This window comes from Monodelphis domestica, chromosome 1 (assembly GCF_027887165.1).
Source record: "Monodelphis domestica isolate mMonDom1 chromosome 1, mMonDom1.pri, whole genome shotgun sequence".
NCBI lineage: Eukaryota > Metazoa > Chordata > Mammalia > Didelphimorphia > Didelphidae > Monodelphis > Monodelphis domestica.
The window spans coordinates 426,870,383-427,014,561 of record NC_077227.1 but is presented as its reverse complement, the minus strand read 5'-3'; the positions used below and the strand labels follow the sequence as shown (position 1 = coordinate 427,014,561).

General features: G+C 37.1%; 1 protein-coding gene and 1 long non-coding RNA gene across 22 annotated transcripts in view; one reads left to right on the top strand and one right to left on the bottom strand.

Annotated features, from left to right (window-relative positions):
• The window catches only part of LOC103092341 (uncharacterized), a 21,824-nt gene extending 877 nt beyond the window's left edge, over positions 1-20,947 (top strand). The window contains exons 2-3 of the long non-coding RNA XR_458140.3: positions 20,198-20,291; positions 20,722-20,947. This is a non-coding gene — a long non-coding RNA (uncharacterized LOC103092341). The remainder of the gene's footprint in view (positions 1-20,197; positions 20,292-20,721) is intronic.
• Positions 20,948-39,252: 18,305 nt separating this feature from the next.
• GAPVD1 (GTPase activating protein and VPS9 domains 1) lies at positions 39,253-128,777 on the bottom strand. 21 transcript variants are annotated; one of them, XM_007474648.3, is made up of 27 exons: positions 128,575-128,777; positions 100,815-101,031; positions 98,936-99,779; positions 91,560-91,646; positions 90,958-91,092; positions 85,724-85,913; positions 84,217-84,297; positions 80,497-80,657; positions 78,841-78,970; positions 77,904-78,029; positions 77,011-77,184; positions 75,601-75,741; positions 73,168-73,302; positions 72,292-72,411; positions 70,489-70,566; positions 69,171-69,538; positions 67,581-67,668; positions 66,499-66,579; positions 61,590-61,712; positions 59,803-59,932; positions 56,425-56,534; positions 54,690-54,849; positions 53,212-53,399; positions 51,827-52,040; positions 50,438-50,510; positions 47,254-47,451; positions 39,253-44,310 (listed from the first exon to the last, which is right to left on the bottom strand). In XM_007474648.3, the coding sequence occupies exons 2-27, from the start codon at positions 100,997-100,999 to the stop codon at positions 44,170-44,172; spliced, it is 4,461 nt and encodes a 1,486-aa protein (XP_007474710.1). In that variant the 5' UTR covers positions 101,000-101,031; positions 128,575-128,777; the 3' UTR covers positions 39,253-44,169. The 21 variants fall into 21 exon arrangements, with proteins under 21 accessions (XP_007474710.1, XP_016280678.1, XP_056668115.1 ...); XM_016425192.2 differs by having other exon boundaries at positions 78,904-78,970; XM_056812137.1 differs by lacking the exon at positions 128,575-128,777 and adding an exon at positions 128,303-128,327.
• Between the last annotated feature and the right edge of the window lie 15,402 nt (positions 128,778-144,179).

Below are 144,179 nucleotides of genomic sequence, written 5' to 3'. Positions count from 1 at the left end.
GAAATATGTACATTAAAACAACTCTAAGGTATCACTGCACACTTAACAGTTTGACTAATATGACAGAAAAGAAAATGGCAAATGTCTGAGAAAATTGGGATACTCATGCATTGTTGGTAGAATAGTGAGCTGATCCAACAATTCTGGGAAATAATTTAGAACTACATCTGAAGGGCTATAAAACTGTGTATTGTCAGAGTTAAAATGGTTGGCGCCATAAACTGTAATAATTAAAATAGTGGAAGACAAATTGTGACTGCAGAAAATATGGTTTCAAGACAGTGTCTTGTTTTAAATCAAATATAAGGTGGTCACCAGGGAAATATTCCCAATTATGAAAATATACCCAAGTCAACTGGGTTTTATAGAGATTTTAATTAATACAAATGAGGAATTAAAGAGAGAAAAAAGGAAATAATGAGAAAAGGATAGGCCGGCCCAGGACAGCCCTGGCCAACCCAGGCCTAAGCCTTAAGAGAAAGATCAGTCAGTCCTTAATCACTCACCACAAGATCTGTCTAAGCAAGGATTCTAGTGTTCAGAGAGACACCAGGCCAGCTCCATCTCAGATGACTCCACCAGCTCAATGCCTGAATCTGAAAATGCCTCTCTGAATGTATCTGAGCTCCTATTTAAAGGGAATTTTCTCCTATGTCACCTCCCCTAAGTCCTTATATCTACCAATCACAGTAGACATTTTTCAAAGGACAGACCATTCTTAGTTCACACCTGAGTAGACTAATCTTTTGAGTAATTCACACATGAGTAGACTAGAATCTCTGAGTAAGTTTCTCACCTCTTTGCCCCTTGTAAGTTCACAAGTTGCCTGACCTTTATAGGTACTTAGCACCCTTTTGTATTAGTCCTAAAATAGGCATGGCTTAAAGAACTTTTTGTCTTACTATAAGTATGGGTTTAAGTACTTTTCATTGTTTAGCAAAGAGTTTACAACTTTATCTTCCCCTAGGGCAGACTTAAGTAGGGGTGGAGTAGAGGTCTCACATTCCTAATCTAAGTAGAGTTCTCATATTCCTGATCTAAGTACCTTCACTGCCCAAACGGAGAATAGTCCCAATGGGGAATGGTCCCAATGGGGAATAGTCTTCACCCAACCTTATGAAGTAGGGTCTGAGAATTTTTTTAAGGTTCACAATCCCCCCTGATGATCATTGGGACACTAGTCTCCCCATTGATCATTTAACATAATCATCTTGTAGTCCTAAACGTACTTCTAACTATAGATATATACAATATTCAATTTTCTAAGAGAAAATTAGAATAGTGAGGGAGGAATAGAAAAGAAAGAAAGCAAAACCAATGTTTTGCTAGGCGCATTGATAGAAAGCCAAATTAGGGGCAGTCCCTTTTGGCATAAATGTGTACATTTACAATAAATGTTCAATCAAAGTTCAGTTCAATCAACCATATCCAAAGTTCATTCTTGATCTTCTTGATGAAGTGTAGGTTTTCTGGCATCTTTCTGCAACAATTCATTCTCTGGATTTAGGAGTTTCAAGCTTCTTTCTTAAAGATCTTTTCTCGAACAAAATCAAAATCTTAGATTTTTATAAAATACAATCTCAAACAAAAAATCAAAATTCTTAGATTTTAAATTAAAATACAGTATTCCCCTTGATTCAACAATACCACTACTAGTTTTGTATCCCAAAAAGATTTTTTAAAAAAACCTTACCTTCCATTTTAGAATCAATATTGTGTATTGGTTCCAAGGCAGAAGAGCGGTAAGGGATAGGCAATGGGGGTCAAGTGACTTGCCCAGGGTCACACAGCTAGGAAGTGGCTGAGGTCAGATTTGAACCCAGGACCTCCCATCTCTAGGCCTGACTCTCAAACCACTGAGCTACCCAGCTGCCTTCCCCCACAAGAGATTTTTTTAAAAAGAAGGAAAGGGTTTATAAGTACAAAATTATTTATGGCAACTGGGTCCTGACAAAGAATTAGAAATTTAGGGGATGCCCATCAATTGAAGAATGACTGAACAAGTTGTGGTATAGGATTGTGATGAAATACTATTATACTACAAGCAGAAGATACTAGGTAGCTCAGTGGATAGAATGCCAGGTCTGGAGACAGGAGGTCCTGGGTTCAAATCTAGCCTCAGATACTTCCTAGCTGGATGATTCTGGGCAAGTCACTTAAACCTAATTGCCTAACTCTTACTGCTCTTCTGCCTAGAATTCATACTTATGTTGGATCTAAGACAAAAGGTAAGGGTTTAAAAAAAGAAAAAAGAAATGACAAACAGGATGATTTCATAAAAACCTAGAATTACATGAACTGATGCAAAGTGAGCAGAACCAGAACACTGGACACAGTAACAGCTACACTATCCAATGATTAACTGTGAATGACGTAGCTATTCTCAGTAATACAGTGATCCAAGATAATTCTGAAGGACTTATGATTTTAAAAAATGCTGTCGACCCCCAAAGAATAATTGGAGTCTGAATGCAGATTGAAACATATTATTTTTTACTTTTTGGGGGTGGGGGTAGCCTGTGTTCTTTTCTTTCAACATGATTAATATGGAAATATGTCCTGCTTGATTACACATGTATAACCTATATCATTTCACTTGCCATCTCAGGAAGGGGGAGGGAAGGAAAAGATAGAGAAAATTTTTGAATTCAAAATTCTTTTTTTTTTATTTTGTGGTAAGTTGTTTTTTAATTTTATAATATTTTATTTGATCATTTCCAAGTATTATTCATTAAAGACAAAGATCATTTTCTTTTCGTCTCCCCCCACCACCCCCCCCCCCCGTAGCCAATGCGTGATTCCACTGGGTATTACATGTGTTCTATTCAAAATTCTTTTAACTGAATGTTAAATGTTTTTACATGTACTTGGGGGGGGGATAATTTTTTAAGAGAAAAAAAGTATCAGTCAGAGCTCAAAAATCAAGTCTTTCTAATTCCAAATTCAGTCCTTTTTTCCATGATATCTCTGACAAATACACTGAGGAGGTACTTGTTAAATTGAATTGAAAATGTTCCTCCAATGAGACTAACAATAATGTTCAGACCCTTTCGTAAATCCTGAAACAATAAACTATGGAAGGGTCCTCAGAGGTGGTAGAGCCTTGTCTAATAGAGCCTTAATAGTCTTCATTCCTTCCCAGTATAACCTAGATTAATGTAATAGAAAGTATTCTGGGCTTGGAATTAAGAAATGTGAGTTTGAATGCCAATTCTGATATTTGTTAGTTGGCAGTAAAGGGCAAGTCACTTCCATTCTTCAAGACGTGGTTTCCCCATCTGCAAAATGATTTGAGTGGGGGAAGCCAAGTTGGCAGAGAGGAAAGCAATAATGCAGTGAACTACCCTCCAAAAAACTCCTCCAAACAGATCTAGAAAAGGCACCAGACTGAATCCTCATGGGAACATTCTGAAAAAGTCACAGTGAGACCTTTGTCTAGCCCAGGTCATGTTAGGGAAAGGCCGGGAAGACAGAGGGCACAGGCACACTGCTTTCCCCAGAGCACTGCAGCTCCCAGGGATAGGCTGAACACCAAGGCAACTCAGTTCCAGGTCACAAATCCAGGGCAGAAAAAGGGGACTTGCACAAAGGGGTAAATTTTAGTACCCTAGTAAGGTGGGGGAGTATGGGGAAGGAGGGAAGAGTAGGATTAGGCTGTTTGGGGAAAAAGGAGAAAATTTGGAAGCTAGTATGATGTAGTGATTCAGACCTGGGTTTTACTTCTATATCTGCCCCAGCCATCAAAAGAATAGTTAAGGTAAGAGTCCCAGACCAAAGGGGAGCCAATAATTTATATCTCTGAACCAACAGACCTTGCGAATTGGCAGTTACAGAAGTCCAGCAGCAATCTACTGCTACTCCAACCTAAACCCAGATCAGGAACCTACAGGGTCAGATCAAGGGGGTAGCAAGCAATTTTTGCCCTGAATCAGACCACTTTGGGAGCACTGAAAACTTGCAATTCTCCAGCCTGTTCCTGAGTACCTCAAGAAAGCAGCAGGAGGACTAGCCCAGACCTCTCCCCCAGAAATATGGCAGAGTCCAGTTCAAATATGAAATCCAAAATCACAACTTGGGCTGGAAAACGGAGAAACAAAAAAAAGAACCTGCCATAATAAGCTATTACAGTGGCAGGAATGCCGAAGGAAAAAAGAGAAGAGAATGACTGCAAAACACAAAATGGGCTCAACTAGAATTCCTGGAAGAAATATAGCAAGGGTCTTAATTAAAAAAAAAAAAAGTCTTAGGAAGAGTTTTAAAATATTTTTATAAATAGAATGAAAACACTTGAGTGAAAAAGTGTGGGGGGGGAGGGAATGAGAGCTATGGAAGAAAGAATTAGAAAGGGAAATAACAGCTTGTTACAAAAGATTAACAAACCTTACTCAAACAACAAACTCCCTAAAAATTAGAATGGATCAAATAGAAGCCAATGACTCCATGATGCAAAAAATATAATAATTCTCCTCTTTTCCTCTTAAAGCTAATCCATGAAATTTATTCTATCCCTTAACTACATTCCTTTAACTTGAAAGGCTGAAGAAATAATAACTGACTTGGAAAACAATTGAAAGGGAACAAAATTAGGAATCATTGGACTATCTGAAAACCATGACCAAAAAAAAGAACCTAAATATCCTATTTCAAGAAATCTTTTTTTAATTGCCTAGATCTCTTAGAACCAGATGAAAAAATAAAAAGAAACCACTAATCAACTCCTGAGAGAACTCCAAAATGAAAATTCCCAGGAATATCATAACTAAAATCCAAACCTTCCAGGTCAAAAGGGAAAAAATGCAACAAACAAAATGAAAAAAATTCAAGAACTAAGGAGTGATAGTGTAAAGGTTAAAATTATGGCTGAGACTGAATGTAATAATTATTTTGGTTGCCAAGGATTTTATTTATAAAATCCTAATGAAAACCCCAAGTCAGCTGGAAATGTTATGGTGATTTAATTGATAGTGGAGGAGATTAAGGGGAAGGAAAAAGGAAAGGGTAGGTTTTCTCCCCCTACCCCCCACCCCAGCCTGGCTAGTACCGAGTGGGGAGATTAGGAAATAAGGTTTTGGAGTATGAAGGAGGAAGGAGTCAGCTTGAACTCCAAAAAGGAAAGGACTAAGCCAAGATCCCCAAACCTGAAATCAGGTCCAGGGCAAACTCACTGCCAAACCCAAACAAAATAACTGCCACCACTCCAAGATTGTCAGAACACCTAGCAAGCTGCCAGCCAGAGTAGCCTCTCCAGGGAAAGAAGAAGAGAGAGGAAGTGATGTGCTTTATATAGACAGTTTTATGTCATTTTCCTGCGTCTCATCTGTACCAATGATAGCTTAGCTTGACTTAGGACAGCCCAAGGGTCTGTCTGCTTTTTCTGCACATGTCTGTTGAAGGCCATTTCCTCAGATAAATAAATCTTGAGTTTTGGTGCAGACCTTCCTAATCTTATTAAGCTAAGGAGGGTTGAGAAATGCAGGGTTCCCAAGACCTGATTCTGTTAGTCCAAGTATCCCTATTGTTATTGATTAGGAAATAGCTAAATCAGATCTTCTAAAGTACAGTCTGATTAGGGTGGAATAGTTTTAAAATTCACAATAGTCAGGATCACACACAATTAATTTAATAGCCACTGCTTTAAAGAAGTGGCAAGCTTAGAATATGATATTCCAGAAGGCAAAGGAAATAGACTTGCAGCCAAGAATAACTTATCCAGCAAAATAGTATAATGCTATGTTGGAAATGGTCATTTAATGAAATGGAGGATTTCCAAGCACTCCTAATGAAAAAATCAGAGCTGCAGAGAAATTTTGAAGTTCAGACAACAATAGTAAAGAAAAGCTTTAAAAAGTTAATGTGGGGGGGCAGCTGGATGGCTCAGTGGATTGAGAGTCAGGCCTAGAGATGGGAGGTCAGTCCTGGGTTCAAATTTGGCCTCAGACACTTCCTAGCTGTGTGACCCTAGGCAAGTCACTTAACCCCCCATTGCCTAGCCCTTTCCACTCTTCTGCCTTGGAGCCAATACACAGTATATTGACTCCAAGAGGGAAGGTAAGCTCTTTAAAAAAAAAAGTTAATGTGGGCAGCACAGATATGGAAATGAGAGGTTTGGGGTTCTAATCTGACCTCAGATGCTTCCTGGCTTCCTGGGCAAATCATTTAACCCCAATTGCTTAGCCTTTATTATGCTTCTGCCTTGGAACCAATACTAAATATCAATTCCACGGCAGAAGTTAAGCATTAGGAGGCAAAGTCAAGATGGCGGCATAGAGGCAGCAGAAATTCAGACCTCTGAAAACCCTTCCTCACCAATTATAAACCAAATGCTCCTAGGGGACTGAAAACCAAACCTAACAACAGGACAGAGCCAAGGAACACTCCTGCTACACTCAACTTAAAAGGTATGCCTCCAAAAAGCCTGAATTGGAGAACACTCTAATTTAAGGGGAAGGAAAAAGAAATGTCTCAGGATCCCTCTCCCACCTAGAACACTGAGCCTCCAGCAGTGACTGGAATCTCTCAGTGGGCAAGAGTGCTAGTCTGGAAGGAGTACCTTGTGAACAAAGCTGTGCCAGGCTCAGGGCTCTGAACACAGGCAGTGGGGAAGTAGTTGGAGAAGAAGGGCAGAGCAGGCAGCCTAGACACAGCCTAGACACTCTATATTCCCCTCCTCCCCTCTCCCAACCCCACCCCCGCTTTCTGGAGGTTTTGGCTTCAGGGCACACCTAGCTCTGCAAGTTCAACTCCAGCTGGGTTTAATCTTATCAGACTTTCAGAAGGCAGGGAAGCTCAAGTTCCAACACCCCTCCCCCACAGACTGCTCTGAGAGCTTTGCTAAGCTCCAAGGGTAAAGGCTGACAGAAAAGCCCAAACCCAAAGATCCAACACATAATGAGAGAAGCAAGAGTGCAGGCAGCTAGGGGGGGCGGGGGGAGGGAAGAAGGAGAAAATATGAGTAAACAACAGAAAAAGAAAAAAGAAATTACAATCGACAGCTTCTATCCAGGCAATGAACAAAGAGCAATTGTAACAGAGGAGAATCAAGGTACACCAAGAAAAAACACAGAAACTCTAGCGAATTGGACACAGACTTTGGAAGAACTCTAAATACAATTCAAAACACAATTAAGACAGGCTGAAGACAACTGGGAAAAGAACTTAAAAAGCAAGATAAATCATCTGGAAACAGAGAATAGTGTCTTGAAAGCCAAAATTAATCAGCTTGAAAATGAGGCAAAGGAAATGAAAGATTAGAAGAAGGATGACCAAAAATCCAGGGATGAAATTCAGTCTTTAAAAACCAGAATACAACAATTAGAAGCAAGCAACTTCACAAGGCAGCAGGAAACTATAAAACAAAATCAAAAGAATGAAAAAATTGAGGAAAATATAAAACACCTTATTCACAAAACAGAAGATTTAGAAATTTGTTGCAGGAGAGACAACTTAAGAATCATTGGTCTACCAAAAGACCACAACAAAAGAAAAGGTCTGGACATCATTCTACAGGAAATTATCAAAGAAAACTGCCCCCAACATTCTAGAACAAGAGGGAAAAGTGGAGATTGAAAGAATTCACAGATCACCTCCAGTACTTAATCCCAAACTGACAACACCCAGGAATATTATAGCCAAATTCAAGAACTACCAGACCCCAAGGAAAAAATATTACAAGCTGCTAAGAAGCCATTTAGATACCATGGAACTACAGTGAGGATAACACAAGATCTGGCTGCATCTACACTGAAGGACTGAAAGGCATGGAATATGATATTCCGGAAAGCAAGAGAATGAAGTCTACAACCAAAAATCAACTACCCAGCAAAACTGACTATATTCTTACAGGGGAAAGTATGGCCATTTAATAAAATAAGAAAATTCCAAGCATTTGTAAAGACTAGACCTGAAAAGAAAATTTGATGCCCAAACACAGAACCCAAGAGATTCATCAAAAGGTAATTAAGAAAGGGTGAAAAAAGAAAAACAAAACAAAATTTTAAAAAAAAACTGTTTTAAAAGGACCCAGTAAGTTAAAATATGTACCCTATAAGAAAAGAGGATATTGGTAACTCTTTAAATTGTTATTATCACCTGCATAGCTAGAAGAATTATACTTAGAGGGAACAGTGACAAACTGCATAGGAAAAAATGTCAAGACATAAATATGTATATAGATATATGTATGCATAAATATATATATATATATATACATACACAACTAGAGTTTTAAAAAGAGGTTAATACTAAGAAAAATGGGAAAAGAAACAAAATAGGGTAAATTTATATGTCACAAAGAAACGCATGGTGGGAGTGGGGGAGAACATCAGTACACTGGAAAGGTAAAGAGGTTGGAGATAGGAAATACTCAATTCTTACGTGCATTGAAATTGCCTCAAAGGGGGAAGAGCAATCAAATACATTGGGACAGAGAATTTATTTGAACCCTATCAGGAAATAGATGGGTAACAAACAGGCTGGTGGGGAGGAAAGCAATACAAGGGAGGGAGAAGGTGGGGGTAGTTTAAAAAGACTGTAAGAAAGTAAGAGGGGAATAAGAAGGGAGGTGGGTAGAAAGGGAAGTAAAATAAGGGTGGGAATTAAGGATACCAATTAAAAACAAAACACTGGTGTAGAAGGAAATAGTGAAAGAAGAAAGGGCAGGACTAGGAGTGGAAATCAAAATGCTGGGAAATACATAGCAGGTAATCATAACTCTGAATGTAAATGGAATGAACTCACCCATAAAACACAAGTAAATAGCAGAGTGGATTAGAAACCAAAACCCTACCATATGCTGTCAACAAGAAACTCACAAAAGGAAGGTAGACACACATAGGGTAAAAGTAAGAGGATGGAGCCAAATTTATTGGGCATCAACTGATAAAAAGAAGGCAGGAGTCTCAATCATGTTATCTGACAAAGCCAAAGTAAAAAGAGATCTAGTCAAAAGAGATGGGGAAGGTAATTACATCCTGATAAAAGGCAGTATAGACAATGAGTAAATATCAGCACTCAACATGTATGCACCAAACGGCATAGTATCCAGATTTCTGAAGGAGAAACTAGTGGAGCAGTTATATTTATTGGGAGAGATGGGAAGGATAGGAAAACTGGGGATAATGTGAGGTTTGTAGCAGGGTATGGAGGAGTTGAGGAGAGAGAGGGAATATTGCTCCATGAGGCAAAGGAGAGAGATGCCCCCTGCTGAGAGGAAGCAGCAGGGATCCAATAAGGACTGTTTGTCCTGGAATGACTGAACTGAAGTTCAGCTCCCTCTATGACCAGAAAAGATAGTCCACTTATCTGACTGTGAATTTAAATAATATAAAGTTTAATAACCAGTTGGGATTGGAGTTTTTTCCTTAGCTTCAGAGTTGAGGCCAGGCCCTAGAGGCTGGTAGAGGGTTTCTCCCATTCCCATCTACTCTATATCAGTCCTGCTTAGTCTAATTCAGAATCTTAGCAGTAGACAGAAAGCAAACAAGAACAGTTCTGACCTTCAGAAGTGATTGGGCCTAAATCTTTGGGCTAAACCAAGAAGAGGCACACTACTCCAGACTAGGCTGAACCATCTCCTCTCTCTTCCCACACCAGGAAGGAACTCCAAACCCAGCAGGAAGTGTTGTCACAAGACCCAACTGCCACTCCTAGTTTCCCCTTCCCCCATAAACTCTGTCTTGTTTCCTTTCCACAGAGCTCAAGGATAAAATAGATAGAAAAACTATACTAGTGGGAGACCTTAACCTTCCTCTATCAGAACTCGATAAATCAAACCAAAAAATAAATAAGAAAGAGGTAAGAGAAGTGAATGAAATCTTAGAAAAATTAGACTTAGTAGATATGTGGAGAAAAATAAATAGGGACAAAAAGGAATACACCTTCTTTTCAGCAGTACATGGTACATTCACGAAGATTGACCATGTACTAGGACATAAAAACATTACAAACAAGTGCAAAAGAGCAGAAATAATAAATGCAACCTTCTCAGATCACAATGCAATGAAAATAATAATTAGTAAGGGTACATGGAGAGGCAAATCAAAAATTAATTGGATGTTAAACAATATGATTCTCAAAAACCACTCTGCTATTCGCTTGTGTTTTATGGGTGAGTTCATTCCATTCACATTCAGAGTTATGATTACTAGCTGTGTATTTCCCAGCATTTTGATTTCTACTCCTGGTCCTGCCTTTTCTTCTTTCACTATTTCCTTCTATACCAATGTTTGTTTATAGTCAGTCCCCCTACTCCCCCCCCCACTTATTTTACTTCCATTTCTAGCCCCCTCCCTTCTTATTCCCTCCCTTCTTTTCCCCTGTAGTCTTTTTAAAATCCCCCCCGCCCTCTCCCTCCCTTGTACTGCTTCCCTCCCCACCAGTCCGCTTTTTACCCTTCTACTCCACTATAGGGAGCAGATCTATTCTCTTCCCCAATGGATTGGATTGTTCTTCCCTCTTTGGATCAGTTTCAACCTACATAAGAGTTGAGTATTTCCTATCTCCAACCTCTTTACCCTTCCAGTGTATCAATGTTCTCCCCCCTCCCGCCATGAGCTTCTTTATGACATATAAATTTACCCCCTTTGTTTCTTTTCCCATTTCTTTTAGTCATAACCTCTTTTTTTAGCTCTAGTCATGTATATATATATATATATATATATATACACATACACATGTATATGTATTTATGCATGCATATATCTATATACCTATTTATGTCTTGTCCTTTCATCCTATACAGTTTGTCACTGTTCCCTCTGAGTGTAATTCTTCTAGCTGCTCAGGTGATAGCAACAGTTTTTAAGAGTTACCAATGACCTCTTTTCTTATAGGGATACATATCATTTTAACTTGAGTCTCTTAAAAATTTTTTGTTGTTGTTTTGTTTGTTTTCCCCCCTCTTTTTTAATTACCTTTTGATGATTCTCTTGAGTTCTGTGGTTGGACATCGAATTTTCTGTTCAGGTCTGGTCTTTTATTTATGAATGCTTGGAACTCTTCTGTTGTGTTGAATGACCATACTTTCCCCTGTAAGAATATAGTCAGTTTTGAAGGGTATTTTATTCTTGGTTGTAGACCTAGTTCCCTTGCTTTCAAGAATATGGTATTCCATGCCTCCTTTCGGTCCTTCAATGTGGATGCAGCCAGATCCTGTGTTAACCTCACCATGTTTCCATGTTATCTGAATGGCTTCTTCTTGGCAGCTTGTAATATCTTTTCTTTCATCTGATTGTTTTTGAATTTGGCTATAACATTTCTTGGTGTTGTCAGCTGGGGATTAAATACAGGGGGTGATCTGTGGATTCTTTCAATCTCCACTTTCCCCTCTTGTTCTAGGATCTCGGGACAGTTTTCCTGGATAATTTCCTCTAGTATTATGTCCAGGCTTTTTCTTTTGTCATGGTCTTCTGGTAGTCCAATTATTCTTAAATTGTCTCTTCTTGAACGATTTTCTAAATCATCTGTTTTGTGAATGAGATGCTTCACATTTTCCTCAATTTTTTCATTCTTTTTGTTTTGTTTTATAGTGTCCTACTGCCTTGTGAGGTCACTTAATTCCATTTGTTGTATTCTGGTTCTTAAAAATTGGATTTCCTCTCTGGCTTTTTAGTCATCCTTTTCCTTCTGGTCTGATTTTCTTTGAAGATCATCTTTCATCCTCTTTACCTCATCTTTCATCTCCTTTGCCTCATCTTTCATCTCCTTTGCCTCATTTTCCAGCTGGTTGATTTTGGCTTTCAAGACACTATTTTCTCGTTTTAGTTCAAGTGCCTCTCTTTCCAGATGACTTATCTTAATTTTTAAGTTCTTTTCCCAATTGTCTTCAGGCTCTCTTAGTTGTGTTTTGAGTTCTTCCACAGCCTGTATCCAATTCGCTGGGATTTCTGGTTTATCGTTTGCTGATCTCTCCCCCTCTGTTCCATTTGCTGAGTAGTAGCTATCTATTGTAGTTTCTTTCTTCTTTTTCTGTTGTTTGCTCAAATTCACCCCTTCTTTACTCCCCGTATTTGTCTGTGCTCTTGTTCCTCTCATTTTTTTGTTTTTGGGGCACTTCTATCAGTCTCCCCTCTTGGAGCTTTAATAGAAGATCTCTTGGTGTAGTCTCTGGGGGAGGGTTGTTGGGGGTTTGAGCTTCCCTGTCCTCTGGAGGCTTTTGATTGGCTTGTGGTCCAGCAGTCAATGAGGATGGGTGGGGAGCCTGGGCTTCCCTGTGTTCTGGAGACTTTTGATGGGATTAAGTTTAGCTTGGTTGGGCTGGGTTTGCTCTGAGTTCTAAACTTCCTAGATGGCTGGAGCAAATATGGAGGATCTCCAAAGCTCTGGCCAGGCTGCCAGGTCTATGCTCCTTCTAGGCTGCCATCTTGACTCCGCCTCTAGGTTTCTGTTCTTTCAGAAGACCCTGCTCTCTAAGGGGGGAGGGGTCGTGGCCTCCCTGGGCTCTGAGAGTTCCTGATGGGATTAGGTTCAGCTGGTGAGCCCTGAAGCAAAACAAAACAAAACAAAACAAAAACAAAAACAAAAAAAACCTTCTTCTCTACAGTCTGTGTTGAGTGCCCTGAGACTAGCCCAGGTTACTTTCAAGGAATGCCCTTTGGAGCAACCCCTTTGCTGGCCCTGAGGTTTTTGTTCTTTCCAAAGACCCTGCTCTCTAAGGGGGGGAGGGGTCCTGGCCTCCCTGGGTTCTGAGGGCTCCTGATGGGATTATGTTCATCTGGTGTGGGCCAAATGATCCCCGAACGAAAAAACCTCCTCCACAATCTGTGTTAAATGCCCGAAGACTGGCCCAGGTTGCTTTCAAGGTAAGCCCTTCAGAGTAACCCCTTTGCCGGCCCTGAGGTTTCTGTCCTTTCAGAAGCTCCGATGGCTCCTGATGGGATTGGGTTCAGCTGGTGCCCTAAACCTGGAGCCTCCCTTGAGACTCAGATGGAAGGACCCAGCCAGGGGGTTACAGGCTTCCCCCTTCTCTCTATGTTTCCCTGCCATCTGTGTTGGGCACCCCAGAGACTGGCTCAGGTTGCTTTCAAGGTGAGTCCTTCAGAATAGCCAGCCCTGAGGCCCTTTTGCCGGCCCTGAGGTTCCTGCTGCTGCCGTGGGCTCAGCACTCTGGGTTGGGGGGATGGGTCCTGGGACCTTCCTTCCTTCCTTTGACTACATCAAATTTAAAAGGTTTTGTACAAACAAAACCAATGTAACTAAAATTAGAAGGAAAGCAACAAATTGTGAAACAATCTTCATAACAAAAACCTCTGACAAAGGTCTAATTACTCAAATCTATAAAGAGCTAAACCAGTTGTACAAAAAATCAAGCCATTCTCCAATTGATAAATGGGAAAGGGACATGGATAGGCAATTTTCAGTTAAAGAAATCAAAACTACTAATAAGCACATGAAAAAGTGTTCTAAATCTCTTATAATCAGAGAGATGCAAATCAAAACAACTCTGAGGTATTACCTCACACCTAACAGATTGGCTAACATGACAGCAATACAAAGCAATGAATACTGGAGGGGATGTGGCAAAGTTGGAACATTAATGCACTGCTGGTGGAGTTGTGAATTGCTCCAACCATTCTGGAGGGCAATTTGGAACTATGCCCAAAGGGTGCTAAAAGACTGCTGGGTTTATATCCCAAAGAGATCATAAGGAAAAATACATGTACAAGAATATTAGCTGCGCTATTTGTGGTGGCAAAGTGGCTGAACAAATTGTGGTATTATTGGTGGTGGAATACTATTGTGCTCAAAGAAATAATAAACCGGAGGAATTCCATGTGAACTGGAATGACGTCCAGGAATTGATGCAGAGTGAAAGGAGCAGAACCAGGAGAACATTATACACAGAGACTGATACACTGTGGTACAATCAAATGTAATAGACTTCTCCGTTAGTGGCAATCAAGTGATACTGAACAACTTGGAGTGATCTATGAGAAAGAACACTATCCACATTCAGAGGAAAAACTGTGGGAGTAGAATTACCAAAGAAAAACAACCATTTGAGTACATGGGTCAAGGGGGATATGACTGGGGATATAGACTCTGGGTGAACATCCTAGTGTAAACATCAACAACATGGAAATAGGTTCTGATCAAGGACACATATAATACCCAGTGGAATTGTGTATCAGCTATGGGAAGAGTGGGGATAGGGGAGGGAGGGAAAGAATATGATTCTTATAACCAAAGAATAATGTTCTAAATTGACTAAATAAAATTTAAAAAATTTTAAATTAAAAAAAAATTAAAAAGAAATTGATATTCCTAAAAAAAAGAAAAGAGTGAAAGGAGAAAAGAAATATAAATAGCTCTTTCTTTGAGTTTATGAAAGGTAGAAGAGAACAAGATGATAAATTTAAGGTATGGTAGAATCAACAAAGTAAAGCTATATATACTATGACATTTGGTAAAGGACACTAGATTCAAGTCAGCATCTTTTCTGCAATTTATAATCTAAGGGAGTTATGTCATATAGTTATCAAAATTGCTTGGGCCCACAAAACTCCTAAGTGTAGATAGAACCAGATTAAAATATTATTGAGAAATGTTTAACAGAATCAATTAAAATACAATTATATAGAGATAGTTAACTTGGGATTTTCTAAGTCATTATTTCTTTTTACATCAATTACACATAATAAATTTCCAAACAAGTTTTCCCAAGTTATATGATCAAACTTACCTCCCTTCCTCCTTCCCTTCCCCATCCCAGTGGAAGCAAGTGATTTGATCTGGGCTATACATGTATTATCATAAAAATATATTTATTTTTATTTTATATAATTCATGTAATACTTTTTTTAATTTTTGTAAGTAATATTACAAAACCAAAACTCAAAAACATCCATCTAAATAAACTATTAAAAAATTCTATGCTTTTGAAAATTAAAAAGGTAAACATTAAAAAAAGTTAATATGAATGAACAATGATAAAAAGGCTAAGAAAGATAAACAATTTACTTTTTAAAATGGGGAAATGAAAGAATGCATACCCTTTGATCCAGCCCTACCACAGTTGAGTTTGTGCCCCAAAGAGATAATAAATTTGGGGAAATAATAAATGTATGCCCATGATGGTGAATCTATGACACACATGTCATTTTCAATGACAATGACAAAGCCACATGTGGGATCAGCAAGTATTGGGCCACCTGAGGAACCCCACATCACAACTGTGACCATGGCCATGCCCCAGCCTGGCCCAGGGAAGGGCTGCTCCATATGCTGGTCACAGGGGGTAAGGGTGGGGGAAGAGGGGCAAGCAGTGGGAGGAGGGTGCCAGGTGGCTGGGGCTTGTGGGGCTCCTATGGGGTCAGGGAGGAGGAGCACAGGCAGCAGGAGCACATAGGCAGGCATGTTAGCAGGTGGTAGCTGCTACTCTCACAGTGCCCCTGGCCAGCAGGCTAGGGTGGGACAGGATGGGGCGGGGCTGGACCTGCTGAAGCCTGGGAGGGGCTCCAGCCCATGTACAATGGAAGAGTGCCTGGAACCAATTACCAGACACTTTCAGCACCCTGAAAAACATAGCAATGGCTTTACTAACAATTTTTCCCTCTACATACTTTTGTGTGACCTTATTCTCAGCATCAAATAATATCAAAACCAACAAAAGAAACAGATTGACAGATGAAGTGAGTAGCTTTTGCTTGGGCTTGAAGAGTACAAAATACCAACCTTCAACTGAAGATTCAGCCAATGAAATTCAGCAACAAAAAGTCACTAATATTTTAAAGAATTCCTCCTCCCCCTCACTTATCTTAGTTCACAGCACCCCACACAAGTTAAATAATATCAAGACCAACAAAAGAAACTGACTGACAGATGAACAAAGAAGTCACTAAGCAGGTAAGTTAAATAATTAGTTTGGGGTTTATTAAATACAGTTATATATTACAATTATACATTTTTGTTATTTAAACTACAAATATCGCAAAATTATGGTTTTTTTCTCAAATTGACACACCACTCAAGTTATGCTCGGTTTTTTTGGCAAATTTTGACACACCAAGCTCAAAAGGTTGCCCATCACTGTATGCCCTCCGAATCCTATAATCAGGGTTTGCTAGAGAAAGTCCAATTGGGCAAGGCCTAAGAATGGTTTCATTATGTCTTGCTGATCTTAAGAAAAAGTAAAGAGAGAAGAGGAATGCTGGGAAGGGGGAACAGAAAGCAAGAGTACAGAAAATTATCTCACATAATCAGGGTGCACAAGTAAGCATCTATGAAAAAGGAGAAGGTAGGAGAGAGACTGACACTCGAAGCTTACTCTCATTTGAACTGATCAAAAGAAGAAAGAATACACATACTTTTGGCTAAAGAAATATATTTCACTTAACAAGGAAATAAGAGGGAAGAGGAAGAAAAGAAGAGGGAAAATTAGAGGGTAGGTTAAGGGAGGAGTTAGTGTTAAGAAAAACCAAATTCAAAACATATACAAAAATATTTATAGGGTTTTTTGAGGTAGTAAAGAATAGGAATCTGAAGGCGTGCCCATAAATAGAGAAGTGGATGAACAAATTAGAAATGTGATGGGATTACTATTGTACTGAATGCATCAATGTGATGGCTAAGCAGGATTCCAAAGGACTAATGATGAAACATGCTCCTCATCTCATAGAGGTAAAGGGCTCACAATGCAGAATGAGACAAATCTTTTTTTTTTAACATGAATAATGTGGATATTTGTTTTGATTAACTATACAAGTTTGTAGTGGAGTTTGTTTTTCTTTTTCTTGTATTCTTATTGGGGGAATGGAGTTTAGGGTGGGAGGATAAGAAGGCAAATCTTCAATGATTAAAACAAGGAAAGTATTTTTTTTTAATGAACAGGTACTCTGTGACTCTGAACAAGTCATTTAACCCCAATTGCTAACCCTTACCATTCTTCTGACTTAGAATTCATTTTAAGAGAGACAGTAAGAGTTTTAAAAATAATCAGGTGTAAATGTTCTCTAATATTCTCTTATAGTTTGGGGGAGCTTTTATTTTTTTTAAATCCTTACCTTTTGTAGTATTTTTTTTAACCTTCCATCTTGAAGTCAATACTGTGTTTTGGCTCCAAGGCAGAAGAGTGTTAAGGGTTAGGCAATGGGGGTCAAGTGACTTGCCCAAGGTCACACAACTAGGAAGTGGCTGAGGCCAGATTTGAGCCTAGACCTCCCATCTCTAGGCCTGGTTCTCAATCCACTGAGCTACCCAGCTGCCCCCTGTAGTATTATTTCTAAGACAGGGGAGCAGCAAGGGCTAGGCAAACAGGAAGTGTCTGAGGCTACATCCTCCTAATTCTAGGCCTGGCAATCTCACTGTGCCACCTAGCTGTCCCAATCTTTCATTTCTTTTTTTTTAACTTTTTTTTATTTTATTTAGTCAATTTAGAACATTATTCCTTGGTTATAATAATCACATTATTTCCCTCCCTCCCCTACCCCCACCCCTTCCCATAGCCGATGCACAATTCCACAGGGTTTTAAATGTGTCCTTGATCAGAACCTATGTCCATGTTGTTTATGTTTGCACTAGGATGATCATTTAGATCAGGGGTCCCCAAACTTTTTTACACAGGGGGCCAGTTCACTGTCCCTCAGACCATTGGAGGGCCAGACTATTAAAAAAACTATGAACAAATCCCTATGCACACTGCACATCATCATCACCACCACTATCCTGGGCAGCAGTATACACAGTGTGGAATCCCCTCCCCCAGATCACCTGCTCACCATGCTGAGGTCTTCCATTATGCAGCCACATAATCCTTTGCGCAGCACCTCTTTCAGTTACTCTCAGAACAAGGCACCACGCAAAGGATTATGTCACCAGAAATAGTACTGTACGTGAGCAACGCCACTTCTGGGAGTGCAGTGAGGACCAGATAAATGACCCCTGATTTAGAGTCTTTATCCCCAATCATATCCCCCTCAATCCATGTAATCAAGCAGTTGTTTTTCTTCAGTGTTTCTACTCACACAGTGTTTCCTCTGAATGTGGATAGTGTTCTTTCTCGTAGATCCCTCCAGGTTGTTCAGGGTCACTGCACTGCCACTAGTAGAGAAGTCTATTACATTCGATTGTATCTCAGTGTATCAGTCTCTGAGTACAAAGTTCTCCTGGTTCTGCTCTTCTCTGTATCAATTCCTGGAGGTCATTCCAGTTCGCATGGAATCCCTCCAGTTCATTATTCCTTTGATTCCAGTATTCCAGCACCAACCTTTCAGTTCTGAAGCCTATGATTTCTAAGATCTGTAAAATGGAATAATACTAGTTAACATGGGGGTGATCTAGTTAAAGTAGTGGAACCTAAAGAACCTTAAAAGACAGAGGACTTTTGCTCAAGACCCTGATCTGTCATTTACTATCTGTGTGACCATGGGTAAGTCACTGCCTTTGTGTCATTTGTAAAATAAAAATAAAAATCTATTGCCCAGCTGACAGATCTGTTGTGAGGAAAGCATTTTGTAAACAATAAAATGCTTAAAGAAATGGAAGTGCCCAATGTGACCACAACCAAAGGGAGAGGAGGTGAAAAAAATAAGGTGCTCATTTTTGTGATAGTTTATGAATTTCAGAATGTCTGAATTAAACCATCAGTAAATACATGAATGTATTGGGATATAATTTTGCAGAAATTAAGGATATAAGGAATTCAGGGACACATGGAAAGATCTGTTGATATTGCTGCTAAGTGAAATAAGCAAAATCTAGAAAGAAAAATTATAAAAATGACTAAAACCATGTAAATGAACAGATCACTAAAAGAACGTTACATTCCAAAAAAACTGAAAAACCAGTAATAGTCCTAGACCAGTGATGATGGCTAATCTTTTAGAGATGGAGTGCCAGGCCCCGCCCCTAACCCCACCCCTCCAGACAGAGTGCCATGTTTCACCCTTACCCATACAGAGGAGGGAGAAAATGCTCCCACTGGGCTGCTGGGTGGAAAGGCAGGTGAAGTGAAAAAATGTCATCAGGCATGGTGGAGAGGAGCAGCTCTGCCCCAGTCTCTCTGCCTTTCTAGTAAGGAACTGGGGCAAGGGGGTGGGGCTCTGTGCCCACAAAGAACACTCTGCATACTATCTTTGGCACCCATGCTATAGGTTCGTCATCACTGGCCTAGACGAAAGAATATGAAATATACTTCCTTCCTCTTGCCAATGAAACTTGGAATACTAGGTCAGCATGCTATCTAATACGGTTACGGACCCCATGTTTTTGAAGGAGGAGTAGGTGGATAGAAAAGGAAGGTGGAAGGGGGGAGAAAGGAGGGAGAGAAGATAGGAAGGAAAAACAGGGAGAAGGAAGGAAGGAAGGAAGGAAGGAAGGAAGGAAGGAAGGAAGGAAGGAAGGAAGGAAGGAAGGAAGGAAGGAAGGAAGGAAGGAAGGAAGGAAGGAAGGAAAGAACGAACAAATGAACGAACGAAGGAACAAAGGAAGGAATGGAACGAAGGAAGGGAACAAGTAACCGTGCAGGGCACAATATAGTTAATGAAGGTAGAATGAAATAGAGAGGAAGTCAGGTCATCTTTATAAAATGCCAGAAAATTCATTTGAAATCCTGGGATAACTTCAGAGTGTTTAGGGTTATACGAAGATGTTTATGAGACAGAGAGGCAATCCAAGAAGGGAAAAAATATGACCATTAATCCATTTCTCATAGAATATTATGGAACTGGGAAAAGCCTCAAGGTATCAACCCATACTAAACCTGAGCAGGAATTTCTTCTATATCCTTTCTAACAAATGACCATCTGGCTTTCAATAAAAAAAACTCCAATCAGGGAGAACTCCTGGGGTGATAAGGAACATTGGTTTGAGAATACTCAGCTCAATTCTGTCATTTAATAGCAGTGTGACCTTGGATAAATCACTTTCCCTCTCCAGGCTTTCATTTTTACAGACAAATATGGGATAATTAGTGATATTCCACCCTGTCCTACCCATCCCTAGCTGGGCTATTGTGAGGAAAATGCATGGTGAACTGTAAAGGTGTGTGAATTTTAGTTTTGCTCCACCCTGCTTAGTCTTTAGAATTCTAGCAACCAGGAATGTATACACCCCCACTTGGAGGATGGTCGATGACCACGTGTGCTAGCAAGTGACAAATCAGAAACAACTAAACTGACCCTTGGGCTGTCCAAAGCCAAGTTTAAGCCACCATTGGTACATGTAAGACACAAGAAGTGAGGTAAAGATCTGCCTTTATATTTAGCATCACTTCCTGCGAGAGGGATTTGGCCATGGAACTCAACCCTGGAGGAGCTCGAGGTGAGACCTCAGACTGCTTCCCTTCAGATGATCATGTGGTGAGTGATAAGACTGACTCCCCTTTTCCTTGGCTTTTTCTGGAGAGGCCCCTTGACTGAGGCCTCTGAACTCCTGCCTGACTCAGACCAGGCCAGAGCAGATCTTCTACTCCTTCCCTCTTTCTCCCTCATTCTTAATTTCTTCCTCTTATTGTTAATAAACCACCATAAAATTCCAAGTATTTCATTGGGATTTAGAATTGAAATCCCTGGCAACCAACTAAAATATATATTCAATCCAACCATAAAATTTAATCCTTAAGGGTGCCATAGAAATTATCATTATGTGTCTTTCCTCTCTAGGCTGCCAGTCCAATTTGATAATTCTGATCACTAGTACCAAGTTTTTCTATATTTTGAACAGACACTTGTCCTTCCTGGAACAGTTCCATTTTTATTCTTTTCTCTTCTCCATATTTATGGCTCCCAGAGGATGCCCCAAACCCTGTCCCGAGGCACTTCTTGATGGAAATCACTGCCCTGCTGCCTGCAGAATCCTTCCTGGGGACTGAATGTGTCATTTACAAACTTGGCCACAAGATGTCACCCCAGGAAAAGCCAAGGTGAAAAGCAACAAGAACTGTGTTTGGAAATAAAAATGAGAGAGGGGGAAAAACCTCAGCAACACATAATTGTTGGTCCCATTTCTCAGTTTACAAAACTGACTTAGGCAATTAGCAATTATTAGGTAGCCACTATGTGCCAAGCAAAAAGCTAGACGGCTTTGCCCCAAGCATACTGCTGCTTTGATACCCCAAAGAGACGAGTACAGAAAGGTTTCTGTTTGTGCTGGCAAAGAATTTGAAACTGAAGGAATGCCCATCAACTGGAGCATGGCTGAACATGAAAGGGACGGAATGCTTGGGCGCTATAAGAAATGATGATGCTTTCAGAAAAACCTGGAAAGGTTTGTCTGAGTTTGTGCAAAGAGAAGAGGCCAGGAGAACAATTTACACAATAATGGCAATCATCCCTGAAAAACTTAGTAACCCTGATCCTGGCACTCCCACCACAACTCCAAAGGACTCAAGATGTTTTCTACCTCTGGAGAGAAAACTAATGGGCTCCAATTGTGGATTAAAGCATGTTTTAAACATTTGGTTTAAACATCTGGGTGGCTCAGTAGATAAGAGAGCAAGGTCTAAAGATGGGAGGTTCTGGGTTCAAATTTGCTGTCAGGCACTTCCTAGCTGACTCTGTAGTAGTAGTAGTAGTAGTAGTAGTAGTAGTAGTAGTAGTAGTAGTAGTAGTAGTAGTAGTAGTAGTAGTAGTAGTAATCTCTCAGTAACCGAGGATGACGAATGTCTTTGTGTGTTTTTGTGCACAAAGACACTTGTGCATGAAGATTTAAGTGGAAAAGTCGGTGCAGAGACAGTCCCACTCTCTCGGCGTTGGAAGCCTGGGTCCAATGGCACGAAAAGTCGTTACACCTGGAGACTTCCTCAGCTGCATTGGATGGCCGTGTTGTCTTTTGTGCTCCAACACGCCCTAAGCACTCCACAGTGCTTTGCTGCGTCGCCCTCTCAGCCGTTGAACCTTCTTATTGATTTCTTCCGCCTGTTCTGCCAAAGCAGTCTTCACATGCCGGGTGAGCAAAGCCCTGGTTCACCAGGGGTCGACGACCCGATGGCTACCCTCACAAGGTTTACCCGGCCTGTCGAAGCCATTGCCCGGGGTGTGGCCGCTGCCGCATGCTAGCAGCTACAGGGAGCCACAAGTGAGAGCTGGGTGTCAGGTGGGGGTCAGAGGCTGGAGAGCTGCCCTAAGAGGGCACGACAAGCCCTCCATACCAGAGATACTACCCCTCCCTGAGCACCCCATACACCCCTATGTATGTATGGAGTGACCCATGACAAGTCACTTAACCCCCATTGCTAGCCCTTAACCACTCTTCAGCCTTAGAACCAATACATAGTGTTGATTCTAAGACAGAAGGTAAGGGTTTAAAAAAATTTTTGGTTGGGGCAGAACATGGCTAATATGGAACCATATCTTGCATGACTTTATATATGTTGTGAGTATTGTATTCCTTGCCTTCTCAATGGGTGTGCAAGGATGAAGATAATTTGAAACTGAAAATTTAATTTAAAAAACAAAATGAAAATATGTGCATGTGCATACAGATAGATAGATAGATGCCAACTTGTCACTAATAGTTTGGGGAATAAGGAAAGGTTTCATGAGGGAGATGTTTCTTCGGTTGAGGGTTTTTTATTTAAACTCTACCTTCCATCTTAGAATCAACCCTAAAAGAAGAGCAGTAAGGGCTAGGCAATGGGGGTTAAGTGACTTGCCCAGGGTCACACCACTAGGAAGTGTCTGAGGTCATATTGGAACCTAGGACCTCCCATCTCTGGGCCTGGCTCTCCATCTACTGAGCCACCCAGCTGCTCCTTATAGTTGAAGGAAACAAGGGATTCTAAAAGGCAGAGTTGAGGAGGAAATGAAGTCCAAGCATGGAAGACATCCTGGACAAAAGCATAGTAATGGGAGATATGTGACAAATAGCAAGGCCAGTTTGTTGGCTCCATAGAGCTTGTGAAGGGTTTTAATGAAATGGAAAAGCATTTATCAAGGGTTTAGCTAGTACCAAGCCCTGTGCTAAGCCCTGAGGATACAAGGAGAAGCATGAGATAGTCCCTCTTCTCAAAGAGTTCCTTCCAATTGAGGGTTTCTTGTTCAGTTCCTGGCAGATGGCAGCGATGGGAGGGGCCAGCTGGGTTGATGTCAGGATCCAGCTGACAGAGGATAACTGGGCTGAGGGGTTCTAAGGCTTAAGCAGGAAAAAGAAAAGGTCCATAGCTCCTCTTGGTGGCTGTGAGCAGCGCTGGTCCATCTCCAGTTCACTTGTTGGGAAGTAAGAACAAATGAAGATCCTGCTTCCTTAAAGCTGGAAAGGGAGCTAGAGATGGAAAAGCACTTCAAATGCCAAAAGAATTTGGCCCTGAAGAAAATAAATAAAATAAAAGCTCTGGCTTTCCCTGGTGTCTTTTTATCCACCGTCCTTCTCCATAATCAATGCATGTTCTTATTCAGTCCATGTAAGTTCATCCCTCCCCAAAGCAGTCTCCACACCCCAGAGTCGTCTGGCTGTGTGAGCAGTCCTTAGTTTATCTTAGAGGAGATGGAGCAGTAACCTCCAGAGAGGTTGGACTTAGAATTTGGAAGACTATTTTCCAGTTCTCACTCTAGTATTTCCCCCCCATTTGCTACTGAGTAGGGAACTATTTTTCTTCTTTTCACTAAAGAAACACTTAAGAAAGTACTTGTGAGAGAACTTTTTCTGTAGGGGAGACATGTGTGTGTGTGTGTGTGTGTGTGTGTGTGTGTGGCTCAGATCACAGTAATGATATTCCTGGGCAAAGGGCAGGATCAGGGTGTCCCTCAGTTGGGTCTTCAATGGGACCTTCAGGTTTGCGAGGGTTGAGAAGGTCAGCAGCGAGGGCTGCTCACGGTGGTAAGCACAGGGCTGGGAGTCGGGAAAGCCTGAGTTCCCGTTTGGCCTCAGACACTAATCAGCTGTACAACCTGGGTTTGTCATCTCATGTCCTCCCCAAAACTGCCCAAAGCAGGTCCTGCAGGCTCTCCCTCTCTCCCAGCTCCATGTACAATAGCACTTGCTCTGGAGCTAGAGAACCTGGATCCAGATCCTACCTCTGACACTTATGCCATCTGTGTCTTTGGTCAAGTCGCTCCTCCTTCCTGGGCCTCAGTGAAAGTACCAGCAAAATGTCAAGATTGGACTAGGTGGCTTCTGAGGTTTCTTCCAGGTCTAAATCTCACCATATCCTGAATTTTTTGTGGTGGCAAAAAATTGGAAAACAAGAGGATGCCCCTCGATTGGGGACTGGAGGAACAAATTGTGGCATATGATGGTGATGGAATACTGTTATGCTATAAGGAATAATGACTAACTTGATTTCTATAACATCTGGAAAGACCTCCATGAACTGTGATGTGCAGTGAAATAAGCAGAGCCAGGAGAACATTGTATATAGTAACTGAAACATTGTGGGATAATCAAATGTAATAGATTTTGCTACCAATACCAATGCAACAATGGTGAACTAAGGCTTTGCTCACCCAGCATGTGAAGACTGCTTCGGTGGCACAGATGGAAGAAATCAATAAGGTTCAACGGCTCAGATGGCGACGCAGCAAGGCACTGTGGAGTGCTCAGGGCGTGTTGGAGCACAAAGGACAACACAGCCATCCAATGCAGCTGAGGAAGTCTCCAGGTGTAACGACTTTTCGTGCCACTGGACCCAGGCTTCCAACGCCGAGAGAGCGGGACTGTCTCTGTGCACCGACTTTTCCACTTAAATCTCCTTCACGCACAAGTGTCTTTGTGCACACTCATCTATCAAAGATGAAAACGCACAAAGACAATCGTCATCCTCGGTTACCGAGAGACTACTACTACTACTATCCTGAATGGGAAATGGAAAGAGAATGCCAGGGATGACTCCAACCCCAGATCCTAGAGAAGCTGGAAAAGCATAGATGATATCCCAGAATTTCAGACTTGAAAGGGCCCTCTAGGCCAACCGTCCGAGAGTAAATGACCCTTCTACATCTCCAGGGATTCATTTCAGACTTCTAACAAAGGGAAAACCCACTGCCTCCAGAAGCTTCCCTTTCCAATTTTAAGTAGCTTTAGTTGTTAAAGCATTGCCGTGCAATTATTCTAAATCTGCTTCTCTACATACATGCACCCAGAAAGAAGGCTAACATACTTGTTTCCCTTATGGGAAGCCGACAGACACAATGAAAGAGGGGTGGGTCTAGTTCCCTAGTCTTAGAATAAGGAAGACCTTAGTTCAAATCTGCCCTCAGACATTTACTAGCTGTGTGGCCCTGGCCAAGTCACTTAACCTTTTATCTGCCCTAGTTTCCTCATCTGAAAAATGAGCATAATAATAGCACCTACCTACTGAGCTTGTGAGAATCAAATTATAGCCTTTGTAAAGCACTTAACATGATGGCTGGTCCCTAGTAAACACATAATACTTGTGAGTTGGGGGGGGGGGGGGTAATTAAAAATGGCAAGTTTCAGGTCCAATCTCCCAGGCTATGGGAATTTGCTGCTAGATGGCACTTGGCACTGCTAATGGAAATAAAAAGATAATACAAAGTAGATTCCTTTAATAATTTGGGGTGCAACTTGGCAATTTGATTTGTCAATTCAAATCTGCCATCACCTTCGAGGTTCTTAGCAGTCCAGTTTATGGCTCCCATCTGCAAAGCATCAGAGCCCTGGATTCCCAATACCTCAGTGAAAGAAGCCAGGCAGATATTATCCCTGCCAATGTACAGGTGATGAAACAGGATCAGATTGGCTAAACCACTTACTGGCTATGTGGCTTAATGCTCATCCTCACATCAGTGAATTCCAATTTCAGCTGTAAAATGGGGAGGGGGGGAGGAAGGGGTAAAAGGGGTATAATATTTGCCTTACATTCCTCAAGGGGTTATTGAGGGCACCAAAGGAGATCAGAGAGGTCTCCCACCCACCCAGGGACAGTAGCTTCATTTCATCCAAAATTACCTGTCAGAAATCCAGGGGTATGACTCCCTCCTCCAAAGAGCAGCCCTTATTAGAAAAAGAGATGCTGGTGGGAAGAAACAACCCCATCTCTTCTGGGGACTATGGCCCATCCTTCAGGATACTTTATCTACTACTGAGTGGTTACTTGGTTCCTTGTCTACTTTCAACCCTAACCCCCAACAGCCCTCCTCCTTCCTGATTTCCCCCCTCTGATGGATGCTGGAGTCCAAGGGATAAGATGGTGAAGAGTGAGGAGGGAAGATGGGGGCTTAGGAGGGAATTAGAGGACTGAGCTGACCCCATGGTTAAGAAAGGACCAAAAACCAAAGGATCAGTTGACACCCTAGCCAAGGGTCTGCTCCCCTGGTCTGCACTGTGATCCCCAGATTGGGAAACAGCCATAGGAGTCTGCCAAACTAGGGCAGCCATTTCTATACCCTCTGTAGCTTCAGGCAAGAAGAGATTACTTCTGCTGGCTTTGTCTGGGGAGAGAGGGGGGTGAAGGAAGGAAGAAAGGGAGAGGGGGGATGGGGGGGGAAGGGGAGAGAGGGAAAGGGAGAAGAAGACAGAGAGAGAGAGAGAGAGAGAACTATCCAACTATAAAGGGTTATAACCTTACAACTGCTTCAAATATTAATTCTAGGGAAATAAGAGTCTTTCACTTCTCTAGTTATTACATACGACTGGCACAAGAATGATAGATTTAGAGGTGGAAGGGACCCCTCGTAAAGACCATTGTTTTATAGATGAGGAAACTGAGGCTTCAGGCAAGTTGCTAATCATTTATTTTATAGTTCCTGTAACTATAAAATGAGAAGGTTGAACTGGATTGCCTCAAAGACCTCTTCCATCTTTAAATTAACTATGATTCCAAGAAAGGATGTTAAAACAGAATTTTAGAACTAGAAAGGACTTTAGAGATTAAGTCCAGCCCTCCTCATTTCAATATTTCAACTTTGTCCTGTTCCTCAGCTGAGGAAATTAATGAGACACAGAAAACTAGGGATGGGGCCAGAATTTAAATTCAGATTTTCTGACCTGGTCCAGTGTTGTTCATATGATACCACAGCAAGATGAAACTATCAGAGCAGCCTGACCACAGGAGGGTAGCAAGAGAAGACATCACATCTGTGTATTTTTGCCTATTGGTTTCAAACGTTTTTTCTGTGCACCTGGAGACACATTATTAGTTTCTGCCTTGGTTCTATCTGTGGTCAGAGAAAGTTTCCATCTCATCCTGCTACCCTTATGGGCAGGTGTTTTCTGGTTGTGATGAAAGTGAGAAGAGGGAAAAAAAAATCAAAAGTGGCTTAACTTATCAAGTGGTTGAGACTACATTAGCAGGGGCTAAGTGGCTCAGCAGATAGAGAGCCAGGTCTAGAAACTTGAGATCCTGGGCTTAAATCTGGCCTCGGATACTTCCTAGCTGGGTGACCCTGGGAGAGTCACTTAACCCCCATTGCCTAGCCCTTACCGCTCTTCTGCCTTGGAGCCAATACACAGTATTGATTCTAAGAAGGAAAGTAAGGGTTTAAAAAAGGCCATATTAGAGTGGAAACACCGAGGAAAAGCAACTGCCTGAATACAGCGGTTGAGGGGACAGGACAGAGGAGAGACTCTAAATGAACACTCTAATGCAAATATTATCAACATAGCAATGGGTTCAAATCAAGAAAACATGTAATGCCCAGTGGATTTACGCGTCGGCTATGGGGGGTGGGGGGAGGAAAAGAAAATGATCTATGTCTTTAATGAATAATGCTTGGAAATGATCAAATAAAATATAATTTAAATTAAAAAAAGGCCATATTAGCAATATCATTGAGCAAAAGTCCTGAGGTGGATAATGACCTCCTATCTGAAGCTCATTTTACATTCGACAATATTCAGATACCAGATAAAACAATGAACTTCTGCCTTTAAAGATGATAATGGAGAAAAAAATGACTAGATTAAGCATAGATCAATAGAATAGGAGCCAAAGGACATAGATCCAAATCCTATGTCACTGTGAGAAGCGAGTTAAGCACTCTAATCAATGAATATGATGAAGAGGACAGTGAGGGGCAGTAATAGAAACAGGACCTTGGTGTTCTGAAGTCTTGTATTTCTCCCCAGTTAGCTCTGGTTCAGAATAAACTGCAAAATCTGTAGTTTTAGTAGTAGTCAAGCATAAATTGTTGATCAGTTACCCATTCTGCACTATTAAATCACCTGTATGTTCTGTACTAGGCTTATGTTGTTCTGTATTTGCCTTCATTCTGAACTGTTAGACGTGAATAGTTGTCTAATGTTGTCTAATGTACTAGGTCTCCCCTCTTTTTCCTCCATGTTCCCGGCTTTGCCCCACAATGACAGATGATGGCAGGTGGGCCAACGGGGGGAACACAGTACATGCTCTCTAAGGACAGGCAGTCCAGGGGAATCCTACAAACCTGCACCTGCTCTTTATTCCCTTTCAGGTGTTTTCTACGTGTTAGACCCCAAAACGCACCTGGAACCCCCCATAACGTCCAGGTGTGGGCTATTCTGAGAAAAGGGGGAGATTTTCCTGGAATGGGAGGCGACAAGCCCCCAGACCATCAATAAATATGCAAACCCTGATCCACTCTGGGGAGCTGCGACTCCACCAGCCCCAAGGCTCTTCAATTAGCCCCTAAGCCCTTTCACCAGGGCAGGATTTTACTTTTATACCTTGCTAAAAACTTCTTTAAATAAAATGCATTCTCACTCCTAGATTGAGTGAATTCTTGAGCCTCCCATTCTTGGAGCAAGACCCTACTACAGACTTGAGTGTGTTTCCCCCACAACAAATCTATGTTGCCCTTCCTAAAATCTCAGATCCAGTAGGGACCAAGGGACTCATTTAGTCCTCACCAGGCATCTTCTCTACTCTGATTCCCACAAAGGGTCGTTTACTCTCTGTTGCGAGCCAATGATGGGGAACTCACTACCTAAGGAGGTGGCACTTTCCACTGTTCCTAGGGAGCAGGATATTTTTTCCTCTAACCTTGATTAAATTGAACTGAATTGATGTTCCCTCCCTTCAGATGGGTCTCAAGACGTGTCCCTCTTTCTCCTTTCCGTTTCGGTCTCCGCCACTTTGCACCCGTTTTGTAACACTGGCAACCCTCAGTGCACTTGCCAATCCCAGTCCTCCCAGGTCGCAGGATAGATTGCGCGACCCAGCGACCTGAATCTCAGTCACCATTGGAGGAAGGTGCCTTCTCGGAAGGTTCTATTCACAGGTGAGACCTAATCGCGATCTCTCTCCCGGCTGTAGGACGGTTCAAACGTCCCCATCCGCCGTGCTCCGTCCTTCAGAAGCCGCGGACGTGCAGGCGGTCCCCTTTCAGTCCCACTCTTCCGTGTGGACCTGCTCCTGCCGCAGACCCTAGGCTACGGCTCTAGAAGAATCTGAACACCTGCTCCCGGGAGCTGGGGGTGGGACCGGAGCAGCTCTCAGCTCCTGGATTCATGCCCCAAAATGTGGAGCTGTAATATATTTAAAAAAAAAAAAGGCGGCCTCTCCCATCTTTGCCAGCATTTTGAGTGAGTCCGCCTACCTGTCCCACCTCCTGTGCCCAGACAGCCTTAAAGAATGCCTGTCATCATCCCTCCCCTCCCCCTCCCAGGTTCGGAGTAGTCTCGCTCTCCAGAAAAACCTCTGGCCTCGGCTTCGATCCCTCCAGCGAGCGCGAAGTCCTTCCTGATCCGAAGGATACTGGCAATGGACCTGGCGAGTGAGTTGGAGGCTGGGGGAGAGCAATTGGGTAATAAATATTAGAAATAAAAGGCAGGGTCAGCCAAGCTAGGTGGCACAGTGGAGGGAGCGCCAGGTCTGGGGATGGGAGGTCCCGGGTGCAAATTTGGCCTGAGACACTTCCTAGCTGTGCAACCCTGGGCAAGTCACTGTAACTTCAATTCCCTAGTCCTTACAGTTCTTCTACCTTGGAACCAATACATAGTATTGCTGAGGAGAAGGGAGGGGAGAACACTTCAGCACCTTGGTCTTACAGATAAGGAAACTACAGCCTAGATGAGTTAAGCAGCGTCACCTGCGTAGTAGAGATAGGATTTGAACTCGAAGCCTGTTACTCTAAACCCACAGGTTTTTCCAGTGCGACTGGGAGGCTCAGGAAGCAAGAGGGACTTTCAAGAGGCTGAATTCAGCTCCAGGACCCTCTTGGACAACGGGATACCCAGGCTTGTGGGCACAACGAAAGTGGTACCCGACCTGTGTGTCCCAGGGAGAGCCAGGAACCTGGTGCGGAGTCATCTCGCGCAGGATATAACGGACTGCTGGACCCACTCAGACTGGTCACTCCAGTACTGGGGGGTGGGGAGTGGAGGGGAGGGGAAGGGGAGAAGCGAAGCCTCTCCTGCTGCTTTTGGACAGATGAATGAACTGGTAGAACTGGAAAGGATGGGGCTTAGAGCCCTTCAGTGAACTGAAAGCAACAGAGAACTCAAAGACAGGGCTTCTGCTTTCATGGAGTTTACAGGCTAGTAGCCACATGACTAAAATAAAGATGCACTCCGGAAAGGTGGAAAGAATGGTGGATTGAGAGTCACAGGTCCTAGTTTCAAATCCCAGTCCGGGGCTTACACATTATGTCTATGACCACAGAAATCCTTAACCTTTCTGGACCGAGTGTAAAATAAGGGGTGTGGAATAGAAAAATTCATCTCCAAGCATTTAAGCACTTGGGTTCCTGTGCTAGAAACTGAGCAAAAATAAAAGTCCCTGCCCTCCAGGAGGTGACAGTCTATAGGAGAAAACAACATGAGCATATATGAAGTAACTGAAAAGGGAGGAGGGGCTGGGGAAAAGGAATGTATTCCGCATGGATGTACTGAGGCTTCGAGTTGGAATGTTGTGTAAAGGGAAGAGAGAGGAGCCCAGGTTGCCTGTAATTTCGTGTGGAGGAGAGTAATGAAACAAGTGAAAGAAATGTGGAGCCAGATTATAAAGGGTTTTAAAAACCAAACAAAAAGATTATATTTAAATTTAGGGAGGAGGGAGCCACTGGAGCTTCTTGAGCAGAGGAGTGACTGGGCCAGATCTGTGCTATTAAGGGGGAAAGACAGGAAACAGGGAGATAGTCATTATGTGGGACTCTTCATGACTCGATTTGGGGTTTTCTTGGAAGAGATACTAGAGTGGTTTGCAATTTCCTTCTCCCGCTCATTTTACATATGAAGAAACTGAGGCAAACGGGGCGAAGGAACTTGCCTAGGGTCACACAGCTAGTAAGTGTCTGAAGATTAATTTGAACTCAGGGAAGGATCTTCCTGTTTCCAGGACAAGTCCTTTATCCAGTCTACCATCTAGTTATTGCAATGGTGAGAAGTTCTAAGAGCTTGAACTAGGGCAGCCCTGTGTGTCTGTGAGAATAGAAAGAAGAGGATGGGCATGAGAAACGTTGTAGAATCAAGACTTGGTGATTGGGTGGTCTCTGACAGTCCCTTCAAGAGCTCTAAATTTATGGTCCTATAATACAGTATCATATAATAAATGCACTGGAGAGGGGTAAATGAAGATAGACTTAGGGAATTAGGGAAGTCTTCCTGGAGGAAGAGGCTTTGGACTCTAAAGCTTGGCTAGGGATTTGGATCCTACTCTAACGCCTGAGCCTGAGCTCTTGAGGGCTTGGCCAGCAAAGCAAAAGCTCTGGCAAGTCCTACCAAGATAGACAGGCTACACATATGGGTTGGGTGAGAAAGACTAAAGATGATGAACACCTACGAAAGTTTACAAAGATTAGGGGCAGCTGGGTGGCTCAAGGGATGGAGAGTCTGGCCCAGAGATGGGAAGTCTTGGGTTCAAATGTGACCACAGACACTTCCTAGCTGTGTGACCCTGGACTAGTCACTTAATCTCCACAGCCTAACCCTTACAGCTCTTCTACCTTGGAACCAATATATAGTATTGACTCTAAGACGAGAATTAAAAGTTTTCTAAAAAGCATATGAAGATTGTGATTTATAGATGACCATATCCAAATCAAATAAGGTCATTTACCCATTTTAGTATTAGACAAGCTTCTTTGCTATAGCTGAGACCCTACTTGAAAGTACAACTCAAAAGAAGTCTCTGCCTCAAGAAATGACCTACACCTTTAGACCTCACATAACCCTTAGTCTTACACTCTGATGTACTTATTCCTATACTCCAGAATTGGATTTAGAGCCAAAAGACATGGGTTCAAATCCTAACCCTTCCACTGAACCTCTCTGGGCCTCGGTTTTCTCATCATCAAAATGAGGAGGCTGGACTCCTTGACCTCCAAAGTTCCTTCTAGTTCTGAATCTGTTCTTAAGAAACAAGATGTGTTTTCATTGACATGAAAATTCTTTCCCAGGACACAGAACCGAATCATGTCTTCCCCCAAGCTTGCCAGAAGGGGTCCACTCAACATGCTGGGGATGAATTCTTTGGCCAGCAGAACCCCTGAAATGACTGATGCACTCTCTCCAATATTGTGTATAATACCCAACTGTGCTTGTCTTCTCCCCTTATTTGATTTCAAACCCCACATGGGCAGGGACTTTTTTGTCTTCGTATACCAAGCCAAATGTAGTGGCTCAAAGAATATTTGTTGCTTTGAAACTAAACTTTAGTGCCTTCCTTGTATGGGGTAAGGGCTTACTGAATGCTGAACGAATGAATGAATGAATGGTAGGACCTGACGGTTTGCCCAACTAGATTTCCGATTTAAAAGAATACATGGATTGAGAGCAGTGAATGTGACAGAGGGTCGCCCTGGTTCAAGGCCTACGTCCATTTAACGTCCTGGCACTCTTAGGTCATTCTGACTTTAGATAGTATTAGAGTTGCTGGGCTGTATCAGTGGGAGACACCAGACCAAAATAAAACACTAGCACCCGGAGATGGAGGGAAGGAGGGTAGTCACTGAAGAAGTGAAGGCTGTTAAGGAGTTAAGTAACACCTGAGAGGTGGGAAATGTATTCCTGGCATGCCCAGGTGATCTGAACAATGGGCTGCTGGAAAGCAAGAGGGCTAACTTCACTGTAATCTTCAGTAGTGTGAGCTGGATTTTTCAAACAACTTTTGTCATGTGAATTAATTCGAACCCAGGATTTGGATGTTATAAATGGATCAATTCACAAAGGAAGCTGATTTGATTTGTGAGTTAATATCTTCCTCTGGGTCTGTACCACTTTTGTCACCCACCTCAGCCAACTAGTTCCCTACAGAGGCAAGGTGGCATGATCGTATATATTCACATTTGCATAGCACTTGACACTTTCCTCACAGCAACTCTGTTACAGTGTAATTGTTACTCATTTTACAGGGAACAGAGGCTTAGACAATGGCACGAATGATCTCCTTCCAGTCTGTCTTCTTTATATTAGATTGTCCCCCGTCACCCCCATCCTTACTTACCTTCAATCTTTCCTTGTAACTGGCTGCTTCCATACAATTTAGAGTAACGTTTCCCTCATATTCAAAAAATCCCTCACTTGATCTAGCCATCTCTACTAGCTTTTGTCCCACTTCTCAGCCTCCTTGAGGCCATCTAAAATAGGTGTCTCCAATTCCGTTATTCTCATTCTCCCCTTAACTCTAAAAGCAAGCTACGAACCCCATCACTAAAATGAGTTACCAGGGATTTATTCACTGCCAAGTTTAAAGGCCTCTTCGTGATCTTCCTCTCCGACCTCTGTAGCCTTTGCCATGCTTTCTCCTTTTTCCGCTCTAGGATTTGACACTAACTCTCCCCCTACCTATGCCATTTGTCCTGACTCCTCGGGTGGATCTTCACTGCAGGTCATGCCTGCTAATGGTGAGGGTCTAAACAGGGCTCGGGCCTGGGCCCTCTTCTCCCTTCTGGATGTCCTGTCAACATCTTAAATTTAACAGTCGACACAATTCATCTTCCTTCCTCAAACATTCTCCTCAACCTCCCTTTTCTAGTTGAAGCCTCCTAGTCACCAGGAAGAGGAAGCAAGTTGCTATCTTTGGCTCTCTTTCACCTGCCCTATCAATTTTACCTTTCTAACACTTCCCATAGACCCTTTAGTCCATGGCTTATCACATGACAATAAACTCTTTGAAAACAGGAACTGTCTTTGTTTCACCAGCACTTAACACAGCGTCTGGCACATAGAAGGGGCTTACTTAATAAATCCTTATTGACTGACAAATCAAGTCACACACTATGGTCACATGGCTAGTGTCCTACATGGGATTCGAGCCCTCATTTCCTAACTCAAATTAAGAGCAATGAATCTGGGATAGGAGAACTTTCATTATCCTGGGCCAGTTTCCTCAGCTATAAAATGAGGGGGTTGGTCTAATCTCCAGGGTCTCTTTTACCTCTAAATCCCTTGAAACTTTCCCAACCCTTGCCTTTGTAGGTACAGAATGCTGAGCTTTTATCCCCAATACCCCTTTGCCTATCACTGTACAATTGAGGTCCTACTCTAGTCCTCCTCCATTGCTACAGTGATACTGGGTTCAAATGTTTCCTTACAAAGGTGCTGCTGCTTTAAGACTATATATTCTCCTGTTGTCCCTCTCTCTCACATCACTATGATGCTGAGAGAATTCAGTGGCCTTAAAGACTCCGTTTGAAGATTTGGGTTTTTTTAAGGATTTTTATTCTGAACTTTCTACTTTCTCAAGTCATTTTCTCATCTCCCTTCCTCCTTGCTGTCTGGTGCAAGTAAGAGAGAGAAGGAAGTAGAAGCTCCACAGACACACATCCATGTGCTGATTTATCAAGTCCTCATTTTGGCTTCTAAATGAATCTGGGTTCTTGAAGGCTTTGCCAGCCAAGCTTGGGCCCCATCAGAGGGTCTGTTTTTCTCTTGATTGGTAAATGAATAGGTCATATCTAGCAGTTGTGGACATCAGTTAACCAGCAACAAAGAGGGAGTGAGAGTTTTTGAAGAGCAAAAGCAACAGTATATGGGTAGGGCATCTCTCCTGACACCTGCTTCAAATGGAATAATAGTAATAGCAGTCAGCATGTTTATAGTGCCTATAATTGCCAGGTACTGTGTTTAGTGCTTTACAAATATTATTTAATCAGCTCCTTACAACCACCCTGGGAAGTAGGAGCTAGTATTATCCCAATCTGACAGCTGAGGAAACTGGGGCAAACAGGGACTAAATGACTTGCCCAAGGTCACAGAGTAAAAGGCTGAGGGCAGATTTTACTTCAGTCTTCCCAACTCTTGAACCAGCACTCTACTTGTGCCACCAAGAAGTGGTCCCAGAAATTAAACTGACCTTCTCTCCAGTGCCTTTTATCAACGAGTCTCAAATGAAATGGATCTAATATTCACTGTAACTTTTAGGTTTTTATTAGGTTCACTGGTAGGTAGGTAGGTAGGTAGGTAGGTAGGTAGGTAGGTAGGTAGGTAGAAGACCTGAGCAAGAGTCCCACCTAAACCATTCAGGCCATTGCCTAGAGGCCAGAGTTCTGGCCCCATCAACTCAACTACATGCCCATAGGCAAGTTACTTTACCCCATTTCTTCATCTGCTAGATGAGGATCCTGCTTACACCACTTATAATTCATGGAACTTTTGTGAGAACACCACCTTACATACCATAAAATATTAAGTGAGCGAGTGCCACTACCACGTGATTTCAGGCCCCGCTTCCAGACAAGAGGCTTACTATTTCAGCATTTCCATCTCAGAAATCAGCAGCCACTATAAATCAAGAGTTGATTTTAGTTTTGACTAAAACTAGGTTGACTAGTTTTTAGTTTAGGGCTAATTGTCTAGACTTAGTAAAGCAGAGAACTTGTAAATAATGCAGATTAAACTTTAAAGTATCTGCAGCACATTGTCCCCCAGAAGAACTGGTTGACAAACATTACCAGCACACTCTGGTTAGACTCAAAGAGTCTCACATACAGTTAATCCTCAATACATATTCAACTGAATGGTTACCCTCCACATTTAGAGCTCAAGCAGAATGAATTTATCTAATTCTCGTGTTACCTGTAACAAAGTCAAACTTGTCTCTTTTAAGAATATTTCCAAATTTCCAAAATGCACTCTCCCTTAGCCTTAGAAATGATAGCTGCTTTCATTTCCATCACAGCAAAGAATAAAAAAAGATATCTTTTGGACCTTGTATTTTAAGATTTTTCCACCTTTGGTCAATTTCTAAAACAATTCTGGGTTGAATGAAGACATTACAAGAATATTTACGGTTCTAGGAAATAGGAAGTTTTATATTCAAATCACTCCACTATCTGGCTCTGACCTGTCAAAGCTTGGCTCATACTACATCTCTAATGCACACTCCTGCCTCTGTTCCTCTGATCAGGGTGTTTTCTATGCACCGTGGACCTCCTTGACCCCCCTCTCCAAGTCTTAAGTTACTTCCCTTCTTTCAAGGCCTTGTTTTAATGTCACCTCACCTCTCCTATGTAACCTTAACTAAACCCCACCACCATCCCTTATCTTTACTCCTCCAAACTTCTTATGGCATTTGGCAAAGAAAAGTCCAAACATTTCTCTCTCTCTCCTTTGTATCACTATAAACTTTTCCTTTCCAATTGAGTTATAAGCATACTGAATGCAAGTGTTTTTGGAATCCCAGATCTGAACACAGGACCTGGCACAATTGAGTGCTTCACAAATGTTTACCTGAATTTATAAGCTAGGATTCTGAGTGGATCTAAAAAAGAGCTGTCATGTTTCCTTAATAGCATCAATATTTTTACTTGTAGAAATACTGAGAGGTCTGGCTAAATGTTTTGAGGCAACAATGCAGATGGAGTCAGGAAAAACCTCAGATACTTATTAGCTGTGTGATCTTAGGTAAGTCTATTTCTGCGTCTATTTCTTCAGCTATAAAATGGGGAGAACAACAGCACCTAATTTTCAGCGTTGTTGTGAGAATCAAACAAGTCCTTTGCAAACCTTAGTAATATAAACGCAATGATTATGGTTATTAAGATCAACTAAATTCATTCTGTAGTTAAAACATTAAATTCCCCAGAAAAGAAAGCTATAGATAATAAATTGGCAGAGTTCAATACATAATTTCCAAGTTTCGAATGTAAAGTGTTGCCACATCCAAGGATGACATAGCATTAATCTTCAAATTTAAAAGACAACAAGGAACCTTATCAAGTGAACCTTCTTTCAGATGTTCCTGGTGTGGATAACTATGTGTTGTTTGTTACCAAGCCCAGCAATGCTAGAGGGTTTTCTCAAGATCTTTGGCCTAAGCAATCCACACAGGAAAAATCGTATGGGCAAAAATATATACTGTCCAAGTTATAGCATGTAACTGAATGGGGAAGCTCATTGACTTTACCTCATAAATCTGGAATAATCAAAGCAAAAAGACAATGAGCTGGTCAAGAACTAAATAGGAGAGTGGATTAAATGGGAAATTAAATGGTGTTTTCAAAATGACCTCAAACTTATTACTTCCACGAAAGTCCATTTCTAATACCATTCCCTCTGTAATGGTATATAGAATCAATTACACATGACCCACAAGAAAATGGAAAGATACACTGTGAGTCTCAATCAAGCGGCAGTTACTGAATATTACTTGTATGCACCAAATGGCATAAAAGGTATATGTGCATGCCCAGAAAAGAAGGTGGGACAGTTATATAGTATAAGTAAGGGACAAAGCTATAGGAAATCCTAGTTTTGCATTTCTATGTCACCAAATATTTCAAGAATTGGAGAAAGGCTTCTAGTGTTTTGCGATGTTTTTCTATGGAGGAATAACAGAAAGATAAAATGACAAAGGATGGGATGGTACAGATGGACTGCAATAAAAAAAAATGTCTTGCTAGAGAGACTGTTCATACCAATGAGGTCTCAGATCCATTAAAATACTGAAGCTTAACTTTTTTTTTTAAACCCTTATCTTCTGTCTTAGAATTAGTACTGTTTTTTACTGTTTAATAGTTCCAAGGCAGAAGAGCAGTAAGGGTTAGGCAATGGGGTAATGTTGACTGACTTGCCCAGGGTTATACAGCTAGGAAGTATCCGAGACCAGATCTGAATGAAGGATCTTCAGTCTCCAGGCCTGGTTCTCTATCTACTGTGAGCCACCCAGTTACCCCACTTGACTTTAAATTTTAATTGTTCTCCCCTAAAACTATGTGTATTCCATAAAAGGGAAAATCTGAGAAGGCATGGCTTAAAAATCTGACCTCATTTCAGCTTGCCCTCCCCTTCCCTCATCCCTTTATGCCTTTTCTGAAAAACAGAGGTTTATGTCTGAAAGGAAGGACTCCTGGACTCCTCCTCATCTTCAGTAATTCTCAGCTGAAAAGACCAGCTGTGGATTCAGAAATTGCAGTTATGATAATAATCCCCACTTATAAAGCATTGTACATACATTCTTTGTTTTCAGCCCCACAGCCTATAAAAGTGAGTAGTATAAACAACACTCTCTCCTTTTCATAGATGAGGAAACTGAAGCTGCTCGTGTTGAAGTGATGTATTCAGGGTTACAGAACTACTTAAGTAGCAATGGTATGACTTAAACCTAGTTCTACTAATACTATAAGTTCATGCTCTTTCCATTAAATCAAACTGTCTGAAATGAACACTTTTAACAAAATGAGTTGGTTCAGGCCTTCCATAACAAGAGGCAGAAAGAAACTATGCTAAAAGTGAAACATCCATCTTTATACTGTATATCATATATTGTTGCACAATATATAATACATATATATAATATACAATTTTTAAGCTTGTAGGAATGTAAATCATATAGTCCAAAACCCCAACTCCCTCATTTTACAGAGGAGGGAAACAGGCCCAGAGAGGAAATGACTGAAGTCAAAGAGGAAGCAGAACTGGAATTGGAATCCGGGTTTCTGACAGCAAGTCTAGAGCTGAGGTCTTTCTCCTTGGCAGCTCCCTGATCTAGAACCCTAAAATATCAAAGGTAGAAGGAAGCTTGCTTAGGCATTAATTATTTAGGCCACCTTCCCCATAGATAAGGGATGCAAAAGACACTGGATTTGAAGTCAGAAGACATCTGTGTTTGATTTACTTTCTAGCCACATGATACAGGACAGATCACTAAACCCTCCCTGAGCCTTGTTCAATTTCCTCATTTATAAAAACCAGAGATCATAGGCCTATACAACTTGTGCTCTATAAGTTTTAAACTGCTACAAAAATATGACCTATAATTATTATTTATCCACATTGTAAACTTAAGAGGTAAAACCAGAACTAGAACTTGCAGTGTTCTTTTTTCCCCCATGACACTCATATAGCTTCTCTCTCTAATTCCTTCTTCTGATACATTTTCAAGTGTTCTTATGGAAAAGACAAGTGTAGATTCATGAAGAGCAGTAATATTTACAACTCAAAAGGAATTTTCAACAATGCTTGTAAGACAAATTACATATGATGATGGAAACAAAATCCAGGGAGTTAAACTGCTCTCCTTTTTTAATCAGTTTTACATAATGATATAATACATTAATAATCACATTAGAGACAAGACGAGTTTCCTGTAGGTATACAAGATTGTGCAAGCTCATTAATTTAGACTTATAGAAAGGCTTTACCAGTTTCAAAGAGGAGAGGCAGTACAAAGCTTTTCAATACAGGAGAAGCACACGATAGATACACAACACATAATAATTCAGCAGAGATGAAGTCTAAAGCCACATAGGCTCATCTATACTGACTGTTGTTAGCTAGATACAAAATACCCTCTTTCTTAAGTTTGACTTCCTATTTTGCTGCTACCAGGAACGTCCTCGTTACATCATTGGCCACACTACTGGTCTCATTTGACCACACAATTCTTCTTTGACTTCATTTACATGCAGCTTTCTAAAACAGAGCAAAGCTATTCTTGACTGAGGACCCATTTCTGGCATTGTTTACATTCTACAATATATTCAGTTATCATTAGTCTGGCAAAGAGCTCCCAAGCATTTTGGCATTCAAAATTTTTCCAACAACGCCTACTGTTAATCTTTAAAAAACAAACAAACAAACAATAACAAAAAAATAGCAAAAAAGATTGTTTTTGAAACTCCATTCTTTTTAAAATTATGGCAGGTACATTCAGAATTCTTCAGAATAATCTTGCTTGAATAAAAGAAACTAAAAATAGGGCAGACAGAGACATTCTCTCAAAAAAAAGGTAGGAACAGAAAGGAAGAGACATTTAAACACCATTTTAAAAAATTATACTACATACATATCAAGAGGAACAGCTATAACAAAGGCTCTCCTGTCAATCTCTGATAACCCAACAGCTCTCAGGCAGAGAAGAACATACTGGGAGGTCATCCACTCAAGCTTAGGACAGGAGAACACAGAAAAGACCAACAAAGACATCTCCCTGAGCCAACTCTGTGGGCTGACTGGTCAGTTCTCTGGGTCAACTCCTTAGGTTTACTGGCCAATACAAATATCCACAACTAAGAAAACATCCACTAAATCATTTATGGCTGTAGATCAAACTTAGCAAATACAAGTAACCCAAGATCTCTTGGGGTACCCAAGGTGGTTCATGAAGGATCCTAACCCCAAACCTGGCTTTCACATCATATTAGTTAGTTCTCCTGGTAATTTTGATCTACAAACTGAAACCACAATGAATTCCTTTTTTTTTTTTAAATAACACCTCAGGATCTAGTCTTTTTCATATCTAGCCATCCTACTATACAGAAAGCTTATTCCTAATGAGAGCCACTACCATTATTTATCAAGTAATTAGGTAAACACATTCCCTACTTTTTCTCCTTCTGCCTTTACTCCCATCTTGGAAGAAAACCAAACATCTTTATATATTTCACTGATCTTTATTTGGAAAAATAAAATCTAATGGCATTCTAATAAGTTTACAGCTCCCAAAGTTCTGTTTCTGTAACTACAAACTCCTGTGGCAATAGTCTTTGTTATTGTTGTTGGGGGTAAGGGGTAAGTTCTTCTAGCTTATTTGGGTTAGTTCTTTTCTTTTTGGTTTATTTTTTGTGTTTCTGTTGTGCAACCAAAGAGGAAAAACAAGACAAAATCAACTTCCTATAAGATATATAATATGAAGAATATTTAAAAGTTACATCAGGAAAAGACATCTATGAGTCTGATGATTCCTTAGAAAGCCTAAATATTTAACTATAAATATGGAACAATATTTATATAAATGGCTTTCAATATGCAAAGTGTTTTTTTTTCTTTAAGGAAAAAAATTTAGGAAATGGATTAACAGTTCTTGTTGAAATCCTGATGTAAATCAGAGGCAGTAAATTCATTTTGCCACAGTGGGGTTGGGAAAAATTCAAAATCTTTATGTTTCTTTTACTCAATTCTCAGAAGCAGCAAATAAACAGAAAATTCATTTTCTTTTCCTTTCAAATGGGAAAATATTAGGCCTATAAAAGGGGCCCAGATATCACATTGCCCAACCCCTTCATTTTACAGATGAAGAAACTAAAGCCTAGGGTGAAATAATTTGCCCAAAGGCCCAAAGCTGCTAAACAGAAGAGTCAGGATTCAAACACCAGTTTCCTAATTCCAAATCCAAAACTCTCTCTACTCTACCATGTTTCCTCTAGCAAGACTTCAATGTGCTGAGCCAGATCCCCAACTTAACACCCACTGTGAACTCATTGAGCATGAAAAGCAAGAGCTTCTAGGTTTTCAAACTAAGGCTCCATTTTAAGTTACTAGGAAAAAGCTCAATACAAATCTCTAAAGAGTATTCCATTACTCTGAAAAAGTAAAGCCAAACCCACACTTCTTCTCCCTCTCAACACACACACAGACACAGACACAGACACACAGACACACAGACACACACACAAACGCACGCGCGCCCTAACTCTGACTCCCATGCTTTAAATATCAGTAAAATGACAAATCCTAACACAGAACAGAACTGGGTCATTGTTGATCCTAGAATACTTCCTGTCTTTGAAGTTTCTCAGAATAAACATGCTAACTGTCTCTTAAACCAGCTCTACTATGTAAATTATCCCAAAGCCTCCACTGGCAGGTCAAGCCTAAGAGTACAGTCATCATCTCTATCACAAGTGAAAAAAGAATGTATAGCCACAGAAATGGAACTTCTACGGTTACTCTGGGCTTAAGTATTTGCATTACTACAGGTAGGCAGCACTAAATAAGGCGAATTCTATTACTACCAGCACTTTAATGCTAAGCTCTCAGTCAGGGTTCTAGAAACCCTTACCCCACCCTCCACCCCCTCTCCAAAACAATAATTCTATGTAAATTCATTTCCGAATCTTATAATTTTCACACTGATGACACAGAATAGATTTTAACATCACTGGGGGGGAGGGAGTAGTCAGTGCACAAGGAAACAAATATCTCTTGTTAAATTATCAAAATCAAATCACATTACAACAAACTGCAAATTTTTAAATACCAATGGAAATAAGTTGACCAGTTGAATCTTAGAAATCTTATACAAATGCTTGGGTTTTTGTTTGTTTTTTGTTTTTTTTTTGGTAATGGAATACGCAACAGACTTTGACCTACAATAACAAAGGCAACTGTGATAGGCACAGCCTAGGAAACAGTATACTGTACACAAGTTTGTATTTTGCTGATTTTTTAAAAACTTAAATGAAGGATGAAAGTTCAGCAGTATTAGCTCAAAGTGTTCACTCATAAAAACAAACACCTAACCCTATACCTACTTCTACATAACTTGATATTTTCAAGTAAATGAATGGAAAATAATGAGAGATAAAATGAAGAAACTCTATAATTTTTCCTCAGTATTTTATACATATGCTAAACAGTATGTCCTAAAGAAAGAGAAGAGTTTGTCTTTCCTTACCCACGAGAGGCTGACTAAGTACATTCTTACCCAACTGCCAGCAATAAAAATACTTTGGGGGGGAGGGGTGGTAGTACTAGCATTAAGAAGCTGACTCAGCTCTCCATTATGTAAAAGAACCAATTATTATCTATATTGAGAAATAACAGAGGTACAAAATAAAAACAGCCAATGATCATTTATATACAAGACATGTGCTTAATGCTGTCAAGCGCCTGCTTGGTCAATTTCTCAGGCACCAAGGACAAACTGTCAGTTTAGTTATCTAAATGAAAAGAAATCCATATTTTGTTAGACAAGAGGAGAAAATAACAGAAATCTGCCCAAATACCCTGACATGGTGCCTATTTATGAATATGTGTGTGTGTGTGTATATATATATATTATATATATCTTTATATATAAAATATATATATATTTTGTAAGAACAGTGTGATTTGTTAAAATATTTTATGACTAGTAAAACCTGCACCACTAGAGCAGACAATACAAAGAACACTTAGTAAAAAAAACGCCATTCACTGAATCCCCTGGCGTGTGCATTCAATGTGAATAATCAATCAAAACATATATTACAATTTAAGGTTCATAAGGAGCTCTGTCTGGGGTTTGTACAGTATACACAATATTTCAGAAGAAAAATATTACAATAAGGTATCTGATATTTACTATTCCTTTCTATAGTCAGTGCTTATCTCTAGACACAGTCCATCTCTTTTATGTGCAGCTCACAAACCTCTATGGTGAAAGATCCAAAAATTTACACTTGCCATCAACTGTGGCACTGCACACATCAAACTCTTGGAAAGTTCAATAAATTGCATTGTATTTTAATAAATATTTATGTTTTTTTGTTTTAAGCTCAGCTTAAGTTCTTATGAGGAAACCATATCACAACAGGGTTATGGCACAACCTATTGTCAAGACACAGAAGTTCCTGGTTTATGAAAGAGTCTGAAGATGTCCATGGTACAACAAATATAAATATATATTCTATTTACATTTCCTTCTCAGCTTCTCAATTTAGGTATTAGAGATTTAGAGGTAATGCCACTAATATTTCAACTATTACAAACCTTCAGGTTCAGTGGGTATTTTTATTTTACCAATACTAGACTAGATAGCTTTAAAAGAGGTGCCTTGTTTTTTTTTGTGTGTGTGTTTTTTGTTTTTTTTTTTTAAGAAAAGAAGATGTTTATCCAATGAATGGTGACCTAGGAATTTTCCCAAGAGGTTTTTATATTCCAAAATACCTGAAAAATGTGGTCCCTTGTTGCAGCTCTAGCCTCTATTTAGAATGGGGAGAATAAAATATGAAACCCAGAAATGGGAATGGGGGAAAAAACAAAGAAAAGAAAACCTGCTAGTTAACTCATTAATCTCTTTAGTAAAGATCTGGTTGAAAATGCCTGAATTCTGTACAATCTACAAGGACAATCTTCAGCCTGCTAAGCAGCTGGTGGATGTTATTTAAGAGATTCTGCTCCCCTAAACAGTCTGCCTGCCCTAGCAGGCTTCTGAGTAGGTCACTTTCGGTCATCAATGGTTTTAATGAATTCAACTGCTGCTGTGAATTGCATCCACCAATACGATTCTTCTCCCGACAGACAGCTAGCATAAAAGCTACTGATGTACTGAACAGTAGACAGTAAACAGGGTGGGTTTGCCTGGAGAAAAAAACCAACAAATACAAATTAATCGAAAGATAAAACTCATATTTCTTTAGCACTTTAAGGATTTACTTTTCCCCAGAACCTCTTTGTGAACGAGGAAGATTTAAGTATAGTGAAGGATCCCAAATGGATGTTTTTTTCTTTCTATTCAGGTAGCCTGGTGCAATAGAAAGAATGCAAAGCCTAGAGTGAAGAGGACCCGAGTTCAAATTAGAGTTCAGACACTTACTAGCTGTGTGATTCTGGAGAAGTTACTAACTTATGACTGCTTTAATTTCTTCCTCTGGAAAATGGAGATAAAAATAACACCTACCTCACAGGGTTGTTGTGAAGACCAAATGATATAACACTTGTAAAATACTCAGCACAGTGTTGGGCACACAATAAGTACTATATAAATTTAGTCATTATAATTATTATATTGTTATCATTGTTGTTAGACAGAATCCAATATTTTTTTTCTCTCCCTGTTAATATAAACTCTTATACATAGTTTAAAAAATCAATTTCAGAAGTACAAAATGAGAAAGGTATAGCTTAGAGTGAATATTGCTAGAAAAGACATGAAGGATATAATAAACACAGATTTCACTCTAAGCATTTTAGCTGAGTTTTTTTATTGTGTACAGGAGTGGTAAATCTAAGGGGATTTTGCTCCTTGCCTTCCTCAAAAAATACTATGGTAAAAAGACAAAAGGCAGAAAAACTTATTTTTCAAAGACAATCTATGAGTTTTAATGGAATACAAGTTCTATGAGCTATCAAACTAAAGTGACTGGCCAAAAACCCAAGAAAGCTAATAGGGCCTTAACTTCCACTAAAAGAGTTACAGTGACCAGGCCAGGACTGGGGCATGACAGTTATGCCCCAGCCAGATCAAATAAGGAATTCTGAATTAAGATTGGGGCTGTTTTTGGAAGAACACTGGCAAATTACAGTTTCATAAGGAAGGCAATCACAATAGTGACAGTTCTCATCATCACACCACAAGAGAATTCATTGAAGGAAGTTATAATATTGAGCTGGGAGAAGAAAAAATTTGAGAACAGGTGTTTTTAAGTATGCAAAGGGTTCTAATTTGAAAGAAGGAAGAGATTTCTTCTTTAGGGCAATCAATAGAAATTGCAAAGAGGAAAATTTAGCTGGATGAAAAGTATCTTAATTATTAACTATAAATGGGCTGCCTCAAGAGGACTCCTCCCCAACTCTAAGTCCTAAAGCAAAAGCTAGATCATCATATGAGACATTGTACCTGGAATTATTGTTCCAAGTATGGTCCTGAATGAGTAACCTCTGAGATTCCTCAACTCTGAAATTCTGGGCTCTTTCTATCCAGTCCAAAATTAGGTGGCTTCATTTTAGCTTACTGGCAGTTCCTTTCTGAGGCCCAACAAACTAAACTCATCTCTCTGTGTTCAGATCAACGAATGAGTCATCCATCCTCCAAGTCTTCCCATCCATTTGTTCAGATTCATTAAAAAAAATAATAATAAATTCTGCCTTTCATTCTATCCGCCACCTCCAAAAAAAATATGGATAGGGTCTAGGCACCACAGAAGCTGTAGGGCACTAGTTAGGCTAAACAAAAATTTGATAAGATGATGAGAAAAGATGGCTTCTGACTCTAAGCTAAGTATTCAAGTTGTATTCATTTTTTTTTAAGGAGTTAATGACAAAAGTACTAAGTTGTATCTTAAACATTTATTTAAAAGTTGTCCTAAGATATCATTGAAATATTTGATTACTTCTCTTAAGTTCTACTTATAACTTTTAATACTTATAACATTTTTAATAAATAAGGTATAAAAAGCTTCCAGTTGTAAATGTAGAGGGAAATTAAAACTAAAAGGTCCAGGTGCATCAAATGATGCTAAAGATAGAATTTTATTTCAAAATAAAAGTTGTCATCCTAATTGCCTTATGGATTAAAAAATGCAGAACATCAATTGGCCCAGCATGGTCCTTTAAAGGAGTCTTCAATTCTAGTCTTAGTGTCAAGGAAGCAGAACAAGGTCTAAGCCATGCAGTTTGTAAAACATTACTGTAGCACAGACCAGTGTCACTACTAGGAAACCTATATACTGAATGATCCTTTCTAAAAAGATACTACAAAAATGCTCTGAAATGTAAAAAGGTAAAAATCAAAGTGACAGCAAACATTACAATTATCTATGCCCTAGTATTTCAAGTAACACATAGTTATTATATACATTCTTAAAATTACTAACAGGTAAGAAACCTAATAAACTCAGTATGTGTGGCAAGTAGCACAAAATAAAACACACATAAATGAACAAACCACAATAAGAGAAATAAGCATTATATCTCTAGGTCATAGATTCTGTCACTGTTTTAGAGAGAAAAAAAGAATGTTTAGTCAGGCATCTAGATTTCCAGCCTTTTTTCTAAGAACACTTATGATCTAACTTCTGTTTAATAACTTGACCTTTAGGACACAGTCCCAAGTGAGTAGGCAAAATTTCTATACAAGTAAATTTAATGTTGAAACTTAAGAAACATGGGTTATTTTTAACTATTATCATATAGATCAAATGATGATCCAATGAGATAGTACCCACAGTGCTTAGTAAATTTCAATCAGATCTTGTCTTCATTTATATCTTTCATATTATCTAGTTTCTGTTGCTTAAATTATACATTAGCTTACTATTATATTTAACAGTGATAATTGAATGGCCTTCATCAGACCAGAAAAGGCTGTACACTAATCTTATACTGAAAGTGAAAGAAAACATACAGTTTAATGCTGCGGCACAAGTATCCTCAAGTTACTAAAAGAACTAGAAGAAGGTCCAGAGGGCATTGTGGCTTCTCAAGGAGGACTTACAAAAATCATATTGAAAAGGCTTCGATTTGGACCACTAATCTCACCAATGATACCACAAATTTATAAACGTATACAAGGGACTAGCTCACCTTTATCAAAACAAACACCAGAACAGGAACAAAATCATCTGCTCCAGGGACCGAATCCTCATTCGCCAAACTCAGCAGGTTCATAATTGTGGAGCACATCCTCAAGATGCACTGCACTTTGTCCCGGGGGGTCTTGTAAGCACTTATTGTGCGGATTTCGGATTGTGCAGATGGCCATGGGGCTTCCCGAAGATAGACCTAAAGAGAAGAAGATTCATATTCTAATAGTCAGTCTAAACAGACTCAGCACCAACAACATGCAATAGAAAACTAAAGGTTACAAATATGCTATTTTCACATCAATAACTCTTAACAAAAACAGAAGATTGAAATTTCCACAGCCAGAGCAAAATAGGCTTGCTTTTGTTGTAAAGGAGTTTCTATGAAAATTAACACTGGAATACCAAGTGACAGAATCTCAAATTAGAAAGAAACCTCAAAACTGGTCTAGAGTAAAATGCATCTAGTCCTTTCCTGAAGTAGGAATATTTTCTATGACATCCACCACTGGTGGTTAGCTAAAGAATTCTAATAACAAGGAATTCGTTCTCTCTCATAGCAGTCCATTACACAAAAGGACAGCTAGCTCCAATTCAGGTTACATTAAACTAAAATCTGCCTTCTTATGATTGTTCCTGCTTATGCTCCATGGGTTGATTAAGCAAAACAAATTTAATCCTTCTTCCACATAATAACCTATAAATATAGCTATCATATTCATAGATTTTTCCTTCTTCAAGTGAACCAAATCTTTAAATACTAGCTAAGTCTTCTCTTCTCCAGGTTGAACATCCCTAGTTCCTTCAACCAGTCCCCATATGGAATGGTTTTCAGACCCCTCAGCATATTTACCAAACTCTTTTGTATACGTTTCAGCTTTCTCTCCCCTTCCTAGAACGCCACTCAAGAAAAGTTTCTTTTTTTTAGCCAATTAATAATATATAAGTCCCTACTATGTGCTAGGCACTGTCATATGTTCTAGGGCTACAAACATAAAGTGATGGGGGGTGGGGGGGAAGAAAAAAGAAAGGAGTTAGAGAGGGAGACAGAGACTCTGTGTGTTTGTGTGTGTGTTCAGAGACTGTGTGTGTGTGTGTGTGTGTCTGTCTGTCTGTGTTTTATGGTGTAATTTCAGAAGACAGGCTAGCAACTGAGTGGGTCAGGAAAGGTCTCATTTAGGAGACAGTGCCTCAGTAGAATTTTGAATGAACTTGGGATTTTCAAGAAGTTAGAGTGAGGACTAAGGCACAAAATGGCAAAATGAACTGTGATGTGTGAGGAACAGGTGAGAGGGCCAGCATATGTGAGGACTATAGAATGAGGGCATGAAATGGAATAATCTGCAGGAAACTAGAAAAGGCCAAGGAAAAGAGCTTGTATTTATTATTGTAGGTGAGAGGGACTCCCTAGGGAAGAACATGTCACTTTCTAAACCCCAAGTTCTTAGGAGCACAATTTACAATCACCCTGACTATTGTGGTCACTGCATCACACCTTTGACTTGTACAGAGCAGGATGCTCACTTAAAATCATAAATCTTTTTCAAGTGAACTGTTGACTATTTTCCTCATTCTGTACTTGTTCGATCGATGGGTGACTTTTATAGTCATTCACATTTAAGTGCATATTATTAGATCTGGTTCATTTTTCCAGTCTTTCAACTCTATCATGCAATGAATTTGTCTGCAGAATGCACTACATTTTTAAATGCTCATGGAGCTCTGATACATCATGTCAAGATTCATGATTTGTCCTTGAGAACAACACTGCTTCTAATTCCTCCATATCTTAGTAGATAGTTAGAAGAGATGCTATTGACACAAAAGAAAAACAAAGAAAGAAAATCCTCCAGTGGACAAATTCTGATGACTCTCCACACTTAGATTGGTCCTCAAACAACCTTCACACAGTCTAATCCTTGAAGCCTTTCCAGCCAGCAAGGCCTACTAACATCATAGTGTTTGAGCCTGAGGTTACCTATAAATCATAGTGAGGTATCCAAGGAAAACTTTAGTAGAAACATCTGTCCATAAATAAGAGAATAGATGGCTCTGAGACTGGAGAACTGATTGCTCCAAGGGACTAGCTTCCTTATGCAATCAGACTTGAATTTATCCCATTGTGGAGGAAGAATTCAAAATATATTTAAATAAGCTATAAGCATGTTACTAAATCATGGGTATGTAAGTGCTATCTCTCAAACAGGGGAAATCTAAGTTCTCAATTCAAGTTCTTCATTCAAATATCCTTTCCATCTTTCTAACACTGTGTTATTCCAAGGGCCTTCCAACTCTGAAATTCTAAGTTCTAAAGTTCATTTTAGATTTAATAACCAATGTTTTATGTTCTAATGTCTTCTTCAGTCAGGACATTTTGTATTCATTATTCTAATGTCCCATCTAGCTCTAATGGTCCATGATTTTATAAAACCAGAACACATAAATATCTGGAAATATTTTGTTTCTTTTTTTTTTAAAACCTTTACCTTCTGTCTTAGAATAAATACTATGTATTGTTTCTAAGGCAGAAAAGTGGTAAGGGCTAGGCAGTGGGGGTCAAGTGACTTGCCCAGGGTGACATAGCTAGGAAGTTGTTTGAGGCCAGATATGAACCCAGGGCCTCCCATCTCTGGGCCTGGTTCTCAATCCACTGACCCACCCGGCTGCTCCCGTATCTTCTTTTAATAAGATAAAATGACAACTTGTGTCAGGGAATAAATAAAAGTTAAAAAACAGCATTGAAGTTAAGTCACCAATTTAATCCATTCTATATAAATAACAGCAACTCCAAAACTACCTTATATAAATAAGCACCTATAAGCTATCTGTCTTATCCCCATTTTATAGATGAAGAAATGGATTCTAAAAAGTTAAGTGACTTGCTCAAATTAACTGGTGCCAATGTCAGGACTCAAACTGTGTTTTTTGACTGCAACTCTTTCCACCAAATCACATTGGGTCTTTTTTTTATACAAGGTATTATTGGTAATTAGTTCTCAGAACAACCAAACTAAAGTACAGTAGATTCTTGAAACCTAATGAGCAATTTTAGAAAATTAAATAATAATAGTGCTATAGATCTTAGAAAATTAGTTATTTGAAAATTAGTCATCTAAAATTGGTAAGTAACCTTTACTAACCCCTCACCACTCTGGATAAATTAAGAGTGTATCATATTATATTACCTCAGGTATCTGAAGTGCTTTATGATTTGCAGTCACCACTTTAGACAATCTCTGGATATGCTCATGAAGAACCCTAAAAACAACAAAAATAATTTTTAATAGTTGTAACTCATTTCTGCAGGTTTATATATATCCTGTTTGTAGATATGATTTAGAATGATAATACAAATTGCTTTTATATTATATTTCTCAAAAGATATTGAAAATACAGGATAAAAGTCAAGTCTACAAATTGCTTGGATAATAACATGATGTAGAGTCACTAAAATGCCCATCTGCTTTGACCAAGAGATTTTATTCACTACTAGGCATATAACTCCCTCTCAGGAAGTAACACAGAAAGAAAGGTTCTACATACACCAAAATATTCATAGTGTCACCTCTTGTTCAGCAAAAACTGAAAACAAAGTAGGTTCCCTAATGACTGGAGAATGGAAAAAATTGAGGAATATAAATTCAAAGGAATATTCCTGTGCTCTAAGAAATGACAAATATGAAGAAAACAGAAAAACATGAGAAGACATATACACTGATGAACAGTGAAGTAAGCAGAACTAGGAAAACAATAAACACAAGGAAAACAACAGAAATAAAATGAAGAAAACCACCAAACTAAAGAATTTGTAGAAATGATGAACAAGCTTTGCCCTAACAAAGAAACAGAAGAAGAATAGCTCCCTTCTTTTCCCTCTAGAAGTGTAGCAGGCTATGGCTGTAAAGTGTAGTTTGCTGTCATCCATGGTTACTATGTTGATTAATTTTGCTGACCTGTTTTTCCCTTCTCTTGTTTAATCTTTGTTACAAAGATTGACTCACTAGGTAGGTAAGGAGGAAGGAATATATTCAGAATAAATGTGATGGAAAAATAAAAGATAACTTTTTTAATGTCTTAAAGCACTCTAAAAATAAATAAGCAATAATGGTTCATACCACATTTATAAAATGCTGTATGGTTATAAGGCATTCTATAGAAATTATATCATTTGATCAACTCTGTGACACTGGTAATGCAATATCTTTAGAAGCATTAATAATACATTGTTTTTCTCCAAAAAAAGTCTTTTCTTTTTATAAATTCCATTCATAATGGTTTTGAGTCTCACATAAGATAGTATAATAATAACTACTCTCTTTCAGCAAGTCAGAATTTGCATAGCACTTAACCTCTTAACAGGCTTATGGTGCAGGTAGAGTGGAAATGATTATTCCTACTTAATAGATGAAGAACTTGAGGCTCAGAGGATGAAATGACTTGTCAAATAAAAAGTAGAGCTGAGGCTCAAACCCACAGGTTTTGATTTGGAGTTTTCACACCAACTTTCCATAGAGATAGCTACCTGATTTCTAGATAACCCAGCAGATATAAGCACAGAACAATGTATCACTCACTGATCACGAAGAATGTCTCCATCTTGGTTAGGATAGAAGGCAAGCTTGAAAATCCGGTTCATCACACTTCGCTCAATTGCCATCTGAGCATCCTGGAGCTGCTCCTCACTAGCATTCTGCCAGATGACATCTTGAGCCATGGCACCATATAAAAACTGCAAGAAATCTTCCACTTGAGCTGTCTTATCATCAGCTGCTGTGAGCTTCTGAAAGTCTTCAATGTAAAACAACCCAGAAAGCAGGAATTAGGGAGGAAAAAAAAAATCCAACTCTGGCCACTATCCTAGCTCCCAGATCAAAAAAAGATATCAAACTCTCTGATAGTCTCAGTTCTCTGTGTTTTGCAGATTTTAAGGATGATTTTAAGGATGCTAGGGCACAAATTCTCTTGCTCAGAAATCTTCAGTAACCCTTTACATCTAAAAGATAAAATATCAACTCCTTGGATTTCTATTCTTAGTCCCCTAAATTCTGACTCTAAATGACCTTTCCGGCTTTCTCTGGATCTAGATTTTGGCCAAACCGGACTACCTAGCTACCTAACTCCTCCTCTATCCTCTCCTGCTTACCTAGATTTTAGTCTCAACATTTCCCATGCCTGACATATCCCTCCTCTTCATTTTTATGACAATATGTTCCCTTTCTTCAAAAACACAGCTCAAGTACCAAGTCTATCGCAAAGACTAATATGTGCCCCCTGTTCCAACTAAAAATGATCACTTCAAACTACTTAGTCACTATTATAATATTCTACCTTTTTTATATTTATGTGTATATATCTATATCTCCTATTAAGATAATAAGTTCCTTGAGGGCAGAGATGATGTTGCTAATAATATTTATATTTCTAGTAGCACATGGGTGCTTAAGATATTCTTTTCTGATCTAAAATTTGCATGTGCCCTAGGACCCAGAATCATCAAAACTGAGAGAAGAATCCTAGATGTTCTAGTAGCAATGCAATGATCCAGAACAATTTGGAGGGACTTATGAGAAAGAATGCTATTCACATTCAGAAGAAGAACTGTGGGAGCAAAAATACAGAAGCAAAACAACTGCTTGATCACATGAATCAATGGGGATATGATTCGGGATGTAGACTCTAAACAATCACCCTAGGGCAAACATCAACAACATGGAAATAGGTTTTGATCAATGACACATGTAAAACCCAGTGGAATTGCACGTCAGTTATGGGAGGGGATTGGTGGAAGGGGAGGGAAAGAACATGAATCTTGTAACCATGAGAAAATATTCTAAATTAACTAATTAAATAAAATTTAAAAAAAAAAAGAATCCTAGGTCTCCTGTCTCTAATCATAGGTTTCATGCAATTTATCAACAAGTAAAACCAAAATCTTAAATTCTAATCCAAAGTCAGTTACCTTGAATGAATTCCCGAATCTTCTTCTCTTTACTCTCCAGCAATAATCTTACGCAAACTGTGGTGAAGTACCGATTGGCCACTTCTTTGTCTCGTAAAACTCTCTGCAACAGCCGTTCTAGATGGGCCTGTGTGGTCTGTAACCCTTGGCGACAACGGGTGAGGTAAGCAATATATGGGGCCCTTTTCCTAAAAGAAGAAATGCTTTAAAAACTACCAGATATATAGTATGACATATAAAATCTCTTTTAGGACCAAAATTGTCTCTTCACAAAGACATTGTTTTCTAGGTGTTTGTTCATAAAACAATATGCTACAGTACAACCATTCTCCTTAAACAATTCACAGAGATCATCAAAGTTGGAAGAGGGTTCTCAGAGCCAGAGAAGATGAAGTAAGATGGAGAGAAGAGATGATTTCTACCTTCTGATGGGCTTTCACAGGGAACAAACTTAATTCAAGGCAGCTCTGCCATCAACTACTTGGATAATTGGGCAAATTACTTCTCTTCTGAGCCTCAGTTTCTTCATTTGTAAAATGAAGGGGTTAGACTAGATGATCTTTAGGATTCTAAAATTCTGTCATTCTGTGAGATAATTAAAATAAAACCAGAAGGTAAAGTGGCTTGCCCAAAGTCAAATAATAGCAGGTTACATAGCCCTGACTTGAGACTGGTTGTTTTGCATAGCAATAAAGAATATCACAAACAACCCACAACTTTGAGACTAACTCATTAAATATCAAATCCCTCTTAATAGTCTTCTCTTTACATTGTGGCTCATGACCTACAAAAAGTAGATAGTAGAAAATTGATCTATACAAGCCCAGAGTGATTACATCACAGTAGGAGTGTTACTTTGGTCAAAGTGAAGTAAATCTGTTCCACCACCCTCCCTATGATATACACTTTTTCACCAAAGCCTTCACACCCTTTATCATTACTGTCTGCATTTTCACATTTCTTTAGCATTTTCAGGTCTACAAAGCACTTCTACAAAATCCACACCTATTTTAAAATGAGAAACTTGGCCTTCAATCATTAAAGTGACTTGCTTAGTTTCATATCTATCATTTAGGAACCAGGATTTAAACTCAGGCCTCCTGACTTAAAATCCTGTGATTTGTATAATATAACACAATGTTTGTTTTGAGCATAAGTAGACTCAAATATGGACAGCAAATTTTTTTAAATAAAAGGAGAATTTCTCTAATTGCTACACTTATTCTTGAAATGTTGCCATCCCTCAAAGATCTCCTTAAAGGAAAATATGTCCCAGGACAGCTGTTGCAAGCCCATTTCTTCATAATGGCCTCACTACAATACTACTAAAAGCATTTCTCCAAAAATCAAAATTACCAAATTCCTTCCAAATTAAAGCTAAATCCTACCACCTTTAGTCATTTCTATAAAAAATCAATAGAAAAACAAGATGAAGAGTTGAAAATTTAATTTAAAAACTGAATGAACAGAAAAAGTACCGGTAGTCCTCAGCAATAGAAGCCAGTAGTTTCCGACAAGTTCTATTATCAAAGCGTCCCACACAACGAATTGTTTCTTGAAGTTGAGCCATTAAGTTTTTGTCTTGTAAATTAATTGCTTCAGCTATCTGAACTTTTAGGAAGCATACAATTTCATTGTCTAACAAGAAAAAAATTAGTTTACATTAGTGTCATGTATTTACATGAGCTTGCATAAGACAAGAATATCCAACTAATCTGCTGCATTTGGAATTCCAGATCAATGATGAGTCTGCTCTATCATAACGTACACAAGTGCCTCCCAAACTACCCTCTCTCCATGCCTTAGTAGGCAGTCACACTGAGTTGCAGTGGCCAAAAAAATTTCATCATTATAGTACAACCCTCTATTAATAAACCCTTTATGCACTTAGCCAGGGGTAGACCTCTGACAATGAACAGTGAATCTATTGCCAGGTTCATATTCAAAGCCTTTTCAAATGCAGTGCTAAACTTGAATTCCTTGAGTCAGGAAAACTTGAATTCAAATCTAGCCCCAAAAGCAGACCAGCTATGTGACCCTGAGCAAGAGTTACTTTCCTACCTCAGTTTCTTTATCTACAAAATAGGAATAATAGCAGCACCTACAACCCAGGGCTGTAGTGAGGCTAGAATAATATAATATTTATAAAGTGTTTTGCAAATTGTAAAGCATTATATAAATACTAGCTTGTTTCTCTTGGCAAAGCCTTAACAGAAACTAAAATCACTTACAAATCATGATGACTTATCAGAATTGAGAAAACTGGAAATCACATCTTAGTTCATCTTTGCATTCTTCAGCATTTTACACATTTAATAAATGTTGATGTGAATTACCCATGCTTTAATGACAAAAGAAGGGGGCAGCTGGGTAGCTCAGTGGATTGAGAGCCAGGCCTAGAGACAAGAGGTCCTAGGTTCAAATTTGGCCTCAGATACTTCCCAGCTGTGTGACCCTGGGCAAGTCACTTGACCCCCATTGCCTAGCCCTTACCACTCTTCTACCTTGGAGCCAATACATAGTATTGACTCCAAGACGGAAGGTAAGGGTTTAAAAAAAAAAGACAAAAGAATTTTTATTACATCAGCATGGGAATTCTCGCTCCACTTTAAACACAGATAACATTCCTTTCACTTTTTTCAGTCAAAAAATTACCTTCCAGTAATAATAATAATAACTAATATTTATATCATACTTATATCCCAGGCACAATGCTAAGCACTTTACAATTATTATTACATTTGAACCATACAATAGCCCTAGGAGTTAGGTTCTATTATTATCCTAATTTTACAAATGAGGAAACTGAGGCAAACAGAGGTCATAGGATCACACAACTAAGAAGAGGTTGAGACCAATACGAGATCAGGTCTTTATGATTTCAGGTCAGCACCCTCTCTACTACAACATCTAGCTGCCCTATGGTGAACCTGCTGAACTTACACTATTCCTTAGCTAAAACAGTGACTATTACTGGAACCATACTAAAAAGTTTTCCAGAGCTTATTGACTAGCCTTTAAAAATTAAGGGTCACTTCTGCACCAGCATGTGATATCAAAGTAGTCCCTTTGTGGAGGGAATTTTCATAAATCATGTTGCTATAAAAGGGTAAAAAATATATATATATATGTACACACACACACACACACACACACACACACATACACAGGGTAAAAAAAATTATATTATTCACTGATCAAGCAGCACCTTACCTTCTGGGTCTGTATGGTCTGGCAAGCCATTTCTTGTTGAATGAGTCAGTACTGGGAAGGCAACGGAATCTGCTGAGCAAAGTGCAAGCCTCAGTTTCTTTTTGGCATCCCTGAAAAGGAAGAAAAATACAAGAAACTGGTATTATTACTCAAGACTATGAGCCTTCTATTGTAATCCATTCCAACAATTAAGAGCTGAGATGATGCCTTCCAATTCAAAACTGGGCGGTTGGGTTCAAAGTGCACACATTAAATTCAATGTCAATATGGCAGGAGGCCTTCTCCAGTGAAGAACCTACTTAGACCTTTCCTATTGAACATTTTTAGCAATAACAGAAAAAGGCAAAAATGGCCTGCTTGACCAATCTGGAGATGAAACAAAGTAAACACACTGGGTAATATTGGAGGGATCCAAAAAGAACCAGACAGGTCAAAGCTCAAGCTGAAATTAAATGAGAGGCAATTTCATAGGGACAAATGTAAAGTTTTGCACATGGATATAAAAAAATCAACTTCATAAAAACAAGATTGGAGAGGCAAAGTAAGATAACAGTGGTTGTAAAGAAGACCTAGGAGTTTTAGTGGAATGCAAGCTCTATATGTAATAAGGCAGACAAAAAAAAAACTAATGCAAATGAGGGCTGAACTAAGAAAGGCAGCTTCCAGGAACAACAGATAATAATAATAGGAATAGCAAACCCTAATGTACTCTGCCCTCATCAGATGGTATCAGAGTACCACATACTCTGTTCTTGGAACAATAGGTTTAAGGGCATTGTTAAGCTGGGGAGTATCCAGAGAAGGGAACCAGGATATTAAAAGGTCTTGACTTCATGTCATAAGAATAAGACCAAAGGAATTAGTCAGTCAGCCTAAAAAAGAAAAGAGCCAGATGGGGCATGATAGCTATGTTTGAGTATCTGATAGCTTTATTCAAGCTTCTGAAAGTCTGTTCTGTGGAGAAGGGATTAGATTTGTTCTGTTTGGCCCCAAAAGACAAAAGTAGGAGCAATGGGTGGTAGTTGCAAAGAGGCAGATTTAGGCTAGATGTCAGGGAGGAGCTCCTTGAAAAGTGCTGGGACCTCCTTAGAAGTCTTCAAGCAGAGGCTATATGATGACTTGCAGTGTACCATATAAGTAAGTATTTCTTCTTAATTGGACAAGATGAATGCTGTGGTTCCTTCTAATCTCAAATTCTGTGATTCTGTGAAATATAACTGTGAAACATCCAAGATAGTTCTGAATAAAGGAATACCTCAGTTATGATATAATTGGGAGAAAAGAATGTTCTGATGTGGTGATAGGATAAACTAATTCGTTTCTTCCCAAAACCTGTACAACTATCCATTTATTTTTCAGTTTTTTCTTTCAAAATTATGATCATTAAGAGAAAAAAAATTCCACTTATGCCCTCAAGTCTTCCAGAACTTCTGGAAATTTATTCCAAATTTCTTCTGATTGCCTCACTGTTTTTCATGTTAATCAGCAGAAGTGGGTAATAAATGGTAGGTTGAGAAGTCTTGGCAGATCTTGCATATTCAATTATGAGACTGTACTTGTCATTTTGTCATCTCAGACATATGGATAAAAAAATCTATATAGTACTCTCTAAAGTATTCTTCAAATAAGTCTAACTTAAGTGCAAGAAGAATCTCACATCAGCCAACCTTTGGAACTAAGAACTTCATATTTTGTAATATAAGAATATCATGAAAATAGTAGAAAAACTATTGTGGTGTATATGGTATTCAAGGGAGACTAGTATCTCTGGTGTAAGGGCTTGTACAAAGTCCTTTTCAGGGTTGCTTTCCTCTTTTGGTGTCTATATGCCACTCCGCTCTCATCTATGTCTCCAAAGCTATAAGCATGCTCAGCAGTCACACCCTGGTAAAATCATCTCAGCAGCTGGGTTAAACCAGGTTAAGGGTAACTGACAGGCTGCAAAAGCCGTGGATGAGTTAGGGAGTTGTCTAGCATGGGCACACAAAGACTTCCTATGGTGGAAGGAGTGGATGAGGAAAACAATTTGTTCCAATGGCTATGAAGGCAATGGAAGTAGGTGCTATGGAGTGTTTAGAATTTGATTACCCATCAAAAAAACTAATGTCATCCACTGGATTCCAAGCCAATCATTTTAACTTTTAATTTGCCACTGAACTTAAATGTCTCTGAAAGAGAAAGTGAAGCCAAGGATTTTGTGCAACTCTGCCTCATTTAAATCCAATTTATGTATGAATCAAAAGACATCATCCATAATGTAATTGTAGACCTCTTCAAGTACAAAGTACAACCACCAGAAAAAAACACTGGATTTGGAGTCATAAGATCTGCATTCAAGTTCTAGCACCAAATTACAGAAACATGCATGCTCACACAAATTAGATAAGCAGGAAGTCATCAACTACAACTCTGCCAGGGGTAGAGAGGACTACCAAGCCTTCCCATCTGCCCTGCCACTCTACCCTCTAGGGCACTGTCACCTGACTTGCTGGTACACCCTAAGGACCCCCTCTGGACCTTACCATTTACTTCATTGCTAATCTATTGGGATTTCTAGGTCTTTCTGTAAGCTGTGGATTTGAACTCTTTTATGTATTGTCTCCTACTTTAATAAAGAGTGTGGTTTCAAGAGCAAGGACTGCCTCAAATTTAATATTTCAATGATCAATAAACATTTATTAAGCACCAACTATTTGTCAGTCACTGTGCTAAAAATGATTTCTGTCCCCAGAACTTAACACAATGTTTGAGACATAGTAGGTCCTTAATAAATGCTTTTTAATTCATTCAATTACTAGTTATACAAAACAGATCATTTTATCTCACTGAGATAATATAACAAAACTACATAGCACTTACTACATGTTAGGCATTGTGATAATAAGCACTTTACAATTATTATCTCATCTGATCCTCAACAATCAGCAGATGTTATTATCCCTATTTTACAGATGAGGAAACTAAGGCAAATAGAGGTTGTTGTTTTTTGTGACTCCCCCAGGATCACAGAGCTAGTAACTGTCTGAGGCTCCAATTGAACTCAGCTCTTCCTGAGCTTAGACCTGAAGCTCTACACACTGCACCACTATCTAGAGACCTTATAACAATTCTTTCCTTATCTTTAACAAATGAATCACCTAGATTTTATTTTAATTTCTGCTACATTCATCATTCTCTTATTTTTGCATTATAGTTTACTGGTATAAATAACTCATCTCTGTCATTAGAATATAAAGTCAAAAGACCTGAATTTGTGTTATGGAAACTTTGTTTCTCTCCCAGCATCAGTGAATTTAGCAGCTAAGCTGAACAAATAAATTAACAGTGACTGCAAGGACAGTAGAAAGGCCAGATGCAGTCCCCAAGACCCCAACATACCTGTAGGAGAAAGGAGAGTCCTGAGGAGGGGCTGCCTGGCTGGCCGAGTCAGGGAGATCATCAGCAGAGATATTTTGCAGGGCTTCATCACGAGGAGAGTCATGTACACTTTCACTGTCCCCCATAACTTCTAAACAAAACCCATTCCCCATAAAGCAGAATCCTGTTAGTTTTGGAGGAGCTAAAAATGAAACTGAATTTTAAATGAATACATTTTTTTACAAAAACCAATATGGCAATTGTACTTCTCTGTTACAAAAGAAATCTTCAAACATTAAAACTCATTTATATGTTAGAGCTGGAGACTACAAATGAGTTCAGTTCTACTTGTCTAAGCTCCTATCAAAATTTTGAATCTAACCGTGACAAAGCATGATGTTCTGAACACAAGTGCTTAAATGCATGCTTACTGAATGACTGTTTGAAAGATAACTAACAGTATGAAGTTATGAAATTCTATACTAATAACTGATATTTCCTGACACTTTAAAGTTATAAAAATGCTTTATAGATGTTATGTCTCTCATCTTATTGCCATGAATGTCCTGTAGGTAGGTAAAAGAAATATTATTAGAAAGAGCTATCAAGTGACAAAGTACAAGATGATCTTAATTAAGTCAGTGACCCACAAGCCCAAAACCACTTGTGGTCTACAAGGACCCTCATGACTCATCAAATTCAACCCCTTAAATCCAGAGATGAGGAAAGGAAAACGCTGTGGAGTTGAAGTGACTTATTTGCCTAACGTCACAAAGATCATTACTATCACAGACCAGAGCCTGGACCTCCTAACTCTAACTCATACTGTCCTTTTCACTATACCACACACCTTCCCTTAACATGTTTCAGGAGGAGAGATTCACAGATATCATAAAGACATATTCCTTTCACTTTTCCTATGATTCAACTGATACTATGTGGCCCTGGGCAAGTCGCTTAACCCCCACTGCCTAGCCCTTACCACTCTTCTGCCTTAGAATCATAGTACTGATTGTAAGACATATGGTAAGGGTTTAAAAAAAAGAGACAACATTGAGGACTTTGGACACATAAATATACAGTTGAGACGATCTGGATAGCACCAATTCAATTTTCAATTAAAAGTTAATAGCTAATTCATATTTTTAAAAACGAAGGCATAATTTTCTGCTTTCTTCTCTACTCTAGAACAGTGGATTTCTAACCTTAGCCAAGTACCATTTTTAATGTCAAAAAATTTCATAATACCCCATATTAAAATAGTTACTCTATTTATCAATACACATTTAATGAAAAAATACATTGTGATGACAGACTACTATGGATGCAGAGCCATATAACTTGCATTTTATAATTCATGATAGCATCTACACATATTTTCAAAACATTCAGTCTACAGAGAGTCTCTTATTTTACTTTATAACAATAATTTTGTTCAAGCAAAAATGAACTGACAATACTTGAGGTGTACATGGATTCATGTAATACTTCTACAAAGGCATATAGGCCATAATTTAGGAAACTACTGCTGTTAAACACTCAGATACATCATTTCCCATGCCACCCCATCGATGTAAAAGTCCGTCTAAAATTGCTATCAAGCTTAGAATCACAACCATTAAATCTTAAGAGTTGAAAAATATCTTTCAGGATCTTACAAAATAATAAAACCCAGAAGACAAAGAAGACATCTCAGAATATACACTATTCAAATTGCAAAGACCTCAGAAATCATTTTTCATTTTAACCTAAGGAAGTGTGGGATCCAAAGAAAACCTGAGAAATTAAATGACTTGCTCAGTTCTTACCTGCACCTTCATAGTTCCCCACAGCTCCTTCACCAGGACTAGTTCGTTTAATGGCATTCCTATACTTGTCCAAGATATCCTCAGCAGCCTGGGCCTGTGCACTGAGCCTGGGGGCAGGATCATCTGAGAAACCAAGGAGAACATGCACAAGGATTGGTTCACTTACATATGCACTGCCTTTGAAGTTAGTATGATACCAGTAACAAGAAAATCCCAAGGGCGAATTAGGAGGCAAATCTTAAAAAGAGCACATATCTCAATGTTAAGAGGCACCATGCAGCTGCCTACTCATCCCCATTTCTAATAATCAGAGCCTTGCTCAAGCAGAAAATTGGGATGAGCAGCTCCACATCTCATCATCGCCAACATTCCACACATGAAAGTTCAGTGAAGACTTAGAGGGTGAGATGTGTTCCTAAATAGTTACACCCAAATTAACTAGATTAGCAGGTGCATAATGAGCAAGACTTTCAACAAATGCAATTCTATATGCAGACTCCATTTATTCAGAGACATCTCCAGGCTGAAAGGGGAAAAAGGCAAACTGTTCAGACCTCAGAATTAAGTTCTTTTTAAGGAAAAGAAAATACTTCCTCCATCCTTTATTCATAAATTACTCTTCCACACCACTTCTGAACAAGGCTGCCTCACGTTCCAACAAACTGAGACCATGTGTCTATTGGGGTACAGCATAATTGTGTATTTAAGGTAGCTGAGGCATCCCAAGATCAGCCACAGATGTTCAGGGAACTGGTATAAATCTTATCATCATCAAACTGCAGTTCTACTTACTAAGGGGGGCAGTCACTTATCCAGCTAAATAACTCTTTTCCAGGGGCAGCCAGGCAGGCAGCTCTATGGAGAAAGAGCCAGGCCTGGAGATGGGATGTCTTGGGTTCAGATATGGCCTCAGAATACTTCCTAGTTGTGTGATCCTGAGGAAGTCATTTACCCCCATTACCTAGCTCTTACCACATTTTTGTCTTGGAACCAATACTTGGTAGAGTAAAAGTAAATCTAAGACAGAAGCTAAGAGCTTAAAAAACAAAATAAACCATTCCAAAAAGGGCTCATAGTCAAAATGACGGGAGGAGTCACTCATTAACTAATAACTAATTCAGAAATAAACACTGCAAGTCCATGGGACACAATACACCTCCAATGGCCATTTTAACAAAGAGACATCAGAATTGCTATGTTACATTCAATATTTGAAAGGATCTGCAGTTTCACTTGCGTGGGTATTTTCTTTAACCAGTCTGATTACAACCTTTCCATGCCTTAGTAGATGGTTTTATACATTGCTGCAGCCAAAACAAATTTTAAAATCTCTAGTATTTCAAACTTGGAGCAAATCTCTCCACACATACTCAAAGGCTTTCTAGTTTGATAAAACACAAGCCAAAGCTTATGTGCTGCTGGCATAATTTTTGAGAACTCAAAGTGGTTACTGAGTAAAACATTAGAGGAGTTAAGAGAAACATTATACTCAGAACAAAAAAAAAAAGTAACCCCATGGCACAGAGTTGGGAATTTTTAGATTTTAAGAAAATAAATACATTTTACAGGCATTATCACTATACCTACAAAACAACTAAACAGAAGAGGAGATGGTGGGAAAGGCAAAGTTCTGTTTATTCCACAGAATCTGAGTTGGAAGGGACCTATACCTCAAGTGTTCAAAGATCAACTGGTTCATCCTGTACCTAAACATGAATCACTTCCAAAACACCCTTGACAAATGGCCCTCAAACCTGCTCTATAAAGTCTTCCAGGGATGGCAAAGTCACTACCTACTGAAGCATCCCATTTCACTTCAAAACAGTTCCCACAGCTAAGAAGCTGTTCCGCTGAAGCAGCTAGAGAACACAGTGGAAAGAGAGCCAGGTCAGGAATTAGGAGTTCCTAGGTTCAAATCTGGCCTCAAACACTTACTAGCTATGTGGTCCAGTCATTTAACTTTAATTATCTAGCCCTTGATGCTTGCTCTTCTGATACTAAGAGAGAAGGTAAGAGTTTTTGGTTTGGTTTTGTCTTGTTTTTTTTTTAAGGCTGTTCTTCATAAGGAAAATGTAAGCTCTCTTTTTATTTATAGCTTCTTGGGTTCTAGAAGTCTATGCCAAAGAAGGGCAATCTCTTTCAGGTCTTACATTCAAGTTGCAAAGCCAAGTGAGAAACCACATATCTGTCGGAGAAATAAAAAGCCAGCAGAGAAACTGGAAAATCTTTAAGGACGAGCCCAGAGATAAATTTCTGTTTGTTCATTAGGAGACTAGCCCACCAATAATGCAAAGAGGCTCAGGATTAGTCACCAGGTGAGCAAGATTTTTGGCCAGAGTAATTCATAAAGATCATCTACTAAAGCAAGGAAGAGCCACAATTTGCAGGGATAGAAGAAGTACCTATATTCATAAAATCACAGCCATTTTGAAATACTGCAGTAAAACTGATTTCTTAAAAACACTGGACATTTTCCAAAATGTGTTGATGATTTTTTGATGATAAAATGCTTTCCTTTTCAAAAAAAGAATACTCCTTGGCTTTTGGTTCATGTGATAATAATAAAGATTATAAAAATGAGGCACAAGTCAGTTCAAGTGAAGACACTTCATGAAGAACCAATATTTAAAAAATAGGATTTGGAGTTCAAAGAAAATTGAGTTAAACCCCAATTCTGCCTTACTAGTAGCATAAGCTTGGGCAAGAGTCATTCAAACATGGAGTTCATTAAGACCACTTGATGTTGCAGTGACTATTGAGTACCAGGCCTGGACAAGTCACTTCATCTCAGTTTGCTTCAGTTTCCTCAACTATAAAATAAGGATAATAGCACCTACCTCCCAAGGTTATTGTGAGGATCAAATGAAATAGTCTCTATTAAAAAAAAGGGTTTACAGAGAGCCAGGTCTGGAGGCAAGAGGACCTGAGTTCAAATCTAGCCTCAGATACTTCTTAGCTGTGTGACTCTGGACAGGTCACTTCTCTCCCACTGCTTAGTCCTTATTGTTCTTCTGCCCTAGAACCAATATTTGGTATCATTCTAAGACAGAAGATAAGTTGTGTGTTGTTTTTTTTTTTAAGTGCTTAGCACAGTTGCCTGGCACAGAGTAGGTACTATTTAAATGCTTAGTCTCTCCCTCTCTCCTCTTTTAGTAGGTTTTTTCTGAATCACAGAAGGTTAGTGCTAAAAAGGACCTTAGAAATCATCTAGTTAAACTTACTTTATTTAAAGCATGTTAAAATTAAGGTCCAGAGAAGAAAATGACTTGTCCAAAGTCAGAGCTACTAAGTGGCAAATACAGGACTTAAGTCCACTTCTCACCCCAAGCCAAATGCTATTTCCACTACTCTATACTTCCTGGCATTACTTTGCAAATTACCTTGGATATTTATTACTCACAACAGCACTTCATTTTCCTATTGGCCTAGGCACCAAGAGCCAGAGAATATTCTTTATCCTTCCCACCCAATTCAAATTTTAAATTAATAAAATTAAATACAAACTCTCAAAGGCCATCAACACAATTTTTTTAATCACTTAGTATTTTTAATTGTATATAATTACAGAGGTCTTTAAAATAGGTATTATACACATAATTTACAACAAGGACAAAATTAAATATTATTGAATAGAAAAAAAAACCTAGAAAAAAGGTTTTACAAGAATTCTCATTTAAGAGAATTCATTGTATCCTGATCAGCAAAGCAACTATTGATATAAGCCATCTAACAGGATGACAAAAGTCATTAAGATGAAAATAATTAAAATTGGATTCTAGTTGTATCCAGGGTAGATTTCTTCCAATTTACACTATTTGTTTTTCAGTATCTTTATTCTAACTCAGTACAATTTTAAAAAATCAAGAATGGAATAATAATAGATGTAAACTTATCCTAATTCCCTATAGCTAACAGAAGAAGTTAAAAAATTTCATACTCCAGGTTAATTACATAGGCACAGCCTACCTAACACATCACTAAATTCTTAAAAAAAAGACTGGGAAAAAAACATTGCAGGGGAAAGAGGATCCTATGGGGAGGGAGTAAAGGTTAGTTCCATAGGAACACAGCTTCACAAATAATTGACTGCTTGACCTGGCAAGAAGGGATCTCAATTATTATGGCAGAGTTTGAATCCAATGTAGTACTAGGTGACACAGTCAGGGCAACACTGGCCATAGGTATGCCTATTCATGGACTCACTTAAAGTTAGTCTTCCTTATCTCTATGTTTCAAGATAAATCACTCATTGAGTATTGCTGAAGAGAGGGAAATAATGAGTTTTAAGAAAGATAAAAATACTAAACTACTACACATTGAAAACCAGGTGAAACATAAGCACATTTTACTAGTGTGTTATCTATTATTTAGGATGAAATTTCATTATGAAAATTCCACTTTGGTTTATTTCACTACAAAAAGACAAGTAGCATAGTAATATTACACTGTCTGAATAAGCTAAGGGCAAGGTATTGATAAAACAAATTTAGGATTCTTAAATCTAAGAAAGTCAATCAAATCTTTGGGGCTAAAGACGTGGTGTGGACCTTATTCTTGAGATCTGCTACGGGTTTTCCCTTTCTTTTTTTGAGAGGTAATAATTTGTGTAAATGCGCCTATAGATTCAGTTTTAGAAATTTCATAACAAATTGAAATTGATGACGATGACGATGATGATGGTGGTGGTGGTCTGCAGCAAGAGCATACTAATAATACACTACAATATTCTATTAGAAGCTACGGAGCTATGAAGGAAATATTCCCCATCATTTCACACACATACAACACACATACACACACAAACAACCACACTTTTCTACTGAGGTAACGTTTATGGCACCCAAGAAAAAGTGTTATGGAATATGTGCTCTGGGAATGAAGGAGCCAGGAAGTCCATGGGTCTACAAACCTGTAAGTGTTGAGAATCTGTCAGGCCCCAGATCATCTTTGTCTTTTTCTTGTTTTTCTTTCTTTCTAAATGGTATAGGAGCTGGAAATTAAATAAAGTCAGTAGTGTGACATATAACATACTGCACTGCACTCGGAAGACAGTAGTCAGTCATTTTGGAGTTACTGGTGTGCCAACAGTTCTAAATGAAAGGAGGTTTTAAAAGTTGAAAACCTAAGAAATTCTCTGTGTGAAGCCTTTCTACAAACAAATGTTTTTAAAAACAACTGGTCTTGAATTTTCAAAGTCTATTGGGGAATTTTCTTTTTATAAGAAAGGATCAATTAAAAGGTAATCCACAGAGATTAAGTTGAATCCATTGCACTCTGAAACCTGCCAGGAAAAAAAAAAACAAAAAACACCACATTCAAAGCTCGGAACACCATTCTCTCCTCAGCAAGTGGCCCCAGTTATGAATGAAAGGGGTCGTCCATAGCTCCGGAGTCCCAGGTTACCAAGGGGAGGCCTGTAGAAGTGGTACCTGTTTCTACTCCTGGTGCTTCTCCTTTTCAGGTATCAAACACATGTGCACACTCTAATATCAACATCACTACAATGCCAGGCTGTTCACGGAAAAAGCACATGGTCTCATACAACTGAATTTTAGTACCAGCACAGAGACATAGGGAATAAAACTTTTATCAAGATGAAGAGTTTAAATTGACCTCCAGGTGTCCAAATAGTGTTGTGAATTCTAAAGATCAACCCCATAATGGGAAAAATTATTTTTTATTCATTACTGAAAAGTGATGTTCTTGTCCAAAGATCTTCAAATGAACTTTAGCAGTATTTCATATTTGTATATCCCAGGCCTAAATGATTCTCCTGGATTTATGAGAAACCACTACACCATAGATCATAAAGCAGTATCCTTAAGACTAAAGCTTTGTCTTCACATCCATCTAAGATAAGTCACTTAAAAAACATCAGAAGTCAAGTCAAAACCAAATTCTCACAAGACCTGGAATATTGACTTACTGAAATCAATGAACTCTATGTCTCTGATCCTAAACCATAGCATTCTAATAATTTTGTGAAATTACCTTTAGGCATAGCTGAAACAAAACGTTTTCTCCACCAAGGTTTGTTTCTGTCTGACTTCTCATCATCACTATCTTTTCGTTCTTCAGTCTGCAGAAAGATTTTAGCATTTTATTTGCAGCCAGACAAGTGTAATTTTTTTCCAAAACATCTATGAAATATTAAAAAGATCCCTTGGATAAGAGTTCACTAGAAAAATCACTGTAGAGACTACCCTATGTATGAAATTGTATTTACTACCAATGCATGCACAAAGTTTTTCAAGTTTTGTACATATTTTGGGGAAGTAGATATGATAGGGAAAGTACCCGGATATAACTAAGGACACATGATTTCTGGTCCCCTCTCCTTCACTAACTTATAGTATAATCTTGGGAGTCAACTTTGCCTCCATTTAAACCGCAGAATCCTTATCCAAAAAGCCAGACAAAATTTATTCCTCTGCATACTTCATAGAAACATCATGAGATTTAAGAAAGACATGTATAAGTGTTTTGATAAAAGTTTAAAAGTCGATATGGATTTTAAAAACTATCATTAAGACATGCTGAATTGTATTTCCACAGTGTGAGGACCAGATTTTGTAAAGGATTACAGCCTAATAAGGTATAGTGAAGGTTTTGTCCACAAAAACTCATGGAGCATGTAAGCTCCAAGCACAGAGGAGCTATAATCTGCAACAGCAGCTGGAGAGTTCACACTGATGAAATCATGACCCTTTTGAAAAAGCCTTAATTTGTGTATATCTTATATCCCCTAGTAGATTTTTAGTTTCTTGAGGAGAAGGATAGTTTCTTATTTCATCTCTATATGTTAGCCCTTAGAATATTATTTCATAGTTACTGAAATAAGTTGTGAAATGACTACCACTTCAACATAACCAAACTGCCTAGGGATCCTGGGTGATTTAGCATAATAAGTCACAGTGTTACTAGATCAATGGTTCTCAAAGTGTGATCCACCAACCCTCAGGCTTCTTTGAGGTCAAAACTATTTTCATAATAATAGGATGTTTTTGGCCTATTAAAACACTCTTCATTTTTCCAACTATGTACCTTAATGAAGGCAGATTCTCTCCATATGCTTTAAACAAAACTAAAGAACACAACAAATTGAATGAAGCAAATATAAAATATAAAAATCTGGCTATAATAAAGGAATTTGCAAAAATATGCAAAGCAGGGCCACTCTTCTCCATTTTTATCTAGGAAAATAATTAATATAATTTGTAACAAAATAATAGTAATATAATAGTCACCAAAATGTTATTTGTTAACATGCAATACACTATTATTTAAACTTTACTTAAATAAAAATTTTTTAGTTTATCAGTTTTCATCTCAAATACAGCAAATATTAATAGATAATCCTCTACTAACCAGTTCTTAAGGGTCATTAATAATTTTTAAGATTCTAGAAAAACCAAAAAGTTTGAGAACCACTGCTCTAGATCATCAAATTATACTTAATCACAGGTATTCCCATCAAATTGGTGAACAATTTCCATATTAATTTGAAATGTCAACAGGACTAACAGAGGTCATTCAAATAAGTTACCAAAATATTGCTTTACTAATTCTGAGCCTCCTCACCTCTCCTCTCAAGGAATCTTTGCTAGGTGATGAAGATGACGATGGAGGTGCAGCCACTAGAGGAGATCCAATGGCAGCTGAAGGAAGCAGGTCTCTCTCTTCATTTCCAGGACGCCGGTTCCAACTAGGATCACTCATGGGTCTCCGGGCCGAAGATACAATATCAGAACTCCTGCTACGGACTAATCTCTCAGGATAGGAATGTCTTTGTTTGAATGCCTCTGCATCCGTTGGAATCAACACATGAGAGCCAAAACCTGGTAGCCTAGCTTCATTCCCTCCCACTGCTCCTTCCAGAATTGGAGGATCTGGTGGTGGGTGTGATGGTCTAGCATAGTGAACTTTTGGCCGTACTACAGCAGAAGCCCCTTAAATAAAGAAAAATTTCCCAACTGAGATACAAGTAATACAACAAAGGCTTTCAATTAAATGATGAATTTTTTTCTTTATTTCATAAATAAACCTATAAACGTCAAGGAGCCCAACTAGGTGGCTCAGTAAATAGTGAACCAGGCCTAGAAATGGAAGGTCCTGGGTTCAGATTTGGATTCAGACACTTCTAGCTGTGTGACCCTAGGCAAGTCACTTAACCCCAATTATCTGACTAGTCCTTACCTCTTTTCTGGCTAGGAACCAATACTTTGTATAAATTCTAAGAGAGAAGGTAAGAGCTTAAAAAAAAAGTCAAGGAATCCAACAAAATTATAATCAAATTTAACCCCAAAGACAATATTACAAAGTATTTCCTCTAACTTCTCTGCAAAGTAGAGGAATTACAGATGTGATATTATTTTAAGACTATTTTTCAACACACTGATTAGATTTACTAAATTTTTTTACCTCCTCTACCTTTCCTTTTTATTATAGGAGATAGTTCACTGGGAAAAGGATGGCATAAGGAATGGAAGGAAAAGGATGGCATATATTAGGAAATGTAGGTGATATAAAAAATGATAAAAAAAAATTTTAAGTCAAAGAGCCATATTTATATTCTTCCTTATAATTATTTCAATACTCCACTAAAGTTCTCCTGAAGCATTCACTTCATGGTAATGAATATATAATATCTTGAGTTCTTCCAGCGGAACATAAGCTCCCTCATAGGACTTACTCGATAGAAAACAGTTCAAGTGTAGGCCTAATACTGTACTATGTGTTTATTGTCTAAGGACCACCTGAGCTAAGTTCTGGAGGGTTCTGCACTAGAAAATTGGACAGCAAGTACTTTTCAGTGGCTGCTACACACAAAAGCTATCTACTAGGAGAAAGATTATAATCTGTATGAATAGAAAACTCACATCAGTGAACAATAACTTACCTTCATGTGAAGCCAATGGGTCAAACATTGCAAGCAAAGACTCTGACTGAGAGGGAGGAGAAGTCAACTGGTGGGCTCCTGAAACACAAGGTAAAACTGAGTCAAAAGTAAACATATAGTAAGACTTTCAGTTCTCATACCTGCTCAGACAAGTATTTTACTTTCTAAGAACATTTCAAAGATCCAACAAAAATTCATAACCCCACTTCTGGTAATACACTCTCACCAGCATAGTCTTATATGAAAATTCAAATACTTCTTTGTTTTGACATTTTACTTTGCAGGCACTTAACATATATATATAGCCTAAAAGTAACCCTGCATTCCCAAAAGCAGGTAAATAAACTCTGGTAAATTCTATCAAGCTATGAAGGTTCAAGTATTGTGTGAGGACTTGCTTCTAGTTAAACTAGAGGAGCCCATATGAAGGGTTATTAGGGACTAAGGAAAATAAAAAATAGAGAACTATATCAATTTCCCAGTCCATTCCTTTTCCCCTACCTACTTTCACATATCTCACGCTCTAAGAACATATAGTGACACAGTTTTAAGGCCACCTATTAATATGACTTTTACTCTTAATATCAATGATCTTTGAAAACTAGAGGAAGATAGATCAGGTAAAATCAAGTTCTATTATAGCTACTCTGTCATCATTAGGCAGACTCAAGGTAAAAATAGCAAAGCTGAACACATAATGAAAGAAAAAACCCAGGCTCAAAAAAAAAAATTTAATTTGGCCACAAGATACGTACTCCAATTAAAAAAAAGGAAGAGAAACATGAACAAAAATGTTTAACAGCTCTTTTTTTGGTGGCAAAGAATTCGAAATTAAGAATTGGAAACTCTGATCATCAATCAGAGAAAGGTAACAGATTACTGTATCATAAAACATGATGAAAAGGATTATTTCAGAGAAACTCAACAAGAAAAAATAAACTGATGCAGATGCAGAATGAAATGAGTAGAAGCAGAATAATAAACTGTAAAGAAAAATAACTTTGAACAACTAAAAAACTGTGTTCAACACGATATCCACAATTCCAGAGATTGATAATAAAGCATATACATCTCCCATGAGAGGGAGGATGGACTTGGGATATATATATGTATATATATGCCTATACACACACACAAAGATATCTATTATGCAGAGGTATTCATATTCATATACACACATTCTCTTTTAACATGGACAATGCAAGAATCTGTTTTGCCTAACTATGCACATGTTCCAACAGCTTCATTTTTTCCTTTTTTTTCCAAAGAGGCAATATAGAGAAAAAATAATTTTTTATTAGCTGAAAAAAATTTTTAGATATTATTCTCACTGACATAATCAAAAATTTATGATTGGTTAGCCCAAAGCTTACAACTGAATTTTTGTATGAATAAAACTGACTAGCATTAAGAAATACCACACATCACAACTATCATCAATATAAAATTCTTCAGATCCACACACATATGGCTTTCAAATCAATTAGCCCCCTACTGAAAAAGACTTGACACAGCCAAACTAAAAAAGGCAAGGGAAAAAACTTCTAGAACACTAGGGCAGATCCCCTATGGAGTATTTTTGGGAAAATACAAATAAGAAACAAACAGAATCAAAAAGTAGAGAGAAGCTGTATGGGCAGAAATAAAAAGACACATGAAATGGTCTCTTTCAGAGAATCAAGTATCTCTAGGTTACAAAGTAATGAATGGTGGTTAGAATAAAATTAAATAATGACATATTGGAGGCACTTGGGACAAGAGGTAAATGTATTTGTCCAACTCATATCCATTTGCCTTTCTTACCGTGAATTACTTCATCCATATCTGGACTAGTGACTGAATCTTTGCCACCAAAATCAGAACTACATTCAGATCTAAGGTCTTCAATCTTATTAGGAATATCCTCAGAAGTTGCACTGATACCTTACAGAAAAGAAAATATACACACCCAAAACACAAGAAAATTATTAGAAAATACATTACATATGCTGGCTAGATAAGCTGATCAGTACTATAGCTTTTATATTTATGCTATTGTACATAGTGAAAGTGATTTACAAAATACAAAAAGAACCCATAATGGAATCTAATATGCCATAATAATGAAAATAATAATATAATAGTTGGTTTTTGTATCTCTTAACCATTATAAAGCTGTTTACATTGATCCTCATTCACACTGTGCCTTGAGTGTACCTGAATTATTTCATTTGATCACTATTCACATTATAAAATAATTTCCACACAATAACCCCATGAGTAAATAGTGCAATTGCTATCATTTCTATTTGACTGATAAAAAACTGAGGCATAGAAAAATTAAATGGCCTGTTTGAGTTTATAGTCAGCAAGCAAGAGAGCCAGAATTTGAATTTAAGTCTAACTCTTAAAATAGTGGTCTTTTCACTGCAACACAGTTACTCGTTGATCATGAAATTACAAAGAAAACACAAATATCAAGTTGCAAATTAAATTAAAATTTTAACTTGTTTAAATACTGAAACCAGGTCAAAAGATACACAAGACCCCTTAAAAAATTAGTTTTAATTTTAAAAAGGGAAATTTTCCTGATGCAACCCTTAAGTTACATTTATCATTCTGACATCAACAAAAAAACTTATTGAAATAAAAAAAAGAAAAGAAAACTTTAAATCCCTTTATTAATCAAGATAGAAATACCTGAGACAACACTGAGGCCTGGAGTACTGGGGCGGGAACTGACTTCCCGGACATCTGTATCATCAGATGTGCTGCCCAGGCCAGAACAGCTCTCTAGCTCTTGTAATCTCTCTTCCTGCTTGAGGTCTGGGGCCTCTGGGTGGAAAACAGCATGTGTTCATGTTAGTGTTTCTGTCAGTTATTTATGGCTTCTATTTCTATAGCCCATCTATAAAAAAGCCCACCTCGGGATTAATGAAACCAGTGTAAATAGATTTCTGTATCTGGGCCAGTTATCTCAATTGGTTTAGACCATTGTGTTAATGAAGTCAAGGATATGGATTCCATTCTTCTATAGGTCAGTTAATTGTGCTCAGATGAAAACTCTGCTTCAAGGCAACAGACTATGTCCCCAGTTCTAGCCAGTCATATAAAAACCATGTACTGGAACATGCCCTTGGAGGTTTGAGCAAGGGTGTGTGGATAACAGGGCACAAAACATCATCACTAGTAAACAATAATGAATCACACTTCAATAGTATTTAAGGTCTACAAAGTGCTTTCCTCACAATCACTCTACAAGAGAGGCAGTACAAATACTTTTATCTACATTACACAGATAAGGAAACCGGCCCAGAGAAGTTGTAAGTGACTAGCCAATAGTCACACACCTCATAAACTTTAGAGCCAAGATCTGAACTCAGGTCTTCTGACTCCAAATCCAGGGCTCTCTCCACTATAACATTGTCTTAAGAAAAACAACTCAAGCATATGTCACCATAGTCAGCATCATCTACTTATAAAAATGACACTGGCACATCTGAATTTCTGTAAAGTATTCCAAAACATTCACGTTTCAAATTAAGTCAATTGTCCCTTAATTAAAGGAACCAAGTCAAACTTGAGGTGAATGCAGATTTTTAGTATTGTGATAACTGTCCTCTAATCAGAGACAGGACAATTTTGTAAGCATAAAAAGGAAAAACATCACTCACTATGTAAACTATAGTACTACATATGTATTTATAATAATCCTGCACAAAATAAATCCTGGAGGCCTATTATTCAATTTCAAAGTTGTTGGTTTTTTTTAAAGAAAATGTACTATAGAAGGTTAACTCTTCCATTGGCACAAATCTAAACGTAACTGCAGGACACCCACCTACTCAGCATCTGAAAGGTACTATTAGTTCTTTGCTACATACATCTATGACACTAGATAGAAAGATATTAAAGTAATTCTCTCATTTTGAGTGATCCTAATAATAGTAACTGCTTTTTTTAAAATCCAGAAATTAATCAGTCAGAAAAGAACTGCCCATGATTGCCCAAAGAACGGTTCCCATTATTACCCAAAGATTTTAAAATCACAAATTAAGAGCAAGGGATCCAAACCTCTCCATTTATGTTAAAGAAAACTAACTCCAGAGAGGTAGAAGGAATTGTCCAAAATCATACAACTAATAAATTGAAAACCTGGAACTTAAAACTCTAGGCCTTATACTACAAGTCCAGTGTTCTTTCTGTCATATTAATGGACAGATGATGCCACAAATGAAAATATTTTGCTATAGTGACATACCTAGTGGTCCATCCCTTCTTCCTACTTTGCTTCATATTCAAGGCAATCCACAATCTAGTACCCCCAACCTGTCCAGCCTTATCACATATTATTCCACACTTAAGTCTGTGCAAGTACACATGTGCAGTCACAGGTACACATGCATTATGTTCCTTTACCCTAAAGCTACACAGTGCTTTCCCTCCTCTGCACCTTTGTTTACCATTATCTCTAGGCTGGGCACCTTCCCTCTTTGCCTCTCATATTCCCAATCATACTTTTAACACTTGAATAGACTGCCACCTCTGACATGAAGATTCTTCCTTGCTAATAAACTTCTCTCCCCTGGAATCTCACATAACATTTTGTTTTGTACCTCTCTCCAATACACCTAAAATATAACTTAAAATAATTCAATGCACATTAAGTATCTTATGTGTGCAAGAAATTATATGCTAGGTGCTAGGGATACAAAGGCAAAAGTAAAATAATCCCCTCCCTCAAGGAACTTACACTCTCCTGGGAGGAAAAAATTTGTATAAAGATCCATCAATACAGAGGAAATACAATGGGAGTTAGGGAGAAAGGGCACTAATGACTGGACAAATAAGGAAAGGCCTCATGTAGAAGGGGGTATTCAAGTTGAGTCTGGAAGAGAACAATGTCATATATTAAACTAGCTTTATCCCCTACAAACAACCAGTGAGTTCCATGAAGAAAGGGACCGTGTCTTATCTAACTTTTATATCTACCCAGTGCTAAGCAGAGTACACTGCACACAGTGGTTGACTGATAAATGATTGTTAAATAAATGTATACTCAACCCATGTATGTTAGTACCTTAAATTGCTTCTGTGCAAAGGAAAAAAAGGAAATGAGGACAGGATACTAACCTGAGTCACTTGGTAATACCTCTACACTCCAAGCTTCGCTGGTTGTTTCTGATATGGTAGAACCAGTGCAGGGGTCAAGAAGCACTGACCCTGAACCTGGCAGACACAGCAAACTGCCTAACATGTTCTCTGCTGCCGCACCTGTACAACCAGTGGGGAGCAAAGGATTAACAAAGGTCTGGATGGAAAGAGCAGTGACAAAAGGAGAAAGACCCAACACGAGCCTTACAAAATTCTTGAGCCTATATGCAAGGGACTAAGAGAAAAGGAAGAATGCTTTCAACCATAATCACCACCAACAGCAAGGGTTTGCTACTGTAAATCATGGCAACACTCAAATTCCATGGACTGGTTTCCTGTTTTTCCATACTTTCCTCTCCTCTTAAAGTGAACACACATCATTCAAATCATTGTGGCCAGCTGCCAATATTATTGATTCAGCTATGATGCTCCAGCTTACAACATCTTTCTCCACATACACTCCTCCACAGATAACAAAAGCACTGCAGAGACTCCAAAAGTTCAAACTAAGAGACTCAACCTCAGAGGAACACATTGGCCAAATAAGCTTTCTTCTGGCACCTTAGTGAACGATGGAGTACAGAGAGCAATAAAATGTATTTGCAGTAGAATACACACCTCCTCTACAATAGTCATTCAACTGCAAATATAGCTTATTGCTTCATATATTCCAATGCCAGGAATAATACTCCTTTGGCATCTAGAACAAAGTAATGCAAGACTAATTAAGAAATCTATTTACACTATTTAAGAATACATGTAAAAAGACTCAACATTACTGCAGGGCTCTATTAAAACATACAACTAAAGGAAGTTCCATGACTTTCAACTTAATATAATAGAATAAAAGAACCGTTCTAATTCGGTTTCATGCGGGAGAAAAACTGTTTACCATTTTTAGTACATGAGACTGATCCAAAGATAAATAAATTATTTTCTAAGAATAGATAATTCACCTTTTCAAGTTGAATAACATTTTCAGAGGTGTAATTAATTCTTTCTGAAACCCTCCATGTTGTCTGTTGAATTAGAATTTACAAATGTGATTTCCATACTCAGAAAGAGTTAATTCACATCTCAATGATCTAGAGTTTAAGAATTTGCTAAAAACAAACATAAGGACAGATGTTCATTCCTAAAAATAAGAGGAAACTAAAGTAATTTAGGAGATTGGTTATTCTCTTTCAGAATAAAGTGCAGAAAGGAAGAACCTTGCCTGTATTTAAATAAATCAAAATATAAAATAAAATTATTCATTTCAAAATTAGATTTGCACACAAGAAAACAATACCACTTTACTCTAAAAGAATGTATCTATTAGAGCATAACAAAAAAAGAACAACTACACAAATATCAATAGAGAGCTTACCATACACCCTCATCAGTTACCTGCAATCTCCTGTAATCGATCTTCATCAATGTTGGGATCAAAATCACTGCCCAAGACATCTGTGCTCCAGGTCTCACTCACTGTTTCAGAAATATCTCGATCATCTGTTAGCCCCATCATGTCACGGATTTCAAATTTCCGTAGTTTATCATCAAGATTATCCTGTGTTGTAGCTGTCAAAAAAAAATGAGACACCCTCCTTTATTAAAAAAACAAACAACAGGGGGCAGCTGGGTGGCTCAGTGAATTGAAAGTCAGACCCAGAGAGAGGAGGTCCTGGGTTCAAATGTGACCTCAGACACTTCCTAGCTGTGTGACCCTGGGCAAGTTGCTTGACTCCCACTAGCCCTTACCACTCTTCTGCCTTGGAATCAATACCCAGTATTGATTCTAAGACAGAAGGTAAGGGTTTTAAAAACAAACAACACAAAAAAACAGGTACCTATTTGGCTACAGCCAACTTAAAAGAATCTTTCTCTGAGTTACAAGTTAGAATTTTTTTTTCATTCACCCTGAATATTTTTAATTCATTAAGAAACTATCCTCAGTAAGATGAATCTATAAATTTACTTACTGACTAAACTGAGTGCTTGAAAAAGAAGGAAAAAGGAAAAAGGGGAAAATAAAGTTTAATAAATTATATAGAAATTTTTTCAAATTAAAATCACTATGTATTTATTAAATGACTGCTAAAAGGAGTTCTCTCTTAGCAGAGTCAGTCTGGCACACAGCAAATCAAAAATACAGTTTGATTTTATAAATATTTATCAATTAACCTATATTTAGGAGGGTTATTGACGGATACAAAACAAATATGCAATAATATTGTCCCTAGACTCTAAGGGCTAATACTTGTTTTTGCAATTTGCAGCTGTTTTTATCTATTTCTTACCTTGTTCATGTTCCAAAAGCTGCAGAGCTTCAACTCCATTACTCCCAGAAGGCCCTGCTCCAAGTTCTGATACAGATTCTCCTTCTAGGTCCAGAGAAGAAACTGAATTGGAACGATTTGAAGGACCTACAAAAATGTTTTTCTGTTAGTGACTTTCTTTAAGCAAGACACATTGCTGAGCTACATGCTAGTCTCCATGCTTTGGTAAGTAATTAAAAACTGTTAAGATAATGCTCTGAAAATTAAATTGAAATACTGAATTGGCAATCTCAAAACCCTTCTGATAGCAGGCTTTTTTCTGATTCATAGAATAAACAAACTCCCATTCTGGGAACTAACCATTCAATTTTTTCATTTATAATTCTATTGTATTCTCCCAGATCAATGAAGTCTGTGAATGGTGCAATGCAACCTATCATTCTTTAATCACTTATATACCGAAGGTGGTCAACAACACAAGTCTACCAAAAAAACTGTTAGCAGTTTATCAACTAGAGTTATAATGATTTAGCTCTTGTTTAGAAAGTATATAAAAGTGAATTTTGAAGAAAAAATAAAAGAAATTTACAACTATAAATACTACTGAGACAAAATGATGATTTGTTTGTTTTCCTAGTAATACATGCATTATTCATATACCTCTAAAGGAGCTCAAGAGTCTAAAAGGCAAATACTTTGATGACTATTAATGAGATGGGCAAAACTGCCAAAGACTGGCAAGAAGAATATTCAGATTTTAATGAAGCAAAGTGAGTTCTCTTTTCCTCAATTCTCTTTTTACCAATCTCTTACACATCAAATTTCAAGTAGCTAGATGGATAGCCAACTGGAACACACGAAAAGGCAAAGATGGAATAAACATACGTAACAAAGCTCCTTTAAAGAAAACTACAAAATCTACTTGAATCACAATTCCTGGAATAAAGTAACCCTTCACCTTCAGATATTCCTTCCAGATTATCACTGCAGAGGGAAAAGCGCAAGGTTTTATCAGGTTTACCGTGGAGTTTGGTTTCATCAACAGGGACATCTCCTTGTCCTCCATCTGAAAGCTGCATGTTTAAGACCTAAAGAAATAAAATCAGTCATTCTGGTAATTAAATCAAAGCAAGTGAAAAGGAGATGAAATTTTAAACAAATAATAACCAAAATACCCCCTCACATTTCTATAGTATTTTAAGGTTTATAAACACTTTGCTCTAATCAACCCTGAAAGGTAGATAGCATAAGAATTCTTCTACTTTCACTAAAGGTAATGAAACTAAGTTCACAGAGTAAAAAGGAAAGTTAAGAGTCACACAGCTAATATGCATCAGAGCCAAGATTTCTAGTATCATCAAGCTTGGCTGAAAGAACTATCTAATACAACCCCTTCTTTTAATAGACCAGAAAACTGATGAGAGAAATCATCTTGTGAAACTTTCCTGTGGTCAAATGGATAGGAGGTCGTGAAACCAAGATTCAAATACAAGTCTTCCAACTCACAATCCTGTGTTTTCTCTATTTCAATGCAGCTCAAAGTCTCTTAACTTCAATTTTAGCACTCTTTCTACTTAAATGGAGATACTTCTTTAAGGATTTGTTCTCAATCAGCCAAATCAATTTTCAAAAATTTAAGAGTACTTTACTACTATTTTCTACATATAAAAATAAACTTTACTATTTATTTTATTACCACTTTCAGCAATTAGTATCTCTAAAGCAGGAAATGAACCCTCTCTATCTACTCCCCTACAATTTCCCTAATAATTTTCTTTAGAAATCAGGATCAAAAGGAAAGTTGGGCTCAGTGATACATTCCTAAAGTCTCTATTTCTAGGAAGGCTAAGGCTTGACTCCAGGGAGTCTGAATTGCTGCAGAGATAAAGTCTATAGAGTGTCCTCACTAAGTCTGGCATATCAAGACCTTAGGAGAAGATGGCTACCAAGGCATGTCTAAAAAGGGGCAATCTGGCCCCCATCAGAAAAAATGGGTACAGTTAATTGAAGCCTTTGCACTGATCAATACTGGAATCAGGTCCAGAAGTGGCCAATCTGAGTGAGCTAAGAAGTTGCCATGTAAAAATAAGTAAATAAAGATAGTTATTTCTTTACATAAATTCACATTGTAAAAATTCAACTTTATGTAAAGAATTCTGAATGGCATGGGAAGACATGGCCCCAGATTATACAGCTAGAAAGTCTCAGAGTTCTGACTCAAACTCACACTTGAGTCTTCCATTGCTAATATCAGTATTTTTACATCCTATATTTACAAAGCATCCTAAACTCTTGTCAAAACCATCAAAGAAAGATCCTTATAATAAACAACTCCTCATGAAGCGTGTTCTTTCTATGGACAACTCTATGTTACAGCAAAAAGAACAATGGATTTGGAGTCAGAAAACTTATTTCAAGTTCAAACATTAACAAAATGTGACCATGGGCAAATCCATTTTATCTAAGAGCTTCAATTTCTTCTATAAAAAGGGTACTTCACAAGATGATTGAAATAAAAACATTTTGTAAACTTGAAAGAATTACAGAAATAGGAATTCTTATTATTTATTATAAAACTCAGGGCTATAACTAATATTCAGCAAAACAGCCATACCTCATTTTCTGACATCATGCCTGGGGTAAGCTGGGGACCTGTCCCCAAAGAAATGACCAACACTTCTTCTGGCTGTACTTCCTGAATCGTCTCTTGGGATAATCCATCATGGTCTGGGTGCTGGTCAATTAACATATTGGTACGGCTTCTGCTCCGAGTTGCTAATAAAAAATTTCAAATACAACTTTTGAAGAAAAATTTTAAATGACATAAATGGCTCACAGATGAAAGAAATGTTAAAATAACATAAAGAGCTCACAAATAAAAGGTCAAAATAAACAATATAGAATGCTTGCACATGCACCAAAAAAAAAAAGAGTAGACAAAATACAGAATACAGTTTATAGATGACATAAAGGAGGACTACTCCACTATTCTACCATAATGTTACTGGTTAATTTTTCAAGAATTCAACTATAAATTTATAATCATATAAAATGGAATTCAAAATCCCAATATAAAAGACAGGAAAAACTATGTTAAGTAGCATGCCAAAAACATAAAATATGCTCTTTCTCCCTCATCCTTTACAGAGAACTCAGTCAAAATATTATTGCATAATGCAATTATCCCTACATATGTCTCAGCCTTCTATGAGCCCACAAGCTGTATAACAGCAAGGCCCAAAATAACACTCGGAAATACAGTATGATAAAGAGAATTGGACTTGAATTCAAAGAACCTAGATTAAGATGCCTTATCTACTCCTTTTTAAATAACCTAGGTAAATTCCTTCCCCTCTTTGAGCCTCAGTTTCTGTTATCTACAAAACAAAGTAGGTAGACTAGATGATCTCCAATTTAAGACTGCAGTTCTAAACTATCACCATGTCTTATCTTAAACTTTTTTTTTCCCTACTTCAAGCACAATAGTCTGAACACACTTGAAATGAGTAGATTTGTTTTACAGCCAATGTAAAACATGGGGTAGTAATAACATACTCTCATTAAATCCAGTTTCCTAAATTTATCTTCTTGGAGAAACTGATGAATAAATATTAAGTTTTCATAATGTACCAAGCACTATATGGTAGGCTGGGGGAGAGAGGAAAAATGAGATACAGTCTTGAAGCTCAGACTCTACTAGAAGGATAAGACACAAATATAATAATACATACTATAACACATTAATTGACTTTGAGAGGTACAAAAGAGAGTGCTAATTTTGATATGAAGGGTGGAGATCATTTAGCTAGGCTCTATCATACAAACAAGTTAAATAGTATTGTTGAGAAAGAAAGGTTCATGTCCTAGTTCTATCTCTAGTTATTAGCCCTGTGACTAGGGACTAGTAATTTTATTTCTTTACAATTCAGTGTTTTCATTGGGCAAATGTAAATAATAATACATGCACTACCCCCGAGTGCTACTGTAAAAAGTTCACATTGTAAACTGCAAGATATTATAGAAACAGAAGCTATTCAAACTACTTTTTCAAAATCAAATTCAACAAGAATCTATTAAGTGACTACTCTGTGCCAGCCACTATCGGAGCCACCAAAGCCTTGAAAGACAAAAACAAACACAATCTTTGTCCTCAGAAACAAGTGCATACTCTACTGGAGAGAAATAGCATGTACACAGATAAGTAAATATAAAATATAGACAGAATCAATACAAAGTATTGCCAGGAGGGCTAGGAAGCATCCTAACAACTGAGGGGATTGGGATGGCTTCTTATAGGAGATGATACATAAGCTGAATCTTGAAGAAAGCTAGAGATTTCAGAGGTGGAGGTGAGAAAGAAGAATATGAAGGGAGGAGATAAATATTTTATAAGGGAACCGGAAACAAGGCCAATTTGATAGAAATATCTCATGTATAAGGACAAGCTAGAGTCAGATAGTAAATGAATTTTAATATCATATGCATCTGTATTTTATCCTACAGGCAAACAGTGAAGCAGTGTAGTTTCTTGAGCAAATCACTGACATAATTAGACATGTGCTTTAGTAACACAGTTTTGGCAGCTGTAAAGAGGATGGGCATAGGGGGTAGAAAGGCACGGAGAGTTATACATGACTCCACAGTTGCAAACTTATATAACCATGGTGGTACTAAAATAAAGTCAGGAGGATGGATGAATTAAAGAGGTTAAAAGAAAACAAGAGCTGCTCTGGACATGCTGAATTTTAAGATGCCCAAAAGGATATCCAGGTAAAAATGTCCAGTGTGCACATAGTAATAGAGGGGCCAGAGTTCAAATTAAGCCCAAATATGCATATTTAAATGTGATTTACACAAAAATAATAGTTGAATTCATGGGAAATTTAGAGACCAAGGAAGAAAAATTTAAAAAGAGAACAGAAGGGCCAAGAGATTATTCTCCACTGCTCCTCTCTTCAGACTTGCTCTCTACTCTAATAATAATCTACTCTAATACCCTAATGTATAAAAATATATTTTCCTATGTTTGAATTTAAGGATTGTGCCTTCATGTCAAATCCAAGACTTTAAGAAAGATGTGGTGACTATTCCTTTTCCTTTTTCCCTCCTATAAGTCAAGAATTGATCAATAGCCCAACAAATACATTCCCAGAATTCAAACCACTAGCTATTCTGCTTCTCAAGTTGAGGAGTCCACTAGTTCTTTAAAAAATTATTCACCAATATTATAATGTAAATCATAGGATCATTAGCATTACAAGGGCCCTCAGAGGTCATCTAGTCCAACCTTTACTTACAGTAGAAATTATCTGCATCATATTACTGACAAAAGGTTACTCATCCTCAGCTTGAATATCTTGGATGATGTGAATTCACTAATCTCAACAGTTTTAGAAGACAATAGATGGCAAACTTATGAACTTGCTTCACAAGATAAATGTCAACCTTCTTTTACTGAACTATAAAATTAAACATAAGTAAACTATAAATAATCAAAAAGCTCTTCCAATGCCTATTACAATGTCAATACAATGAAGCATAGACAATTGGAAAAACAAAGGTTTTCCAATATTCCTTTGATCAAAAGCCATTTTACTAACAGGATAAAATGGAAGGGAATAGAAATAAAACAAATATAGTTACTAAATTGCCATCTTTCAAAATTATACACTGACAAAATTAAATAAAATCTTTTTGCCATGTGAAAAGGGAATCTACTTGCTTATCAATTCAGCTCAAAAGAGAAAGCTTCAGAGAGGTAGATTTCGGCTCCATTTAAAGAACCTCATCCTAACAAAGAGAGCTGTCTAAAATTTGAGTAGGTTTTCTCTGGAAATATACTGAAACACTTTTTATTTCAAAATTCAAAATTCCTAATTAACCAAACAAACCTTAATTGTATTTCAATTCAAAATAAGGTGTAACATAGCCTTGTCAGGTACAAGAATGTTAAAAAACTGACAATTATCTAAACAAACTGTTTCTCTTACATGTCTTATGTCACTACATATAAATATCATGTGATAGTAATGTGTCATTTTGTAGGTAAAAGATAAATCTTGATATATTATTAAAAATTTATATTACAAAAGAAGGCAATTTCTCCTTTGGTTACTTATTTCACAAAGATTCAAAATAAATACAATGACAGAGAAAAATGAATTCAACGTAAACACATTCCTTAAATTACATGTGTGAATTTTAAGGAACACATGGACCTTAAAAATATCTAAATCTCAGACAGTCATTTACACAAAACAAGTAAGACATGCACATGAAGCATAATTTTGTGAAATTATTTCTTAAAGTAGAAGAAAGAGAGCCTATTACCCACCAAATGGGGTTACTAGAGTAATGTGAGCTGTGAGATTGGTGGTTGAGGGATCCCATGCAGTGATGGCTGCTAACTGTTGTCCTGGGGTTCGACAGCATTAAACAGAAAGAAAATCAACCCTTTGAACAACAGAAACATTTTTAGAACTGTGAAATAAAATGCAATGAGCTGGTCACAATTTCGTATGAGTAATGGGGAAATACTTAAAAATCATTCTCCATTAGGTCTAACCCTAAAATAGTTCCAGATGATAACAAATGAAAGAGTTGGTATACTGAAATAAGCTACAGAAATGAATAACTAAAAAATTAATGCACATAATTTCTTTCTTTTTTAAAGAAAAAGAGCCCTTGATATTCTAATCCAACAGAAAGTACAAATGCAACACTGAAATATATATGGCTGAAAAAGTAGAGGAGTTCCACTACTTGGCTGTACTATTATTTGCACGATATCAAGCAAATCACAGATTAATTTTCTTCATCTATAATATATAACATTTGAACTACACAAATGATAACTACTACATACCTGTAAGCAATCATCATCATCATCATTATTATTATTATTATTATTCTACTTCAATTATCATCTGGTGCTTCCTTGTGACTTATAAGATTGATGTCAACACAGGCTCCAGCAAGGTTAAACAACATGGAAGGAGTCCAAGCATGAGACCAATGATAAATTTGTATCTATCATCTTGAGGCCTAGATTGACTTCAGAAAATTGGCTATCAGAAGGTTTTTTTCTTCTCACAGCCAGTGACTCCAGAAAATGGTCTACTAAAACCTATAGAGGGATCTACATCAGTAAAACGAAGATTTACACCAACGAAATCATGGTTCTTTGAAGCATTATTAGCATTATTATTATTAATATATTTGTTTAATTTGAAAGATAATATGTAATGATACTGATTGCTAATAAGAATTAAAACACCAATATTCCTGAGACACAACACAGTAATTCCCTGAATTGGCCAGAATCAGAATGCAAAAGTAGATAAGAGATACAAAGACATTATTCAATAAATAAGCTACTTTAGAATAAGCTGTCATTTTACTTTCATACTCAGAAAATCTGATCATCAGAGTGGATTTTCCCTTTACCAAGAAATGGCACCCCTCTACACTGTGGTGGAAAAAGCAAACAAAAACTCATCATCTAGAAGCCAACTCTGAAATTCAGAGAGATACACATCTTCCATCCCTTAGCTAAATGAGCCTTAGACTACAAATATGTAAATCTCAGAAGAGTACTATACTTAAAGACTTTTCAACTTAACGATATTAGTCAGACCTTATGAAAAACTACTCTTTTCTGATTACAAAAACTAGTTTTGTTACATGCCACCCAACAGACTGTAACCATCTTATACATACAATGCTACAAACACCTAGCAAAGTGCCTTCCATAGAGAATATGCTCAATAAAAAGTATGTAGATTGGCATGAATTCAGAACAAAGCCAGGCTATATGCAGTTCCTCCCTAACCTATACTTACCCAAAGGCAAACGATTTTTTTTATTAGCTGGAGTAGTTGCAGGAGACAACTGAGGAGTATTATACGAAGTCATTTCCAAACTGTTACTTTTTCCTGGCTTGGCCTGGGGTAGGTTTGCCAACAAGTTTTCAAGAGCCATTCGATCTTCTCTCAGTTGGTCACCTAACATGACGTTCTTCATAAAATTAACCTGCAAAGAGAATAAGTCTTAGTTAGTGTTCTAATACCAGGGCCTTGCTCACCCAGCATGTGAAGACTGCTTTGGCTGAACGGATGGAAGAAACCAATAAGAAGGTTCAACGGCTGAGATGGCGACGCAGCAAAGCACTGTGGAGCGCTTAGGGTGTGTTGGAGCACAAAAGACAACACGGCCATCCAATGCAGCTAAGGAAGTCTCCAGGTGTAACGATTTTTCGTGCCAATGGACCCAGGCTTCCAACGCTGAGAGAGTGGGACTGTCTCTGTGCATTGTAAACCTTAAAATGTCTTAGACTTGTGAATGTTGGAAATTTCACCATTGGTGATTAATGTGTGTCTGATTCCAGGAAAAGGGATAAAAACAAGGAGCACAGACTAAACCTGAATAGTGCCAATAGAGCCCACAAGAAATATTAAAGTGAGACTCGAGGTTGCGACGCTTAACTTATGTTTAAGTCGTAGGACTTCCTTGTATCTACACTCTTTACGAAGTACTCAAACAAGTACAAAGCTTGACTATCATGCTGGCTCCCTATATCCCTGAATGGAAAAAAAAAATCAGACGAGGGAATAACATTTCCCCATCAAAATAGAATTCTAATTCTTTTCTTCTTATATTATGGCAACTTCCTGTAGTTTTCGCTACAAATGGCTAAGTGAAATATTACTGCATTCTGTCCTACATACTTGTGGGATAGAAATTACTTTAAACTGGACCTATACAAGGCCTATTTTGAATTTTTCTTATGTTTTTGATTAGTTTTCTATTCTTTTGATAATTGACACATACACCCCCATAACTGAACATTGCATTCTGAGCTAAACTTGATATTTTTTAATACTTACTTCAGGGGGGATTGTATTTTAATTTAAAATCTAAGAATTTTTTTTTGAATTTTTTTGTTTGAGATTGTATTTTTATAAAAATCCAAGAATTTTGAATTTTGTTTAAGATTTTACTGTTATAAAAAATCAAAGATCTTGATTCTGTTCGAGAAATGATCTTCAAGAAAGAAGCTTGAAACTTTTATATCCAGAGAATGAACTGTTGCAGAAAGATGCTGAAAACCTACACTTCATCAAGAAGATCAAGAATGAACTTTGGATATGATTGATTGGACTGAACTTGTGATTGAACATTTATTGTAATTGTACACATTTATGCCAAAAGGGACTGCCCCTAATTTGGCTTTCTGTCAATGCGCCTAGCAAAACATTGGTTTTGCTTTCTTTTCTTTTCTATTTCCTCTCTCACTATTCTAATTTCTCTTAGAAAATTGAATATTGTGTATATCTTTAGTTAGAAGTGAATTTAGAACTACAAAATGATTATGTTAAATGATCAATGGGGAGACTAGTCTCCCAATGATCATCAGGGGGGATTGTAAACCTTAAAATTTCTTAGACTTGTGAATGTTGGAAATTTCACCATTGGAAGGTTTCATGCTTGTAGGGAATTTCCTACTGATAGTGGGAACTCTATTGGAATGTGAACCCCATTGGCATGGGAGGTTCCTCCTCCTCCCTTCTTAAGATTACTTTAGGACAGAAACCTTTTGCTGAACAATGGAAAAGGCTTTGACCTATGCTTAAGCATAGAACAGGAAATTCTTTGAGTCATGATTGATACAATAGAGATACTTGGAATGACAGAACCAGGTCTTGGAACTTCCAATCTCCACCCTGCTCAGGGTAACAGGATTTAGGAAGGGCTGCAGCAAAGAATCAAGATTTAATTATTTGAGAATATGACCTTCAACAGACATGTGCAAAACCACAGACCTCTGGGTGGTCCTGGGTTAAGCTAGAGCCACCATTGGCACAGGGAAGACATGGACAGTGATTGGTAGATGTGAGAACTGAGCGGAGGGAACGTGGATGGTTTCCTTAAAGATAGCGGGGTCTGAGGACTAGGGTGGTGGGAGAGGTTTTGCTCTGAGAGGTTGTGCTCTGAGAAGCTTGCTCTGAAGGAAGCTGAAGGTGGAGGCCCCTGAAACTGTTTCTCCATTTTGGTCATGTGAGTGATAGGGACTGATCTCTTTTCTTTGCCTCAGCTATCTAAGGGCTTGGGCCTTTTGGCCCAGCCTAAACAGAGGGGGTATTTAAGCCCTATTCCCTTCTCTCCCCCTTTCCCTCCCTCCCTCCCTCCCTCCCTCCCTCCCTCCCTCCCTCCCTCCCTCCCTCTCTCTCTCCCTCTCTCTCTCTCTCTCTCTCTCTCTCTCTCTCTCTCTCTCTCTCTCTCTCTCTATCTCTCTATCTCTCTATCTCTCTCTATCTCTAATACCTTTCTTCCTCCTGTTTTTAATTAAAAACTCCATAAAAGGTTGACTGCTGACTTGAGTTTCATTTAGGAATTACATAGCTGAATTCCTTGGCGACCTTAAATTAATATATATCAGTCTTTTAAAGTGATTTCCTTGTCACAGCATCGACTTTTCCACTTAAATCTTCTTCACGCACAAGTGTCTTTGTGCACACTCATCTATCATAGATGAAAACGCACAAAGACAATCGTCATCCTCGGTTACCAAGAGACTACTACTACCTAGTCTATTTTTCATAATCATACCCACATAAACTGTATAACCCTTCCTCCAAACCAAAATCATTTTGCAATAAAATCATAGATACATTATAACTAAATCATACTACAATGTCTCAAAATCTTGCCATAATATCTTTCTGCTAAGAACCTGAGATAAAAAATAATAACTGGTGATACTTCCTTGATAATACAAAAATTTCTCTTTACAACCCACTAAAGCCCACTTTTAGTAAACTGTCTCTAATCTGGAAGTCCGTTTTTGATGTCTAATATTCCCAACTACTTCTGCTCTTTTCTGTCAAGTTCTAATTCTTTGGTTAGTCTCCCTTGTGTCTCCATGTTTGTGAAATCAGAAGTGGGGAAATTAATCAGAAACACTTGAATGATAATCTCCCCCTTCCTTATAAAACTTATGGACTTGATCTGAAGACTATTCTCCTGACATGACACTCTCTCCATAAACACACAGACATTGGTCTGTAGCAACTAAAACAGTGGTATCTGATGTCTCTCCTCTCTGGAGATGAAGACTTGACAGTATCCTTTACCCTAAATCTGTATTTCTTCATGTCTCAAATGTTTCATTTTATAACCTGGGACTTTCCTTGATAAGTCAAAGCACATCATAATTAAAAGTTCTATTACATTATGCATTACTGGCTCCCTCTAACTTTCTGTGACAGCTTTCTCTTTCACAAAAGTTCCAAAACTGCTAGATCAAATGAGGATGTTTACCTTAAATTGTCCTTTCATGAAATCAATAAAGGAAATTGACTGAATTGATTCCTCTTATCAGCTATGCCCATTACTTTTTTTAAGTGAATTTTTTTGGCCTGGACTTTTGACCTAATTGGTATAGGAAAATTCTAGGCAAAAATTATCTTTTCTAATGAAGAATGGCACCTACTCTGCAACTTAGCAGTTTCAGAGTTTCCTAAGGCTACAAAGGTTTAACTGACTTGTCCAGGAGCATATATTCAATAAGCATCAGAAACATAACTTGAACCGAAGTCTTCCTAACTACAAAGCCTATTCTCTATTCATTTATACAAAATTTCTGTTATACACTGTGGGTTTATCAAAGGTAATTGACTTTGCTATTAATAGCAATGCAATGATCCAGGACAATTCTGTAGGACTTATGAGAAAGAACGCTATCCACATTTAGAAAAAGAACCATGGGAGTCAAAATCTAGAAGAAAATATATGATTTATCACTTGTTTATATGGGTATATGATTTGGGGTTTGGGGCTTAAAAGATTACAGTTGTCCCTTGCTATATCATGGTTCACTTATTGCAGCTTCACTATTATCACAGGTTTTTTTAAAAAATATATCTAATTCTGTATCACAGAATTTTAACTATATTGTGTGATTTTGTAGATGAATGCCATACTGTAACAATAGAAATGCAGTACTCCACTACCACTTGTACAAGTTTGAGAACATGAGATTGTACATGGCACACTATTGGCTTATGGAATGAAAGGCAACCAACAATAGCTCTAAAGTCTGTATCTTGGGCAATGCTTGGCTCAGTGACTATAGCAAGGTCTGCTTGCTCTCCCACTATGTTGCGGATGTTCACCAGTTGTGGGATCTCTGGAATGTAACTCCTGCAATAGGTATGGGATTACTGTACTCTATTACAAATAATTGAATAATATGAAAATGGGTTCAAGTTATTATACATATTTATCTGTATATGTATAACCCAGTGGAATTGCTTGTCAATTCTGGAAGGGGGGAAGGATGAGGGGAGGGAGAAATAATTAATCATGGAATCATAGAAAAAAAGCTTTTAAAAATTTTTAATAGAAAAAAAATTATGTCACAGTATGAGTATTACTATTCATAAGAAGAGGTAATTATCTGGATACTCCATTCTCTCCACGCAACAATTTTTAATAGTTCCTTATTGTTTCAAATATAAAATACCAATTCCTCAGTCTGGAATTTAAAATACTCCACAATCTGACTCCTGCCTACCTTTCCAATCTTCTTCTTATTATTTTACTTTATATACTCTCTGTTCCATTCAAAATGGACTGCTCATTATTCCATGGACACTACATTCCATCTTGTGTCTTTACAAAAGGGTTCCATCATATTAGCAAATGTATCATTCCTCATCTCTGTTATCTGTCTCATCTCCTTCAAAGCACAGGTTTAAAGCCATCTTCTACTTTAGGGCTTCTCAGATTCCTCCCTGCCCTGACTCAGTTATCAGCATGTTATCCATCTTGAAATATTGTGCTGATTTTTTGTATTTATTTTATTGTGTACCTGTTGATCTCTTTCTTCAATAGAAGGTAATATTCTTGAGAGTAATAATTTGTTCATATTTATCTTCGCCTCACCACCAATGCCTGGCATAGGAGAGGCATTTAATAAGTATTTGATGAATTAAACTAAATATCATACAGGTTCAGATTTCTAGAGTATTTTACAAATACCACAAAACGTTCAAAGAAAGAATAAAGCTAATACCAGAGTGATGAGCTGGCTGTAGGTCATATATACCACAGTTCTACTCAACCCTTCTAACAGGTTAACTGAAGACATTGGGGGAGTCTCCACAGCCCGGCCACCAATTACAACATCAAGGAATGCAGCAACACAACCCTGTTGGCAGAGGAAAGAGATCAATTAAATACTGACACTAGAATTACACGACAATATCCAAAAGTAAGACAGAATGTGCTTCTTCAAATGTTTTATGAAAAACTTAAAAAATTTATATCAACATATGAAATATATGGAAGTCATGCCTTTTTTGTGCTTAATTCTATACATGATATAAAGGAAGTTTCTTTTTTATAAATGAAGTTCTTTTATAGAAGTTTTATAAAAGCACTTTTATAGTTCCATTAAATTGCATAAATTTAACTTTTTATATAACAGAGCTAGAAACTTTTAAAAATGATTTTTCTATTAAATTCACCAATAGTACTAATATCTAAATATAACTTAAATCAAATACAAATAAGAGGATCATTCACTACACAAATAACAAATTCAAAGGACTAAAAATAGTACACGGCTTTAATTTAGATTTCCTAAATAAAATACATATGCTTATTTATTCTTACTTTGTCAAATTTACCAAGGCTGCTCTTTGCTCGAGGATCTCCCTCCTCTAAGCCAGTCATTGCCAACTGCTGCAAAAGTCGACCAACCTGCAATCAGAAATAATATTAGGCACTCTATACCAAGATACAGTCAAAATGGGTATATGATTTAAATATAAAGAGAGACAGTATAAGCAAATTAGAGGGACATCGAATTGTTTACCTAACAGATCTATGGAGAAGGGAAGAATTTATAACCAAACAAGAGATAGAGAACATTACAAGATATAAAATTAATAATTTTATTATATTACATTAAAAAGGTTTTATACAATAAAAAATAATGCAACCAAGATTAGAAGGGAAACTGTGAAAAAAAATTTTAACAAATTTCTCTGATAAAAATCTCATTTCTCAAATATATAAGAAACCAAGTCATTCCCCAATTGATAAATGGTTAAAGGATATGAATAAGCAGTTTTCAGATGAAGAAATCAAAGCTAACAATAATCATATGAAAAAATATTCTAAATTCCTCGTGATTAGAGAAACGCAAATCAAAACAACTCTGAGGTACCACCTCATACCTAGCAGATAAACCAATATGACAATAAAGAAAAATGATAAATGTTGGAGGGGATGTGGAAAAATTGGGACACTAATGCATTGCTGGTGGAATTTTGAACTGATTCAACCATTCTGGAGGGCAATTAGAAACTATAGCCAAAGGTCTATAAAAGAATGCATATCTTTGGATCCAGTGATACTATTGCCAGGCCTGTATCCCAAAAAGATTTTTTTAAATGGGAAAGGACCTGTTTGTACAAAAATATTTATAGCTACACTTTTTGTTTGGCAAAGAATTGGAAACTGAAGATGTCAGTTGGGGAACAGCTGAACAAACTGCGGTATATGATGGTGATGGTTATTGTGCTATAAGGAATGATGAATAGGATGATTTCAGAAAGAGCTGGGAAGACCCACATAAACTAATGCAGAGTGAAACAAGCAAAACCAGGAGATCATCATACATAGTAACTACAATATCATGAAATGATCAAATGTGATAAACTTTGCTACTAACAGCAATGCAATGATCCAGGACAATTTATCCACCTCCAGAGAAAGAACTGTTGGAGTAGAAACTATATGATTTATCACTTGTTTATTTGGGTATATGATTTAGGGTTTTGTTCCTAATAAGATCATTTGCTTATAAAAATGAATAATATGTTAATATGTTTTGCATGATAATGCATGTATGACCCAGACATAACTGCTTGCAAAATTGTTATTAAAATTTTAAATTTATTTTAAAAAAACTAAAAAAATATTAGGGATAATTCCTCTATAACAAAACATTGTCCACTAATGGATTTGTTGTGTGACCTCAGACAAGCTACTTATATCTTGACCTTAGTTTCCTCACATATAAAATAAGGAGGTTGAATTACATGATCTCTAAGACATCTTCCAGATCTAAATCTTATGACTTACGATCTTATAACAAATTAGATAAAGAAATTCAAACCTATACAAAGGTAAGAAAAAGGGGGCAGATGGACAGCTCAGTGGAGTGAGAGCCAGGCTTAGAGATGGGAGGTCCTAGGTTCAAATCTGGCCTCAGACACTTCCCAGCTGTATGACCCTGGGCAAGTCCCTTGATCCCCATTGCCTAGCCCTTACCACTCTTCAGCCTTGGAACCAATACACAGTATTGATTCTAAGAATGGACGTAAGGTTAAAAAAAAAAGGTAGGAAAAAATAATTAGCAAAGTATATTATATTCATTGACTACACATTGAAGTCAATTTGACAAGTCTTTAGTGGAATGGCCCAAGGATCTGTGCTTAGCCCTATGCATTTGAATATGTTTATCTATGAAGCTAGTAAAAGCATAAGTAACATGCTCATGAAGTATGGCTAACAAATTATATGATGAAGCATAGGAGGAATTGTGAATTTTAGTTTTACTCCATCCTGCTTAGTCTTTAGAATTCTAGCAACCAGGAATGTATACACCCCCACTTAAGGATTAAGTGTCGGGGAGGAAGGCCAATGACCAGCATGTGCTAGCAAATGACAAATCCCAAACAACTAAATGACCCCCCTCGACTGTCCTAAACCAAGCTTAATCCACCATTGGTACATATGAGACACAGGAAATGATGTAAAGAAATGCCTTTATATTTCACGTCACTTCCTATGAGAGGAACGCTTGGCGGACTTGGCCCTGGAACTCGACCCTGGAGCAGCTCAGCGTTAAGACCTCAGACTGCTTCCTTTTAGATGGTTACATGGTAAGTGATAAGACTGACTCCCCTTTCCCTTGGCTTCTGGAGAGGCCCCCTTGGCCGAGGCCTCTGAAATTCTGCCTGGCTCAGCCTGGGCCAGAGCAGTTCAATTCCCTTTTCCCTCTCTCTCATTCTTAATTTTTCCTTCTATTGTAAATAAACCACCATAAATTCCATTCTGACTTGAGTATTTCATTGGGATTTAGAATTTAAATCCCTGGCGACCAACTAAATTTATATTCAGTCTCGATCCCTAAAATTTACCCTTAACAGTCTGGCTAACAAACTGTATGATGAAGCATAGAAGATCTTAACAAACAGAAGAATCAAATCTATTAAAATGAAATTCAATTAAAATCTTAGACTGAGGTCCAAAATTCTCTATTTCAAAGAAAACATCTTAGATCCAAGCTGGTGCATTAGAAGTAACCCAGCTGAACTCTCTCAACATTATCCTCCAAACAACTTTAAAATAACACTTCAAATCAAATTTTAAAGCAGCAGAGGCAACAAAAGGTCAGGATGAAACCTTTTTCTGGCCTAAGAAAACTTAAGTCAATGCCAGGAGAAGTTTGTAACACCAGAAAAGAAAGTTGCCTGAAACCCACACATCAGTAGCTTTGGGATCTCTTATCCCAGAGAGAGTAAGAGTCAAACAACTGGTCATAGATTACAGGAGATCCTGGGTACAGGTAGCATAAGGAAGAGCTTTTACTATAGAGGGGGAAATGGGAGGGAGCTAGGAGGGCAATATTTGAACCTTGCTCTCACCAAAACTGGTTCAAAAAGAAACTTACCTAATAAGTATCAATCAATAAAGGGCTGGAGCAGAATCTAATATGCTTCAGTGGAACAATAATAACAAAAAAGCCAGGTAGCAATCATAAATTCAGATAAATCAAAAGCAAAAATAGGCCTAATTAAAAGGGAAAATTGAGAAAACTACATTTTGCTAAAAGGCAGCATAAACAATGAAGTAATATCAAAAAACTTTCCACAAGTTTCTTTAATTAGAGAAGGCCTCATTTCTCAAATAATGACTGAATGTAGAACTGAGTCACATTTACAAAAATAAGAGCCACTCCCCAATTGATAGATGGTCAAAGGATATAAACAAGCAGTTTTCAGGGGGAAAAAATCAAAGGTATCTATAATTATAGAAATAAATGCTCCAAATCACTTCTGATTAGAGAAATGCAAATTAAAACAATTCTGAGGTAGCACTTCATACCTATGAGAAATAACAAACAAATGATACAGGGGATGAGATAAAAATAGGCATTCTGTTGAATTGTTGGAGGAAGTGAATTGATCCAACCACTTTAGAGAACAATTTGGACCTGTAAATCTTGAAATCTCTCAGACTTGTGAATGTTAAAAATTTCCCCATCAGGGAATTCTTAATTGGAACAAATTCCCTACTGAGAAACATTTCCCATTTTGATGTGAGAACTCGCCAGGATCAGAAATGGGAGGACCTCTACTCCACTCCTACTTAAGACTGCTTTAGGGGAGAAAACTCATTGCTAAACAAAGAAAGTACTTGGATCCATGCTTATGGTGGGGCAAGGAGTTCTTTGAGCCAGGCCTGTTTTTAGAATTGATACAATGAGATGCTAGGTACCTAAAAGGGTCGGGCAAGTTTTCTCTTGATGAGATTAGTTGACTCAGCTGTGTTTTCTCTCGTTCAGACTTACTGAGGATCTTGGTCAACACAGCAGCATTTTTTCTCATTCAGACTTACTGAGAAGATTGGTCGACTTAGCAGGAATTTAGATGGGCAGTCCTTTGGAAAGCGTCTACAGTGATTGGTAGATGTAGGGACTTAGGGGAGGTGACATGGGAGAAAAACCCCTATATAAGAAAAAGCAGAATCTCTTGAGGGGAGATATCCTTTTGGAGAATTCCTTTTGGAGGATCTCTGATGAGGATCACTTGGGAAGAATCTCTTGAGAGAGGCTCTGGAGAAGGGAAGCTCTTGGAGGACAATCTCTAAGGAGGTCTCCCTGGAGCTCCTCTAAGGGGACTCTGTCCCTCTGGAGGCTCTGGAGAGAGGTCCTTTGGAACAGTCTCTGGCTGGAAGGCTCTCTGGTGAAGTCGGCTGAGATGGAGCTGGCCTGGTGTTACTAGAATCCTTGTTTAGTCAGACCTTGTGGTGAGTGTTAAAAAACTGACTGATTTCTCTCTTAAGACTCAGGTTTAGGCCATATTGGCTTGAGGTCCTTCATACTTATTCCTTTCTTACTCTCTCTCTCTTTCTTTGATTACTCATTGTATTGTTAATTAAAATCTCTATAAAACCCAATTGACTTGGGTATTTGAATAATTGGGAACATTTCCCTGGCGACCACCTTATATTTGATTTAAAAACCAAGACACTGTAGTGAAACATATTTCTGCGGTCAAATTTACTCACTCTCTCTTATATCTATCACAATTTATATCTTCCACCATTTTAACTCACTATAGTTTAAGACCTCAACCATTTTAAATCTCACAGACCTAGGCCAAAAGGTCTATAAAACTGCATACCCTTTGGCCCAGCAATGCTACTATCAGGTCTGTATCCCAAGGAAACCAAAGAAAAGGGGAAAAGACTTACATGCAACAAATATATTTAAAGCAGCTTTTTTTGTGGTGGCAAAGAAGTGGAAATTATGGGGATGCTCATTAATTAGGGGAATAGCTGAACAAGCTGTGGCATGTAATTGTGATGGAGTACTATTATGCTATGGGAAATGAGGAGGATGGTTTCATATAACAAAACTTACATGAACTGATGAAACGTAAAGTGAGAAAAAATGAGTTCATTGTGCACAGTAACAGCAATGTTGTAATGATGATCAATTGTGAAAAACTCGTGAAAAACTAACCAATACAATGAGCCAAGGCAATTCTAAAAAACTCATGATGAAACTCTCACCTCCAGGGAGAGAACTGATGAACTCTGAATACAAACTGAAGTATAATTTTCTCACTTCATTTTTCTTGCTTCTTTTTTAAACGTGGCTATAATACGAAAATGCTTCCCATAATGTCACATATATATTGATATCATATTGATTGACTTTTAGTGAGTAAGAGGAAGGGAAAGAAGTGGAATTCAAATTTTTTAAAGAATGCTAAAAATAAATAAATTTGAAAGATTTTTAAACCAATTTTATAAGAACATGATAAGAAATGATTAGATGGCAATTTACCTGAAAAAAATCTACTACAAACTTAGCCAATAGTATGATATGGCAACAGCAACAAAAAACTAATATATCCTTAGAATACATTAATAGAAGAATAACTTTTTTTTAGAACCCTTACCTCCTGTCTTAGAATCAATGCTGTGTATTGGTTCCAAGGCAGTAGTGGAATGGGTTAGGCAATGGGGGTCAAGTGACTTGCCCAGGGTCACACAGCTGAGAAGGGTCTGAGGCCAAATTTGAACCCAGGACCTCCTGTCTCAAGGCCTGGCTCTCAATCCACTGTGACATTCAGCTGCCCCCAGAAGCAGTGTAACTCTTTTGATTGTTCTTTTTATAAACAAATCATTGGTTAGACCACAAAAGAAGTAGTATGTCCAGTTCTGAGTGTTACAGTAAGAACAATGAACAGAGTATCCAGGAGGTAACCAGGATTGCTTTTGTCAATACCCAAGACAGAGAATGGTCTATATTACATTCATTGAGTCACAACATTTTAGAGTAGAAATATATCTAAGAGAACAAAGAATAAGAGATCTGGAAAATTACACAGGATGTAATAACAAAGGATCTTTAAGTTTAGAGCTAAAAGGGACTTCAGAGCCTCATTTACTCCAATCCTCTCATTTTACAGATAAGCAAAATGAGGTCCAGAGAAGTTAAATGACTTGCCCAAACTCAGAGAGGTTAATATTTACTAAGTGACAGCCAGATCAAGATCTGCTGTGACAACAGTAACTATACTAATGAAATCACAGCACTTCTTAAATATAATAATCAAGTGTGATAAAATTCAAGGAAAAAAGATGGCAGATATAAATTTTACCTCAAAATATTGTCAAGTAGATTTTACTGACATACTAAGAAAAAGCAACAATTAGATGTGAACAGCTAGGTAGCACAGTGGATAGAGGGCCAAGCCTGGGGGCCTCAGTCACTTCCTAGCTGGTGACTCTGGGCAAATCACTTAATCCTCACTGCCTAGCCCCTGCCACTCTTCCATTTTAGAAATGATATTGGGGGCAGCTGGGTAGCTCAGTGGATTGAGAACCAGGCCTAGAGACAGGAGGTCCTAGGTTCAAATCCGGCCTCAGCCACCTCCTAGCTGTGTGACCCTGGGCAAGTCACTTGACCCCCATTGCCTAGCCCTTACCACTCTTCTGTCTTGGAGCCAATACACAGTATTGACTCCAAGACGGAAGGTAAGGGTTTAAAAAAAAAAAAGAAAGAAATTATATTAACACAAAAAGGTTAAAGTTTAAAAAAAAAAGACAACCACCACCAAATTTTAAGGCCAGGGCTTAAATTCTGGGTTCTTCACTTATGTGACCACTTCACACACTTAATAGCATGTGGTAAATATCTCTTGACCTCAGTTTCTTTATTTGTAAAATGAGGATAATAACAGCATCTAAATCAAAGGGCTATTATGAGGATCAAATGAGATAATTTACATACAGAGCTCTGCAAACCTTAAAAAACCATATATAAATGTCAGCTACTATAGTAGTTGGTTAAATACAGACCTCAAGTCAAGAAGACCATTCAAATCCAGCCAGAGACTTGCAGTAGCTCTGTGACTCTGGACAAGTTCACTTAACCTGTATGCCTTAGTTTCCTAATCTATAAAATGAGGAGAATAACAGCACCTACTTCCCAAGGTTGAAATGAGGATAATGATAAAGTATTTGTACAAATTCTTTGAAGACCTTAAAATGCTATATAAATACTATCCCTCTATCAACCTTATAGGGTTAGGGTACAAAGTAAATGGTAATACATATAAAAGCACTACAGAAATGTCAATAGTTGTCATCATAACTTTTTTCAAAATTCTTAGAAACAATAATGTAAAAGACCAATCCATGAAAGGCTGCATATGATGGTAAAGTTGTAAGAAAATACATACCTGCATCAAATTAAATCTTGCCACCTCATTTATGGGAGCATCAGAAATTATTCCATACTGTTCTGGGTTGACAATTGCAGGGCAAATGAAGCAGGCCAAGAGGAGATCAGTACACATTGCCCTCACTTCCCCTACATCAAGTCTATCTACACAAGAAAGTGTCTTATACATTTGTGATACAATCCACCGCAAACTATGAGGAAAGCAGTATGTGTTCTGTTTGAGATAGCCAATAAATTTGTTCACCAAGGCCACCAATTTGGATTCATTCAAGTCTACCATCTCTTGAACCTTTTGTCTGAACCTATCTGAACCTCTCTCTCCAAAAAGCTTTTCCTGTTGGGATGGAGAGAACCTCTCAATCAACTTGTTTGGATCTGTTTCCAGATGGTCTTCATCTTCAACCAGCAATTGCATGATTGGCTCATGTAATGTTGCTGTGAGGAAGAGTTTGGCAGAAAAGAGTCCTTCAGAAAAAAGCTTGAATAAAATGCTGAATGCGCAAGTGCCTCTCCTCAAAAGACGCCTAGGGTTGTCACTTTCTTTGAGTTCAAATTCAATCAGGTACCGCAAAACCTGAAGGAGGTAGCTCTCATCTTCTTGCATGATACAGTTGCCATAAAGAGAAGTAAAAACTGTATGGATAACACTCTGAGTGTTATCCTGGTTCAATCTTTCTCCAGCAACCAAAGAGGAGGCAATGAGTCGAGGGTTTTCTCTCAATCTATTTAAGAACTCTCCATAATAAGTCTCTTGAAATCCCAGCTGCTTATATCCATCAACAAACTGTGTGTCTTCCAGGATCTTGGCATGTTGGCAACATTCAGCAGGGGAAGCTTCAGCACTAGAAGATAAACATAAATTACATATTAAATTCCATTGAAATAAATGAATAATACTTTAATTTATCAATCTATTATATATCATCTAAAGTTGCTAAAACCATTAAGCATTTGAATTAGTAAAACCATACACCCAAAGAACACAAGGGAATGTGCATATTATCAGGTGTGGGTTTTTTTTTTAAGAATATGAAGGAGCAGCTAGGTGATTAAGTGTATAGAGAGCTAACCCTAGAGATAGGAAATCCTGGGTTCAAATTTGACATTGCTGCTGTGTAACCCTGGGAAAAGTCACTAACTTTAAATGTCCTTACCTCTCTTTCACTTTAGAAGTGATACTTAGTATTGATTCTGAGACAGAAGATATGGGTTTTAAAAAAAAAAAGGAATATGGAATAATGCCTGCTACTGCATACAACTGGTCTCTCTGACAATCAACGAGCATTTATGAAACACCTAAAATAACACTGGCCATTAACTTAATTTATGAAAAATAAGATTATTTATTCTGCAAGGTATACTTATGAATTGAAAGAGACAACTAAAACCAAGTTCGTGTGAACTTTTATTGTTTGTATTTTAATTCTGAATTCATTGAACACCAAAAAAGGAACCGTTCTACATACAAAGTAGGACATATAAACTCACCTAATGAGCCAAAATCCCACAAAACCAGTACTGTACTAAGGGAGAAGGGTAAGCAATCTCATGGAAGCACAAAAAGAAATTTTTTAAATGACTGTGTAAATGCCAAAAGTTGTAATATCTAGAAATTCTACTCTCCATGACCTGTCAGCATTTATTCTATAACGAGTGAAGCATTTGTATTATAATAAAGACAAAGATCTCCAGGAGAGAATAAAATTGAAGGGCACAAATTCTAGGCTGGCCTTGAACACCCAGCTCTGCCAGAATCATCTTGATGTAGATAAAGAGAACACTGGTGATCTCATTATAGCACATTCATTGGGTATGTCATAGAAAAAGAAGTGAATTATTGTGTGTCATAAATGTTAAGAGCACTAATACATTTATACCTTGTTATGATAAGCCTGTCCAGGTTAATTCTCTGCTGCTTGGCAATCCATGCTGTGCGGTACAATTTTTCGGCAGTCTTAAGCACATCTGCATTTAGCCTCTGGATGAGTTGTTTCTCTGAATTCACATAGAGTCGTTCCTGCTTAAGGTGATGAGCTAATGTGTGAATATCCAGCTTCACCATCTTCAAATGTGAAAGTAGTACACAGTTGAACACTAAAGAGAAAACAAACATTTTTTTAAGTTAAAGCACCATTTGCAACTATTAGCCAGGTCATGTATCTTAAAATACGAATAATGTAAAGAGGTAGTATAATGAAAGAGAAAGAGTACTGAATTGTAAAGTAGTTCTTGAACTAAAGAAAAGAAACATATGAGTAGTCATGAGTAACAGTGAAGAAAAGTTGGAGGAGCTTACACCACATGGCCTCAATCTTCCTAGCCCTACCACTTGGTTAAGTGATGACTTCTTAGGACTTTTCTTCCTTTATAAAGTGAATGGGATGAAGATCCCTTTCAGCTCAAAACTCTATGATCTCTTAGCAGTTTTTACTAGTTTGGTGAGGTAGATTTAAGGGCATAGATGCTCTGTGGCAAACTGATAGAAGGGCATGGCAGGAGACATGTGTGCAGGTATGGATGGGCTGTGGTATTTATCACTGAAGGGAATATACACATTGTTGAGATCAGGGATCCCCTTATAAGTACATAAACAAAGTACTAGCCATTTAAATTATTCTTACATTTTTAAAAAATGTTAAACTACTAGTTTTAGACTCACAAGTAAAATTCTGTTTAAAATTTTTTTATTAAATTTTCAAAATTCTTTCCCTCCACTCAGTGAGAAGGGAAGCAATTTAATAACAATTATATATGTAAAGTCATACAAAACACATTTCCATATTAGTCATGTTAAAAAAAAGGCAAGTTCACAATGCAGGGCACACAGTATTGAATAAATGCTTGTTAACTGACTTATTTTATTTCCTTGAGTTATATGTCCCCCAATAATTGAAATCTGTGACAAAGGGCACAGACATTTTAGTCACCTTTTATAGCATTATTCTAAATTGTTTTCAATAGTTAGAACAATTAACAGCTCTACCAACAGTGCTTATTTTTTAACTACTCTAGAACACTGCCTATTCCCACCCTTTGTCATCTTTGCCAATTTTCTGGATGTAAGGTAAAACCAGAGTTATTTTGATTTTTGCTCCTAATACAATAATTTTAAGCAACCGTTCATATAATTGATAATGGTTTGCAATTTTTTAAGCCCTCGCCTTCTGTTTTAGAATTCATACTAAGTATCAGTCCAAAAGAGAAGAGTGGTAAGAGCTAGGCAATTGAGGTTAAGTGACCTACCCATGGTCACACAGCTAGAACTATCTAAGGCCAAACTTAAACCCAGGGCCTCCCATCTCCAGGGATATCTCCAGAGAGATAGCTCTCTATCTATTGAGACAACTAGCTGACCCAGTCTTTAATTCTTTTGAGAATTGTTTGCTCATATCCTTTTGAAAATGACTCTTGTTCTTATATATTTCTGTTTGTTCCCTATATATCTTGGTTATTAGAGACAGGTATTATTAGATTTTTTTCCCCCCACTTAACAAATTTCCTTCTTTTCCTAGCTGTAAAAGCAAAAAGATCCCATAGACATAAAAATATCCATAGCGACAATTCTTGTGGTAGCAAAGAACTAGAAAAGAAAATGCCCATCAATTAAAGAAGATCTAAACAAACTATGATATAGGGAATGGAAGACAATATTCCTGTATCATAAGAAATGATGAATATGAATTTAAAGAAGCATGGAAGGCTATGTGAACTGAGAGAAACCAGAAAAAGCAGATGTAAGAAACAAGATATGTGAATGTAACAATATATACGGAAAAAATGAATACTGTATAATTATAATGACCAAGCTTGGCCCCAAAAAAGAAATGAGAAAATGTACCTCTCTCTTTCTCCTTAGTAGCAATGGGAGGGCTATGGGACATGACATATACAATCAAACTTAGGTAGTGAATTGGTTACTTTTGCTGAACTTCTCTTTTTATTCTTATAAGGTATGGCTCACTGAGTAGGGGATAGAAGAGGGATGAATTCAGGAATGAGAGTGATATAAAAACAAAAAATCCATCAAATACTTTAAACTTTATAAACAACAATCAACTAAAAAATTTACTGAACTTTTCTTTTTTTAAGGAAAAAAAGTCTTTGGAGGATGATTTTAAAAAAATAATAATAATTTATGAGCAGCATAGGGTTGGACTTAGAGTCAGGAAGACTCATCTTCCCAAATTCAATCTGGCTTACTCGCTGTGTCTGTGACATTGGGCAAGTCACTTAAGCTGTTTGCTTCCATTTCCTCATCTATAAAATGAGCTGGAGAAGGAAATGCAAACCACTCTACTATCTGACAAGAAAAATCCAAATAGGGTCAAAAAGTCAGACATGGCACAAAAGAGTTATCTGCATGATTGATAAAGTGTAGGAAGACTGGGGTTCAAATCCTTCCTCCAACAATTACTACCTATTAATTCTGAGTAAATCACTTCATCTACCCACCTTTGTTTCCTCATCTGTAAAATACAGTAATAACACCTACCTCATAAGGTTGTTGTGAAGATCAAGTGTAATAAGACATTTTTGTTTTTGCTTTGGCAAACCTAAAAATACTATGAAAGCTATTTTTATTATTCAGTTATTCCTTTTAAATTTATGTTGGATTGGGGTAATGAACTGCCTTCCAACTAAAATTCTATGATTCAGTGACACTTAGGTCATTTTTTTTTGCATAATTTCAAATTGCTTTTTTATTAACAATTGAGCCAAATCACAATTCTACCAACAATGTCCACCTATATAGCCTCTCTAATAAGTATCCTGTATCCCACATGCTCAGATCCAAGTCAGATACATTTATTACTCAAGGGGTGTATAAGGTATTCAGAGAGAACTTTGCACCTCTGGTGTGAGGACTTGCCAAGAGTCCTTTTCTGGCCACTCATCCACCTCTGGTATCCACATTTCAACTCTCACCTGGGACCTCAAGAAACTTTAGCAGACATATAGCAGGCATACCTTGATAAAATCATCTGAGTAGGCAAATGTGATGCCAAAACCTTTGTGCAACTCTGCCTTACTTAAATCCAGTTCTCTCACAAGTCATTGATCATCTTCAAAAACAAAAGATAAGGGGGCAGCTGGATGGTTCAGGGGATTGAGAGCCAGGCCCAGAGACAGGAGGTCCTGGGTTCCACTCTGTCCTCAGACACTTCCTAGCTATGTGGCCCTGGGCAAGACACTTAACCCCCAATGCCTAGCCCTTACCATCTTCTGCCTTAGAACTAACACACAGCACTGAATCTAAGACAGAAGGTAAGGGTTTAAAAAATAAAAAAATAAATAAAAAACCAAAGGATGAACAGCAATTATAGAGACAGGAGCTAGACCTGTGATTTTTATTAATTCTCTCTTGATTATGAAATTCCTATCTCATCTGCCAATTACATATATTATTATTATCCACTAAAAAACAGAAAATAAACTTGCATACAGGCTTTGTCATTTGTCACTAGAACTATACCACAGAGCTGTAAACACAATAGGGATACAATAAATGTTTATTGAATTGTTAATTATATAATGCCACAAAAATAGTTAAAATAATTACTAACATCAAGGGACCACATTTGGAGCCATGGCTCTGGAACTTTCTGATCATGTAAGTGTTTCATTTAAAAACCTTCCTGAAGCTCAGTTAATCCATCTGTAAAATGGAAAAATAAAATGCATATACCTAAATTTTATAGAAGTGTTAAAAGAACTTTGTAAACTATAAATCACTCACAGAAGTTATTGCTATCTTTTCCAAAGACCTTGACAAATCAGGAGGCAAATCTAAAATTAAAAGATAAAAAGCAAGTAATTTTCCTCTTTGCTAACATCAACATCAGCAAGAAACCTGTGTCTACTGTTTACTGAACACTGTGCTAAATATTGACAGAAATACAATATTAATAGGATCTAAGTGAAAAGACACTTAAGAAGCCACCAAGTACAAATTAGTACCAGTATAGGAATCTCCTCTATTTCATTCCCAGCAATTTAAATATGATACATTATTTCCAAGGAGTTTCTGCTCTAGTAAGGAACAAATCTTAAAAATGGAAACTAAAAACACTTTTCCACAAGCAGAGGATAAACTGTGGAAGTAAAAACACCGATGAAAAGCAACTGCTTGACTGCTGGGGTTGAGGGGACATGTCTGAGGAGAGACTCTAAACGAACACTCTAATGCAAATACCAACAACATGGAAATGGGTTCGAATCAAGGACACATGTGATACCCAGTGGAATCGCGCGTCTGCTGGGGGGGGAGGGGGGAAGAAAATGATCTTTGTTTCCAATGAATGTTTGGAAATGACAAAATAATGTTTAAAAAAATGGAAACTTAAGTCATTCAATCTCAATTTGTCAGAAGCATTAAGAGACTAACATAATTATGTGCAGGTATCCCTTCTACATCTTGATAGGGGTGTGGTACACCTGAGATCTGGAAAATCCATGTAAAATTTTTTGGCCTTCCCTTCTTACCAGAGAAGAAGTCTGAATTTTTTTTTCTTTTATGGTATATTTATAGTACCTTATTATAAAATTTGAAAAATTTTGTAAAAAATATATTTGATCATGGACTATATATAGTTTCTAAACTTTTTCTGTCATCTGGTAGTCTTTTTGCATGTCATTTGCAGCTTCCACAAAACTCCAAAAAAAATTTCCTATTAAATTCTTATGCCAAACCATGATAGCTTGGAACAGTGATAGAGAAAGTCAAGACATGGAAGAAATAGCTACTTGGACACCTAAACACAAGTTTGCTTCTGACATCTTAATGAAGTATGCAACATGCAAATAAGCCAATTTTCATCTAATGGGATTAAGGGAAATATTTTATATTGTTCCATCCAAAATTAGCATCCAAACTACTAAGAGTCTGCTTCAGAAATATGACATAAAAATTCAAAGAAAGGATCTCAGACGTAAATTAGTTTTCTAACAATAATCACATGGAAATGTAATTCTCATCCATCAGAGGTTCTGCTCTAGTACCATATCATAGTTTAAATCAAAGAATGCCCATTTTTCATTCCACATAAATTGTCAGAAATTAAACACAAACTTTCACCCTAATAAAAAGCTAACTCAAATCTTCTACAGTCACACAGACTTCCATAGAAATGATTGGTTAATTAAAGCAATACATAATTTGTTGTGTGTATGAACATATACAGAATGTCCCAAAAATTTTAGCAGATACATACATGTTTATGAGTGTATCTTTTCATCTTAGACAACTCAATTAGGCAAGTGGGAAATTATGGAATTTTGAGCTGACAAGAACTAGGAAGCTACAACTAAAACAGTCAACAGACTCAAGGAAAATGGCAGGTTAGACCAATAGAATATCTGTAAAATCCTGCATCTGTTTTAAAAAAAATAAAGTTCACATATAAAAAATAAAGATGTGGCTAAATAACAGTGAAGGAAAAAATATGGGGAAATACCTCTATTCCAAAAGAACAGAGAATATGCCAAACTAAGATAATTTACACTTAAACTATGCTTCTTTATTTGTTGAAATTAACTAAAATTTAAATAGTTAGTAAACAAATGTAGTTTTGTTAATGTTCAGTTTTAAATTTCCAATAAAAATTTAACTTTTAAAATACCTGGAAGTTTTAATTATTTGCAAGTTCACTCTTGGTCAACAGAATTTGCCAAAAGAATTAATGTTATCTTAGGTTACAATAAAAAAAAGTACAGTATCTACAGTAAGATAGTATGCCCTTATCTGTAAAATGAAGAAATAAGGAGTAGTCGAGAGTCTCTTATACAATTCTATAATCCCAATGTACTCTGCCCTGAAATAGTGTACAACTCTGAGCACATGCTTTAGGATGAGCAAAGACACCTGGAAAGCTTTCAAATAAGGGTGACCAGAATTATGAAGAGCCTCAAAATAATCCATCCTAGGATTAATTTAAGGTATACAAGTATTTAGACCAGAGAACACTTACGGATGATGTTTGCAGCTATCTCCATGTTTTGAAAGAGTTGTCTTTTAGAAGAGGTATTAGATTTGGCCTGTCTCCAGACAGAACTAAGGTGATAAGGCAGAGAGTTCAAGGAAGCAAATTTTACTTCACAATAAAGAAAAATAGTCAAGATAGTCTAAATAGAATGGGTCTGGAAAGAGCTAGTGAGGTCCCTATCACTGGCAGTCTTCAAGATGATGCCAAGATTCCCACTTGTTTGGGATGCTGTAAATAGTATTCGTGATTTTATTAAAAGCTCCAACTAGATGAGGTCCCTTCTAACTCTAAATGTCTATGATTCCATCTCTTACAAAATGAGATGAATTGAATGAAAAGGAGTTGAATTTCTAAGATATCTTCCAACTCGTCAGATACAATGATCAGGGGAATCTAAGTGGTTCAGTGGATAGAGAGCAAGGCCTAGAGACAGGAGGTTCTGGGTTCAAATCTAACACTTCTGAGCTCTGTGACCCTGATCAAGTCATTTAACTTCAATTGCCTAGCCCTTACCACTCTTCAGTCTAGGAATCGATACTTAGTATCGATTCTAAGACAAAAGATAAGGATCTTTTTAAGATAAAATGATCATACATACAATACAAATTGATTTAAAACTAGAAAGAAATTTACAAGTCATCTATCTCAGTAGTATCAAAATCAGATAGAAAATGGATCCTTGGATTGAGAGTGAGTCCTAGAGACAGGAGGTCCTGGGTTCAAATATGGCCTCAGATACTTCCCAGCTGTGTGACCCCCATTGCCTAACCCATACCACTTTTCTGCCTCAGAATCAATACACAGTGCTGATTCTAAGACGGAAGTTAAGGATTTTTTTTTTTAAGTAAGAAAATGGATCTTGAAGTTATGTTCATATTGTTATATTGACTAAGAAAATTACAAATTGGCATCATATTATATTGCATTTTTATTTGTTTTGCTAAATACTTCCTAAGTATATTTCTGGGAAGCCTAGGCTTCCAGTTTGATATCTCTGATAGACAAATCCCCTCATTTTAAACAAGAGGAAACTGAGGGCTAGGTAAGTTAAGTGACTTGCCCAATACCAGACAGGAAATATATGGCAGAGACAAAATTGGAAGTCAGGGCCATTGGCTCCAACTCCATCACTCTTTTCAACCTACCCCAATACCTCTCATTGGTGACTCAGATCACCAATAAAGACTATCATTAAAGTAAGAATATATATACTTTCAGACTATTAAAATGATAGAGGATCATTTTCTTTATGCATACAAGACAAAAAAGTGGGAATCAGCAACTTTTGGAGTTTTACAGGCTTCTATCTATTTAATTAATGAGTCCATGGTTAAGTCCAAATAAATCTAATTCCTACAGGAGACAGAATATGCCCATAAAATAATATTCTCAAATTCACCAAATTTTAGTAATAATGTTAATAAGTATTTATCAATTTAGCCTAAATATCAAGATTGATAAAGAAGATGCACTGCCACCTTAAAGATATATCACAAACTAATGAGCAGAATAAAAAATGAATTTTTTCCACATGAACAATGTGGATATTTTATTGTGCTTATGGGATACTGAAGTTTAAAATTTCTTTCTTTTCAGTAAGTCAAGAGAAGTGGGAAGGGGAAAATGAATACTTGATAGTTCAGGAAAAAACAAAATAGATTTTTTTGTAAATGTTTTCTCTTAGGCTAGAAAAATGTCATTGCCAACATTGCTACCATTTCTTCCAGGAGAAATTCCCAGTATACATTAAAAACTATCTAGAAGTAATGGTATAGTGACAAAAGTGGATTTAAATGTAAGATCTGGGTTCCAGGGCTGGCTATACTAGCTGCCCACGTGCTAGCTTCATCAATGTGGGCAAGTCACTTCAGTTATATGAACTTCAGTTTCCTCATCTGTTATAATCTTTAGTTGGTATTACTTCACATAGTTACTGTGCAGAAAGCTTTTTATAAGCTATAAAATGGTATGTAATTGAGTTATTACCAGTATTGACAGAAAAGATATCTAATAATATATAATTATTAAATTTAAATCTAACACAATTGCAAAAATAAAATCAGCCAATCAGTACAAATGTGCTTAAATATTTGAATCCAGATGTTCACTATCTAGCAGTTACATTATCATAATAATACTACAATATTATAAAAATGATTCACCTACTTTGTGACATTACAAAAATGTATTCAAAAAAGTATTTAAAGGTATAATATGGAGGACAGGAAATGAAAGTTGCATAGTACTCTTTACAGATACGGTCAGACCATACATGTAGTATTGTGATCAATTCTGAGCATCATATTTTAGGCAAGATAGTGGACAAGGATGGGAAACCATAATAGTCAAGTCTCAAGATCACACCATAAAAAGTTCAAAGACCAATTGAAATAAGCAGACATGTTTACCCAGAAGGAAGATGTGAAACATGCCTTTAACTAACAGCTTTTTGGTGGTTCCAGAGGTCAGAAATAGAAACAAATATAAGGAAAAGCTTATTAATTAGTTCATCTACTGAAAAGTAGAATGTGATGCCTCAGAATTATAAGTTGGGATCACTACTTGAGAATGCTGTAAAGAAGGCTCTATTATGGTCTTCTATGTCTTTTTCATGTCAACCATTTTATGACCCCGGGATTAGAAAAACATCTGGTCAGACCACATGGTTTAAAGACAAAAGACACCTTAGAGGCTATACAAATAGCAAAATGGTATACCTATGTCTGTATCATCTAATGGAAACAAAACACCAATCTAGGTAGTAGGAGTAGTGATTTCTAATCCTGGTCCTATTATTAACTTCCTGTGTATCTGGGGAAAAATCACAATCTTCCTAGGCCTGTTTCCTCTTTTGTAAAATGAACTTCATGAAATCTGCCCAAACTAAATCATGTGTTAAGATGGTGTCCCATACAAGTTAAAAAATAAAAGTATTTATGAGGCAATATTTTGAGAAAAGTAAATGCTGCCTAACTGTAAGATAATATTTTGTGGCTAATTTTTGCACACAGAGTAGCAAGGACTATTGGTTCAAATTCTTTTACCTACACAAGGTCAACTTAGTATTATTGTAATGAAGTTTGCATTCCTCGAAGTGCCGACTATGACTTACAAGAGTGTTGGATGGCAGAAAGGGAATAGCCCAGACTTAAACAGGTGACTCAGTCTATAGAGCACTAAGCCTAGAGTCAGGAAGACTTGAGTTCAAATCCAGACTCAGACCCTTTCTAGCTGTATTATTCTGGTCAGGTCATTTAACTGTTTTCCTCAGTTTCCTCAACTGTAAAATGAGCTGGAGAAGGAAATGGCAAACCACTCCAGTATCTTTGTCAAGAAAATTCCCAATGGGGTCATCATAAAAAGTCTGACATAGTTGAAATGAATGAAATGAAATGAACAAACAACAGAAAAAAAATGCAGTAAAAAGAATGCTGAATTTGGAGTGAGAAGTTTGAAAACTAGTTGTTTCTGTACAATCACAGAAACTAAATACCTGTGAAATCATGAAAAATCAATTAACCTCTCAGCCTCAGTTTTCTCATCTTTTGATAAGAAGGTTGGACAAGATGACCTCTGAAACCACTTTCCATCCTTATTCTGAGCAATTCAGAAAGGGGAAGTATTGCCTTTCTAAGTCAGTGTTTAGAAAGGTACTATTTCATGCTGTTTCTGCAAATAGAAAACAAAAATGAAATCTCCTGATTGTGAATAATTTTAAAGTGCAAAACAGAAAAATATACTATGCTTCTTAGGTCAGGAGAAAAACGTTGAGATTTTAGAGTTCTAAATTAAAAATCCTAAACCTCTTTAATTATACTCAGAGTGGATATATTAACATTGTGCATGATTAAAGAAAGCCAAGCCAGCATCTGTCAGAGTAAACAACTTAAATTAATTAACAGTCTACATTTGCCTTACTTTCCAGTTCAAATAGGAGAAAGCTTAAAGGATATTATCTAAAGGAAAAATGTGTCAAAATCATACTAACAATGGTCTTCTTGGTTTGGGCTAACCTGGCTTGGAGATGGAGATGGGCATTTTTCAGCTTCCTATATAATAATGAATCCAAAAAAATATTTCTGCAAAAATGAATAGGCAACCAAATCACATGAACAACAAGATTTTTTTTATCCTTTTGACTTTTGAAAACATTCTCTCCAAAAATAGATATTATGTGCCAAAAAATCAGTTGTCTCCATGGTCTAGGACACCAGGAAAACCAAAGAAGGTTAAAAAAAATGAACTAATGCCTAACCTGAGCTCACATAGCACCCCTCCCTCATTGCCTACCACCCCACTACCAACAGCAAGTAAGCACTAGCCAACTCAAGGACCCAACACAGAGGCTTGCAATGAAACCCAAGGACTTGATACATAGGTTTACAAAAAATTCAACCCGACATGCTAGTTACAACTCCTCCTCTTTCCATTGCCATAGAGGTGTCAGCACCAGTCTGACAGACAGCCAATGACAGGGCAGGGCTCCAAGCTGCATAAGTTTGCTGGAATCACAACAGACACTGCAGTAGTAACAGAATTTTGTACTGCTGAAGGTCTCTATACAAAAGAGAAGAGGAACTGAAGGAATGGAGCAAGACATGTATCTGGACTTGAAATTGAGCTCAAACCTATACTCTATAATGTCTTCCTCCTAGAACCATAAAGATCCAAACTACAAAAATCAGGGCCATAGTAGGAGTGGTGCTGTGCCAGAGAACTGAGGAACACCACTGGGGAGGGGAGGGCGGGGTGCTACTACACAGCATTCCTTCACATAAAAAAGAGCTCAACATCCAAATGTCCAAATGGAGCCAATTCTGTCCACATTAAAGTCATTTGGGACAGAGACCCACCCTAGGCTGGTGAATTGCAAACTGCCCAACATGAGAGGAACCTAAGACATTTCAAAGATCGAGTCTCTAGAGAAACCATCAGCAGAGAGGAGAGAGTCAGAAAATGAACAAAAGAAAAATTGGGAAAGACTGAAATTGACAAAGATTATAGGAAGAAAATTCAAAGACCTTGCCAGAAATCTATAAGTAAATGCAGTAAAACAAAGAAAAGAATCCAATACCTGATGAGACCAAGGATACTATGGAATGTGAGAATATGCTTTTACTGAGTGGCTTAAAACATGCTGTTCCTGGGGGCATCTGGGTAGCTCAGTGGATTGAGAGCCAGGCCTAGAGATGGGAGGTCCTGGGTTCAAATCTCGCTTCAGACACTTCCCAGCTGTGGGACCCTGGGCAAGTCACTTAACCCCCATTGCCTAGCCCTTACCATTCTTCTGCCTTGGAACCAATACACAGTATTGATTCCAAGATGGAAAGTAAGGGCTTAAAAAAAATGCTGTTCCTGAGTTGTTTAAAAGAGAAATGAAAATTACAAAAGCAGAATTTATGGCCTGCACAGCAAAAATAATGGACAGTTTACAAAAACCTGAATTTGTGATGGCAAATCTCACCAAAGAAATAAAAGAGAAAACAGACTAAGAATGCAAATATACCAAGGTGAAGGCCAACATATAAGAAAGGCAAAAAAAAATTCACATTTTTAAAAATATTCTCACTATCCAAGCAAAACACATTAATCTCAAAGATAGGATGTGTAGAAAGAACATATGGTTCATAGGTCTCCCAGAAGAAATAAAAAAACCTTTCAATGTTATAATGAAGGAAATTAGAGAACTGCCTAGAACTTATCAACAAAAAAAGAAATATCAATTGAAAAGAATTCATAAATTGCCTGGGGGGAAAAAATAAAAAACCAAAGCTGCAAACTGAAAGATACATAATGGTTATATTAAAAATTCAATTCAGAAATGACTTTACAAGTGATCAGGAGAAAGACTGAAATGCAAAGGAAAAGAAATTTGAATTAACACAGACTATTCAGCATCCACAGGAAAATGCAAAAAAGACTCTTATAAAAAAGTTCCAATGAGCAATGAAGCTCAAGATGGAGCCCAAGGTGGCCTCCATGGCAAACATGAGCTTAACTATTAATGGAAACTAGATGGATATTCAATAATAAAGAGACAATTGAAAGAAAACTAGACAGGAGGAAATTATTTGCTTTTTTAACAACAAAGACAACAGAATGCAGGAAAGTGAATAAATACAGTAGCTTAGGGCAGCAAGAGGAACAGTGACAGCTAGAAGAACAGTAAAAGTTAAAAAAGAGGGGAAGGTGGCAGTGAGATGGAAAACAGTAAAAAGAAAGTCCTGGGACATTGTGGACAGAATCTGGCAACATTCCAACTACAGGAGAATCTTTTTTTTTTGAGACCACATTTCAAAATGGAAAGGTGAATGAAAGGGAGGGAAGGAAAAAGGGTAAAAATGAAAAGCAAGAGATGTGTCCAAGTTAAATCAAAGGCCAGCAATAAGGGAAAGGTGATCATGGTCTCAAGAGAATGGATAAGAAGGAAAGGAGAAAGACAGAAAAGAAGGAAAAGGAGGTCTTACTCTGATAGTGGGAGGGGGTTCCAAAGGTTCCTATGGGTGGAAAATTGTCGAGTAAAAAAAGATGAGTAGATTAGGTACACAATACATAGTACTAAATGACTGGAGTAATCTAGTATTTGATAAACCAGGAAATCCAAGCTTTTGGAACACAAACTCAGTATTTAACAAAAAGTGCTAGGAAAATTGGAAAAGAGTTTGCCTAGAATTCAGCAGATCAGCAACTCATACCATATACCAAGTTATAGTCAAAAGAGGTCCATGATTTAGACATAAAAGATGATACCATAAGTAAATTAGAGAAACATGGAATTATTTACCTATAGATAAGGGAAGAATTCATGACCAAATAAGAGATAGAGAGTATTAGGGATATAAAATGGATAATTTTGATTACATTAGATTTTAAAAGTTTTGCACAAACAAAACGTGCAGCCAAGATTAGAAGCAGAGAAAAAATTTACAATAAAAACCTCATTTCTCAAATATATAGAAAACAAAATCAAATTTATAAGAATATAAGTTATTTCCCCCTTGATAAATAATCAAAGGATATGAACAGGAAGTTTCCAGAGGAAGAAATCAAAACTTATCTATAGTCAGGAAAAAATTCTCCAAGTCACTATTAATTAGAGAAATGCAAATTAAAATAATCCTGAGGTACCATCTCATGTCTAAAGGAAAAAATTATAAATGTTGGAGAGGATATGGGAAAATCAGGATATTAATCTGCTATGAATTGATCCAACCATTCTGGAGAGATAACATACTATTTGATTCAGCAATATCACTACTAGGTCTGTATCCCAAAGAAATGGGGGGAAAAAAAAAGGGAAAAGGAACTTTGTATACAAAAATATTTACAGCAACCCTTTTTTATGGTGGCAAAGAATTAGAAATTGAAGGGATGTCCATCAATTGAGGAATGGCTAAACAAGTTGTAGTATATGATTGTGATGAAATACTACTGTGCTCTAAGAAATGATGAGCAGGATACTTTAAAAAAAACCTGGAAAGACTTGTTTGAACTGATGCAAAGTGAAATGAGCAAAATCAGGAGACTTAAGTACTTTTCAATGACCAACTGTAAATGACTTAAAGTTATTCTCAACAATACAATGATCTAAGACAATTCCCAAAGACTCATCATGAAAAATGGGAGCCACCATTCAGATAGAGTCTGAAAGAAGATCAAAACATATTTTTTAACTTTATTTTTCTTAGAGGGCTTTTACAGGGGGGAATCTGTGTTTTCTTACAATATGACTAATATGGTAATGTATTTTGCATGATTACACATGTATAATCTATGTCAAATGGCTTCCTTCTCAATGAGGAGGTAGGAGTGGGAGGGTGAGAATTTGAGTATCAAATTTTTTTAATGTTAAAAAATCTTATATGTAACTAGAAAAAAAAATGTTTTAAATATACAACAATATGCCATTACAAAGAAAATGAAGGTGGAGTGGGGGAGAACCTTCTGGTGGGTGTGTCTAAGAAAACTGATGGGTTTTTTTAAAAACCACTCATTCTACCTAGAGGGAGAATTGAAACCAATTAAAGCAAATGGCAATTGAGATAATGGGAAGACATGAAAAGGAGATTTTGAGGCAAATGTTGAAAAGAAGGTAACCAATGAAAAGTATAGAACAGTAATGAGCTACATAATCAGGGATGTGTTTGCACTGCAACTTGCAAGAACAGACATTGTGCTGGGCACAGTGGAAATGGAGACTGCCAGAGTCTAAAGGGTAGTGGTGGAAACTGTCTAGAAGACTATCTTGAATGGTTATCTCGGGAGTTTTGATTCTATGAGGAATAGAGGGAAAAGAAAGAGACTAGACAAGTACAGTGGTCATGAACCAGAGAAGAGTATAGACAGATAGGATAGATAATGAAGAGAGAAGAACTCTTTGGGAAAAGGGCAAAAAGTAAAATTTTTAAAAATTAATGAATAAGGCTATTTGACGGGAAGGAGTGGAAGGGAGAATCTACTTGACTAACTGAAAGGAAAGATGAATTAAATAACCTGATAAAAGCAGGAATGAAAAGAAACTAAATCAGCAAAATCTCCAAACATAAGGGGTGGGGCAGCTAGGAAGCAAAGTGGACAAAGAGAAGCCCTGAGGTCAAATTTGGCCTCAGATACTACCTAGCCTAGTGACTTCTGGCAAGCCATCCCCTAGCCCCCGATGGCAAACCTATGACACACATGCTAACACACATAGCCATTTTCAATGATATGCAGCCACAGAAGTATGGGGCCACATGCTGAAAAGGACATTTCATTCTTGGCTCCTGCACGGCCAGGTACAGCAGCTGAGGATAAAACATTTGCTGTAGTATAGTGTAAACACTCTGTGCCAGAGGTCTGTAGGCCAAAACAACAGAACTCCAGCACAGAGTGTCTAGTTCTGGAACTTCCAGTTAGGCCATTAGGGGATAGCAACCATCATCCAGTCTACTGTTCTGAGGTGTCATGGATTTCTAATTGACCATCTTTACTGAGATAAGTGAGGGGGAGGCTAGGAGAGCCTGTGCTATGGGTGCCACTTGGAGAATCAAGAGGAATGCCACTACGAACAGGAAATTTGGAGTGCCTGGAACAGATTACCAGACACTTTTAGCACCCTGAAAAATATAACAATGGCTTTACTCACAATTTTTCCCTCTATGTACTTTTGTGAGACCTTATTCTCAGCATCAAATAATATCAAAACCAACAAAAGAAACAGATGGAGAGATGAAGTTAGTAGCTCTTGCTTGGGCTTGAAGGGTACAAAATACCAACCTTCAATTGAAGATTTAGCCAATCAAATTCAGCAACAAAAAGGTCACTAATAGGCAGGTTAGTTATGGAATCCCCCCCCCTCACTTATCTTAGTTCACGGCACCCCACACAAGTTAAATAATATCAAAACCAACAAAAGAAACAGACTGACAGATGAAGAAAGAAGTCACTAAGCAGGTAAGTTAAATAATTAGTTTGGGGTTTATTAAATACAGTTATATACTGCAATTATACATTTTTGTTATTTAAACTATAAATATCATGAAATTATGGGGTTTTTTCTCAAAGTGACACACCACCTGTGTTTTTTAGTGAATTTTGACACACCAAGCTCAAAAGGTTGCCAATCACTGCCCTAGCCCTTGCCATTCCTCTGTCTTAGAAATAATACTAAGATTGAAGGTAAAGGCGTTAAAAGGGGGGGGGGGGTAACAAATGGGAGATATGAAGATGGGAAAGGGAAACAGAACAAATGAGAAAAAGGCCACTTTGAAAAAAGAACAAGCTAAAGTAACTTAAATAACATAGTATTGTGTTTACAGTGGGAAAGGGTTGGGGGATTTGGGGGAAAAAATAAGAGACAAATGGATCTAATAAATCTTAATTCTCATAACTTTAAATGTGAATGGATTAAATAAAATAAAAATTGAAAAAGATAGATTAAAAAAGAAAAGAAAATCCTACAATTGGTTACTTACAAAGACATACACAAAATAAAACTATGGGGATGGAAAAAAATTTACTAATCATCAAGTTAACCCAAAAAGGCAGGAGTTGCTATTATGGTGACAAAACAAAAATAAACATTTTAAAAACAAAAAGGGATTAAAAAAGGAAACTACATCATGAAAAAAGGAACCATAAACAAGAAGTCAACATCAATAATAAACATACATGCTCCAAATGGTAGCATCAAAATTCATAAAGGAAATATTAACTGAGTTATGTCAGATAGTAATAGTGACAGACTTCAATATCCCTCTCTCAGTTTTGGATAAGACTAACAAAAAGATAAGTCTAACAACAGGGGAAATAATGGAACTGAACAAATTGCTAGAGAAACTAGAGTTAAAAGACTCATGGTGTCTTCTAAATGGGATGGCAAAAGAGTATTTGTATTGCTCAACACCACATGAAATATAACTGACCATATATTAAGGCACAGAAATATTACAAATAGAGCAAGGACATAGGTGGCTCAGTGAACTGAGAACCAGGCCCAGAAATAAGAGGTCTTATTTAAATCTGGACTCGGATACTGCCTAGCTATATGACTCTGGCCAAGTCACTCACCCCTCATTGCCTCATCCTTATCACTCTTCTGCCTAGCAACCAATATCCAGTATTGACTCTAAGGCAGAAGGTAACAATGTTTTTTTGGTTTTTTTGTTGTTGTTTTTTTTAATGTAAAAGGGTAGACAGAAATAGTTAATACATCCTTTACAGACCATAATATAATAAAAATAGTCAATGATTCAAGAACAATAAACAAATGGGTCACAGACCCAAATGAAGTCTAAAAAAACAATGAAATCTTAATGAGTAGGTCAAAGAACAACTCACTGAAACAACAATTATGTAAAATACAATAATGATGAACCAAGATACCAAAATTTCTGGGCTACAGTTAAAGTAGTCCTAGGGGGGAAAGCATATCCTTATAAATATATTTAAAAACTAGAAAAATAGAACATAAATGAATTAAATATGCATTTTAAAGATTATGAAGCCAACAAATAAAAAAACCTTAAGAAAAGCAAAAAAGAAATGTCAAAATTTGGAAAGAAATTAGATAAATCATTAACAAAAAATAGCAATGATAAATAACACTAAAAACTTGTTCTTTGAAAAGACTGGTATAACTGATAAACTTTCACTTTGATTTTTAAAAAAAAGAGGAAAGAAAAAATCAAATCAAGAGGAAAGAAAAAATCAAATCAATAGCAAATGGGGGGCAGCTGGGTGGCTCAGTGGATTGAGAGCCAGGCCTAGAGACAGGAGGGTCTAGGTTCAAATCTGGCCTCAGACACTTCGTAGCTATGTGATCCTGGGCAAATCTCTTAACCCCCTTTGCCTACCCCTTACTGATCTTCTGCCTTGGAACCAATGCACAGTATTGATTCTAAGATGGAAGGTAAGGGTTTTTTTAAAAAATAATCAGTAGTAAATGACCAAGTTGAACTAATAACAAAACCAGAATTAAAAGTATAATCAGAACATATTGTACAGTTATATGCTGACAAAACTGAGAACACAAAATTATCTTAAGAGATCTTAAATAACCTAATTTCAGAAAAGGAAGTAAACTTAGCTATAAAGGAATAATACAGGAAAAAAACTTCTAGTTCTCTTTGATTTACAGAAATCTATCAAACTTTTAAATAGTACCCATACTTCAAAAATTATTGTCAGAACTGAGAAAAAAGGAATCCTTTTATGAGACAAATAGACTACTAATTCCTAAACTAAGAAAAAAAACAAAACACAAGAAAACTATGCACCAATATCATTAATGAATTGACAAAATCCTGTGAAGCAGGTAATGGTGATTAAACAAAGAAATTATTTATTATAACCATGTGGCATTTACACCAGTGATGCAAAGATGGTTTAGTTTATTAAAAACCAAAATATCAAAAATCACATGATCATCTCAATAGATGCACAAAACAAACAAGCCTTCAATAAAATATAGCATTCTTTTATGCTAAAAACTTTACCAAATATAAGCATAAACTTTTTTTATATCATAAAAAGCATCTATCTAAAACCAAAAGTAAGCATCATATACAAAGGGATTTATATTAGCACCTTTTCCAATGAATACTGGAATGAAACAAGGATATCCTCTCTCCCAACTATTATTTAATATAGTTTTGGAAATGTTGGAAAAGCAGTAAGATTTTTAAAAAAAAAAGAAATTAAGGCATAAACATGATAAAGAAGAGATAAAATTATCCCTATATGCTGGATGATATGATATACTTGGAATATCAGAAAAGAAATTAAATGAGAAAATAGTTTTAGTAAAGTTGCAGGCTACAAAATAAAACTTTAAAAAACAACAGTTTTTCTTAACAATATTAACATAATATTCAGTGCCGATCCAATCAAATACCAAAAAACTATTTTATAGAACTAGAAAAAAAGTAACAAAATTCACCTGGAAGAACAAAAAATCAAGACTATCAAGGGAAGTAAAGGCAAAAAATATGAAGATAGTGGCCTAGCAATACCAGATCTTAAAGTGTACTACAAAGCTGCAATTATCAAAACAATCTGGTACTGGCTAAGAAATAGAATGATGGATCAATGGATTAGATTAGGGGTAAATGACCTCAGCAATCTAGTTGATAAACAAATCTCAGTTTGGGGGATAAAAATTCATTATTTGACAAAACATGTTGGGAAAATAACTATGGCAATACTTAGGTATAGAACTCCTATAACCAAGATAAAGTCATATATGATTTAAACATAAAGGGTGATATTATAAGTAAATTAGGGGAACATAGAACAGTTTACCTCTCAGATCCATGGAGAAAGGAAGAATTTATGACCAAATAAGAAATAGAGAACCTTACAAGATGTAAAATGAATAATTTTGATTATATTAAATTTAAAAGGTTTTATACAAACAAAACCAAAGCAACCAAGGGAAGGGAAACAACTGGGGAAAAAATTTTATAACAAATTTCTCTGATAAAGATCTCATTTCTCAAAAACATACAGAACTAAATCAAATTTACAATAATACAATTCATTCCCCAATTGACAAATGGTCAAAGGATATGAATAAGTAGTTTTCATATGAAGAAATCAAAGCTATCAATAATCATATGAAAAAATGTTCTAAATCCCACTTCATTAGAGAAAAGAGTTATCTATAAATTACCAAGTCACACCTATAAGATTAACCAATGACAGTAAATGTTGGAGGAGATGTGGCAAAATTGGGGCACTAATGTAATGCTGGTAGAGTTGAGGCAATTTGGAACAATGCCCAAAGGACTACAGAACAATGCATATACCCTTTTATCCAGTAATACCCCCTACTAAGTCTGTATCCTGGAGATATCAAAAAAAGACCTACTTGTACAAAAATATTTACAGCTGCTCTTTTTCATGGTGGCAAGAAATTGGAAATTAAAGGGATGTGCATAAATTGAGGAATGGCAAATTGTGGTATATGACAGTGATGGAATACTATTGTGCTATGAGGAATGATGAACACAATGATTTCAGAAAGAGTTGGAAAGACCTTCATAGAGTGAAGCAAAGTGAAATAAGCAGAACCAGAAAGATATTTTACACAGTAACAGCAATACTGTGGAATTATCAACTATAATTAACTGAACTATTATCAGCAATACAATGATCTAGGACAACTAAGGGACTTATGACAAAATGTTATCCACCTCCAGAGAAAAACCGGTTGGAGTCAGAATGCAGAAAAAAGCATATGATTTTTAAGTTATTTGTTTGGGTTTGAGGGTTTTGGTTTTATAAGATTACTCACAAAAATGAACAATATAGAAATGTTATACATGATAATACATGTATTACCCAGATCAACTAGCCTGCCAGCACCAGGAGAGGGGAAGAGGGGGGGAGGGCATAAGTTCAATCATATAACTTAGGAAAACTTGTGTGGAAATTTATTAATTAAATGCAATTTTAAAAAATAAAAAGTTTAAAGTTTAAAAAAATTTTAATAACGCACAAAGCAAAAATACAAAGGGAAATCCAATTCCAAATTTCGACCTACCAAAGCATACAAAAGACATATGTAATTGCAACATGCTCCTTAAATAGCTTAAATAAATAGCTTTGAACAACTTAAATAGCTGGAAGAATATTCAGTGGTCATGGGTATATATATAAAAATATATAACATAATAATATAACAAAATGACAATACTATCCAAGGTAAATAACATTTTTAATGCTATGCCAAACAAATTACCAAGGGACTATTTTGTGGAACTTGATAAAACTTTTTAAAAAATTCTTTTGGATAAACAAAACACCCACAATATCAAAGGAAATTATAAAAAGGAAAAATTCAGTATAAATCAAATGTAGATACTAAGACAAAAGACAGAAAGTCTACATACAAATTGTTAAGTAGTGCAAATGTTTTCAGATTTTTTTCTACATATCAATTAGTTGTGCTAATAGTCTTCCTTTTTAAAAAATACTGTTTGAGGGGCAGCTGGACTCAGTGGAGTCAAACCTAGAGATGGGAGGTCCTGGGTTCAAATCCAGCCTCAGAGACTTCCTAGTTGTGTGACTCTGGGCAAGTCACTTAACCCCTATTGCCTAGCCCTTTCTTCTCTTCTGCCTTCGAACCAATACATAGTACTGAATCCAAATCAGAAGGAAAGGGTTTTTTTAAAAAAATACTGTTTGTTATAAAAGATGGCTCTATGGGAGAGGAGGGTAGAAAGGGGAAGGATACTGCGGGTAACTATGATAATGTAAGAAATGGAAATTAATAAATTTATTTTTCAAAAAAAGGAAAAGAAACTGGATCTGCATTTAAACAAATACGCTTTAAGTTATTCCAGCTCATTCAAACATACTAAGGAAATCATGATTTAAGGTTGTGCTCAAAATACAGTTTGAACCTATTAGCCTTGATGTTTAAGCATCCTTCTGAGAGGCATATAAAATACAGATCATTTCATTAACATTCTCTCCTAATAAAAGAAATACATCAGTTATTTCTCAGAGTTGAACTCCATAAACAAATCCAACCTCAAATGCAAGTTTGGGAAGTTCAGAGAGGCAATCATTGGAATTGTTGGAAAAAGCACTAGATTTAGAGTTAAAGGACCCAAGTTTTCATTTCAACCCTAATAAATATTCTTAACTGACATTGAACAGATAACTTCTCTGTGGCCTCCTCAGTTTCCTCATCTGTAAAATGAAGATGATGGATTAGTCTCTAAGGCCCCTTCCAGTTTTAACCCAATAGGAAGTATTTAAGGAGGAACTGGAACCATTACTTTTTTTTTTAAGTTTCCCAATTTTAAAAAATTTCCAAGAATTTGTATTTTTTTAAAAATCCAAAGATATAATCCAAATTTAAATGCAAAATGCCACCTCCACAGGAAGTCTCTCAGATATCCTATAGCTTATCTTTCCTTCCTCATCCATAGAGACCAATGTTTTCCATGCAATGCGTTGCTTGAATCTAACATATTTAGCATTTCTTGTTACAGATATTATAGTTATCTCTATATGCAACTCATTCCCTTACCATACTTTAAGATCCATGAGAGCAAAAACTGTGGCTATTTCTCCCCTAAATTTGTCCTACTCTACATTCAACAGATATCTAAAGTTTGATGAACTGAATCAATCCAGGTTTCCACAAGCAAGAAAGGAATAACTATCAACCAATTAAGTTGGTTGTAATTAAATCTTTTTTAAATTAAGTAGCTGTCTTTCTGAAAGGACAAGAGAAAAGAAAATTTCCCTTCAATCCTTTTAAGTTAAAAGAAAATTGCTTTGTGACTTAAAACCCCACTGCCTAGCCCTTAACATCTTCTGTCTTAAACCAATACACAGAATTGATAATAAGACAGAAAGCAAGGGTTTTTTAAAAAAGAAAAAGAAAACTGCACACTTCTTGAGGAAAGCAAAAGCAAATTATGAAAGTGATCACCCTTGCCTTCCAGAGAAGAAATCCTTGAGAAAAAGAACAACTAGAAAAGTCCTACTTTTCTTCATTAATGGCCCTTTAAAAAAACCAAAGGGGAGTTAAATGGATATTCTTATACAATAGAACAAAACTTGTCTAACAAAGTAATTTGAACCTAAGAAAGTCATATTTTATTTTTATTGACATTTTTTATTTAATTAATTTTGAATATTTTGCCATGTTTACATAATTCATATTCTTTCCTTCCCCTCCCCCCACACTCCTAGCAGACATGCAATTCCACTGGGTTTTACATGTGTCATTGATCAAGACCTATTTCCATATTATTAATAATTGCACCAGGGTGATCATTTAGAGTCTACATCCCCAATCATATCCCCATCGAACCATGTGATTAAGCAGTTGTTTTTCTTCTTTGTTTCTACTCCCACAGTTCAGAAAGTCATATTTTAAAGACAAATTCTATGTACTTCAATTTCCTCATCTCTCAATAAGGGGCCAGACTAAATTAATTGTAAAGTCCCTTCCAATTATAAAATCTACCATTCTAGACTGAGAGTTTGCTCTGACCAAATAAAAATGTCACCTATTTAAAAATTTCAATTTCTGTCAATGCTGATATTTTTTAGTTCAAGGCAAAAAAATGTTATGCCTAGTTCTGTGAAAGAGAGTTAATGGGCAGACTTTTCGCTGTAAAATCACAATGTGCCTTTTCCCCTAATATATACCTTTACCTAGCATTTATACTAAGATAAAAAAATCTTACTATAATGTGCAAAAAACAAATAGTTTTTTTTAAACCCTTACCTTCTGTCTTAGAATCAATACTATGATTTGAAGGCAGAAGAGTGGAAAGGGCTAGGCAATGGGGATTAAATGACTTGCCCAGGGTCACACAGCTAGGAAGTGTCTGACGCCAGATTTGAATCCAGGACCTCTGGTCTCTAGGCCTGACTTTCAATTCACTGAGCTATCCAGCTGTCCCCCCCCCCCAAAAAAAATAGCTTTTGTAAATTAGTAATTTAGAATAGCTACTTAGTAAATTAGCAAATTTTAAATAGTTGCTTAAAGTTTGAAAAAAACTCCAAAAATATTTTTTAAAGCTAAACTATAATTGCTATATGTTAGCATCAATACCCTTCTATGGTTTTGCTTATTGTGATCTGGTACTTGGATGACCTCCAATGGACCCATTTAGCTCTAAATCTATGATCTCAAGAAAAGAAAACAATGGAAAGAAGGCATAGTTTTTGTCTTGGTAAAGGTAACATGGCTTTGTATGGTGAAAAAGAATAATGAATTTGGAATCAGAAGACACCAGGGTTTTGACTTCTGGCTCTAATACTAGTGTGTGACCTTGTGCAGTAAATTATCCTCTTTGAGCCTCCCTGTCATCTATAAAATTATGACAGTTGCTCCCAGAAACACTTCAAACACTCTATGCTTCCATTTTCCTTTTGACAAGCTGGAAATAATTCATTTTATGGTTTTACATATAATTTTATTCCATTCATATCTGAATGTTTTTCTTAAGATGACTACACTGGTAATCATAACATCAACAAGTATTCAGGGAAACAAAAAAAACATCTTAAGTGAGAATCAATCTAAGACCAGGCAGTTTCCATCCAAGCATCAGAACTGCCATTGTTTGCATTGTGACTATGGCCAAGCAGCTTTACAATTCTGGCACTCATCATCTTTTCTAAAAATTAAAGAATCAAGGGCAGCTAGATGGAGGTCTTGAGTTCAAATATGACCTCATACATACTTCCTAGCTGTGTGACCCTGGGCAAGTCACTTAATCCCAAATGTCTAACCCATGTCATTCTTCTAACATTTAATATAAATTCTAAGTCAAAAGATAAAAATTTAAAAAATTGTTTTAATTAAAGTCACCTGTGGGCCAGTTGAACAGTCTATGATCTAGTAGCTAAATGTTTTAGGACAGGCATAATATATATACACAAATTAAATAAAATATGGTACAGTGGAAAGAGTGTTTGATTTGGACACTGAGGCCCTGGGTTCATCTCTTTACTTATTTAGCATGTACTAAGTTAACTTTTAACCTCTTTGGGCCTCAACTCCTCATCTAGAAAATGAAGCAGTTAGATTTCCTTCTAGCTCTAAGTCTATGATCCTATGATCTCAGCTCACACATGATAGAACTTTGAGCTGAAAGTGATCTTTGAGATCACTGAGTCCAAGGATTTTTAACCTAGAATCCATGAACCTCCAGTGGGTCCAAAGAGGAAGTACTTGTCCATAAACTTGAATTGTAAAAAAAAAATTATTTCATAATTTTAACTAATACTTAACCAAAAAGTATTTCCTTTAGTATTTCCTTCCATTATGAATATAGGCAATAAAATATACTCTGAGAAGAGATACACAATTTTCACCAGATAGTCAAAATTTCGGTTGTAGTTCAAAACTCCATAGAAAGAAGAAAATGGAGGCCAAGAAAGGCAAAGGGATTTTACCCTAAATAAATAACAGCAGGTAAGTTATCAGAATTGGGCACAGAATTCAGATCCTCTTAACTCCAATGTTCTTCCCCTTATACCTCTTCACCCACCTCTTCATTTCTAAGACTTTAATTCTGTCATACCATAACTGGGATAACGATCATCTAAACCCACAATGGAGTAAGCCTTTCTTCTAATAGTGATATATAAGATTTAGCCCTCCAAATCAAATCTCCATTAAAACAATTAGGTGTCAATAAATACACAAATTTAATTTAAAAGATTCAAATTTCAACCTGTTAAATAAAAGTTTTATGAAGGAGAATGAACTGTGATATATTTTGTTTACATAAATAAAGCATTAAGTCTTAGAAAACCATTTTACTCTATTCATTTCAACAAACATTTATTAAGCAATTATGTAAAGGGCCTTGTCTGTGAAGTAGGTAGTTCAACTATTATAAGCCCTATAATGTAAACTAGAGGCCAGATGTAGTCCCTCTCCTCAGAGAACTCACTCTTCAACTTAATCACATACAGTAACATTCTATTCTATCATCTTTCTCCCATGAAGAATTAGCATCACTGTTTTTCCCATCATTATTATTTTGGAGGTACAAAAAATTCTCACATGAGGTATTAATTATTCTACTAACAGTTGCAACTGTCAAGTCATCTAGATACTGAGAAAATATTAAGAGTTAGTTGTTGGCGAGAAGTTTGATGCCAACACAAAGCTGAAAAACAATAAAACTGCAGAGAGGCTAGAAGGGAATTTTAAGAGAATGACTCACCAAACATATTTACCTTCAAATTTACCTCTCATGGCATACTGAAAGGAAGAATAATAGCAAGATAGATCACAAACCTTTTGTTCTCAATAAAGAAAAAGCATTCTATCTTTGAAAATGGGAGCATGTCTTGTCTATAAATCAGAACATTTAAATTAAGACTAACACTAAATTTTTCTGCCAATTCCTAAGAGGGCTTTACAGGCCTCCCAAATCCCAGAGGCAGTATAAAAAGCCAAAAAGCCATTTTATTATCCTCTTCAAATTATTTGCTCTGGTTCACCACTGTAACCTAGTACATTCAACATATATATGTTTTATGTTGGGCTTCAAAACTTGGCTACTAGATCTTTTCCTGTCCTCTAATTAGCAAACTACCAGGAATACTATCTGTCCCCTTCTTTTTAGTCATTTTGTGATTTGTACAGCATATATATCTTATTTACTAAGTTATATACAGGTTGCCATCTACCTTGGTAAGAGTTCGACAGTGACATAGATCTCACATACACTATACCTTAACCAAATATCTCAAAAGAGCTTTCCACTCAGAACTCACTTTTTCCCAGAAGCCTTCCAAAATTTCTCTAGGCCATTTCAAAGACAAACTTTCTTATGGAGTTCTTTCTCTAACATTGATGACTGCATACCAGATGTAACAATGAGCAGTTGACTGTTCCTAGGAACAGTTGAAAGAACAAGTCTTAGTATTCTAGTAACTTAAAAAACTAAGTTTCTAAAATATTTTCCACTCATTTGAATTTACAACACTGGCAAGGTAGGTACTGTAAGTATTATCACCATTGTACAGATAAGTAAACTGAGGCTCAAAGACAATTAACTTTAACATGTTCATGGTCCACTAACTATTAAGTGTCCCAGGCCAAGGTAGGAACCCAGAATTTCCTGACTACAAGTGCTAAACTTTCTACTAGGGTGAAAAGAAGAATCCAAAGTCATCATAGGATATCTGGGTTCAAATCACTGCTCACACTTACTAGTAGCTATATGACTTTAGCCAAATTGCTTTCCTTCTCTGGGTCTCAGATTTTTCCTCTATAAAATTAGAGCATTAGACTGAAATAATCACTAAGGTCTCTTCCAATTCTAAGTCTATGAAACTTGTAGAATCAAATCTCACCCACAACAATGATTGTACTAAATTTTTAAAAAGCTGGATCTTCTCAGCCCTAATCTCCAAATCCAAATTTTTTTTTCTCCCACCTATTATAGATCCTAGCTCATCTCTATGATATAAAACACTAACTCCCCTGACTGGCATTAAAGGCCTTCAAGAAATTAGTTCCAATGTACCTTAGTTCATACTATTTCTCTTTATGCGCTCTTTCCAAACAAAATGTACTACACCCCCTCTTTTCCATCCAGCCCTTTCTTGCTTCTGTACATTCATACACCAAGCTAGCTCAGAAATCCCTCTTTAAATGTAGGCCTGCTGAAACTCTACCCTTCCTTCCTTCAAGCCGACTTGGATTCGACTTCCTTCACACAAACCTTTCTCTGCTCTCCCTTCCGATTCCAAATTTCCCTAGAGCAGTAGGCCTATATCTCTTCTTTACCTCTTTCACACTCTCCCTTACAGCATGCTCACGTGTCTAGATCGCATCCCTCTGTCAAATTTCAACCTTGTAAACCCACTGCATAAAGCAGTCAGACAGGCAGTTAAACATTATATAGCGCCTACTATGAGCCTGGTACAGAACTAACGCATTTTACAAATATTATCTCAGACAATCTTCACAACAGCCTTGGGAGGTCGGCGCTACGGGGGGTTGGGGGGGTGGGGGGTTCAACATGAAATCAACCAAGTACCAATAAGACGAATTAAGAATAAATCGGAAACGATCTACGGAGAGAAGGCCCTAGAATTAAGTGAGATCGGGAAGGGATTCTTGTAAGGGTCGATTTTTATTTCTCTAATTACCTGTTACAGACGGAAACTTCAAGACCCCCTGTCTCTGCCCCCACCCCAATCTCTTACGGTTTCCACCTGCTCCGTCTTGTTTATCTTCTCCAAAGGCCTTTCCTCTCTCCTACCCACAGCCTTCCCTTCCTCAAGCTCTGACCCCTCCTTCCCCGCTCACCAACCCCCCGCCCCCAATCTCTTCCCTTGGCTCGGCCTCGGCCTTCTCGCCACGCAGGCCGACCTCCTCGCTCCGTTGCGGATGGCTCTCCCACCTGGTCTCAGCGTCCCGGGTTCCTCTTTCCGCCCCCTCCCCCACCGCCCTCTCCCTTCCTCCCCTCCCCCTCCAGCGTTTCCCCCGCCCCCACAGCCGCAGAGGGCTGGGCCTGGCCTTGCGGGGCCTGGCATCAGGACCAAAGCCCCGCATTCCTGGCTCTGGACCGGCTGTGAGGCGCTGGCTATGGGCCTAGGCCCAGGCGAGCCGGAATGAGCCCGGGAAGGGCGGAGGGAGCTGCGGGTGGAGAGAACCGTGAGCACCCACACTCACCCGGGGAGACTAGGGTGGGCGAGCGGTGGCAATCTCCTAGCAGGGGCTGGACCTAGGACTGAGGCGTCGCCGGTCTCTGCTCCTACAGCTGCCGCCGTCGCCGCTCCCTGCTGCCTTCGCTACGTCCAGGGGATGCCTCCCCTCACTCAGCCGGGTTACCAGCCTCCGCACCGATGCGCATGCGTAGAGTGGGACAGCCCGCGTGGCCGCCGGGACTTGTAGTTTCCGGACTGTTTCCCCCCCTCCCCCACATCTCTTGCTTTCTTAGTTGGATCACAACTGTACGACCTTGGGCTTTTCACTATTTCCTGCTTTGTAACTCAGTTACTCCATCAGTAAAACAGAATTTTCTCCTTGTTTCGAAATATGTTTTCAATGATACTGGGAATCTTCTGATGAAGACATTTTCTCTACCAATTCAGATAGGTAAACCTTAAATCAAGGAAAGTAAAAAAAGCATCTATTATTAGCGCCCTCTATGTGGCAGGCACTGTGTTAAGCCCTGTGCAGCATCTTAAAGTCTCAAAGAATTACCTGAGGTATTCGAAGTTTTTAAGTGACTTGCACACAGCAAGTAGGTGTCAGAGGTGGACCTGACCAGACTTTTTCTGATTTTGATTGATGCCAACTCTCATTACAATTCCCCCCTACCTCTCCAGCATAATAATCCTCAAAAGTGAATCAACCCCTCCATCTACAAGAATCTTTAAATCCTAGCTCGATGACCTTGAGCAGGTCATACTATTATAAATTTAGATTTGGAAGATAATCTTATAAATCATTCAGAACAACACCCTGGGTTACAGATGAGGAAACTGAGTCCCAGAAAAGAGGACCAACTTTTTTTACACCAATAGAAAATTGCAGAACTGGAGGCATCTAGGCAGCTCAATGGATTGGAAGCCAGAACTAGAGATGTAGAAATGGGAAGTCCTGTATTCAAATATGACCTTAGGCACTTCCTACCTTTATGACCCTGAGCAAGTTATTTAACCCCATTGCCTAGCCCTTATTGCTCTTCTACCTTAGAACCAATATATAGTATTGATTCTAAAAATAGAAGGTAAAAAGAGGGTTTTTTTAGTCAATATTTTGTTTATTCCAGGGATTTTTTCTTTCTAGTTGTTTCTTCTCAAAAGTGGAGAGTAAGAATGCAGATCTTTGTGAAAATAAAATAAAATGAATTTTTTAACAAAAAAGAAAGTTAATGTTTGAGTTATCTCATCTCACAATACTCTCATTTACTACAGGTTTCAGCCAACATCCACTATTCTCTACCCCTTATTCTCATCCTGCCTTTTCTGGTTTCAGAGTGTTTTCTCCCACCATCTGCCTATAATTTAATTGAATACAACCAGGGATGTTGTGAGCTCAAATGAGATAATGGATTAAAGCACTTAGCAAACCTTAAACACTATATAAAAGCCAATTATTATTATTATTATTATTATTTGCCAACTTTCACCAGGCCTCCAGTCTGTTGATGACTTCATTCCCTTATCCCTTCTACTTTATTCCTGATGAGTGGAAGGGAGTTTATAGAGGAATCTGGTAAGTGTTTAACAACTAGGCTCCCTTGAGGAAGAGACAGATAGACAGATATATAAACACTTTTAAGTTTAATCTAAATTATTAATACTTAAGTCTAGGCAATCAACAAAACAGTAAGGCAATACCTGCTTTGTACTGACAAATTTCTGTTATAAATGTTCACATTTAAATTTTAACAATCAGTTCTTGAAAACCAGTGAAAGTTCACTTGGGCTAACCTTTGGATACAATCTTTATCTACTAAAGATTCACCATCCACATGAACCCCACCCCCAGAGATGGACTGTAGAGTTCCAGATTGTCAATATCCTTCATAAAGGGTAACACCTAGAACTGAGCTCAATATTCCAAATTTTGACAAGAACAGAAAGAAGTACATAATCTCCCTCCATTTGAACCTGAGGGTTTTTTTTTTTAATGCATCTTAGATCATAAAGACTTGGGGGAATACAATTTCTGCCTTTCAGAGCAATGGAGTTGCCACTATTTACTTATCCTGAGCTTGCAATCCATTAAAAATCCCAAATCTTTTTCACAGAATCTATTATCTAGTCATGCCTAACCCAAGCCCTATTCATGAAGTAGATTATTGTGAAACCAAATATAAGGTTTCCTAGTTATCTTTATCAGATTTCAGTTTTATACTTAGTGCAACATACTATACCTGTCAAGATCTCTTTCAACCCCAACTCTGTCATCCAACATAGTAACTACCTCACTTAGTTTAGCCCACCCAAAGCTGTATATTTGATAAGCATGACACCTAATACACCAAGATCTGACCAAAAAAAATGTAATCTTGACTAATTCATCAGGTTCATAGGCAATCGATACTTTCAAATATTTCTTTTAAAATTACACTATAATAACAATATGAAGGGCTGCAGGGCTCAAAGAGGCTGGAATACCAGACCCTTTTTAACTCTATTAAGGGGATCCTCTGTTTTAGATCCATGTACTAGGATTAGATGCAAACCTGAGGGAGCCTGGACTCTAATGAGAGGTTAGGTGCTTTTTTTTTAACTCTTAGAATTTAATAATAGCTTAAGAGAGTAATTTACCCAGAAATCCATGGTTTATTACAGATTCAGGACAGGTTCTTTGATCCCTTCTAATCCATTTAATAATAATTTAATAATAGTTCTATCAACATTAATTTATTTTAATCATTTTAATAAATTAACATGGATTTAAAAAAAAAAAGAATTTAATAATAGCTTAAAGGACCACCCTGCACATACTAGACATAGTAGAATAAAAAAGTTTGTTTCAAATTAGAATGATAATATCTGCTTGTAATTATTTATATTTAAAGTGTATTTACATAGGAAAAATTATGGTAAAAAATAAAAATCTTATTTACTGCATCAGTTGTTCTGTATAATAGTAAGAAATTATATGAAGTTGTAGTAAAGTATTAAAAATTTTTAATTATGAAAAATTATTGTAACAATTGATGTTTCAGGTCCTTCTGGTGTTAAAAGTCTTATGACTTCCCCAGAGGATAAATAGAAAAGTATTTAATATAAAGTATAAAACAGGCATAGCATTGTTATTTATTTCCTATACATCAGCATTTTTCAAACTTTTTGGTCTCAGGTCTCTTTTCTTAAAAATTATTGAAGACCCTTCAAAGAACTTTTGTTTATGTAGGTTATATCAATTGATATTCACCATACTAGGAATTAGAACTGATAAGGAAGGGAAGGGGTTTTCCTATCTATGTGCCAGGTACTGAGCTAAGTGCTTTATAGATACTTGCTCATTTGATCCTCACAATAAACATGCTAGGTAGGAACTAGGCAAATAGAATTTAAGTGATTTGCCCAAGGTCACCCAGCTAGCAAGTGTCTGAGGCCAGATTTGAACTTCAATCTTCCTTATTCCAGGTCTAACACTCAATCCACTTTACCAACTAGACATTGAAATAAATTTAAAGCATTTATTTACTAATTCATTTAAAAATAACAATAATAGGGGGAAGCTGAGTGGCTCAGTGGATTGAGAGTGAGGCCTAGAGATGGGAGGTCCTAGGTTTAAATCTGGCCTCAGACACTTCCCAGCTGTGTGATCCTGGGCAAGTCACTTGACCCCCATTGCCTAGCCCGTACCACACCCTTCTGCCTTGAAGCCAATACACAGTATTGACTCCAAGATGGAAGGTAAGTGTTTAAAAAAAATAACAATAATAGGGGTCGCTAAGTGGCTCCCTGGATAGAGTCAGGTTTCTGGTTCAATTCTAGTTTTGGACATTTCCTAGATGTGTAGCCCCTAGAGAAGTCATTCAACCCCAATTGCTTAGCCCTTTCAGCTCTTCTTCCCTAGCATAATATTTAGTATTGATTCTAAGAGAAAAAGCAAAGATTTAAAACATTTTAAATACAATAACAATAATAAAGTCATTATATGCTAATATAAACAACATATTTTATTGAAAATATATTTCATAAGAGAATGTTAGTGTTTTAAATTTTGTTGCAAATCACTTTCATGTCTGACTTCATAAAAGTTGGATTCTCATATCTGCTTTCTGTATTTAATCTATTGCAATATGTCACTTTGATTAAAGTATATTAAAAAAATCCAGCCTCAAATAAATATATAGGTGGAAAAGGAAAGAATATTTAAATAGTCAAGTAATATCTTAGTATTGTCATTAAATTTGTTTTGATTTCAAGGAATACCCCCCCAAGGGGTCCTAGAGACCTTCAGGAGTCAAAGAACTACTCTTTAAGAACTGCTGCTCTACACAAAAGAAATGCTTAACACATAGAAAGACCCCGGAATTATGCAAAGATATAAAACTTAAACAAGCAGCAATGATATAACGACTATTATACTCTCCCAAGAGATAAATATATCAAACATCAAGACATGAAATAGTTTGCCAGACTGATGAAGCGGGATTTTACATTTTGTCTTGGCTTTGCACCATCCAAACAATTTCTTCAAGGTGCATGTCTTCTGGCAAAATGTGTTAGGAGACTAGCTCTTCCCTTTGACCCAAAGTATCTTCTCTAATGCATAAAAATAGCTAGTATTTAAATGGATTTAAAGTTTGCAAAGCACTTGAGAAATATTATCTCATATGAACCTAAAACCCAGAGAAGTACGGTTATTACATTTTTTTCTTAAACCCTTTCCTCCTTTTTTAGACTCGATACTAAGTACTGGTTCCAAGGAAGAAGAGAGGTAAGAGCTCGGCAGTTAGGATTAAGTGACTTGATCAATGTCACACAGCTAGGAAGCGGAGGTCAGATTTGAACAGAGGATTTCCTGTCTCTAGACTTGGCTGTGTATGCACTGAGTCACTTAGCTACCCACTAATGTTACATTTTATAGGGGAAGAAACTGAAACAAATGCCCAGAGTTACAGAGTGAATGCGACCAAGGCTGGATTTGAACTCATATATTACTGACTTCAAGTCTGTCTATATTATTTATAGCATAAACACTTCCTATTCCTAGTCAGTTCTAATCAATGGACACAGGATCTCTGAACTTAGAGAATTCACAAGGATGCCTACAAAGATGGACATATATATCTATTTTGGTAACCGGTGCTGTTAACAGTAAGGAAACACAAAGTAGAAAAGGTATCCTGGGAACCCAAGGTATAAGCAAGAGTTGCTTATTCAGTTGTCATTTTCTATGCTTTTCCAGTAGGATGGTCTCACAATCCACACAAGAAAAAGCCCAGGAAGAATCTAAGAAAAAACTGGAGCCAGAAGCTCTCTCCTTTTAAACTGAGACAGACCCCACTTCAGTCTCTATCACAGAGCCAATGGACCAATGGAGAAAAAAAAAGTTTTTTTTTGCCTTTTTGTGTTTTTTCATTCCAAAGTGAGGAGTTCTTCAGAGTTTAGTGTTTATTTTTCTAGTCATGGCCAGGACACAGGTTCAGGATTCCCTAGGAAGTGTCCCAGTCAGGACAGTTGTTACTGGAACTGGTCAAAGCTTAAAGTCTTACTTCAGGGGATGCCCACCATTACAATATAAACATAAAAACTATATAATTAATTCACTAATTAATTAATTAGCTCTCAAGGGTTCCATTCCACTTTTTAAAAAACTTTTCCCATAAGCTTTCTCTCCTTTCTCAACAAGTATCCAAAGTTTCTGTAAGACAGGCTATTTAAGATTGTACATTCATTTTTGTAGCTTTAAAAAGATATGGTGTGCTACAACTGCCTTTTTTATCTCTTCTGTTATTTTTGATAATGTATATCCTTTTGGAGTCATATAACAGTCTTTGGACCTCTCCCAGTGATATCTCTGAGCTCCAACCTGCCTCCCCATATTCAGAGTGTTTATTATCCTTATTTCATACATTTCTGCACAGATATATGAAGCTATGTTTTTATTCAGACACTTTATTTTCCTAATTAAATGTAAAAACAATGTTCAACATACATTTTCCAAAATCATGAGATCCAAATTGTCTTCCTCCCTCCCTCCTCTCCTCCTTTCAGAGATGGCAAGTAATTTGCCCTGCATTATACATGTATTATCACATAAAACATACTTCCATATTGGTCACTGTTGTAAGAGACTACTCATATAAAACAAAAACTCCAAAATCAAAACATAAATAACCTAATGTGAAACATAGTATGCTTTGATCTGCATCTGATTCCAACAGTTCTTTCTCAAGAGATGTATAGCATTCTTTGTCATAAGTTCTTTAGAATTGCCCCAGATCATTGCATTGCTGAGAACAGCCATGTCTTTCACAGTTGATCATGGTGCAATATTGCTCTTACTGTGTAAATTGTTCCCCTGGTTCTGCTTATTTCACTCTTACATCAGTTCATGTAGATCTTTCCAGAAGCTATGGAATTTTTTGTTTGCTTTAGTTTGGTTTGGTTTCTTACTGATAATTTTCTTCTCAAATACTGCTGTCTGCAAAATGTGCTGATCCTACCTACTAATTTTCTTTTTCCTGTTTTGTTGTTGCTATTTCTTACTGCACCTATCTTAATAGATGTAGTTTGGGCTTTTTAATCATTTTTGCCTTCAGAAATCTGGTGAAGCCTATGGATCCCTGCTCATAGGGTTGTTAAAAAGTGAGGAAATTTTCAGTAAGAGATTAGTAACAATAAAGATATGTTTTTCTCCTCTCCAACTCTCCTGGACCTCTTGAAATCAATAAATAAATTCCTTAGACTTAAGAACTCATGATGTAGGGGCAGCTAGGTGACTCAGTGGTTAGAGAACTAAACCTGGAGATCAAAGGTCAGCCTCAGAAACTTCCTATTTGTGTGAACCTGGGCAAGTCACTTAACCACAATTGTCTAACCCTAACCACTCTTCTACTTTGGAACTGATGCTTATTGATTCTAAGACAGAAGGTAAAGGATTTTTTAAAATGATGTAGGGGGTTTTCTCCTTTCTTTTTTATTTTCACAATAAAGGTTTCTTTTTTTAAATCAAATTTGTAAAATTCCAAACATATATTTTTATTGACTCACATTAGGTACATTCTCTCCTTGATCAAAAGCCCTAAACTTTGCCATTGGAAATTATCTTTCTTTCCTCAAATTTCCCATAGTACTTTGCCTACATCTTGAATTTGCATTTTTATTATAGTTCAGAGGATCATACAATGTCAAAACTGAAAAAGTTTAGAGATCATCTACCCCTAATTTCCTCATTTACAGATGAGATAGTTCTGGAAATATGTCTCCAATTAAGGGTTAACAAGTTTCTGATGGCTTTTGTGATATTAATAATTACTTTAGAACATCAGGAATATGTAATTGTGGTGTACGCCTACTTTGCAATGTTCTAACCCCAAAAGGTCAGTATGCCATGAAGAGTGCCCACACTTTCCTCTGTTGTAGATCTGAATCCCATCCTCAGGTACAAAAGACTGACAGTATATTTCTTGTGCTGGGTAAAAATTTTCCACATTATCTAATCCTAGGAGACCACCCCTCCCCTTGGCCTTAAAAAATTATATAAGCCAGTACTTCCTTGGGTCTCTTGGGAGAGACATTAGGTCTATCTAAAGCCTCTCCACATGTTGTTTTTTTAATTCCCTCAGTGGAAATAAGCATCTTTGCTACAGAGCTTTATGCTTGTTTTGTTTCAAGGTTGACACTCTTCCTTCATCAGTTTCCATTATCACTAACAGCATCAGACTTGAATGCTATCTATTTCCAAAGAAAGAACTATTGGGGTAGGAATGCAGATGAAAGCATGATTTTTCACTTGTTTATTTGGGTATATGATTTGGAGTTGGGGGTTTATAAGAGTATTCACTTACAAAAATGAGCAACATGGAAATATATTTTGCATGATAATACATATATAACCCAGATGGAATTGCTTGCCAATTCCAGGAGTGGGGAGGGAAGGAGAAAGGGAGACAATTTGAATCATATAACTTTGGAAAACTGATGTAGAAAGTTGTTATAGCATGTGATTGGTTAAAAAAAAATTTAAAGACTTAAAGGTCCTTGAAATCAGGGTCTATATTATATTGCTATAGACCAATATATTGCCTTGAATACAGCATTCATTCAACAAATTTTTTTTTTATTTAATTTAGTCTGATCTAGGGATTTTGGGTTTCCAAAGAAATCCTTTCTTCCTTGCTAAGTAATATATCTATCTTCTACATAAAAATGCAAAGTGTAGACAAATACATTAAGTATTTATATATAAGATTGCAAGGCAATCTTAAACACTTAAAATACTTAAACGTTTGGGTCAGCTAAGAGGCACAGTGGATAGAGAGCCAGGCCTGGAGTCAGAAGTATCTGGGTTCAAATATGATCTCAAACACTTTCTAACTGTGTGACTCTGGGCAAGTCACTTAATCCCAATTGCCCACCCCTTGTTCAGATTTAAAGTTGTTATTAGGACAGAAAGTAAGGGTTGGTTTTTTTTGTTTTGTTTTGTTTTGATGTTTAAAAGTTTGGGTTATAAATACACAGTATTGATTCCAAGACAGAAGGTAAGGTTTAAAAAAAAAAAGTTTGGGTTATACAACTGTCCCCTACCCACAGGCATTTTTTCATTAATATTCACATTTTTCTTAATGAGTCTTATAAACTATTAGATTACATTCAATAAACGTTTATTAAGTTTCTGCTATGTGCCAGGCACTGTGCTAAACTCTGTGGATTCAAATAATGACAATCTCTGACCTTAAGGAGTTTACAGTCTGTGAGAATTTAGCACTAGCCTGGACTTCTTTTCTTTTTCTTGGTACCCTAAGATTGACTTAAAACTTTAAAAAGGGAAAGTTTTATACTGAATTTGAAAATAGCTCATTCTCCATCTGAATTGGGTTGCAATTCAACCCCACCTTTAGATTGAATTAAAATCTGTCAACAATCTAAGTAAGATGAGGTAGATGATCGAGGAGCATGCTGCACTCTGGGGGAAGGGTTACTGCTACCCAAAAGATGCTTGCCTCTTGTCCCATGTGACTCCTGACATCTGGAAGGCCAACCTCTCATCCAGACTGAGGTTGGATTCCTCCAAATCAGAGGGATTTATAAAAGTGATGTCACAAGTAGCTTAAATAGGACCAAGGAAAGGAAGTAGGGCTCTTTTGCCTTAGGATCACTGTGAGAAGAGGTGGTTAGGGGAGCATTGGTGCATCTATAGTGTGGCTGCACATCTAGCTCAGGAAAGATGGCTGGAAGAGTTCCATTGTAAGCAAGTGTTGGCTAGGGGAAGAGGTTTGTGAAGGGTACAGCCAGCCACATGTGGCTGGTGCCTTTTCTTTCTCTGACCCACTTTTTAAAATTATTTAATAAATACTTAAGAATTAAGATAGAGTCTCCAGAGGATTTTAATAATAAATTTAATGATGGAAGACCATACCCAAAAGGAATCTGGAATGAGGGAGTGGAGCACCACACACATTTTTTCCATGAAGCTGAAACCAGGCAGAGTTGCAGATGCAAAATGAAGTGGTCTCATTTTCTGCCAGGTATAAAGGAAGACTTTCTCCACCTTTTTGTTGTTGTCTAGTCCTGACAGACTCTTCATGACCCTATTTGGATTTTTCTTGGCAAAGATACTGGAGTAGTTTGGTTTGGTTTGCCTTTTCCTTCTCCAGTTCCTTTTACAGATGAAGAAACTAGGGTAAACAGGGGTTAAGTTACTTAAATTTGAACTAAGGTAGATGACTCTTCTGCATTGCAGGCATTCTATCCACTATGCCATCTATCCAGTCCTCCAATAAGAGGGAAAAGGAAATTGAGGGAGGTAGTATCTAGGCTTGAGTTAGCAGCATGGTGATGAGTTTAGAAGAGATGAGCTTATCCTGGGAGGGACCTTTTGTTCCAGGGAACTAATGTGAATGTTATTAAATACTTCAATTCCAACATTAATCCAGTTCCAAGATTTCCTATTTGTATCTAGATTAAATTTCTTACCATAAATTCTAAACATACTCTATAATTATATCCAAATAGCCTTTTCATAAAAAATCAGCTCTATCCAGAGGTCACAATAGCATACAATGATGACAGAGATAGGAAACAGGCACTGGATTTGTGATTTTGTTGGTATAGAGAACTCCAAGGTCAGGAAATTCTCTCTACCAATATAAATTCTTAGAGAGTTACCTAGAGCAGAGGTATCAAAGATTCTACCAGTTGGTTACATTGACCCAAGACACTCCTAACTGTGATAAAAACTAGATTGAAATAAAATCAGGAAATATTTAACAAAATAAATAAAAGTACAATAAAATGTAGATAAAATTTATGTCAATGTGATAATGTTTCTGATGGCTCTATGTTGTTAGAATTGCCCTGGTTTCTAGTTCTCAATGAGGAACATCAGGATTAACCTGATAAAACAATGACTCATACCTTGGAAGTAACCCTGCAGATATTCCAGTACAAGAATGGCACAAACCTTGAGTGGTCCTTGAGTTCCTGTGGATAACTTCAAGGTGGTCTTTTTCCATGTTTTCAAAGTTATGTCCTGGTCTACATTCACGGATATTGACAAACATCTCCTGTAGCCAGGCAGAAGTTTCTACCCTTGTTGCCCAATCTTAAAGACCTTCTCCCTTCTTTCTTAGAATATTACAAAACCTGTAACCTCTTCCTCTTTCCCAGGTTTGGTCCTATCCCAACCTCTGCACCTATGTTTTTGTTTTCTCTCTCTTAAAAGAAATAATCAAATTTGCTAAGTAAGCATGCTATGACTCTGGTTTTTCAAGGCTAATAGACATGTCTGTGAGTCTGGTTTTCAGGGGAAGAGAATAACTATTTCTCTCTGTTTTTAAGGATTATCAATTAATATATATTTTTCAAAGTCAATACACTGCCAACAGGTATCCTTAGTGGCCCTTCATTTCTCTTTGAATTTAATACCACTTGCTTATATCATTGAAAGGTTAAGTGGTTTGTTTAAAGTCACATAGTATGTGTTAGGGGTTGGATTTGAATTTAGGTTCTTCTGGCTCAAAGGCTAGCTCTCTATCCATAGTCTATTTTGTTATTCTCATTTTTCAGTCGTGTAGCTATCACAATAATACCTTACCTTTCATAAAATCATAGAGTTGGAAAGGACTTAGTTTAACTTCCCATTCAATATAGGAATCTCTTCCATAACATCCAAGGATGTGCTGACATCAGCTTGAAACAGCTATCCAGAGCCAATTTTTCATTTTTCATTGTAAGCATTTATACCTCAGAAACTGGCAACCCCCTACAAATCAGGATTGATTTATTATTGTGTTGATTGTCTAGACTAAAGAAAGAAATGGTGAGAATGTTAATAATGTCGCTTAAACTTAAAAGTGTGTCATGTATACTTTGGGGGAAGGGAGCCAATTGTTAAACATTTGCTAGTACAGTCCTGATAACGTCCCTGACATATGACTCTCTGACCTCTATTTTTTTCTGGTCACAAGAAGCTCACTCTTTTGCAAGGCAAATCATTCCATTTTTTAATAGTTCTAATTGTTAGAAAATGTTCCTTTATAATGACCATAGTAATTTAGTGTTTGATAAATCAAAAGAGCCCACCTTTTAGGACTAGAATTCAACATTTGACAAAAACTGTTAGAAAAATTAGAAAATAATATTGCAGAGACATCTTACACTGTATACCAAAATGGACACATAATCTAAATATAATGATACCATAAGCAAATTAGAGGAGCAGAGAAAAGTCTACTTGTCAGATATATGGATAAGGATAGAATTTAGGACCAAATGAGAGGGATCACTATAAAATGTAAAATGGATAATTTTGATTACATTAAATTTAAAAGGTTTTGGTCAAACAAAACAATTGCAACCAAGATTAGAGGGAAAGCAGAATTGCAGCAGGTATCTCTGATAAAGGAATAATTTTTCAGATATATAGAGAATTAAGTCAAATATATAAAAATAAAAATCATTCTCCAGTTGATAAATGAAAGGATTTGAACAAGCAGTTTTAAGATGAAGAAATCAAAGTTATCTATGAAAAATGCTCTAAATCACTTTCAAATAGAGAAAGGCAAATTAAAACAATCTGACTCAGATTGGCTAATATTACAGAAAAAGAAGATGATAAACATTGGAAGGGATGCAGGAAAATTGGGACACTAATACATCATTGGTGGAATTGTGATCTGATTCAACCATTCTAAAGAGCAATTTGAAACTATACTCAAAGGAACCTAAAATTGTGCATAAAACTCTTTGATCTAGCTATACTATTACTAGGTCTACATCTCAAAGAGAGCCAAAAAAAGGAGGAAAGGACCTATTTATAAAATTTCGTGGCTCTTTTTGTGGTAGCAAAGAATTGGAAATTGAGGGGATATCTATCAATTGGGGGACAACTAAACAAGCTGTAGTATATGAAAGTTATGGAACACTATTTTGCTTTAAGAAATGACAAGCATAATGATTTCAGAAAACTCTGGAAAGACTTACATGAACTGATGCAAAGTAAAGTAAACAGAACCTGAAGAAAATGGTACATAGTGACAGCAATATTTCTTGATGAACAATTGTGAATGAGCTAGTTATTCTCAATAATCCAATGATCCAAGACAATCCTAGAGATTCATGATGAAAAATGCCATCTGCCCTCCAAGAAAGAAGTTGAGTCTGAATACAGACTAAAATATACTATATTTCATTTTCCTTCTTTTTTCCATTTGAGAATTCTTCCACAAAATGATTAACATGGCAAATTTTTACATGCTTACTTACACTTATAAAATATACATCAAATTGCTTGCCATTTCAAGGAGGGGGAAGGAAAGAAGGAGAGAAAAAGAGTCAGAAGAAAGGAGAGGATTTGGAATTCAAAACAACAAAAAAAGTTTATATTGTTTTTACATGTAATGGAGGAAAATATTATTTAAAAAAAAAAGAAAAATTTCTTTAAGTTAGACTAAAATCTTTCTCATTGTAACCTGCATCCAATGGTACTAGTTCTGCCCTCTATGGTTACTAAGAATACATACACTCTTTCTTTCATATAAAACTCTTTAAATAAGTATTCAAAGATAAATAATACATTATTCCTACATAATCTATTCTAGAGGTTAAAAATTGTTTTTTCAACCCATCCTCATTCAACAGAATTTTCAGAAGTTTCACCATATAAGTCATTGTCCCTTTTTAACTTTTCAAAGTAATATCACAGTTAAAATATTTAATTTTCATAATTCTATGGTATAAATAATGAATGAAGTGTTTTTATTAATATTTTTACTTGATTAAAAAGTAAACAAAAGCTAGACAAAATTAAATTACCTTCCAGGATAACATCAGAATAGGGACTCAAATATTGAGAGTAAAATTTAGAGCTAAATGGCATGTTAGAGGTTATCCCAACTCCTACCATAATTCTAGGGGATTTTAACATACATGTTAATGCTCCCTCACATGCCCTAATTTCTTAATTCCTCTATCTGCAAAACTCTCATTATTTTCTCTTCTATTCCATTTCAGCTACACACAGAGACAATCATATCCTTGATCTTGCCAATACCCACAAATATTTTGTTTCCCATGTTCAAGAACTCTGAATTACCTTTATGTGACCATAATTTTTTTTTATCATTCCACCTCTCATTATGCTTTACTCTCCCTCCTAAACTTTTATCCTACCAATGACCTCCAATCTCTGTCCCTGATGATTCTTTTTAAAATTATATACTTAATAACTACCATCTCCAACAAAAAACATTTAATGAAACAAGTGCATAAAAATTTTGTGTAAAACCACACACTTCATAGTTTGCAATTTATTTTAAAATATATGTATGCTTATATAAACATCCTCTGCTTTTGTGTTTCCTTTGGAATTGTTTTACTCAGATACTTTTTTCTCTTGATTTTGTGATTGTCATTTTTCAAAATGTAATCATAGTATGTATTATTCTTTTTTCTCTTCATATAGTTTCCTTTTTCTTTACATTTCCAATATTTGTCCTTTCTAATAACATAATAAAATCAGTTACATTCAAATATCACAATGTATTTGAACATTTCTCCCATTTGTAGCATTTGTATTATTTCCAGTTATTTTGCCATTACAAAGCTTCCATAAATATTTTCATATATTCTCAGCTTTTTACCCTCTCAATAATGGCCTTAAAACCTTATCCAAGTAATGGGATCCATAGGTCAATGAACAAGAACAGTTTTACAGCTCTTAATATATATTTCCATTTTGTTTTCTAAAAAAATACAATTCACATCTACATTAGCAATGTAATGTTAGGCCTATTTCTCCATGATCCTATGATTACTTTTTTTAAGTTTTATTTTTTAACTAATAGAAATCTGTTTTCTTTCCTATCTCTAACTTATCCCATTTAAAAAGAAAATCAATTTAGGGGGCAGCTGGGTAGCTCAGTGAATTGAGAGCCAGGCCTAGAGATGGGAGGTTCTAGGTTCAAATCTGGCCTCAGACACTTCCCAGCTGTGTGACCCTGGGCAAGTCACTTGACCCCCATTGCCTACCCGTTACCGATCTTCTGCCTTGGAACCAATACACAGTACTGATTCCAAGATGGAAGGTAAAGGTTTTTTAAAAAATCAGTTTCATTGTAACAAATATGCATAACCCAACAAAACAAAATCCTTTATTGGCCATGGTTCTACTAGCTTTTAAAATTGTTAATTTTCACAGTGTTTTTGTTATGTACATTGTTCTTCTGATTCTACTCATTTCATTCTTCAACAATCTGTAAGTCTTCAAAATAATTCATTTTTATATTGTTGTTTCAGTATAAATTGTTCTTGTGACTCTGCTCATTTTGTACTCTGCATCAATTCATGCAAGTCTTTCTTTTTTTTTTAATTTTTTAAAAATAAAAACCCTTACCTTCCATCTTGGAATTGATACTGAGAATTGGTTCCAAGGCAGAAGAGTGGTAAGGGCTAGGCAATGGGGGTTAAGTGACTTGCCCAGGGACACACAACTAGGGAGTGTCTGAGACCAGATTTGAACCCAGGACCTCTCATCTCTGGCTCTCAATCCATTGAGTCACCCAGCTGTCCCCCACGCAAATATTTCCATGTCTCTTTCAAATTGTCTACTAATTTCTAATAGTCAATAGTATTCTATCACATTCATATATCAAAATTTGACAAATTTGTTCAACTACTCCATAGTTGATGGGACGTTCCTTAGTTTCCTTTTCTTTTTTTTGTGGGGGGGGTTATCACAAAAAGACCTGCTATATTTTTGTACAAATAGGACCTTTTCCTCTTTCTTTGATCTTTTCTAGGTATAGGATTCATTACTATCATAAGTTATCACTTCTTCTCTGGCTATACTCTTTCCTTCTCTGATATACTCTCATCAGGTGAAAACATCTGATATGAAAAAGTTGTTATTAGGTCATGTCTGACTCTTTGTGGTTTTCTTGGCAAAGAGAATAGAATGGTTTGCCATTTCTTTCTCTAGTTTATTTTACAGATGAGTAAACTGAGGCCAAAAGGGTTAAGTGACTTGCCCTGGGTCACACAGCTAGTGTCTAAGGCCAGATTTGAACATGGGTCTTCTTGATTCCAAGTCTAGCACTCTTGCCACTGTGCCATATAGCTGAACCAATGCAAATA

Excerpts from the sequence above, each read along its gene's own strand:
- GAPVD1 (XM_007474648.3), bottom strand. The coding sequence starts at position 100,999 with ATGGTGAAGCTGGATATTCACACATTAGCTCATCACCTTAAGCAGGAA. Across the intron at positions 66,580-67,580 it reads TGTTTCAGCTATGCCTAAAG|CTCCTATACCATTTAGAAAG; the intron begins GTAATTTCACAA and ends TTTAATTTCCAG. Across the intron at positions 44,311-47,253 it reads TGGTGTTTGTTTTGATAAAG|GCAAACCCACCCTGTTTACT; the intron begins GTGAGCTAGTCC and ends TTTTTTCTCCAG.